This window comes from Stegostoma tigrinum, unplaced genomic scaffold (genome assembly GCF_030684315.1).
Source record: "Stegostoma tigrinum isolate sSteTig4 unplaced genomic scaffold, sSteTig4.hap1 scaffold_64, whole genome shotgun sequence".
Lineage (NCBI taxonomy): Eukaryota > Metazoa > Chordata > Chondrichthyes > Orectolobiformes > Stegostomatidae > Stegostoma > Stegostoma tigrinum.
The window spans coordinates 724,693-868,871 of NW_026728579.1; the positions used below are offsets into that span (position 1 = coordinate 724,693).

At 44.3% G+C, this 144,179-nt stretch overlaps 2 long non-coding RNA genes across 5 annotated transcripts; both read right to left on the minus strand.

Annotated features, from left to right (window-relative positions):
- Positions 1-59,711: 59,711 nt before the first annotated feature.
- Positions 59,712-87,772, minus strand: LOC132209056 (uncharacterized). The gene is made up of 3 exons (XR_009445149.1): positions 87,687-87,772; positions 61,871-61,977; positions 59,712-61,449 (listed from the first exon to the last, which is right to left on the minus strand). It is a non-coding gene; the product is annotated as an uncharacterized LOC132209056 (long non-coding RNA).
- A 217-nt stretch (positions 87,773-87,989) lies between these two features.
- On the minus strand, positions 87,990-120,163 carry LOC132209062 (uncharacterized). 4 transcript variants are annotated; one of them, XR_009445159.1, is made up of 5 exons: positions 120,049-120,163; positions 115,407-115,526; positions 100,365-100,423; positions 90,620-90,705; positions 87,990-88,223 (listed from the first exon to the last, which is right to left on the minus strand). It is a non-coding gene; the product is annotated as an uncharacterized LOC132209062 (long non-coding RNA). The 4 variants fall into 4 exon arrangements; XR_009445161.1 differs by having other exon boundaries at positions 100,365-100,516; XR_009445162.1 differs by lacking the exons at positions 115,407-115,526; positions 120,049-120,163 and adding an exon at positions 114,568-114,989 and having other exon boundaries at positions 87,991-88,223.
- Positions 120,164-144,179: the final 24,016 nt, after the last annotated feature.

Here is a 144,179-nt window from a genome sequence, read left to right on the forward strand (position 1 = left end):
AGCATTTTTTTTTCAACAAAGGAAACTTACCATCGTCACAGGATGTGAGGGCTTTCAATTTTCTATCAGCTTTGAGAACTTTATCCATGTCTGTCTTCACAAGAGCAAGGTGATGGCAATGGTGAGAGACTGGTTAATATTCAGCAGCTCGCCGTGCAAAAAATTAGCGGCACTTTCATTGCTTTTTCCCTCGGGGCATAACAGAAAGACAAGTAGAAGGAAAATATTCTGCCTGGAAGTCAGTGGTGAGTGGGGTTCCACAGGGCTCTGTCCTTGGGCCTCTACTGTTTGTAATTTTTATTCATGACTTGGACGAGGGAATTGAAGGATGGGTCAGCAAGTTTGCAGACGACACAAAGGTCGGAGGTGTCGTTGACAGTGTAGAGGGCTGTTGTAGGCTGCAGCGGGACATTGGCAGGATGCAGAGATGGGCTGAGAGGTGGCAGATGGAGTTCAACCTGGATAAATGCGAGGTGATGCATTTTGGAAGATCGAATTTGAAAGCTGAGTACAGGATTAAGGAAAGGATTCTTGGCAGTGTGGAGGAACAGAGGGATCTTGATGTGCAGATATGGAGATCCCTTAAAATGGCCACCCAAATGGAGAGGGTTGTTAAGAAAGCATATGGTGTTTTGGCTTTCATTAACAGGGGGATTGAGTTTAAGAGTCAGGAGATCTTGTTGCAGCTCTATAAAACTTTGGTTAAACCGCACTTGGAATACTGCGCCCAGTTATGGTCGCCCTATTATAGGAAAGATGTGGATGCTTTGGAGAGGGTTCATAAGAGGTTTACCAGGATGCTGCCTGGACGGGAGGGCTTATCTTTTGAAGAGAGGTTGACTGAGCTCGGTCTCTTTTCATTGGAGAAAAGGAGGAGGAGAGGGGACCTAATTGAGGTATACAAGATAATGAGAGGCATAGATAGAGTTGATAGCCAGAGACTATTTCCCAGGGCAGAAATGGCTAGCATGAGGGGTCATAGTTTTAAGCTGGTTGGAGGAAAGTATAGAGGGGATGTCAGAGGCGGGTTCTTTACACAGAGAGTTGTGAGAGCATGGAATGCGTTGCCAGCAGCAGTTGTGGAAGCAAGGTCATTGGGGTCATTTAAGAGATTGCTGGACATGCATATGGTCACAGAAATTTGAGGGTGCATACATGAGGATCAATGGTCGGCACAACATTGTGGGCTGAAGGGCCTGTTCTGTGCTGTACTGTTCTGTTCTATGTTCTATGTTCTATTACAGTCCTTTCCTAAGCCACGAGTTTGCAGACACTCTGAACGAGGCTTCCCCCGTGATGGTTTGTATTCCCTGCGCTGGGCTAAAACCCACCCATCCTTGCCAGTGGACTTCACTGCTGACTGCCGTTGCTGACCTCCATCAGGCACGACAGGCTTTGCCACATTAAGTACTCTCTTATCTTATTCCTTCTTCAGGCTATATCAATCTGCCACTGACCTGCCCATCTGACCGATGACAAGATTGGAGCAGACAAGGGGACCTGGTAAAAGGTGTTTTAAGATTTTGAAGGGCATAGAAAGGATAACTGGAAGCTGCTTTTTTCATTAGTTGACATGAACTCACTGACTGAAAGTGTGGCTGATTCAGAAAGTGTCTGAATATTTAAGCAGTATTTAGATATTCACTTCTGTTGCCGTAGGCTCCAGGGCTATGGGTCAAACAATCAAAAAGGAAATCAATGTACTGTGAGTTCAATGTAGACAGATCTTTGTTGAGTAGTGCAGTAATGACAGATCGCACGGCTTCCTCCTGTGCAACAAACATCCATGACTCTATAATTACACAGCTTTTCTTTGAGGGATTTCTCCACTTGACTGATTCTTTGCAAAAGCAAGGCCGACAAAATAAATCCTTTTATTAAAAGCTTCCATCTCACTGAGAAAGCTTCAGGCCAATTTGATAATCTGCTCTGAAAATTCTGCTCATATTTTGATAGTTATGAAAAATTCTACTATCAGGGCTGTCACAATCCACAACATTCGAAATCAATCAACAATATTCTAGAAAGATGATCATTTGCCTATCCAACGAATTTTAACTGGTGTTTTTAAAAAATAGAGAAATAAATCTAGATCTGTCAAAAACTAATCAGTTCTTCCTTGGACCATACCTGTACAGACCAGGTTTCAATGAAATATGCCCATTAGTTGTGAGATACATTGTTGACAACAGAACATCAAATGGGGGAAAACATGACCTCACATTAAGTGTTATCACTGCTGCAAGTGAGCAGTAGATTCATACAGCACTTCTGAATATTTTCCAAGTATTCTAATGATGAAAACATTATTGGTAACAAAAACAGCTGCTAAGTTGGTGTCGTTGAGAAGCAATGGCATCATACAGATGTAGTGCATCATTTATCCAGCAGGAATGCACTGTGCAGGTTCTGTAAAGACCACGCTATAACTAAACATTAATAGTGGCAGTGACTAAATAGAGAAATATACTAAGACAGCAAACCTTTTGTTAAACAGTACCCGTGGTACCAGGAATGTGCTGAGTAATCAAAAATTCCAGTTGATCAATATTTCCACACACACAAAAAACACACACTCAATAATAGGAACATAATGCATGGGATATACGCATCACTGTTCTCCTTCATTTACAGCATAAATAACTTCAGCAATGATGCAACTTTGCCTTAACTAAAACTTAATGGCAGAGAGCCTTCTCACTTGCACCCTCACCAGACATCACAGAGATGATGAGAATACAGTAAACATCTGGTGTGTAATTTTTGTCACTTTATTGAGTGGGCTAGTTTGTTAAACAAAGTTTACGTACAGTTAAATCTACAGTTTACATGTGTATCAGCAATGATAGATTTTGTACTTACACTTGGATTTTTTCCTCCAGATGACCCTTGGACAGACACATCAAGCCAATTTTCAAAGAAACACTCTGATTCTTCCACTCCTACCCCTGGAAAAGGAAGTTCCAGAATGTCACTGACTGACTTTACTTATTTGAATACAGCATAAGATACATAGAACATCGAACAGTACAGGCCCTTCAGCCCATGATGTTGTGCTGAACTTTTACCCTAAACCTCAGGTCTATCTAACCTCCACCCCTATCTTGTATTAACACCCATATGCCTGTCTAATAGTCACTTAAATGCCCCTAATGATGTCGACTCCACAACCCACTCCAGCTGAAACAAAGAAATCTTTGAATTGTCATTTGTCAGACATGTATTGAATCAAAAAACAAATTTCTCACTTCCACAGATTTCTACAGCATGTTAATATGATTTGTGAAAGTTAATACTTCACCCTTTTATTTTACAAATACAACTTCAAACAAAATGCTACTGTATAGAACTTCTATGCTGGCATTTGTGCATATGCCATTTCAGTTTTGTGATCTGTTTCTATGCAACGAGTGATAAATACTTTGATTAAAACGGTTGAGAGCAGTATATGTGAGATTTAATACCATGCTTTATCTGCAGATAGTTCATCTGCAGGTAGTTATTCATGAGGCTCAACTGATATCATGTCTTCGGGGAGCTTGTGGCCTCCGGGTTAGGTACCGTTTGACCATTGCCTACTGGTCACTAGTTGAGTGGAAAGAGAACTACTGGCTGCTATCCATTTTCAACAAGTGATCACGATAATCTACCTGTGTTTCAACGTCCCATCAACATGCAAGAATTGTTGTTCGAAGAGTCTTCTGTGTAACAAATAGGAGCAGAATCAAGATCAACCATGTTGTTTTCCCTCTCTGAACAAGCTGCCAACATCATATATAAAGGGACAGTCGTCATCATTCTTATACAATTAACTTTTACAATGGACAACAGGTGCAGGAGTAGGCCATTCGGCCCTTTGAGCCAACACCACCATTCATTATAATCATGGCTGATCATCCACAATCAGTATCCTGTCCCTGCCTTATCCCCATAAAGATAGTGGAATCAACGGTTAAGAGCTCTATCCATCTCTTTCTTGAAACTGTCCAGAGACCTGGCCTCCACTGCCTTCTGGGGCAGAGCATTCCACATATCCACCACTCTCTGGGTGAAGAAGATTTTCCTCAACTCTGTTCTAAATGGCCTACCCCTTATTTTTAAACTGTGTCCTCTGGTTCTGGACTCAACCATCAGCAGAAACATGCTTCCTGCCTCCAGAGTGTCCAATCCTTTAATAATCTTATACGTCTCAATCAGACTTCCTCTCATCTTTCTAAGCCATTAGCTTTCTTCACTGCCTGCTGTACCTGCATGCTCGCTTTCATTGACTCATGTACAAGAATACCTAGATTGCGTTTTACTTCCCCTTTACCAACTTGACTCTATTTAGATAGTAATCTGCCTTCCTGTTCTTGCCAGCAAAGTGGATCACCACACATTTGTCCACATGAAACTGCATCTGCCATGCATCCATCCACTCACCGAGCCTGTCCAAGTCACCCTGCGTTCACATAACATCCGGCTCACATTTCACACTGCCACCCAGCTGTGTGTCAGGAGCAAATTTGCGAATATTACTTTTAGTGCCTTCATCTATATCATTAATGTATATTGTAAATAGCTGCGGTCCCAGCTCTGAACCTGGCGGTCCCCCACTGATCACCGCCTGCCATTCCGAAAGGGACCCATTTATCACTACTCTTTGCTTCCTGTCAGCCAGCCAATTTTCAATCCAACTCAGTATTTGGCTCCCAATAACATGTGCCCTAATTTTGCTCAATAATCTCCTGTGTGGGACTTTATCAACGGCTTTCTGAAAGTCCAGGTACACGACATCCATTGGTTCTCCCTTGTCCATCTTCATAGTTATGTCCTCAAAAAATTCCAGAAGATTAGTCAAGCATGATTGCCCCTTTGTAAATCCATGCTGACTCTGACCTATCCGTTACTGCTATCCAAATGGTAGTAATTTCATCTTTTATAATTGACTCCAGCATCTTTCCCACTACTGACGTCCCGCTAACCGGTCTATAATTTCTTGTTTTCGCTCTCCCTCCTTTCTTGAAAAGTGGGACAACATTAGCCACCCTCCAATTCGCAGGAACTGATGCTGAATCTAGAGAACATTGGAAAATGATTACCAATGTGTTCACGATTTCTAGAGCCACCTCCTTAAGTACCCTGGATTGCAGACCATCAGGTCCCGGGGACTTATCAGCCTTCAGACCCAACCGTCTATCCAACACCATTTCCTGCCTCATGTAAATACCCTTCAGTTCATCCATTACCCTACGTCCTTCAGCCACTATTACATCTGGGAGATTGCTTCTGTCTTCTCGAGTGAAGACAGATCCAAGGTACCTATTCAACTCTTCTGCCATTTCCTTGTTCCCATTAAATAAATTCACTCGTTTCTGTCTTCAAGGGCCAATTCTCGTCTTAACCATTTTTTTTCCACATACCTAAAAAAAGCTTTTACTATCCTCCTTTATATTTTTCGCCAGTTTTCCTTGGTACCTCATTTTATTCTCTGCGTATTGCCTTTTTAGTTATCTTCTGTTGCTCTTTAAAAGCTTCCCAGTCCTCCGGCTTCCCCACTCATCTTTGCTCTGTTATACTTCTTCTCTTTTATCTTTATAGAGTCCTTAACTTCCCTCGTCAACCACAGCCACCCCTGCCTCCCCTTCGGTTCTTTTTTCTTCTTTGGAATGAACTGATCCTGCACCTTTTGCATTATATCCAGAAATACCTGCCATTGTTGTTCCACTGCCATCCCTGCTACGGTATTGAACCATTGAACTTTGGCCAGCTCCTCCCTCATTGCTCCATAGTTCCTACAATACTGACACTTCCGATTCTCCCTTCTCCCTCTCAAATTGCTGATTAAAAATGATCATATTACGGTCACTACCTTTACTAATGGCTCCTTTACTTTGAGGTCCCTGATCAAATCCAGTTTATTGCACAACACCAGATCCAGAATTGCCTCCTCCCTGATAGGCTCCATACTGACTCTACATCTCCTGATTCTATGTCTCCACTCGCAAGGGACTGAAGATTTTATATTTCTTCATATTCATAATTTCATTTTTTTAACTATTTATGATTTCTTCATTTCATATTTCTTTACTTCTGACTATTTTAAACACTACACATTTTCTTACGCTGCATCAATGACGGCATTTCAAAAGTAGTTTAGCTGCGTATAGAGTACTTTGTATGCCTTAGACCATAAAATGTGCTACATAAATGCAGTTCTTTCTTTTATTAACTGCGGTAGTTGTGTGTTTACGCAGAGTAGCATAAGTGAAATACATTTCCATGACAAAATTCCAAACCTAAGTTACTAAATTAGAATAATAAAATATTGGCTGTTTGCAACCGAACACTGTAGATGAGCGAAGGTCACTTAGTCAGTAAAGTACCAATTAGGTATGTTCCCGAAATGGAGAATACAAATGAAAACTGCGGTAATGCTCTTAGGAAATTGGACAATGTTCTATTTTATGATCACAGAAATGCCATATCATCAACACTTGTTGCAAAAGATAATAAGTCACTGTGCGATATTTATTCATTTGTTTTATATCCTCAAGATCATCTTCGCAAATCCTGTGAACAGGGACCAGTGAACAGCCTACTTTGCCTTTTTTTTACACCTATAATATCCATGTTTTATCCCTCTCCCCTCGATGTTTGTCTGCAGCAAGATGAGTTTACAGGGGGTTTGACAGCTTTAATTCGTACAGATATGTGTCCAATCTTTGTAAATATCTGTCTGATGCTAGAATCTACGCAGTTGTCATAAACAGGCATTCTTGTGAACAACAGAAATCTGGACCGTGGTGTCTATCAGTTTGGATTGCAAAGACAGGTAAATTAGGGAAATTTACATACTTTTCAAAATCTTCCACATTGGGATTACTCTGCAAACAGCAGGCTAGAATTGCAGCATGGTACCCTTCTGAATGTAACACCTGAAATCACTAAAGTAATAACTTCCTTGAAAATGAACATGGACTCTATACGTTAAGGTTACACAAGTCCACGAGCTACAACATGGGGAAAAATACAGTGGATGTTATTTTTAATGAACAGTGTGTCAACATCAACTGTTCTGTCTGAGAGTGAAATCTGAGAAATGAAAAATGAAAACGCCAGGTTAGAAAGTTCCAGCTATGTACTTACCTGATGGAAATGCATTGATTGTGATATTAATATATATATATAATTGTTAAATGAGAGGACTGATGAATTTTTCTTATTGTTTCTGTGATGATCTAAACAATCCATTTGTCAACACAATAAAGTAGATATTGTTATTGTAAAACACCCCTGAAAATCCAAAGGAAATTTCAAGAGGGGCCAAATAAGTAGTGTTGGGAAACAAAGAAATGGCAGAGGAACTGAACAAATATTTTGCATCAGTCTTCAGGTTGGAAGGCACCAGTATTAGACCTTTAAGGGAGTCTGAAGCAGAAGTGAGTGTGGTGGCCATCACTAAGGAGAAGGTACAGGGGAAGCTGAAGGGTCTGTGTGGAATTTGTACATTCTCTCCATGTCTGCACGGGTCTCGGACAGGTGCTCTGATTTCCATCCACAGACCAAAGATGTGCAGGCAAGATGGATCAGCCATGGCAAATGTGAGCTTGCGGGGAAACAGTACAGGGCTGGGTCTTGGTGGGATGTTCTTTGCGGAGGTGGTGCAGACCCAATGGTTTCTTTCCGCACTGTAGGAATTGTATAATTCCGAGAAGATGGTAAATTACATGGACCGGATGGACTGCCTCCAAGAGTTCTGAAGGAGATAAGTGAGAAGACCATGCAGGCATTGGTGATCTTTCAGGAATTACTGGAGTCAGGGTGGGTCCCAAGGAGTGCAAAATGGCAAACATAACACCCCTGTTTAAAATGGAGGGTGGCAAAAGACGAGAAATTATAGACCTGTTAGCCTGGCACTGGTCAGTGGGTCAGATTTTAGAGTCTATTATTAAGGATGAGACCGGAGAATACGTGGAAGTACATGGTAAACTGGGCTGAGAAAACACAACTTTGTCAAGGGAAGGTCTCTGTTAGATCCTTTGGGAATGTAACCAGTGAGTTAAAACCAAAGAGAGTCATTGAACTTTACCTATTTGGAATTTCAGAAAGCCTTTGGCAAGGTGACACACAGGAGGCTTCAAAATAAAAAATGAGCTTATGGTGTTCGAGAATAGGTACTGGCATGGATAGCGGATTGGCTAACTGGCAGAATGCAGAAAGTGGGAATAAAAGGGTCTTTTTCAGGATGGCAGCCAGCAACTACAGGAGTTCCGCAGTCATCAGAGTTCAGACGACAGCCATTCACGTTATACATTAGCAATCCGGACAAAGGAACTAATGGTATTGTCGTCCAAAGGGGGTTGCTGCTAAGTTTGCAGATGACATTTCAATAGAACAAGTCTCACGTCTGTCGTGTGCAAGGTGTTAGAAAGGATTCTGAGGGATAGGATTTAAGACCATCTGGAAGAGCATGGCTTGATTAAATGCAGTCAACACAGCTTTGTGAGGGGCAGGTCATGCCTCACAAACCTTATCAAGATCTTTGAGGATGTGACTAGAAAAGTTGATGAGGGTTGAGCTGTGGATGTGGTGTATATGGACTTCAGCAAGGCATTTGAGAATGTTCCCCATGGTAGGCTCATTCAGAAGGTCAGGAGGAATGGTATACAGGGGAACTTAGCTGTCTGGATACAGAATTGGCTGGCCAACAGAAGACAGCGAGTGGTAGTAGAAGGAAAATATTCTGCCTGGAAGTCAGCGGTGAGTGGTGTTCCACAGGGCTCTGTCCTTGGGCCTCTACTGTTGGTAATTTTTATTAATGACTTGGATGAGGGGATTGAAGGATGGGTCAGCAAGTTTGCAGACGACACAAAGGTTGGAGGTGTCGTTGACAGTATAGAGGGCTGTTGTAGGCTGCAGCGGGACATTGACAGGATGTAGAGATGGGCTGAGAGGTGGCAGATGGAGTTCAACCTGGATAAATGTGAGGTGATGCATTTTGGAAGGTCGAACTTGAAAGCTGAGTACAGGATTAAGGATAGGATTCTTGGCAGTGTGGAGGAACAGAGGGATCTTGGTGTGCAGATACATAGATCCCTTAAACTGGCCACCCAAGTGGACAGGGTTGTTAAGAAAGCATATGGTGTTTTGGCTTTCATTAACAGGGGGATTGAGTTTAAGCTTTGTGAGATCTTGTTGCAGCTCTATAAAACTTTGGTTAGGCCGCACTTGGAATACTGCGTCCAGTTATGGTCGCCCTATTATAGGAAAGATATGGATGCTTTGGAGAGGGTTCAGGAGGAGGTTTACCAGGATGCTGCCTGGACTGGAGGGCTTATCTTATGAAGAGAGGTTGACTGAGCTCGGACTCTTCTCATTGGAGAAAAGGAGGAGGAGAGGGGACCTAATTGAGGTAGACAAGATAATGAGAGGCATAGATAGCGTTGATAGCCAGAGACTATTTTCCAGGGCAGAAAAGGTTAACACGAGGGGTCATAGTTTTAAGCTGGTTGGAGGAAAGTAGAGAGGGGATGTCAGAGGCGGGTTCTTTACACAGAGTTGTGAGGACATGGAATGCGGTGCCAGCAGCAGTTGTGGAAGCAAGGTCATTGGGGTCATTTAAGAGACTGCTGGACATGCATATGGTCACAGAAATTTGCGGGTGCATACATGAGGATCAATGGTCGGCACAACATCGTGGGCTGAAGGGCCTGTTCTGTGCTGTACTGTTCTATTTTCTGTGTTCTATGTTCTATGATAGGTGGAGAGGCAAGTAGTGTTGAGGAAGTGGGGATGTCACAGAGAGTCTGTGGAGAAGTGGAAGTACAGGCATAGACTATTTTCTAAATTGGGAAAGGCTTCAGAAATCTGAAGCACAAAGATGACCCAATTCAGGATTCTTTTAACATGCAGTTTCAGTTGGCAGTTGGGAAGGCAAATGCAATGTCAGCATTCATTTCAAGACGGCAAAAATACAAGAGCAGAGATGTATTGCTGAGGCTGTGTAAGGCTCTGGTCATATTGCATTTGGAATATTAAGAGCAGTTTTTGGCCATCTATCTAAGGAAGGATGTGCTGGCCTTTGTCAGGGTCTAGATGAGGTTCTCAAACATAATCCTGCGGATGAAGTGAGGAGTGGCTGAGAACTCTGGGCCTGTACTTGAAGGAGTTTAGAAGGATGAAGGGGGTCACACTGAAGGTAATTCAGGCCTGGAGAGAGTGGACATGGAGATGATGTTTCCACAAGTAGGAGAGACCAGGACCTGAGGGCACAGCCTCAGAGTCAAAGGGACCACCCTTCAGGATGGAGTTGAGGAAGAATTTCTTCAGTCAGAAAGTTGTGAATCTGTGGAACTCATTGATGCAGAAAGCTGTGGAAGCCAAGTCAGAGTTGATTTCAGGCATAGATAGACATGTTCTTGCTTAGTAAGGACACAGGAGGTTGAGAATGATAGATCCCACTCAATGGGCTGAATGGTCTAATTCTGTTCTGAAATCTGAAGGTCCAAAACACTGGAGTGAATCAGTTCAGTGCTATTTTTATTGCACTGCAAGGATAGTATCTCTCCAAAACACCTTACAAATTTTCTCACTCTGTTGTTGCAAACCTTTTCAATAACCAGCAACAATGCTCCTGTTGTGCCTCTCTCAGCTGAGGCTCGTTAGTTTTCCACTCATCGTAACTGCAAGTGTTTGCCACCACTGAAACATCCCTGTATTACTGGCACTAGTGCCATGTTTAAAGGCTATTGTGAACCAGTTAAATGCCCAGAATCCAGAACTGCCTTATACAGTTCATAGCATTTGTCCCAGACAGGGCAGGAAAGGGGAAATTAGCACCTTACTTTACAGTTGGAGACCTGGAAATCCTGGTGGATGGATTGGTGCAGTGGAGGACTGTCCTCTTTCCCAAAGACAAGCACAGGAGGCCACGACACAAGACTCGGCCAGACTCATCTGAGTCTGTCCAGTGTCAATGCAGTCTCAACCACCAAAAGAGCCATACAGCAGTGCTGCAAGATCAGTGACCTCTGCTCCAACAGAAGAGGAGCCTCATTGGAGATAATGGGAACTGCAGATGCTGGAGAATTCCAAGATAATAAAATGTGAGGCTGGATGAACACAGCAGGCCAAGCAGCATCTCAGGAGCACAAAAGCTGACGTTTCGGGCCTAGACCCTTCATCGGAGAGGGGGATGGGGAGAGGGAACTGGAATGAATAGGGAGAGAGGGGGAGGCGGACCGAAGATGGAGAGTAAAGAAGATAGGTGGAGAGAGTGTAGGTGGGGAGGTAGGGAGGGGATAGGTCAGTCCAGGGAAGACGGACAGGTCAAGGAGGTGGGATGAGGTTAGTAGGTAGATGGGGGTGCGGCTTGCGGAGGGAGGAAGGGATGGGTGAGAGGAAGAACAGGTTAGGGAGGCAGAGACAGGTTGGACTGGTTTTGGGATGCAGTGGGTGGGGGGGGGGGCAAGAGCTGGGCTGGTTGTGTGGTGCAGTTTGGGGAGGGGACGAACTGGGCTGGTTTAGGGGTGCAGTAGGGGAAGTGGAGATTTTGAAACTGGTGAAGTCCACATTGATACCATATGGCTGCAGGGTTCCCAGGCGGAATATGAGTTGCTGTTCCTGCAACCTTCGGGTGGCATCATTGTGGCAGTGCAGGAGGCCCATGATGGACATGTCATCTAGAGAATGGGAGGGGGAGTGGAAATGGTTTGCGACTGGGAGGTGCAGTTGTTTGTTCGGAACTGAGCGGAGGTGTTCTGCAAAGCGGTCTGCCAAGCCTCCGCTTGGTTTCCCCAATGTAGAGGAAGCCACACCAGGTACAGTGGATGCAGTATACCACATTGGCAGATGTGCAGGTGAATCTCTGCTTGATGTGGAATGTCATCTTGGGGCCTGGGATAGGGGTGAGGGAGGAGGTGTGGGGGCAAGTGTAGCATTTCCTGCGGTTGCAGGGGAAGGTGCCGGGTGTGGTGGGGTTGCAGGGCAGTGTGGAGCGAAAAAGGGAGTCACGGAGAGAATGGTCTCTCCGGAAAGCAGACAGGGGTGGGGATGGAAAAATGTCTTGGGTGGTGGGGTCGGATTGTAAATGGCGAAAGTGTCGGAGGATGATGCGTTGTATCCGGAGGTTGGTAGGGTGGAGTGTGAGAACGAGGGGGATCCTCTTAGGGCGGTTGTGGCGGGGGCGGGGTGTGAGGGATGTGTTGCGGGAAATACGGGAGACGCGGTCAAGGGCGTTCTCGATCACTGTGGGGGGAAAGTTGCTGTCCTAGAAGAACTTGGACATCTGGGATGTGCGGGAGTGGAATGTCTTATTGTGGGAGCAGATGCGGCGGAGGCGGAGGAATTGAGAATAGGGAATGGAATTTTTGCAGGAGGGTGGGTGGGAGGATGTGTATTCTAGGTAGCTGTGGGAATCGGTGGTCTTGAAATGGACATCAGTTACAAGCTGGTTGCCTGAGATGGAGACTGAGAGGTCCAGGAAGGTGAGGGATGTGCTGGAGATGGCACAGGTGAACTGAAGGTTGCGGCGGAAGGTGTTGGTGAAGTGGATGAACTGTTCGAGCTCCTCTGGGGAGCATGAGGCGGCGCCGATACAGTCATCAATGTACCGGAGGAAGAGGTGCGGTTTGGGGCCTGTGTGGGTACGGAAGAGGGACTGTTCCACGTAACCTACAAAGAGGCAGGCATAGCTGGGGCCCATGCGGGTGCCCATGGCCACCCCCTTAGTCTGTAGGAAGTGGGAGGAGTCAAAAGAGAAGTTCTTGAGGGTGAGGACGAGTTCAGCTAGGCGGATGAGAGCGTCGGTGGAGGGGGACTGGTCGGGCCTGCGGGACAGGAAGAAGCAGAGGGCTTTGAGGCCATCTGCATGCGGAATGCAGGTGTATAGGGACTGGACGTCCATGGTGAATATGAGGTGTTGTGGGCCAGGGAATTGGAAGTCCTGGAGGAGGTGGAGGGCATGGGTGGTGTCACGGACGTAGCTGGGGAGTTCCTGGACTAAAGGGGAGAAAATGGAGTCCAGATAGGTGGAGATGAGTTCGGTGGGGCAGGAGCAGGCTGAGACGATGGGTCGACCAGGGCAGGCAGGTTTGTGGATTTTGGGAAGGAGATAGAAACGGCCGTGCGGGGTTGGGGAACAATGAGGTTGGAGGATGTGGGTGGGAGCTCCCCTGAGGTGATGAGGTCGTGAATGGTGTTGGAGATGATGGTTTGGTCATGTGGGTGTGGGGTCATGATCGAGGGGGCAGTAGGAGGTGGTGTCGGAGAGTTGGCGTCTGGCCTCGGCGATGTAGAGGTCAGTGCGCCATACTACCACTGCGCCACCCTTGTCTGCGGGTTTGATGGTGAGGTTGGGGTTGGAGCGGAGGGAGCGGAGGGCTGCCCGTTCTGCGGGGGAGAGGTTGGAGTGGGCGAGAGGGGTGGAGAGGTTGAGGTGGTTAACGTCTCGACGGCAGTTGGAGATGAAGAGGTCGAGGGAGGGTAGGAGGCCTAGGGGTGGTGTCCAGGAGGAGGACTTGTGTTGGAAGCGGGTGAAGGGGTCAGTGGAAGGAGGGTTAGGTTCCCGGTTGAAGAAGTAGGCATGGAGGCGAAGATGGCGGAAAAACTGCTCTATGTCCAACCGTGACTGGTATCATTGGTCTGTGCTACCTCACATTCACACTCTCTCTAATTCTGCACCACCCTTCAGCACAGTTCATGTAATACCATTCTCACCAAAGCATTCAATGTCTGTCTTCACTTGCTCTCGCCTACTTGAGGGCCCAAGGCGATTAATCCTCTATGTTCTCTGTGCCTCTTGCTCTCACCCAGGAGACCTCACCTCCCTTCCCAAACATACATGAGCACTAACAAATGCACCAGCTCATTTCATCTCACTCAATCACTCCCTTTGTTTCATTCCAGGAAAAACAGCCCACCGTAGGGCAGAAAGAGCCAACACAGGTAGTGAGGTGTCTAACGTTTGACTTCTCACAACCTATGAGGACAGTGTCCTGACCATGATCATCCTGAGCAGCCAACTGATTGCATCCAAGCCCTTCGAGTGATATCAGACAATGCCCTGGAGTTACCTCGATCTGCTGCCTGGAACTGCCTCCCTTGACTACAGACCATTCCCCTCAGAACCTGAAGAACGACCATGTGGTTGGAGACAATGCAACGCGTTCTGTGCTTCTGCAGCTGGCACATGCTGCAGGTGTGAGATCAACATATCACGGTGCTAAACGGCAACACACCCACTCCTTTGATTGATGACTGCTGACAAACATGACAAGCTGTCTGGCTTTGTCTCGATGCCAAAAGGTTAATCAACATACTAGTGTTATGAGTCTGAGAGATGTGGCGGAGGGGGCAACCCATAAAAAGACAAGGCAAATGAAGACAAGGCAGAGGAGCTGTTAGCATTCATGCAGGGACAAAATGAGAGTGGAGAGCTCAAGCAAGGTGTCCTGATGTGTAACGTGGCCCAATACACGAATGGGTGCCTGTCCCTGCATATAAAAGTGCCCTGGCAGTAGCACTGCAATGAGGGGGGCTGCTGCAATCCAAAATGCAGCAATGAAGTACAGAAGAGTACTGAAAGCAGATCTGAGATGTGCCATGATGTGCTGAGGCTGGAACATGCCACATGTCAAAACTGTGGACATGGGGTGCTACTGATGGGTGTGGCTGCAGATGCTGGTGACTACTGCCCAAGTTGGAGGTCCAGAGGAGCATTGAGCAATGTGCAAGCATCACACACCCACTCAGAATTTCATTTCGCTAATTCTGAGCGTCTAGTTTCTGTCCGGCAGGTACAAAAATGGAATAAGTATTAATGAGGGCGGTACTCAGAAATAATGCATGCCGTTCAGTGCTCCCTCGCGAGAATTTCAGCTCAATGTCTACAATTTCACTGGAAAATGCAACATTTTGGTTTTGACACCCTGAAGCACCTTGAGCCGCTATCAATATGAAGGGTACGTACCTAATGAAGAATGTCAAAATTTACAGTCGCAATAACGATTTAATATTGGAACACACCTCATGCAAACAAAGCTCAATTTTATATAAATGGAAAATTGGAGGTGATTTGCGGTGGATAGAAGGACACCGGTGGTTTAACCCTGGACGTTCATCTGCAAATCCTAGAATTATATCCAGCTTGGACTGCAAGAAAATAAAAATCTCTCCACTTGCAAGGATTCCCCAATATACTGTCACAGTCTTAATACATTTCCAAGTGAAGTGCATAACATTATTCCTAAATGGAGCTTACTAAACAATCTGACTGAGATAAGCTGAACGACAATTAGTCTGGAAAATACCACAATGGCACAGTTAATGCTCTTCAAGATACTGGCTAGGTTAAAAAGTCTCAGTTACGAGATAGACTGGTATGCTGGATTTGTGTTTCTTGTAGCAGAGGAAGCTGAGGTGGGGGTTGGGATATGATTGAGGCAGAAAAAATTATGACAGGCCCTGGCAGAATACATTGTGAGAATCCTTTCCCCATGGCACATGTGTCTAAGACCAGATGGCACAAGTTTAAGGTGAGGATTAAATGCTTTGGAGGAAGTCTGAGGAAAAGCTTTTTCATCAACAAAGTGGACATATGGAGCACGCTGCCTGAGAGGGTAGTTGAGGCAGGTATTCTCAACATTTAAAAAGCATCTGGGATGAGCATTTAAAATGCTAGGTCAAAGTAGGCTATGGACCAAGTGTAGATAAATGAGATTAGTGTAGTTTGGTGTTTGTTGGGAGGCATAGACATGGTGTTTCTATGCTGTATGACTCTACGAGATTGTGGGTCACATAAAAACTTATTCTGCATCTGGCTGTTTATTCCTTGACATTAACTGGATGATGTTCATATTGTGTACTTTATACACGTCTTTCTGCAGCACTCACATTTGTCACCGTGAAGAGCATTACAATCAGAGTGTCAAGATGTCTCCATGATCCTGTACAGATCTGACCAAATGGAATCAAAAGTATATGGTCGGCACAACATCGTGGGCTGAAGGGCCTGTTCTGTGCTGTACTGTTCTACGTTCTATGTTCTATATCAGTTTCAATTTTATGATTTAAAACACAAGTCGCTAAAACTTTCAACTACTTTATCACTTGCACTGAAATGAAATTAGAACATACTGAAACCTTATGTCAACAATACTAGGATTGATTTTAATCAGTTAACAATCTTCACATTTACTTAACTGATCAAAATCCAAAATGTAGGATGCAGTTTAATGCACCTTAGGACAATCTAAACATACTACATTCAAGTGTAAATCATACATACGTATCAAAGACGTTCAGCAGCCAGTTCAGACACATGTTGACACAGAGTGACACATGGACCTAGTCTTTGTGATTTTGTTCCAAACCATCATAAATGGACGTTAAACAGTTGATTACTTCAGTTACATTTAGAAGTTGCTCGTTTTGTGTCAATTTGTGTCGATCAAAGACGTGTTGTGCTGTGTGCAACTCCAACAGATCCACTACAAAGGAGGAAGAAAACTAACTTTGATTACAGTTTTAACTTATTGAGCTATCAAATAAAATTAATTCCTTTATTGGGCCGACAAATAAATACAATGATTAAGAAAAGTACTCTGGAATGATGGAAACAGGCCATTTCCTTCTCAAATGCAATATGTCAAATCTAACTAGGGAACCGTCAGTGATAATGTATGGTTTAGAAGGGGTGGACGCTAGGAAGTTGTTTCCGTTAGGCGGGGAGAGTCGGACCCGTGGGCACAGCCTTAAAATTAGAGGGGGGAAATTTAAAACTGAAACGAGACGATACGTCTTCAGCCAGAGAGTGGTGGGCTTGTGAATTCATTGCCGCAGAGTGCAGTGGAGGCCGGGACGTTGGATGCCTTCCAGGCAGAGATCAACAAATTCTTGATCTCAAAAGGAGTCAAGGGCTACAGGGAGAGTTGAGGGAAGTGTCGTTGAAATGCCCATCAGCCATGATTTAAATGGCAAAGTGGACTTGATTGGCCGAATGGCCTTACTTCTACTCCTATCTTATGATGCTGGTCATATTCTGTCGTTTGATTCAGTAATTTCTGCAGCACAATGGTGGAGGAACAGTAGCTTTATAAATTATGAAGCCCTCCTTTATATTTATGAAGCAGGACTCAGAACAGTTTAAACTAAAACATCAATCTCTTTCAACCGACGTGCATTCTCATTACACCCAAATCCAAAGTACAATCGAATTGGCTCTTTACTCGTTTCAAATAGTGGATCTTACAACCCCTATTTAACTTCTGGTAATCAGCATTCTTTTAAATCACACTCGGTCGCAGCTATTAAGTGTGTTAATCACATGTTCTTGTTAATTTTAAAAAGGTCTCTGTCTGCCTGTCTGTCTCTGCCTGCCTGCCTCTGACTGTCTGTCTGTCTGCGTCTGTCTGTCTCCAACTGCCTGCCTCTGTCTGTCTGTCTGCCTGCCTGTCTATCTGTCTCTGTCTGCCTCCCTCTGTCTGTCTGCCTGCCTCTGCCTGCCTGCCTCTGTCTGTCTGCCTGCCTGTCTGTGTCTGACTGTCTCTGCCTGCCTGCCTGGCGCCGCCTGCCTGCCTGTCTCTGTCTGACTGTCGGCCTGTCTCTGTCTGACTGTTTGCCTGCCTGTCTCTGTCTGACTGTCTCTGCCTGCCTGCCTGTCTCTGTCTGCTTGTGTCTGTGTGTCTGCCTGTCTCTGTTTGTCTGTGCCTGACTGTCTCTGCCTGTCTGCCTGTCTGTCTCCGCCTGTCTGTCTCTGCCTGCCAGTCTGCCTCTGCCTGCCTGACTGCTCCGTCTGACTGTCTCTGCCTGCCTGCCTGTCTCTGTCTGCCTGCCTGTCTCTGTCTGCTTGTGTCTGTGTGTCTGCCTGTCTCTGTTTGTCTGTGCCTGACTGTCTCTGCCTGTCTGCCTGTCTGTCTCCGCCTGTCTGTCTCTGCCTGCCAGTCTGCCTCTGCCTGCCTGACTGCTCCGTCTGACTGTCTCTGCCTGACTGTCCGTCTCCGCCTGTCTGCCTGACTGTCTGTCTCTCCGCCTGTCTCTGCCTGACTGTCTCCGCCTGTCTGCCTGCCTGTCTCTGTTTGCCTGTCTGCCTCGCCCTGTCTCTGTCTGCCTGCCTGCCTGTCTGTCGCTGCCTGACTGCCTCTGCCTGTGCCTGTCTGCCTGTCTCTACCTGACTGTGTCTGCCTGTCTCTGTCTGCCTGTCTGCCCGCCTGTGCCTGACTGTCTCGGCCTGTCTCTGTCTGCCTGCCTGCCTCCGCCTGTCTGCCTGTCTCTGTTTGCCTGTCTGCCTCGCCCTGTCTCTGTCTGCCTGCCTGCCTGCCTGTCGCTGCCTGACTGCCTCTGCCTGTGCCTGTCTGCCTGTCTCTACCTGACTGTGTCTGCCTGTCTCTGTCTGCCTGTCTGCCTGTGCCTGACTGTCTCGGCCTGTCTCTGTCTGCCTGCCTGCCTCTGCCTGTCCGCCTGACTGTCTCTGCCTGTCTGCCTGTCTCTACCTGTCTCTGTCTGCCTGCCTGACTGTCTCTGTCTGCCTGCCTGACTGTCTCTGTCTGTCTCTGTCTGACTGTCTCTGCCTGCCTGCCTGTCTCTGTCTGCCTGCCTGTCTCTGTCTGCCTGCCTGTCTGTGTCTGCCTCCCTCTGTCTGTCTGTCTCTGTCTGTGTGTCTGCCTGCCTGCCTGTCTGTGTCTGACTGTCTCTGCCTGCCTGCCTGGTCCCGCCTGCCTGTCTGTCTCTCTGTCTCTGTCTGACTGGGTGTCTGTGTCTGACTGCCTCTGCCTGCCTGCCTGTTTCTGTCTGACTGTCGGCCTGTCTCTGTCTGACTGTTTGCCTGCCTGTCTCTGCCTGCCTGTCTGTCTCTGCCTGCCTCTGTCTGACTGACTGTCTGCCTGCCTTCTGACTGTCTGTCTGCCTGTCTCTCTCTGCCTTGGCCTGTCTGTCTGCCTGCCTGCCTCTTTCTGTCTGACTGTCTTTCTATCTGACTGTCTTTCTATCTGACTGTCTTTCTATCTGACTGTCTCTGCCTACCTATCTCGGTCTGACTGTCTCTGCCTGCCTCTGTCTGCCTGCCTGTCTGTGTGACTGTCTCTGCCTGCCTGACTGTCTCTGTCTGTCTGCCTGACTGACTGTCTCTGTCTGTCTGTCTGTCTGTCTGCCTGACTGACTGTCTCTGTCTGTCTCTCTGTCTGTCTATCTGACTGTCCGTGTCTGCCTGCCTCTGTCTGTCTTCTGACTGTCTCTGCCTGCCTGCCTGCCTGACTGTCTCTGTCTGTCTGTCTGTCTATCTGACTGTCCGTGTCTGCCTGCCTCTGTCTGTCTTCTGACTGTCTCTGCCTGCCTGTCTCTGTCTGACTGTCTGTCTATCTGCCTGTCTCTGCCTGTCTGACTGTCTGGCGGCCTGTCTCTGTCTGGCTGCCTGTCTGCCTTCTGCCTGTCTCTGTCTGACTGTCTCTCTCTGCCTGCCTGACTGACTGCGTGTCTGCCTGCCTGCACGTCTGTCTGACTCTCTGCGTGTGTGCTTGACTCTCTGCCTGCCTCTGTCTGCCTGCCTCTCTATCTCTGTCTGCCTCTGCCTGTCTAACTGTCTGTCTCTGTCTGACTGTCTCTGCCTGCCTGACTGGCGGTCTCTGTCTGACTGTCTGTCTGTCTCTGTCTGTCTGACTGTCTCTGCCTGCCTCTGTCTGACTGACTGCCTTCTGACTGTCTCTGTCTACCCGCCTGCCTCTGTCTGCCTCGGCCTGACTGTCTCTGTCTGCCTGCCTGCCTGCCTGACTCTCTGCCTCTGTTTATCTGACTGCCTGCGTCTCTGCCTGACTCTCTGCGTCTCTGTCTGACTGTCTCTGCCTGCCTCTGTCTGCCTGCCTCTCTTTCTCTGTCTGCCTCTGCGTGCCTGCCTGCCTGTCTCTGCCTGTCGGTGTCTGCCTGCCTCCATCTGCCTGTCTGCCTCCGCCTGCCTGACTGTCTCTGCCTGTCTGTATGCCTGCCTCTGTCTGCCTGTCTCCGCCTGACTGTCTCTGCCTGCCTGCCTGTCTCTGCTTGCCTGTCTCTGCCTGTCAGCCTGACTGTCTCTGTCTGCCTATATCTGTCTGACAGTCTGTGTCTGACTGCCTGTGTCTGTCTGCCTGCCTGCCTGCCTGTCTCTGTCTGACTCTGTCTCTGTATCTGACTGTCTGTCTGTCTGCCTGACGGTCTCTGCTTGACTGTGTCTGCCTGACTGCCTGAGTGTCTCTGCCTGTCTGCCTGCCTGTCTCCGTCTGACTGTATCTGTCTGACAGTCTGTGTCTGACTGCCTGTCGGTTTGCTTGCCTGTCTCTGTCTGTCTGCCTGCCTGCCGTTGGTCTCTGTCTGACTCTGACTCTGTCTCTCTGTGTCTGACTGTCTCTGCCTGCCTGCCTGTCTCTGTCTGTCTGCCTGCCTGTCTCTGCCTGTCTCCGTCTGCCTGTATCTATCTGACAGTCTGTGTCTGACTGCCTCTGTCTGCCTGTCTGTGTCTGCCTGTCTCCGCGTGCTTGTCTCTGTCTGCCTGTATCTGTCTGACAGTCTGCCTGTGTCTGACTGCCTGTCTCTGTCTGTCTGTCTGCCTGCCTGCCTCTGTCTGACTGTCTCAGCCGGCCTCTGTCCGTCTCCGCCTGCTTGCCTCCATCTGCCTGTCTGTCTCTGTCTGACAGCCTGTATCTGTCTGCTTGCCTCTGCCTGTCTTCCTGTCTCTCTGTCTCTGCCTGCATCTGCCTGCCTGCCTGCCTCTGTCTGACTGACTGTCTCTGTCTGTCTGTCTATCTGACTGTCTCTGCCTGCCTGCCTGTCTCCGTCTGCCTGTATCTATCTGACAGTCTGTGTCTGACTGCCTGCTTGTATCTGACTGTCTCTGCCAGCCTCTGTCTGTCTCCGCCTGCTTGCCTCCATCTGCCTGTGCCTGTCTGTCTGTTTGCCTGCCTGTCTCTGTCTGACTCTGTTTGTCTGTGTCTGACTGTCTCTGCCTGCCTGTCTGTCTCTGCCTGCCTGTCTCTGCCTGTGTCTGGCTGTCTCTGCCTGCCTGCCTCCATCTGCCTGTGTGTCTCTGTCTGACAGCCTGTATCTGTCTGCTTGTCTCTCTGTCTCTGCCTGCATCTGCCTGCCTGCCTGTCTCTGTCTATGTCTGACTGTCTCTGCCTGACTGTCTCTGTCTCTGCCTGCCTGTGCCTGATTGTCTCTGCCCACCTGCCTGCCTCTGTCTGCCTGTCTATATGTCTGCCTGACTCTCTGGTGTCTGCCTGACTCTTTGCATGTCTGCCTGACTGTCTCTGTCTGTTTGTCTCTGTCTGTCTGTCTCTGTCTGCGCCTCTGCCTGTCTGTGTCTGACTGTCTCTGTCTGCCTGCCTCTGCCTGCACCCGCCTGCCTGTCTATCTCTGCCTGTATCGGTTTGACTGTCTGTGTGTCTGACTGCCTCTGCCTGCCTGCCTGTCTCTGACTGTCTCCGCGTGCCTGTCTCCGTCTGCCTGTAACTGTCTGACAGTCTGCCTGTGTCTGACTGCCTGTCTCCGCCTGCATCTGCCTGTCTCCGCCTGCCTGCCTGTCTCTGTCTGCCCGTGTCAGTTTGATTGTCTGTCTGTGTCTGACTGCCTCTGTCTGCCTGTTTCTGTCTGCCTCTCTGCCTGCCTCTGCCTGTCTCCGCCTGCCTGCCTCTGCGTGCCTGTCTCCGCCTGCCTGTGTCTGTCTGACAGTCTGCCTGTGTCTGACTGCCTGTTTCTGCCTGTCAGCCTGTCTGTCTGCTTGTCTCTGCCTGTCTGCCTGACTGTCTCTGCCTGCCTGCCTGACTGTCTCTGCCTGCCTGTCTCTACCTGCCTGCCAGTCTGTCTCTGCCTGCCTCACTGCTCCGTCTGACTGTCTCTGCCTGACTGTCTCTCTGCCTGACTGCCTGACTGTCTGTCTCTCTGCCTGTCTCTGCCTGACTGTCTCTGCCTGTGCCTGCCTCTGTCTGTCTGACTGTCTGCCTGTGCCTGCCTGCCTGACTGTCTCTGACTGCCTGTCTCGGCCTGTCTCTGCCTGCCTGCCTCTGCCTGTGCCTGCCTGCCTGCCTCTGTCTGTCTGACTGTCTGCCTGTGCCTGCCTGTCTCTGTCTGCCTGCCTGACTGTCTCTGTCTGCCTGTCTCGGCCTGTCTCTGCCTGCCTGACTGCCTCTGCCTATCCGCGTGACTGTCTCTGCCTGTGCCTGCCTGTCTGTCTGTCTCTACCTGCCTGCCTGTCCGCCTGACTGTCTCTGACTGTCTGTCAATGTCTGCCTGCCTGCCTGTCCGCCTGACTGTCTCTGCCGGTCTGCCTGTGCCTGTCTGCCTGTCTGTCCCTGTCTGCCTGTCTCTACCTGCCTGACTGTCTCTGCCTGTCTGTATGCCTGTGCTGTCTGCCTGCCTGACTGTCTCTGCCTGCCTGCCTGACTGTCTCTGTCTGCCTGCCTGTCTCTGCCTGTCTGCCTGACTGTCTCTGCCTGCCTGTCTGTCTGTCTGCCTGACTGTCTCCGTCTGCCTATATCTGTCTGACAGTCTGTGTCTGCCTGCCTGTCTCTGTCTGACTCTGACTCTGACTCTGTCTCTCTGTGTCTGACTGTCTCTGTCTGTCTGTATGCCTGTCTCTGCCTGGCTGTCTCCGCCTGCCTGTCTGACTGCCTGTGCCTGACTGTCTGTCTGCCTGCCTGCCTGCCTGCCTGACTGTCTCTGCTTGACTGTGTATGCCTGACTGCCTGACTGTCACTGCCTGTGTGCCTGCCTGTCTCCGTCTGCCTGCATCCGTGTCTGACAGTCTGTGTCTGACTGCCTGTCGGCTTGCCTGCCTGGCTCTGCCTCTCTGCCTGACTGTCTCGGCATGTCTGCCTGACTGTCTCTGTCTCTCTGCCTGTGCCAGCCTGACTGTCTCTGTTAAACTGTCTGCCTGTGCCTACCTGTCTCTGTCTGCCTGCCTGCCTGTGCCTGAAAGAAGCATTTCAGTGAAATCAGCATCACAAGTTGAGTTGTTTAGTGAAGTTTAGATTTTGGCCTTCTGAAGTGCTTATCTCACTGAAATAAGCAATTCAGTGAAACCAGCATCAAAAGTTGAGTCGTTTGGTGAGGTTGGGATTTTGGCGGAGTGAAGTGCTTATCTCTCTGAAATAAGCACTTCAGTGAACCCAGCATCGAAAGTTCAGTGGTTTGGTGAAGTTTACATTTTGGTCTTCTGAAGTGCTTATCTCACTGAAAGAAGCATTTGGGTAAATCCAGGATCGAAAGTTGGGTGGTTTGGTGATGTTGAGATTTTGGCCTTCTGATGTGCATATCTGACTGAAAGAAGCATTTCAGTGAAACCAGCATCAAAAGTTGAGTCGTTTAGTGAAGTTTAGATTTTGGCCTTCTGAAGTGCTTATCTCACTGAAATAAGCAATTCAGTGAAACCAGCATCAAAAGTTGAGTCGTTTGGTGAGGTTGGGATTTTGGCGTCGTGAAGTGCTTATCTCTCTGAAATAAGCACTTCAGTGAACCCAGCATCATAAGTTTTGTGGTTTGGTGAAGTTGGGATTTTTGCCTTCTGAAGTGCTTATCTGACAGAAATACGCTCTTCAGTGAACCCAGCATCATAAGTTTTGTGGTTTGGTGAAGTTGGGATTTTGGACTTCTGCAGAGCTTATCTCACTGAAATAAGCACTTCAGTGAACCCAGCATCGAAAGTTGAGTGGTTTGGTGAAGTTTAGATTTTGATCTACTGAAGTGCTTATCTCACTGAAATAAGCATTTGGGTAAATCCAGGATCGAAAGATGGGTGGGTTTTGTGAAGTTGAGATTTTGGCCTTCTGAAGTGCTTGTCTCACTGAAATAAGCAATTCAGTGAAACCAGCATCAAAAGTTGAGTCGTTTGCTGAGGTTGGGATTTTTGGCATAGTGAAGTACTTACCTCTCTGAAATAAGCACTTCAGTGAACCCAGCATCGAAACTTGAGTGGTTTGGTGAAGTTTAGATTTTGGTTTTCTGAAGTGCTTATCTCACTGAAATAAGCATTTGGGTAAATCCAGGATCGAAAGTTGGGTGGTTTTGTGAAGTTGAGATTTTGGCCTTCTGAAGTGCTTATCTGACTGAAAGAAGCATTTCAGTGAAACCAGCATCAAAAGTTGAGTCGTTTGGTGAGGTTGGGATTTTGGCATTCTGAAGTGCTTATCTCGCTGAAATAAGCACTGCAGTGAGCCCAGCATCGAAAGTTGAATGGTTTCGTGAAGTTGAGATTTTGGCCATCTGAAGTGCTTATCTCACTGAAATAAGCAATTCAGTGAAACCAGCATCAAAAGATGAGTCGTTTGGTGAAGTTGGGATTTTGGCATTCTGAAGTGCTTATCTCGCTGAAATAAGCAATTCAGTGAAACCAGCATCAAAAGATGAGTCGTTTGGTGAGGTGGGGATTTTGGCGTAGTGAAGTGCTTATCTCTCTGAAATAAGCACTTCAGTGAACCCAGCATCAAAAGTTGAGTGGTTTGGTGAAGTTTAGATTTTGGTCTACTGAAGTGCTTATCTCACTGAAATAAGCATTCGGGTAAATCTAGGATCGAAAGTTGGGTGGTTTGGTGAACTTGAGATTTTGGCCTTCTGATGTGCATATCTGACTCAAAGAAGCATTTCAGTGAAACCAGCATCAAATGTTGAGTCGTTGGGTGAGGTTGGGATTTTGGCATTCTGAAGTGCTTATCTCGCTGAAATAAGCACTTCAGTGCACTCAGCATCGAAAGATGTGTGGTTTTGTGAAGTTGTGATTTTGGCCTTCTGAAGTGCTTATCTCACTGAAATAAGCAATTCAGTGATACCAGCATCAAAAGATGAGTCGTTTGGTGAGGATGGGATTTTGGCGTAGTGAAGTGCTTATCTCTCTGAAATAAGCACTTCAGTGAACCCAGCATCGAAACTTGAGTGGTTTGGTGAAGTTTAGATTTTGGTCTTCTGAAGTGCTTATCTCACTGAAATAAGCATTTGGGTAAATCCAGGATCGAAAGTTGGGTGGTTTTGTGAAGTTGAGATTTTGGCCTTCTGAAGTGCTTATCTGACTGAAAGAAGCATTTCAGTGAAACCAGCATCAAAAGTTGAGTCGTTTGGTGAGGTTGGGATTTTGGCATTCTGAAGTGCTTATCTCGCTGAAATAAGCACTGCAGTGAGCCCAGCATCGAAAGTTGAATGGTTTCGTGAAGTTGAGATTTTGGCCATCTGAAGTGCTTATCTCACTGAAATAAGCAATTCAGTGAAACCAGCATCAAAAGATGAGTCGTTTGGTGAAGTTGGGATTTTGGCATTCTGAAGTGCTTATCTCGCTGAAATAAGCAATTCAGTGAAACCAGCATCAAAAGATGAGTCGTTTGGTGAGGTGGGGATTTTGGCGTAGTGAAGTGCTTATCTCTCTGAAATAAGCACTTCAGTGAACCCAGCATCAAAAGTTGAGTGGTTTGGTGAAGTTTAGATTTTGGTCTACTGAAGTGCTTATCTCACTGAAATAAGCATTCGGGTAAATCTAGGATCGAAAGTTGGGTGGTTTGGTGAAGTTGAGATTTTGGCCTTCTGATGTGCATATCTGACTCAAAGAAGCATTTCAGTGAAACCAGCATCAAATGTTGAGTCGTTGGGTGAGGTTGGGATTTTGGCATTCTGAAGTGCTTATCTCGCTGAAATAAGCACTTCAGTGCACTCAGCATCGAAAGATGTGTGGTTTTGTGAAGTTGTGATTTTGGCCTTCTGAAGTGCTTATCTCACTGAAATAAGCAATTCAGTGATACCAGCATCAAAAGATGAGTCGTTTGGTGAGGATGGGATTTTGGCGTAGTGAAGTGCTTATCTCTCTGAAATAAGCACTTCAGTGAACCCAGCATCAAAAGTTGAGTGGTTTGGTGAAGTTTAGATTTTGGTCTTCTGAAGTGCTTATCTCACTGAAATAAGCATTTGGGTAAATCCAGGATCGAAAGTTGGGTGGTTTGGTGATGTTGAGATTTTGGCCTTCTGATGTGCATATCTGACTGAAAGAAGCATTTCAGTGAAACCAGCATCAAAAGTTGAGTCGTTTAGTGAAGTTTAGATTTTGGCCTTCTGAAGTGCTTATCTCTCTGAAATAAGCACTTCAGTGAACCCAGCATCGAAAGATGTGTGGTTTTGTGAAGTTGTGATTTTTGCCTTCTGAAGTGCTTATCTGACAGAAATACGCTCTTCAGTGAACCCAGCATCGTAAGTTGGGTGGTTTGGTGATGTTGAGATCTTGGACTTCTGACGTGCATATCTGACTGAAAGAAGCATTTCAGTGAAACCAGCATCAAAAGTTGAGTCGTTGGGTGAGGTTGGGATTTTGGCATTCTGAAGTGCTTATCTCGCTGAAATAAGCATTTTGGTAAATCCAGGATCAAAAGTTGGGTGGTTTTGTGAAGTTGAGATTTTGGCCTTCTGAAGTGCTTGCCTCACTGAAATAAGCAATTCAGTGAAACCAGCATCAAAAGTTGAGTCGTTTGGTGACGTTGGGATTTTTGGCGCAGTGAAGTGCTTCTCTCTCTGAAATAAGCACTTCAGTGAACCCAGCATCGAAACTTGAGTGGTTTGGTGAAGTTTAGATTTTGGTCTTCTCAAGTGCTTATCTCACTGAAATAAGCATTTGGGTAAATCCAGGATCGAAAGTTGGGTGGTTTTGTGAAGTTGAGATTTTGGCCTTCTGAAGTGCTTATCTGACTGAAAGAAGCATTTCAGTGAAACCAGCATCCTAAGTTTTGTGGTTTGGTGAAGTTGGGATTTTGGACTTCTGAAGTGCTTATCTCACTGAAATAAGCACTTCAGTGAACCCAGCATCAAAAGTTGAGTGGTTTGGTGAGGATGGGATTTTGGCGTAGTGAAGTGCTTATCTCTCTGAAATAAGCACTTCAGTGAACCCAGCATTGAAAGTTGGGTGGTTTTGTGAAGTTGTGATTTTGGCCTTCTGAAGTGCTTATCTCACTGAAATAAGCAATTCAGTGATACCAGCATCAAAAGATGAGTCGTTTGGTGAGGATGGGATTTTGGCGTAGTGAAGTGCTTATCTCTCTGAAATAAGCACTTCAGTGAACCCAGCATCAAAAGTTGAGTGGTTTGGTGAAGTTTAGATTTTGGTCTTCTGAAGTGCTTATCTCACTGAAATAAGCATTTGGGTAAATCCAGGATCGAAAGTTGGGTGGTTTGGTGATGTTGAGATTTTGGCCTTCTGATGTGCATATCTGACTGAAAGAAGCATTTCAGTGAAACCAGCATCAAAAGTTGAGTCGTTTAGTGAAGTTTAGATTTTGGCCTTCTGAAGTGCTTATCTCTCTGAAATAAGCACTTCAGTGAACCCAGCATCGAAAGATGTGTGGTTTTGTGAAGTTGTGATTTTTGCCTTCTGAAGTGCTTATCTGACAGAAATACGCTCTTCAGTGAACCCAGCATCGTAAGTTGGGTGGTTTGGTGATGTTGAGATCTTGGACTTCTGACGTGCATATCTGACTGAAAGAAGCATTTCAGTGAAACCAGCATCAAAAGTTGAGTCGTTGGGTGAGGTTGGGATTTTGGCATTCTGAAGTGCTTATCTCGCTGAAATAAGCATTTTGGTAAATCCAGGATCAAAAGTTGGGTGGTTTTGTGAAGTTGAGATTTTGGCCTTCTGAAGTGCTTGCCTCACTGAAATAAGCAATTCAGTGAAACCAGCATCAAAAGTTGAGTCGTTTGGTGACGTTGGGATTTTTGGCGCAGTGAAGTGCTTCTCTCTCTGAAATAAGCACTTCAGTGAACCCAGCATCGAAACTTGAGTGGTTTGGTGAAGTTTAGATTTTGGTCTTCTCAAGTGCTTATCTCACTGAAATAAGCATTTGGGTAAATCCAGGATCGAAAGTTGGGTGGTTTTGTGAAGTTGAGATTTTGGCCTTCTGAAGTGCTTATCTGACTGAAAGAAGCATTTCAGTGAAACCAGCATCCTAAGTTTTGTGGTTTGGTGAAGTTGGGATTTTGGACTTCTGAAGTGCTTATCTCACTGAAATAAGCACTTCAGTGAACCCAGCATAGAAAGTTGAGTGGTCTGGTGAAGTTTAGATTTTGGTTTTCTGAAGTGCTTATCTCACTGAAATAAGCATTTGGGTAAATCGAGGATCGAAAGTTGGGTGGTTTGGCGAAGTTGAGATTTTGGCCTTCTGATGTGCATATCTGACTGAAAGAAGCATTTCAGTGAAATCAGCATCAAAAGTTGAGTCGTTTAGTGAAGTTTAGATTTTGGCCTTCTGAAGTGCTTATCTCACTGAAATAAGCAATTCAGTGGAAACAGCATTCAAAGTTGAGTCGTTTGGTGAGGTTGGGATTTTGGCATAGTGAAGTGCTTACCTCTCTGAAATAAGCACTTCAGTGAACCCAGCATCGAAAGATGTGTGGTTTTGTGAAGTTGTGATTTTGGCCTTCTGAAGTGCTTATCTGAATGAAATAAGCTCTTCAGTGAACCCAGCATCAAAAGTTGAGTCGTTTGGTGAGGTTGGGTTTTTGGCATTCTGATGTGCTTATCTCGCTGAAATAAGCAATTCAGTGAAACCAGCATCAAAAGATGAGTCGTTTGGTGAGGTGGGGATTTTGGCGTAGTGAAGTGCTTATCTCTCTGGTGAGGTGGGGATTTTGGCCCCTTGAAGAGCTGATCTCACAAAGATAAGCACTTCATTCAAATCAACATCGAAATTTGAGTGGTTTGGTGAAGTTTAGATTTTGGTCTTCTGAAAAGCTTATCTCACTGAAATAAGCATTTGGGTAATTCCAACATCAAAACTTGAGTCGTATAGTGAAGTTTAGATTTTGGTCTTCTGAAGTGCTTATCTCACTGAAATAAGCATTTGGGTAAATCCAGGATCGAAAGTTGGGTGGTATGGTGAAGTTGAGTTTTTGGCCTTCTGAAGTGCTTATCTGACTGAAAGAAGCATTTCAGTGAGTAACCAGCATCAAAAGTTGAGTCGTTTGGTGAGGTTGGAATTTTGGTATTCTAAAGTGCTTATCTCGCTGAAAGAAGCACTTCAGTGAACTCAGCATCGAAAGATGTGTGGTTTTGTGAAGTAGTGATTTTGGCCTTCTGAAGTGCTTATCTGACTGAAATAAGCTCTTCAGTGAACCCAGCATCATACGTTTAGTGGTTTGGTGAAGTCGAGATTTTGGCCTTCTGAAGTGCTTATCTGATTGAAAGAAGCACTTCAGTGAACCCAGCATCAAAAGTTGGGTGGTTTTGTGAAGGTTAGATTTTGGCCCTCTGAAGTGCTTATCTCACTGACATAAGCATTTGGGTAATTCCAGCATCAAAAGTTGACAACAGAGATAAAGCACATCAGAAGACGAAAATATAAACATCACAAAACCACTCAACTTTCGATGCTGGGCTCACTGAAGTGCTTATTTCAGCGAGATTAGCACTTCAGAATGCCAAAATCCCAACCTCACCAAACGACTCAACTTTTGATGCTGGTTTCACTGAAATGCTTCTTTCAGTCAGATAAGCACTTCAGAAGGCCAAAATCTCAACTTCACCAAACCACCCAACTTTCGATCCTGGATTTACCCAAGAAGGTGGGATTTTGGACTTCTGAAGTGCTTATCTGACTGAAAGAAGCATTTCAATGAAACCTACATCAAAAGTTGAGTCGTTCGATGAGGTTGGGATTTTAGCATCCTGAAGAGATTATCTCACAGAGATAAGCAATTCATTCAAAATAACATCAAAATTTGAGTGGTTTGGTGAAGTTTAGAGTTTGGTCTTCTGAAGTGCTTATCTCACTGAAATAAGCATTTGGGTAAGTCCAGCATCGAAAGATCAGTGGTTTGGTGAAGTTGAGATTTTGGCCTTCTGATGTGCTAATCTGACTGAAAGAAGCATTTCAGTGAATACAGCATCAAAAGTTGAGTCGTTTGGTGAGGTTGGGATTTTTGCCCTCTGAAGAGCTTATCTCACAAAGATAAGCACTTCATTCAAATCAACATCGAAATTTGAGTGGTTTGGTGAAGTTTAGATTTTGGTCTTCTGAAAAGCTTATCTCACTGAAATAAGCTTTTGGGTAATTCCAACATCAAAACTTGAGTCGTATAGTGAAGTTCAGATTTTGGTCTTCTGAAGGGCTTATCTCACTGAAATAAGCAATTCTGTGAAACCAGCATCAATAGTTGAGTCGTTTGGTGAGGTTCGAATTTTGGCATTCTGAAGTGGTTATCACTCTCAAACAAGCACTTCACACAACCCAGCATCGAAAGTTGAGTGGATTGGTGAAGTTTAGATTTTGGTCTTCTGACGTGCTTATCTCACTGAAATAAGCATTTGGGTAAATCCAGCATCCAAAGATCAGTGGTTTGGTGAAGTTTAGATTTTGGCCATCTTAAGTGCTTATCTGACTGAAATAAGCAATTCAGTGAAACCAGCATCAAAAGTTGAGTCGTTTAGTGTCGATTTGATATTGTTCTTCTGAAGTGCTAATCTCACTGAAATAAGCACTTCAGTGAACCCAGCATCGAAAGTTCAGTGGTTTTGTGAAGTTTAGATTTTGGTCTTGTGAAGTGCTTCTCTCAATGAAATAAGCATTTGGGTAAATCCAGGATCGAAAGTTGGGTGGTTTGGTGAAGTTGAGATTTTGGCCTTCTGAAGTGCATATCTGACTGAAAGAAGCATTTCAGTGAAACCAGCATCAAAAGTTGAGTCGGGAAGGGTCGAGGCCCGAAACGTCAGCTTTTGTGCTCCTGAGATGCTGCTTGGCCTGCTGTGTTCATCCAGCCTCACATTTTATTATCTTGGAATCTCCAGCATCTGCAGTTCCCATTATCTCAAAAGTTGAGTCGTTTGGTGAGGTTGGGATTTTGGCGTCGTGAAGTGCTTATCTCTCTGAAATAAGCACTTCAGTGAACCCAGCATCGAAAGATGTGTGGTTTTGTGAAGTTGTGATTTTTGCCTTCTGAAGTGCTTATCTGACAGAAATACGCTCTTCAGTGAACCCAGCATCGTAAGTTGGGTGGTTTGGTGATGTTGAGATCTTGGACTTCTGACGTGCATATCTGACTGAAAGAAGCATTTCAGTGAAACCAGCATCAAAAGTTGAGTCGTTGGGTGAGGTTGGGATTTTGGCATTCTGAAGTGCTTATCTCGCTGAAATAAGCATTTTGGTAAATCCAGGATCAAAAGTTGGGTGGTTTTGTGAAGTTGAGATTTTGGCCTTCTGAAGTGCTTGCCTCACTGAAATAAGCAATTCAGTGAAACCAGCATCAAAAGTTGAGTCGTTTGGTGACGTTGGGATTTTTGGCGCAGTGAAGTGCTTCTCTCTCTGAAATAAGCACTTCAGTGAACCCAGCATCGAAACTTGAGTGGTTTGGTGAAGTTTAGATTTTGGTCTTCTCAAGTGCTTATCTCACTGAAATAAGCATTTGGGTAAATCCAGGATCGAAAGTTGGGTGGTTTTGTGGTCTTGAGGTCTTGGCAGCGTGGAGGAACAGAGGGATCTTGGTGTGCAGATACATAGATCCCTTAAAATGGCCACCCAAGTGGACAGGGTTGTTAAGAAAGCATATGGTGTTTTGGCTTTCATTAACAGGGGGATTGAGTTTAAGAGTCGTGAGATCTTGTTGCAGCTCTATAAAACTTTGGTTAGACCGCACTTGGAATACTGCGTCCAGTTCTGGGCGCCCTATTATAGGAAAGATGTGGATGCTTTGGAGAGGGTTCAGAGGAGGTTTACCAGGATGCTGCCTGGACTGGAGGGCTTATCTTATGAAGAGAGGTTGACTGAGCTCGGTCTCTTTTCATTGGAGAAAAGGAGGAGGAGAGGGGACCTAATTGAGGTATACAAGATAATGAGAGGCATAGATAGAGTCGATAGCCAGAGACTATTTCCCAGGGCAGAAATGGCTAGCACGAGGGGTCATAGTTTTAAGCTGGTTGGTGGAAAGTATAGAGGGGATGTCAGAGGCAGGTTCTTTACGCAGAGAGTTGTGAGAGCATGGAATGCGTTGCCAGCAGCAGTTGTGGAAGCAAGGTCATTGGGGTCATTTAAGAGACTGCTGGACATGCATATGGTCACAGAAATTTGAGGGTGCATCCATGAGGATCAATGGTCGGCACAACATTGTGCGCTGAAGGGCCTGTTCTGTGCTGTACTGTTCTATGTTCTATGTTCTATGAAATAAGCAATTCAGTGGAACCAGCATCAAAAGATGAGTCGTTTGGTGAAGTTGGGATTTTGGCATTCTGAAGTGCTTATCTCGCTGAAATAAGCAATTCAGTGAACTCAGCATCGAAAGATGTGTGGTTTTGTGAAGTTGTGATTTTGGTCTTCTGAAGTGCTTATCTGACTGAAATAAGCTCTTCAGTGAAACCAGCATCCTAAGTTTTGTGGTTTGGTGAAGTTGGGATTTTGGACTTCTGAAGTGCTTATCTCACTGAAATAAGCACTTCAGTGAACCCAGCATAGAAAGTTGAGTGGTCTGGTGAAGTTTAGATTTTGGTTTTCTGAAGTGCTTATCTCACTGAAATAAGCATTTGGGTAAATCGAGGATCGAAAGTTGGGTGGTGTGGCGAAGTTGAGATTTTGGCCTTCTGATGTGCATATCTGACTGAAAGAAGCATTTCAGTGAAACCTTCATCAAAAGTTGAGTCGTTTGGTGAGGATGGGATTTTGGCCCTCTGAAGAGCTTATCTCACAAAGATAAGCAGTTCATTCAAAATAACATGGAAATTTGAGTGGTTTGGTGAAGTTTAGGTTTTGGTCTTCTGAAAAGCTTATCTCACTGAAATAAGCATTTGGGTAAATCAAGCAACAAAAGTTGAGTCGTTTAGTGAAGATTTGATATTGGCCTTCTGAAGTGCTTATCTGACTGAAAGAAGGAATTCAGTGAAACCAGCATCAAAAGTTGAGTCGTTTGGTGAGGTGGTGATTTTGGCTTTCTGAAGTGCTTATCTCTCTGAAATAAGCACTTCAGTGAAACCAGCACGGAAAGTTGAGTGGTTTGGTGAAGTTTAGATTTTGGTCTTCTGAAGTGCTTATCTCAATGAAATAAGCACTTCAGTGAACCCAGCATCGAAAGTTGGGTGGTTTGGTGAAGATTAGATTTTGGCCTTCTGAAGTGCTTATCTCACTGAAATAAGCATTTGGGTAAATCCAGGATCGAAAGTTGGGTGGTTTGGTGAAGTTGAGCTTTTGGCCTTCTGAAGTGCTTATCTGACTGAAAGAAGCATTTCAGTGAAACCAGCATCAAAAGTTGAGTCGTTTGGTGAGGTTGGGATTTTGGCATTCTGAAAGTGCTAATCTCGTGAAATAATCACTTCAGTGAGCCAGGCATCGAAAATTGAGTGGTTTTGTGAAGTTGAGATTTTGGCCTTCTGAAGTGCTTATCTGGCTGAAAGAAGCATTTCAGTGAAACCAGCATCAAAAGTTGAGTCGTTTGGTGAGGTTGGGATTTTTGCCCTCTGAAGAGCTTATCTCACAAAGATAAGCACTTCATTCAAAACATCATCGAAATTTGAGTGGTTTGGTGTAGTTTAGATTTTGGTCTTCTGAAAAGCTTATCTCACTGAAATAAGCATTTGGGGTAAATCAAGCATCAAAAGTTGAGTCGTTTAGTGAAGATTTGATATTGATCTTCTGAAGTGCTTATCTCACTGAAATAAGCAATTCAGTGAAACCACAATCAATAGTTGAGACGATTGCTGAGGTTGGGATTTTGGCATTCTGAAGTGCTTATCTCACTGAAATAAGCACTTCAGTGAACCCAGCATCATAAGTTTTGTGTTTTGGTGAAGTTGGGATTTTGGACTTCTGCAGTGCTTATCTGACTGAAAGAAGCATTTCAATAAAACCTGCATCAAAAGTTGAGTCGTTCGATGAGGTTGGGATTTTAGCATCCTGAAGGGATTATCTCACAGAGATAAGCAATTCATTCAAAATAACATCAAAATTTGAGTGGTTTGGTGAAGTTTAGATTTTGGTCTTCTGAAGTGCTTATCTCAATGAAATAAGCACTTCAGTGAACCCAGCATCGAAAGTTGGGTGGTTTGGTGAAGTTGAGATTTTGGCCTTCTGAAGTGCATATCTGACTGAAAGAAGCATTTCAGTGAGACCAGCATCAGAAGTTGAGTCGATTGGTGAAGTTTAGATTTTGGTCTTCTGAAGTGCTTATCTCAATGAAATAAGCACTTCAGTGAACCCAGCATCGAAAGTTGGGTGGTTTGGTGAAGTTGAGATTTTGGCCTTCTGAAGTTCATATCTGACTGAAAGAAGCATTTCAGTGAGACCAGCATCAGAAGTTGAGTCGATTGGTGAAGTTTAGATTATGGTCTTCTGAAAAGCTTATCTCACTGAAATAAGCAGTTGGATAAATCAAGCATCAAAAGTTGAGTCTTTTAGTAATGTTTTGATATTGGTCTTCTGAAGTGCTTATCTCACTGAAATAAGCATTTCAGTGAAACAATCATCAAAAGTTGAGTCGTTTTGTGAAGTTGAGAGTTGGGTCTTCTGACATGCTTATCTCACTGAAATAAGCAATTCAGTGAAACCAGCATCAAAAGTTCAGTGGTTTGGTGAAGTTGAGATTTTGTCCTTCTGAGGTGCTTATCTCACTGAAATAAGCACGTCAGTGAACCCAGCATCGAAAGTTGAGTCGTTTGGTGAAGTTGAGATTTTGGTCTTCAAAAAGTGCTTATCTCACTGAAATCGGCATTTCAGTGAAACGAGCATCAGAGATGGAGTCGTTCGGTGTTGTTGTCATTTTGGTCTTCTGAAGTGCTTATCTCACTGAAATAAGCATTTCAGTGAAGCCAGCATCAAAAGTTTATTTGTTTGGTAAAGTTGAGATTTTTGTCTTCTGAAGCGCTTCTCTCACTGAAATAAGCATTGCAGTGAACTCACCGTCATAAGTTGAGAGGGAGGGCAGTGTGGAGCGAACAAGGGAGTCACTGAGAGAGTGGTCTCTCCGGAAAGCAGACAGGGGTGGGGATGGAAAAATGTCTTGGGTGGTGGGGTCGGATTGTAAATGGCGAAATTGTCGGAGGATGATGCGTTGTATCCGGAGGTTGGTAGGGGGGTGTGTGAGAATGAGGGGGATCCTCTTAGGGCGGTTGTGGTGGGGGCGGGGTGTGAGGGATGTGTAGCGGGAAATACAGGAGACGCGGTCAAGGGCGTTCTCGATCACTGTGGGGGGAAAGTTGCGGTCCTTGAAGAACTTGGACATCTGGGATGTGCGGGAGTGGAATGTCTTATCATGGGAGCAGATGCGGCGGAGGCGGAGGAATTGGGAATAGGGGATGGAATTTTTGCAGGAGGGTGGGTGGGACGAGGTGTATTCTCGGTAGCTGTGGGAGTCGGTGGGCTTGAAATGGACATCAGTTACAAGCTGGTTGCCTGAGATGGAGACTGAGAGGTCCAGGAAGGTGAGGGATGTGCTGGAGATGGCCCAGGTGAACTGAGGGTTGGGGTGGAAGGTGTTGGTGAAGTGGATGAACTGTTCGAGCTCCTCTGGGGAGCAAGAGGCGGCGCCGATACAGTCATCAATGTACCGGAGGAAGAGGTGGGGTTTGGGGCCTGTGTAGGTGCGGAAGAGGGACTGTTCCATGTAACCTACAAAGAGGCAGGCATAGCTGGGGCCCACGCAGGTGCCCATGGCCACCCCCTTAGTCTGGAGGAAGTGGGAGGAGTCAAAAGAGAAGTTGTTGAGGGTGAGGACGAGTTCAGCTAGGCGGATGAGAGTGTCGGTGGAGGGGGATTGGTCGGGCCTGCGGGACAGGAAGAAGCGGGGGCCTTGAGGCCATCTGCATGCGGAATGCAGGTGTATAGGGACTGGACGTCCATGGTGAATATGAGGTGTTGGGAGCCAGGGAATTGGAAGTCCTGGAGGAGGTGGAGGGCGTGGGTGGTGTCACGGATGTAGGTGGGGAGTTCCTGGACCAAAGGGGAGAAAATGGAGTCCAGATAGGTGGAGATGAGTTCGGTGGGGCAGGAGCAGGCTGAGACGATGGGTCGACCAGGGCAGGCAGGTTTGTGGATTTTGGGAAGGAGATAGAAACGGGCCGTGCGGGGTTGGGGAACAATGAGGTTGGAGGCTGTGGGTGGGAGGTCCCCTGAGGTGATGAGGTCGTGAATGGTGTTGGAGATGATGGTTTGGTGCTCGGGTGTGGGGTCATGATCGAGGGGGCGGTAGGAGGTGGTGTCGGAGAGTTGGCGTCTGGCCTCGGCGATGTAGAGGTCAGTGCGCCATCCTACCACTGCGCCACCCTTGTCTGGGGGGTTGATGGTGAGGTTGGGGTTGGAGCGGAGGGAGCGGAGGGAGCGGAGGGCTGCCCATTCTGCGGGGGAGAGGTTGGAGTGGGTGAGAGGGGTTGAGAGGTTGAGGCGGTTAATGTCTCGACGGCAGTTGGAAATGAAGAGGTCGAGGGAGGGTAGGAGGCCTGGGGGTGGTGTCCAGGAGGAGGACTTGTGTTGGAAGCGGGTGAAGGGGTCAGTGGAGGGAGGGTTAGGTTCCCGGTTGAAGAAGTAGGCATGGAGGCGAAGACGGCGGAAAAACTGCTCCATGTCCAACTGTGACTGGTATTCGTTGATGTGTGGTTGTAGGGGGACAAAGGTGAGCCCCTTACTAAGGACTGACCACTCGTCCTCAGTCAGTGGGAGGTCCGGGGGGATGGTGAAGATGCGGCAAGGCTCGGTGTGGCTGTCTCCTCTGGGGTTGCTGGCTGTGGAGGTTGTGGGCGGAGCAATGAGGTCGTCGGCCATGGGCGGGGTTCCGTCGGCCGTGGGCGGGGTTCCGAAGTTTGGTCTGAGGAGCATTTGTTTTACTGCAAGAAGTGTGTAGTGAGCTATCAACGCAAGGTAGCTCAACTGTGGGGTCCTTACAAAAGTAATGTCAAAACTGAACAAGTTGAACTGCTGGGACAGGAGAGATTTGGCAAATATCATGTGTGGCACAGCACAATTTTTGACAAAAAAATCTGAATTCTCAGATAAAGATGCATGAAAACTGATGCTATAATAAATCATGAACTATATTCAGAATTTTCATAAAGCTCAATGATAAACTGTATTCATCAAGAACTACAGTAATATTTATATTTTATTATCGACAATTTGACAATTTCACAAACAATGAAAATGCATTTTTTTTTCACATTTTTCATTTCAATGGTTCAGCCAATTATTTTCTAACCACCATCTTTATCAGGCCGGAAAGCCATAACTAGTGGAGTGCCACACGGATCAGCCCTAGGACTACAATTATTTACTATCTACATTCATAACTTAGAGGAGGGGACAAGGCATAAATCCATCCAAATTTGCTGATGCTACAAAAATAGTGGGAGGGAATGTTCTCATGAGGACAAAGAATCTGCAAGGGGATAGACAGGTTGAGCAAGTCGGAAAAAGTTGGCAGATAGAGTTTAATGTAGGAAAGTACACTTTGGTAGGAAGTATCAAAAGATAGACTATTACTTAAATAGGGGGAAGACTCTAAAAAATTGCAGGGTAGGGGACTTGGATGCTGTAGTCCATGAAACACATACTAGCATGCAGGTGACTGATTGATTTATTGCTGTCACATGTACTCAGATACTGTGAAAAGTGTTGATTTGCATGCTGTAGAGGCAAATCATACCGTACAACGTGCAGAATACAGTGTTACAGCCACAGAGAAGATGCTGAGAGAGAGAGGTCAGAATTAACATTTGAGAGGTCCGTTCAAAAGTCACAACAGAATAGAGGCTGTTCTTAAATCTATTTGTACGCGTTTTCAAACTGATGTCCTCTGCCTGACAGAAGAGGACGGAAGAGAGTATAACCAGAGTGAGGGGGCATTTTGATTATGTTGGTTGCTTTCCCAAGGCAGTGGGAAGTGTGGATGGAGTCAATGGATGGAACGCTAGTTTGCGTGATGGATTGGGCTGTGCTCATGATTCTCTTCAGCTTCTTGCAGTCTTGGGAACAGCAACTGCCATACCACACAGTGATGCATCCAGATAGGATGCATCTACAAAAATAGGTAGGTTCCTCATGGACATGCTGAATTTCCTTAGCCACCTTGACCATTGCGTCGACATGGGTAGACCAGGACAGATTGTTGGTGAGTAACATTCCCAGGAACTTGACACTGTCAACCATCTCCACTTCAGCACCATTGCTGCAGACACAAGCTTCCTGAAATCAATGATCAGCTCCTTCATTTTGCTTATGTTGATGGAGAGACTGTTATCTTTCCATCATGCCAGCAAGCACTCAATTGTTTTTCCTGTAATCTGACTTATTGTTGTTTGAGGTCCGACCTACAATGGAAGCGTCATCAGCAAAATTATAAATAGAGTTGGGACCACACAGTCATGATTGCATAAGGAGTATAGAGTAGGGGCCTGAGTATGCAGCTTTGCTGGGCACCGGCGTTGAGGCTTACGGTGGAGGAAGTGTTGTCACCTATCCTTACTGATTGCGGTCACTGGGTCAGGAAGTCGAGTATCCTGTTACAGAGAGGGATGCTGAGGCCGAGGTCTCAGAGTTCAGAGAGGAGTTTGTTTGGAATTACAGTGTGGAAGGTGGAGCTCTGATCAATAAGTAACAGCCTGATGTAGGTATCCTTGTTATCCAGACATTCCAAGGATGACTGTCAGGCCAGGGATCAGCTGTAGACCTGTTGCAGTGGTAGGTGAATTGCAGAGGATCAAAGCACTTTGGTAGGTTGGAGTTGATGTGAGCCATGATTATGGTGATGCAAGTAATTAAGAAGGCAAATGGAATTTTGGCCTTTATTGTAAGGAGGTTTTAGTTCAAAAAAGGGGAAGCTTTTTTGCAACTGATCAGGCTATTGAGGAGGTCACACTTGGAGAAATACAAGAAAGAATACACAGCCATGGGAAGCAGTTCAAAAGAGATTCACCGGGCTGATTCATCGGATCATGATTTATCAAGAATGGTTACACAGAACGTCTTTATTCATTCAAGTTTAGGAGAATGAGGGGTGATCTTACTGAAACACAAAATTTTGAGAGGGCTTGACAGGCTAGATGTGAAGACAATGTTTCCATTAGTGTGGAAATCTCAAACTCAGCGACATAGTTACAGAAGAAGGGAACATTTATTGAAACCTGAGATGCAAAGGAATTTCTTCTTTCAGCAGGTAGTGATTGTTTAGAATACAAGAGAATTGTGAAAGGTAGATCACTGAAAGTATTTAAAGAAGGTGGTAGATAAGATTTTTGAAATAGAGAAGTTGAGGGCTCTGAGAAGCTGGTATGGAAGAGGAGTTGAGTCCTGGGGCGGTCAGCCATGTTCTGGATGGTGAGTCAGGGTCGAGAGGTCGAACATCCAGATCCTGGTGCTATTTTTTATGTTTTTGTCTGCTTCCTAGAACCAGTAAGGAGTTTTATTGTGCTACATGGCCAAGCGAGCTACTGACACAGAACAAGACTGAAATAATTTGCTCAATAAAACATTTCATGAGGCTTTTTGGGATAAAGGAAATTTTCATGTACTACTTTGCTGACATCAATCAAAATCTGCTCAATTGAAAGAAATACATGCAGTTCATAAAATTTTATGTTGTTCTTCCCTTCAATGCATCAAGTATATCTTTGTTGTAATTCATTCAAGTTTGTCTTTCTCAGGGACTTAAAATATATGAAACAATACATAATACTGAAGTGCACAGCAGTTATCACAATGGTCCAATTCCAAATTCTTTTAGATGGATCGGGAAAAATCTCTGCTACCTGCAGCTTCATTATGAATATATTCAAATTGTCCAGTCCTGAACCATTTCAGACTGTGGTTTGGATGCTCACATCTCTCACTATTTGGATTTTGTTTTGCGAATACATTCTAAAGTGCAGACTGCAGACCAGAACATTGTATTTTTGAAAAAGAAATATTATAAAATTGAATAACTTTATAAACCATGATAATAAAATATTAATTGCTTGCTTAAATTGAAAGGGTTCTTTATCTTGCTCATCTGTTTGAAGCCAAATTATTTGTACATGCTTTCTACAACAGATTGGCTGGCTTTGAAAATGTTTTCACCATTACCTGTATAAATTTCCACCTCATATTTCGGTCATCAAGCTGGTGAGAAATCCTTGGAGATAAAGAGGCATCAAGTGGAGATAACTGATTGGCCAGGTCATTTAATATTTTGACTTCTTGTTTGACTGGGGCAATTTCTTCTTTAAAAGCCTATGGAGAGGAAGCATATAAAATCTGAGAAACGTCCTGAAATTAATGATTAAATGTTAATAAGAAATTAAGTTGAAACTAACATCCTAATATTAAATACAAAATACAAAAGCATCTGCTGGAAATGACATTCAATTAATGAAGATTTCGAGCTCAAAGTAACAGTGTCGATGAAACTATCACAAATTGTTGTAACAGAAAACTGAATTCACTAATCTATTCTTGAGGGAAGGGAATCTGCTTTCCTGAGCAATTCTGGTATCTGACTTCAAATTCACAGGAATATGGCTGACTCTCTACTGACTTCCAAAATGGCCCACCAAGCCATTCCTGGATGGGAAACAAATGTTAGCCTTGCCAGCAGTGCCCTCATCCTGTGAAAGAATGCTTTAAAAAAAGTGGATTTAATAAATGTAGAAGTAAGTAACAAAACAGGGCAAATCAACTCAACAAGGCTTTGAAGGATAATTCTACTTAGTCCTGTTCTTCTTACGTTATGCTATCTATATGCAGAACTGTATTTGAAAATACAATTTGACACCTGCCTGAGGCACAGCATATATAAAGACATCCTGAGGCATCCCAAAACTCAATCTGTTAACCAGTTCCAATTCAAGCCATTAGGAAATCAACCTCTGGATGTCGGGTATGGGTTGCCTGAACAAGCAGAAACTGTTCCCTTTTTTTATATACCACCAAGCAAATAGCACTCAATTAGGTTTAATGTGGAAAGGGTTTTCGGTTTTGGTTGGGCACATCAGGGCAGAACTTATACACTTAATGGTAAGGTCCTCGGCAGTGTCGCCAAACAAACTTGGGGTGCAGGTTCAGAGTTCCTTGAAAGTGGAGTTGCAGGTAGTGAAGAAGGCGTTTAATATGCTTGCTTTTGTTGGTCACAGCACTCAATATAGAAGTTGGGAAGTCACGTTGCAGCTACAAAGGACATTGGTTTGGCCATTTTTGGAATACTGCACTCAATTCAGGTTTCCTTGCTTTTGCAAAGTTGTCGTGAAATTTGAAAGGGTTCAGAAAAGATTTACAAGAACATTGCCAGGGTTGGAGAGTCTGACTGTAGGGAGAGGCTGAATGGGTTGGGGCTGCCTTCTCTGAAGTACCTGCTTCAAAATCTTCCCACCACCAGCCTCATCTCATATCCAGCCCGACTGATCACAAGGTAAGAATGTAACCACCTCTGAATGGCACTTCTCACAAGACATTGGAAGAAAGTCGCTTAGCCACATAATTTCTTTTTCTGGCAATAGGAGTTTTTAATGCAATAAATTGCAAAGAATTCACGAAAAGAAAAGCATGCTGCCGTTTGACTCTTCAGAAATATGGCAAATCCCAAATTTCCACTGTTAAATCTTGGTAAAAATGGAGTGATGAAAATCATCTGCACACAACAAGGTGGCCAGCTTTTGAATCGATAGTATTTATGTAGCTGATCTTGTTCAGTTTCTGGTCAACAGTAACACCCGTGGTGTTGATGGTGGGGGATTCAGCGGTGGTAACAGCATTAAATGTCGAGAGATGATGGCTAAATTCTCCCTTGTTGGAGATGGCCATTGCTTGGCACTTGTGTGGTGCAAATGTTACCTAGCACTGTATCAGCCTAAGCCTGGATAATATATTTGGTCTTGCCACATTTGAACATGGACTGCTTTATTGTCTACGGAGTTGGAAATGGTCCTGAACATTGTGCAGTCATCAGCAAACATTCCCACTTCTGACTTTATAGAAGGAAGCTGAAGCAGCACAGATGTTTGGCCCTGGACACTGCCCTGAGGAACTCCTACAGAGATGTCCTGGAGGTGAGATGACTATGTCTAACAACCACAAAAGTTTTCCTTTGTGCTTGGTATGACTACAACTAATAGAGGCCTTTTCCCTGCCTTACAAGAATCGAAGTCCACCTTAAAATATTCAATGACCCCAACTCTATCATCTTAGGAGGCAGCTACTTCCAATGTCATACAACTATCAGAGAAAAAATGCTCTGCTCATCTGTCCTTGAGTGGCAACTTCAAATTTTGCATGTGTCCCTCGTTCTGCGCTCGCCAAAGTATAGGAAAAATCTTTCTACATATTCCTTGTGAAGACCGTTCAGAATCATATATAGTTCAAGGAAATCACCTCCTTACTCTTCTCAATTTCAGCAAAAACAAGTCCAGTCCTTCTAAGATAACAAAGTGTGGAGCTGGATGAACACAGCAGGCCAAGCAGCATCTCAGGAGCACAAAAGCTGATGTCTCGGGCCTAGACCCTTCATCACAGAGGGGGATGGGGGGAGGGAACTGGAATAAATAGGGAGAGAGGGGGAGGCAGACTGAAGATAGAGAGAAAAGAAGATAGGTAGAGAGGAGAGTATAGGTGAGGAGGTCCTTCTAATCCTTCCCAGTCCTTCTGATCTTACTTCATAAGACAACCCATTAATTACAAGTATTGTTCTTGTAAACCTAAATCTGAACTGCCTCCTTAAATGAGGCAACTTATATTATATGCCATAATTGAGGTACGGCTTCAATGCTATGTATAACTGTGGCATAAAATCCTTACTTGTATGTTCATTTCCTTTTGTAATAACATATAGCATCCATTAGCATCCTTAATCACTTGCAGTTAATCAGAAAGCCTGGTACAAACACCAGATAACATGACAGTCCTAACAGGATGCATTTTCCAATGCTTTCAATATATAGTCATGTGTGTCTCAGTGAATAAAAATCCTCCTCATTTTACCCCAATTAAATCTCACAATAAAGGAAGTACGTCTGAAAGTCATCTCATCCTGAGGAAAACAGACTTGCTCCAGGAAAGCTGCTAAAATATATCAAGAAAAATATATATGAAATGGTTCTAGAAATTTCTGCAACACAAGTATCAAAGGAAACAATAGTTTGATGAACACACTGTTAAGTGTTGCACTTGCACATCACATTTTGGAAAACAAACAACACTGATTTTCTGCTTTTTTAAAAAAAGAATGTTGAATGTCTTCATTATGCAGCACTGCAGTGAACTGAAAAAGGTGTAGACTTTTAACCTGCAAAGAAAGTATGTGCAGAAGTTAAAACAAACAAAAAAAAAAGCCACTTCTGCCCTAAAAAGACAATATTACATCACAAAAAGACAGGGAAGTTGGAGAATGCAGCATCATGCTACCTGCAGAGATCAAGTTTTGTCTGTGTCATAAAAAACAAAAGAACTGTGGGCACTGTAAATCAGAAACAAAAGCAGAAGTTGCTGGAAAAGCTCAGCAGGTCTGGCAGCATCAGTGAAGAGTGAGATCTGAGGAAGGGTCACAGGACCCGAAACGTTATCTCTGGCATTGTCTACGTCAGAGTGAGTTATGTCTATTGCTTCAGCAAAATCCAACCAACTTTGAATGAAAATCAATGCTTAAGAAACATCCAAAACATCCGCTGTACCCGTTGTGGCTTCCTCTGCATTGGGGAAACGATGCGGAGGCTTGGGGACTGCATTGCAGAACACCTATGCTCAGTTTGCAAGAAACAACTGCACCTCCCAGTCACGAACCATTTCAACTCCCCCTCCCAATCCTTAGATGACATGTCCATCCTGGGCCTCCTGCAGTGCCATAATGATGCCACCCGAAGGTTGCAGGAACAGCAACTCATCGTCCGCTTGGGAACCCTGCAGCCCAATGGTATCAATGTGGATTTCACAAGCTTCAAAATCTCCGGTCCTCCCACTGCATCCCAAAACCAGCCCAGCTCGTCCCTGCCTCCCTCACCTATTCTTCCTCTCACGTATCCGCGCCCCCCACCTCATGCTGCACCCCCATTTCTTACCTACTAACCTCATCCCGCCCCCTTGACCTGTCCGGCCTCCCCAGACTGACCTAACCCCTCCCTACCTCCCCACCCATACTCTCCTCTCCACCATCTTCTCCTCTATCCATCTTCAATTCGCCTCCCCCCTCTCCCTATTTATTTCAGAACCCTCTCCACCTCCCCCTTTTCTGATGAAGGGTCGAGGCCCGAAACGTCAGATTTTGTGCTCCTGAGATGCTGCTTGGTCTGCTGTGTTCATCCAGCTCCACACGTTGTTATCTCACATTCTCGAGCATCTGCAGTTCCCATTATCTCACTAAAATAAAGGCTGATGTCTTTCAAAACCCAATGTCAGATTTTGCAGGTCGTCCTTACCCTGAAAAAATACCAAATAGGCATAAAGAAGAAAACTGGAGGTGAAACCATTCAAAAAATTTTCATTAGCATAATAAATGTTCAAACTGTAAAAGCAGGTTAAGCACCTGTACATAAGGAAACTGTACTCAAACTTTACACAGACACTTAGAGCTAACAAATGCGAGAAACCAATATCCATTTCTTTCTGGATTGCCAATTTTGCTGTTGGGAAAATAGGCCTCTACTGAGCAATGTAAATTCAAACAAGATAGCAACCTCTCAGAACTCAACACTCACAGTCGTAGAGTTCTGTTTTCACAGGTTGGAATATAATAGGGTAAAGTACAATACACCAAATCTTCTTTGGCACCTTATCCTTCCATAAAGCTGCTTTTAGTAGATGCGCACAGAATTCATTTTATACACATTTAAAAGTTTCTTAGTTCAAGAGGCCAGTTCCAGCACTTTGACTTGCATCTTCTTCATCATCACAACAGAACAAAATAAAAACTCACTCTTTGTAAGTCACGTTTTCAATTTTTAGTGACAAGGTGAAGTGCGAGAACTGCTCACTTGATGTTAAAATGTCCTAAGTATGTACCTATATATTTCAATTCTGTGAAATAGGTGGAATGAGTTCGAGAAAAGGATTAATTTTGTTGCTCTGGGAGAGAGCTGGTACAGATAAAATAGGCTGAATGGCCTCCTCCCATGCTAAAAATGTCCATAACTGTTCTTGGCGCTGCTAAATTGAAGTGGGCATCCTTTCATTATGACTGTGAGACGCAGCATGTTACGATAGATGGCATAATGGAGAAATCCTTTGTTATTAATGAACTTTTCAGCACGAGGCATCCTTTCGAAGTCAAATGTTCGACATATACCTGTTGCACTGACTTGGTTCCAAACACTTACAATATGGAGGTGCTGGTGTTGGACTGGGATGGACAAAGTCAGAAGCCACATGGCATCAGGTTATAATCTGACAGGTTTATTTGAAATCACACAAGCTTTTGGAATGCAGTCCCTTCATCAGGTGCAGTCAGAGAGGAAAACACACAGACACACAATTTATAAGCAGACAGATCAAAAGATCATTCAAATGCGAGGTGATGCATTTTGGAAGGTCGAATTTGAAAGCTGAGTACAGGATTAAGGATAGGATTCTTGGCAGCGTGGAGGAACAGAGGGATCTTGGTGTGCAGATACATAGATCCCTTAAAATGGCCACCCAAGTGGACAGGGTTGTTAAGAAAGCATATGGTGTTTTGGCTTTCATTAACAGGGGGATTGAGTTTAAGAGTCGTGAGATCTTGTTGCAGCTCTATAAAACTTTGGTTAGACCGCACTTGGAATACTGCGTCCAGTTCTGGGCGCCCTATTATAGGAAAGATGTGGATGCTTTGGAGAGGGTTCAGAGGAGGTTTACCAGGATGCTGCCTGGACTGGAGGGCTTATCTTATGAAGAGAGGTTGACTGAGCTCGGTCTCTTTTCATTGGAGAAAAGGAGGAGGAGAGGGGACCTAATTGAGGTATACAAGATAATGAGAGGCATAGATAGAGTCGATAGCCAGAGACTATTTCCCAGGGCAGAAATGGCTAGCACGAGGGGTCATAGTTTTAAGCTGGTTGGTGGAAAGTATAGAGGGGATGTCAGAGGCAGGTTCTTTACGCAGAGAGTTGTGAGAGCATGGAATGCGTTGCCAGCAGCAGTTGTGGAAGCAAGGTCATTGGGGTCATTTAAGAGACTGCTGGACATGCATATGGTCACAGAAATTTGAGGGTGCATCCATGAGGATCAATGGTCGGCACAACATTGTGGGCTGAAGGGCCTGTTCTGTGCTGTACTGTTCTATGTTCTATGTTCTATGTTCTATCATACAACTGGTGTGAGTTGAGTGTCAGATAATAAGTCTTCATCCAGGATGTCTGTTTATTTGCAGATGTTTTGTTGAAGAAACACACAACTTGTAGTTACAGTCAGTGTGGTATCTTATAAATTCCTGCTTTGGAAATATAGCTTAAAGCTCTAAGACAGATTCTGAACACAAGCCTCTAAACTACAAGTCAGAGTCTGACCTGAGATGTCACCTTTTGTGCATTCCTGTTGCGCTGCCTGATTATCATGACAGCACAGCACTGACATTGACTTTATAAACACTTTACTTGCCTCTAACACTCTTGGTCACCTGTAGAGAGTTATTATCTGACACTCCACTCAGGCCAATTCTATGATCTTTTGATCTTTCTGCTTATAAACTGTGTGTCTGTGTGGTCACCTCACTAACTGCACCTGATGAAGGGGCTGCACTCCAAAAGCTTGTGTGACTTGAAATGAGCCTGTTGGACTACAAGCTCGTGTCATGTGACTTCTGACTTCAAACAGTTATAGAATATGTTTTCAATCCTACCTTGACTTGATAATAAGACAACTTCCTAAAATTTATAAAATGAGAAATATGTCTAACCCTGAGCCTTTTAAAAAGGAAATATTACAACCATAGTACAGTCAGACAGTAAAGACAGAAGGAATGATTTAGTCAACTGTGTCTGACACCACACAATTAATCCCCCTGATGGAAGAAAGGTTGGCTGCGTTCTCTTTCTTCAGGAACATCCAGCTAATACCACCTTACTACTGCTTGTTTTATTCAGCTGGTGTTCCATCTAATTCCTTTCGGTCTTGGTCAAACCCTCATGTAATTTATTTAAATTTTCAATAAAATAAATTTAACTTTATATTCCACAATTTGAACATTTCCTTTTAAGGTTTGAATGGTTCACTTTGTACAGTGCACATGTGGTGTTCATAATTGGAGAACATGGTGGGAAAATCAAGATATATTGACAAGCTAACTTCTGCGTTCTTGTCAGTAATGCCCTTTGAACAGAACATGAAGTTGCGGAACTATGTGGAGACAACAATTTAAAACTGGGAAGACCACTGTTTGTGGTCCGACCACACATTCATGCAATCCCTAAAGCTGTCTCTTTACATCTTTTTAATACTGCCTACCTGTCTCTTGTCTTGGCTCATTAGCAGTGAAACCTTCATCTGGAACTACTTCACTTCTGGACCTGACAATTCCAATGCATTCCCTGCTGGAGTCCCACATTTGCCCATGGCATCTAAAACACTCTAAGGCTCAGGGTTAGACATACTTCTCATTTTATAAATTTTAGGAAGATGTCTTATTATCAAGTCAAGGTAGGATTGAAAACATATTCTATAACTGTTTGAAGTCAGAAGTCACATGACACCAGCTTGTAGTCCAACTGGTTCATTTGAAATCACACAAGCTTTTGGAGTGCAGCCACCTTCACCAGGTGCAGTTAGTGAGGTGACCACACAGACACACAATTTATAAGCAGAAAGATCAAAAGATCATAGAATTGGCCTGAGTGGAGTGTCAGATAATAACTCTCTACAGGTGACCAAGAGTGTTATGAGGTCATCTAAAACTCCACTGCCTGAGTCTCATCTTGAAACAAATCCTATTCTCCGTACTTTCTAACTCACTGATACTATTAACAGTAATTTTATTAAATTCTCATTTTTGTTTACACATCGTTCCTTGGCTACGCCTATCGCTATTTTGGTAATCTCCACCAGTCCAACCATACTTCAGGATATCTGCACTCGTCTAATTATGTCCTCTTGCCCACTCTTGATTTTAAATGGCCCACGACTGGTTGTCAAACATTTAATTGTGTAGGCGTCAAACCCAACAAGAGACTTCCTCCACCTCTTAGCCGCTGTACCTTTCCTCTTTTAAGGCACTTTTTAAAACAATCCTCTTTGATCAAGCTCTTGATCATCAGAACTAAGAACTTAATAAGGCTCAGTTGTATTCTGGGATCGTTAATACTCCTTTCAGATGCCTTCAAAACTTTGCCTCCATTAAAGAGATATAAAGTGGTTAAAGACATTGCACAGCAGACGGGGATGAATTGGGGAGTTATTTCAAAGAGCTGTGATATGCCAGAAGACCTCCTTCCACACGCCAACTCTGATTCTACGTAACAAAAATGATTTTCAGACTTGGGAAGAGCCTTCAAAAATGTCACTGGTAACCAGCTTTTGGGCAGAGTAGAGCTGCTGAGATGATAGACCAGGAAAGAGGGGTACCAGTACTGATAATATGCTGAACACAATCAAATTTTGAGGTTGTAGAATGATGTGGTCTTCAGCATTTTTGAAACTTTGACCCTTTTCCTTCCTCTTCACGGAGCAAGTCAAGTAGCGGCAGCACAATGTTGCATGGCTGCTCAAGCCTGCTCCACCGTTGATGATGATTGTGGCTGGTCTTCTCCATCAATTAAACTTTTGCTCGTATCTCATCCTCTTTTCAAAACATCGGTCTATTCACGTGTAGTATCCCTCTCGCTAATTTAATGAGAATTCATTCCAATCACTGAACTCCTAACGCTGACCCACCCCAGATCAAAAAATTCAGCTGAGATCAGGAACTTATCTAACCTGTATGGCTGAGCTGGCTTTTAAAAAGTTTGCCAGTGAGAGAGTCCCAGTTAGAAACATTCATTCAAAAAAATACAATTGCATGGATTACTCTACAATCCTAAACTCCATTCAAATTCAGTTGGCTGAACGGTTGGTTTGTGATGCAAAGTGATGCCCTGCAGAGAGGGCTCAATTGCCACACCAGTGAGCTGACCACAAAGGATCTTTGCCTCAACCCCTCGACTTGCCCGAGGCATGGTGATCTTCAGGTTAAATCATAACCAGTTGTCTCTCTCTAAGGAGTGGCCAAATGGCGTGCTAAGACTTTACCTTTAATCCTGATAACATAGCAACAAGCAGATAACTCAGCTGATGTCACTGACTAATAGAATCCTCAATTATACTAATATTACCGATGTGATATCATCAGAAGGCATGCTCAACTAAGTTTTAATTTTCAAATTAAGTTAACAACCATTCAATCAATATTACTTAAGTACTCATATTACTGATCGTCTCGATACAACATTGCGGTTACATCTGTTCATAAGTGAAGTGTAATGTAATTGCACTTAGTCTGGTTTTATCAATGTGATCCTGCAATGAGTCAATAAGCAGGTCATCCACAGGTTGCCAATCAGTGTGGACCCCCTCAGCTGTTATCACGAGCCTCAAGATCATCCAGAGCTTTCTGCAGTTCTTGAAGTTTCTCCAATGCCTTTTCCACCTGTTTCTGCCAGTTGCTTGCATGGGTTTTCAATTGCTCCCAATTTTCCTTCACTTCTATTGACTGTTTGAGGACAGCTTTGGCAATTCTCTGGGCTCTCTCTTCCGGGTTAGGTTCTGGAAATATGAAATGCAAATAATTTATCAACTATTCATGACTTTGATCGATGGAACTGAAGTTTTCTTTCGAAACCCCTTTCCTTTAAAAGGTCTCTCTGGACTTTATCCTGAAATTGGGAATTGTTCGTATAAGACTAAAGATTTTGTTGCAGGCACATCAATGATAAATTCTGTAATGAGCGAGCAGGTCACGGAGCCATTAACAGAGAATCTCAGAGAACCAATACAAAGCCAAATAAAATTGTGCAGATATTTGAAATTTATGACTACCAAGGAAACTTTAAAAAAGGAAAAAGATTAGAGTGACTAAATGGGTAAAATTCTCAACAAAAGATTTGACATATCCTTTCAGGATATCTTTCATAGCTATTAAAACAAACATCCAACACAAACCAAGTTTCATCTTTCAGGACTGGCAAGTTAGAATGATAAACCCGAAGTCTACCCTGCACAATTCGCTCTAGAACTCACTCAATGAGGTTGTTACGAGATATAGAGATAACAAAGTGTGCAGCTGGATGAACGCAGCAGGCCAAGCAGCATCTTAGGAGCACAAAAGCTTACATGTTGGGCCGAGACCCCTCATCAGAAAAGGGGGAGGGGGAGAGGATTCTGAAATAAATAGGGAGAGAGGGGGAGGTGGATCGAAGATGGATAGAGGGGAAGATAGTTGGAGAGGAGACAGACAAGTTGAAGAGGTGGAGCTAGTAGAGGTGAGTGTGGGTGGGGTGGTAGGGAGGGGATAGGACAGTCCAGGGAGGACGGACAGGTCAAGGGGTGAGGTTAGTAGGAAGGAAATGGGGGTGTGGTTTGAGGTGGGAGGAGGGGATAGGTGAGAGAAAGAACAGGTGAGGGAGGCGGGGACAAGCTGGGCTTGTTTTGGGATGCAGTAGGGGGAGGGGAGATTTTGAAGCTTGTGAAATCCACATTGATATTATTGGGCTGCAGGGTTCCCAAGCAGAATATGAGTTGCTGTTGCTGCAACCTTCGGGTGGCATTGTTGTGGCACTGCAGGAGGCCCAGGATGGACATGTCGTCGAAGGAATAGGAGGGGAAGTTGAAATTGTTCGCGACTGGGAGGTGCAGTTGTTTGTTGTGAACCGAGCATAGGGACTGCTTTGCAGAACACTTAAGTCTCTCCTTGGTTTCCCCGATGTTGAGGAGTCCACAACGGGTACAGCGGATGCAGTATACCACATTGGTAGATGTGCAGTTGAACATCTGCTTGATGTGGAAAGTCTTCTTGGGGCCTGGGATGGGGGTGAGGGAGGAGGTATGGGGGCACGTGTAGCACTTCCTGCAGTTGCAGGGAAAATGTCGGGTGTGGTGGGGTTGGAGGGAAGCGTGGAGCTGACAAGGGAGTCATGGAGAGAGTGGTCTCTCCAGAAAGTAGACAAGGGTGGGGATGGAAAAATGTCTTTGGTGGTGAGGTCAGATTGCAGATGGTGGAAGTGTTGGAGGATGATGCGTTGTATCCAGAGGTTGGTAGGGTGGTATGAGAGGATGAGGGGGTTCTCTTTTGGTGCTTATTGCGGGGATGGGGTGTGAGGGATGAGTTGCAGGAAATGTGGGAGACATGGTTCTTGACCACTGTGTGTGGTTGGGTGGGGGGGTGGGGGGTTGCGGTCGTTGAAAAACGAGGACATCTGACGTGTACGGGAATGGAATGCCTCATCCTGGGAGCAGATGAGGCGGAGGTGAAGGAATTGGGAATAGGGGATGGAATTTTTGCAGGAAGGTGGGTGGGAGGTGGTGTATTCTAGGCAGCTGTGGGAGTCGGTGGGCTTGAAATGGATATCGGTTTCTGGATGGTTACCTGAGATGGAGACAGAGAGGTCCAGGAAGGTGACAGAGGTGTTGTAGATAGTCCAGGTAAACTTGAGGTTGGTGCCTGAGATGGGGACATATATAGCTCCATTCATATTCACAAATCTCTGTTTCAAATCTAATCTTCTTAAGCACGTACGTAATTTTTCATTGTCAATGAATGTTGTTATGTTGATTGCATAGAGAAAGTGTTTCAAGAGACTGATTGGCCTCATACTTTTCATCCAATTGTATTTGGCAAGTTGACGTTCAGCACTTCTGTAACAAGTCCAATTCCAGTAAGTGGAGCAAATGGCATGGTCAACATTTCAATATATATACAAGAGAGAAAAATTAAGACAATGGCCTGAGTGTTTCGCCCGATAACAGCAGAGGCATTAACACATACTAGTTTACATTAATTTATCTCTGAATCTACCAAGAAATGAATTCTTTGACAATGTCACGACAACATTGAGACATTTGGCAAGCTCAGGGGCAAGGGGACTGGTTCAGAACTGTACACAGAAACGTAATGAACAGAAACACTGTATGGTGAGAATGGTACTAAAAAGGAAATGGTACAATTTCATCTGTATCAATCTGTAGTTGGAATACACATGGTTTGAACCGGCACCAATGCAAAATTGAATTGCCATTGCATGACATACCATGTGTTCAGAATGAGGAAGAGATGAAGCTTAGTTATGATTCATTTCATTAAAATGAATCTTAACTATCTAATCTAATTAAACGAAGCAGTTTTACATACAGAACGCTGGTTTACAAACAAAATCTGCACTGATTGACTTCCAGATAGTAAAATGAAAGCTGTTGATCTCAGACTTTGATTATACACAGAATTGAAAGATGAAGTGACAATCTTGGATTCAGGATTGCAAACTGACATCGGGGATTAAGCAACTGATAGAGACCATCCATGTAGTTAATCTTGAATTGGCAGCATTACAAGTGACCAGGACAATACCTGCTCTATAAAAATAAGAAAAAGTAGAAACAGAAGACAACTAAGATACAAAAATGCGACATTCAATTTGAATTACAAAATACTTTAAGCAAACAATTTTATTTAATTCACATATATTATCTGCAATAATATCCATTTAATATTGGTTCTTCCAAACTGTTGCAGCATTTTGACATTAAAAGAATATTCCATCACAAGTATTGCTTGCTATAAAAATCCCAGCATGTTCTGAAATTCTTAGAATAAAAGTATTTCAATCCGATGGTGCTCCTGCATTATTCATCAGTTCCCCACTCAATGGGTATGTTCTGATATGCAGGAAACTTCTATTGTTCGATATGGGGACGGGTATTTACTTGGCATTGTTCTAATGGAGGCAGCACTGACAGATTATAATTTTCTTCCTGTGGGCTCTGTAGTCCAGATTTTTCTCTCCTCCATTATATTGCATTAAAGATCAACAACATTCACCATTTCCTCAGTCTGAGAACCTACCATGTTAAAAAGTGACCAATTAAAGTGTTGTATTGCCTTCAATTTCACAAGGACTGAACTAATCTGCTGCTTACGACACTGATTGCAAAATTAAAAACCATGAATTGATAACAAAAACAGCGGGATTTTGTACTTTCCCTTGTGGCAAGTTTGAAAATAGAGGACATTTAATCAGGTGGAAGGATGGCACCACCTACAATTCTGCTTAGAGCCAGATTAAATCCATGGTGAGAAGACTTGTGCACAACTTCCCAACTTCATTGCGAGTTAAAGTCCCCAATTGAGCAACTGACGTACACATACATCATCCCACAACAACTGGTATTGACTCAACAGTGGGCAGGGGTGTCACCATTAAGAAATGTAACAGGCTTTCAAAGGCATTCAATGTGCAACATCAAGAAGGGGAAGTGGCGTGCTAATGGTGTTTCACTCAATCCTGGCCCGAGATCGAGCAATAATCGTAGGTTGGTTGCCAATGGTAACAGAGATCATCACCTCCCAAGTGACACTGCTGCTTACTACACCTGCTGGGTTCTGGTTAGCCAACCGCTCATGGAAAGTGGCATCCCACCAGGTTTGCCGCCGGTCTATTATGTGCCAGAGGGGAGAAAGATGTAGCTGCCTACGCATGAGAGGAGCAAGGTCAGGATGACGTACCCCTTGAGGGGAGCGACCTGAGGCTGGCGCTCCCCTGAAGGGAAGCTGGTTGGGGCAAGCCGTTCCCTCATCAGTTCTCGAGTCAATGGCCTAGACCCTCGTCGCTTCCACAGGATTACATCCAGAGGCTAAATAGCTGCCTATTCATCAGTGCTTGCAACTACTTCAACTCCGATTCACAGCTGGACCTGCAGGTAAATCTGCAAAACCACTGTCCCAGAGTACAGTTTCTTTGCATAAAAGGCACATTTTCAAGCTAGGAAGTCAAGGTAAACCAATCTCTTCCAACATTTAGAACTTTTGATGTTGGAAATCAGTCAAGTACAAAGTCGCAGCTCATCAGGAACTAAAACAAAGTTGCTGGAATAGCTCACCAGGTCTGGCAACATCTGTGACGGAAAACAAAAACAGCGTTAACGTTTCGGGTGCGGTGACCGTTCCGCAGATCATCAGGGATGTTTATTACTGGAATATTAATTAAGTAGAAACTAAACAAAATTGGATAAAAGGCAGGAAATGGAGAGTGGTGATGCAAGGAAGTTTTCCATACTGGAGGCCTGTTGCCAGCGGTGTCCCACAGGGATCATTGCTGGGTCTGCTTTTGGTTGTCGTTTATATAAATGATTTAGATGAGAATATAGAAGGCCTGGTTAGTAAGTTTGCAGATGATACCAAAATCGGTGGTACAGTGCACAGCAAAGAGGGGAAATGCCAGTTATGAGGAAAGGTCACCGGACCTGAAACGTTAACTTTGTTTTTTCCTTCAAAGAAGCTGCCAGACTTCCTGAGATTTGACAGCAACTTTGTTTTTGTTCGTGATTTACAGCATCTGTAGTTCTTTCGGTAGTTAAGAAGGTGTTTCATGACTCAGACCTTTGAGGAGAAGAGTTGGAATGCCATGTTGAAGTTGTACAGGATATTGGTGAGGCCTCTTCTACACTGTTGTGTCCAATTCTGGTCGGTGTTCAAGGAAGGATATTATTAAGCTGGAGAGGGTTCAGAAAAGAATTACCAGGATGTTGCCAGAAATGGAGGTTTTGAGATTTAAGGTGAGAATAGACTGGGGCTTTTTTCACTGGATCTTAGGAGGTTTCGGGGTCACCCGATGAATGTTTATAAAATAATGAGGGATCTAGATAAGGTGAACGCCAAATGTCTTTTCCCTACTGTGGAGGATTTCAAAACTATGGGGCATAGTTTTAAGATGAGAGGAAAAAGATTTAAAAAGGAAATGAGGGGCAATATTTTTATACAGAGGATTGTTCATATGTGGAATGAACTTCCAGAAGAATTGGTGGATGCGGGTACAGTTTCACTATTTAAAAGACATCCAGGTAAGTACATGAATGGAGGGATATGGCCGAGCGCAGGAGGCAGGCAGGACTACTTTAGTTTGGGATTATGGTCAGCATGGACTAATTGGACTGAAAGGTCTGTTTCGTGTTGTATCACTCTATGACTCTATAAATACAATTTTATTTAAATGCTAGTCTATCTTCTTTAGCATTGATCAAGGGTAGGTTATGGACAAAATAGAGCTTTGTAATTAGTCTGATCTCAGCTGTTTAAGGAGACTGGTGAAGTCTTTGTTGTCAGAAAAGTGGCCTAAAAAGGAAACAAATACAAGATTGGGTTGCCTCTTGAGGTTAACCACAGATCTATGTAAATGTCTGGCTCACATTCAGGAGGACTTTGCAATGTGTGACTTACTAGTGTTTTATACCACTACAACAATCGAATATGATGGATTTGCTTTACAAGAAAAATGGTGAAGGGCTATTTTGTTTCACTTTATAATTTACAACACACTATCAAGGTCATTCATGTATGACAATTGAATGAATCAAATTCCATTTTAGTTGAGGAATCGAGTGGTAATATCAGGTTTGGCCTTTGAAATAACAAGTGTTATGATCCCAGTTGATGGTGATACTGGACAATTCAGATTCCAGGGTGAGATAAATTTTCATTCTCTTTACTGTGGTATTCAATTACTGAAAATGCTCACAAGCGGATGCCTATGTATATTTATAACAGAAGAACACAGAAAATTATTAGATTAAAACCCACGTCTTGTCCTTCTCACTACACACGGTATAGGTGTACAATTCAAACTTAAAACTTGCGCAGCATTCCTCCAGTATAGAATCCAAGCTCACAAATAACATTATTATGTGAAGCCTGTTCAATATTGCTCTCCAGAGAGAGAAAAATGTTTTCATTTTCTATTAATGTCCTCTTATCATTATTTTAATTTTACTTGGATGGATTTCATTTTAACAGCATTGAAACCTTCATTTTTTTTAGTTTTATGAATCACAGAAACTCAGGAAGCAGGTACAGCAGGTATTAAGGCAGGGAAATGGAATTTTGGCATTTGTTGCTCAAGAAAGAGAGTATACAAATACAAAAGAAGGTTGCTGCAACTATGCAAGGCATTAGTGAGTCCACACCTGGAGCCCTGTGTACAGTTCTGGTCTCCTTACTTAAGGAGAGATGTCATTGTATTGGAGGCAGTCCAGTGGAGGTTCACCAGGATGATTCCAGAGACGAGAATGCGTCTTAAGACAGACAGAGTAGTTTCGGCCTACATTCTCAGGTGTTCAGAACAATGAGAAGGGATCTAATTGAGGGATATAATATGTTCAAGCAGATTGATAAAGTTGACGTGGAAAGGATGGTTCCTCATGTGGGCAATAGAACAAGAGGTCATAGTTTTAGCATAGGGAAAGAAGGTTTAAAGGGATGATGAAAAATTTCTACACCGGAAGGGTCATGAATCTCTGGAATTCACTCCCTGAGAAGGCATTGGAGGGCTGTGACATTGAGCAAATTTGAAGAGGAGATAGAACGATTTTTGAGTTCATAATGGGTTCAAGAATTATGGAGAGCAGGTAGGAAACTAAAGTTGCAGCAGAGATAAGATCAACCACAATCATATCAAACAGCGGGGCTCGAGGAGCTGAATTGTCTTACTCCTCCTAGTACTTAAGTTCATTATCATTTTTGGTTTGGAGCTGTGAACTGTGAGCTGAGAGTGACCTTTGGACTGTGAGCAGCAGCTTATGTGAAAAAAGAAGAAACAATTTGATATTTGTTTATGAGGCTAGGTCTGGAGGTTAATTGCAGGTCAATTCTTCTTCCAAGAAAACTCTGTTGATGAGTCACTAGCAAAGAGAAACCAATATTGAACTGTCTTTAAATCAGAAGGATTGTCCCTGCAAAAGCTACAGGACAGACGTTTGATTGCCAACTGGTTGTCCTCCCATTATCAACTTATTCTAAGTTAAGAGGTCCTCTGTTACAAGTAATAATTAAATATCCCCCAAAGCCTACTGAAAGGTATTTGCATAGCTCAATGTTTTCAGAAACCAAGACAGAAGCTCAGAAATTACTGGAAATGCTCAGCGAGTCTGGCAGCATCTATGGACAGAAGTTAGAATTAACATTTCAGATCCTGTGACACTTAGAAATAAGGAATTCTGAGGAAAGGTAATACGACCCAAAATGTTAACTCTGTTTTCTCTCCATAGATGCTGCCAGATCTGCTGGTTTTCTACAGCAACTTCTGTTTTTGTTTCTGATTTACAGCATCTGTAGATTGTTCAGATTTTAACTTAACATACAATCTCATCTGACTGTGAGATTTTAGATGATGGACAAAAACAAAATTTCTGGAAAAGCTCAGCAGGTCTGAAAACATCTGTGAAGGCAAAAAAGAGGTACGATGTCAGATCTGGTGGCCCTTCCTCAGAGCTGATCAGAAGAAGGGTTGACAGATCTGAAATCTTACTTCTTTTTTTCCTTCACAGATGCTGCTGGACTTGCTGAGCTTTTCCAGCAGCTTTGTTTTTGTTCCTGATTTACAGCATCCACAGTTCTTTCCATTTTAAAGATCATGCAGTCTGGTTAAGTAAACTGGCCAGTTACACTTGATTTAGTTTTTTCCCTTTGATACATTCCTTAATTATATCTGTTTGTGTGTCTTTCTGTCTTTGCTAGAATTGGGGCTAGAATCAAAGAAGATGATGTTTAAGTCATAGGCGTTCGTCAGAATACCTTTTTGCTTAACTTTTTTTAAAAAAGATACTATATTGTTCATAAACTGTAAAATCTTTTGTTTTAGCTATAAACCTGGTGTCAGGTATTGTTATTCACAAAGTCTGGCACTGGCTTTTCAAAAAATCTGATTAGGAAACATTGGGATCAATTTTGAACGTCACTAAATACTTTATATCAATGAGTTGCAAATATAGACAGGGAAGCTGATTGAATACGGCTGTGACTTCAGGTCATAAAATCAGTCATAACATACTTATATTAAATAAATAAAGACATTCCATCACATTCTCTTACTAATCAAGTTCACTTTGATTGTGACATTAATTTCTCTCCGTATTTGTTCTTGATAAAGCAACCACATTGATATTGTCTCTAATTCAGATAAGTGGGCAAGGTAAGGGCACTGTGACAGTCAGCCAGTGTCACTCAGAACAGCGGATGAGGGCTCTGTGACAGGCAGTGTTACTGAGAGGAGGGAGTGAGAGGCCTGTGACAGTCAGTCAGTGATTCTGAGAGGAGGGGTTTAGGGCCGGGAGATAGTCAGAGTTACCAAGAGGAGCAGTTGAGGGCCCTGTGACGGGCCGTGTTACTGAGAGGAGTGGGTGAGGGTCCTGCGACAGGCAGTCTTACTCAGAGGAACGGCTAAGGTCCCTGTGACGGGCAGTGTTACTGAGAGGAGCGGGTGACGGCCCTGTGATGGGCAGTGTTACTGAGAGGAGCGGGTGAGGGCCCTGTGACAGTCTGTCAGTGTTACTGAGGGCAACGGGTGAGCACCCTGTGACAGGCAGTCAGTGTTACTGAGAGGAGGGGGTGAGGGCCCTGTGCAGTCAGTCAATGTTACTGAGAGGAGCGGGTGAGGATCCTGTGACTGGCAGTGTTACTGAAAGGAGGGGGTGAGGGCACGGTGGCGGAGTGTGTTAAAGAGAGGAGGGGGTGAGGGCCCTGTGACAGTCAGTCAGTGTAACGGAGAGGAGCAGGTGAGGACCCTGTGGCAGACAGTATTACTGAGAGGAGTGGGTGAGGGCCCTGTGATGGACAGTGTTACTGAGAGGATCGCGTGAGGGTTCTGTGACAGGCAGTGTTACTGAGAGGAGCGCGTGAGGGCCCTGTAACTGGCAGTGTGACTGAGCGGAGCGGTGAGCGCTCTGTGACAGTCTGAGGGCACTGTGACGGAGTGTGTTACTGAGGGGAGGGGGTGAGGGCCCTGTGACAGTCAGTCAGTGCATAACTGAGAGGAGCAGGTGAGGGCCCTGTGGCAAGCAGTATTACTGAGAGGAGTGGGTGATGTCCCTGTGACGGGCAGTGTTACTGAGAGGAGGGGGCGAGGGCCCTGTGATGGGCAGTATTACTGAGAGGAGGGGGCGAGGGCCCTGTGACGGGCAGTATTACTGAGAGGAGGGGGTGAGGGCCCTGTGACGGGCAGACAGTGTTACTGAGAGCAGAGGGTTGGCCCAGTGACAGTCAGAGAATGTTATTGAGAGGAGTGGGTGAGATAAGGCTCTCCCTGAAAAGCAGGCATACCAGCAGAGACCTGAGAGTGAACACCGGTTTTTGTCCCCTACAATTAAGCAGGAGAATGAGTAAATTAAAAGCAAAGATCCGTGTTCTGTTGAGTTAAGGTATGCCTGGAATTAAGATCTGACCCATGATTGGTACATCCGACGCTACATGTCAAATGCTGAGTGCTCCTGCTGGTTTGCATGACCATGTGTACAGCAGGTGCCTCTTATTGGAGCAATTTGAGCAACAAGTTGGAGCATTAGAGAGCATTGATGAGTCTGACAGGTTTAGTGATAAAAACCACAAGAACTGCGGATGCTGTAAACGACGAACAAAAACAAAGTTGCTGGAAAAGCTCAGCAGGTGTGGCAACATATAGAACATAGAACATAGAACATAGAACAGTACAGCACAGAACAGGCCCTTCAGCCCACAATGTTGTGCCGACCATTGATCCTCATGGATGCACCCTCAAATTTCTGTGACCATATGCATGTCCAGCAGTCTCTTAAATGACCCCAATGACCTTGCTTCCACAACTGCTGCTGGCAACGCATTCCATGCTCTCACAACTCTCTGCGTAAAGAACCTGCCTCTGACATCCCCTCTATACTTTCCACCAACCAGCTTAAAACTATGACCCCTCGTGCTAGCCATTTCTGCCCTGGGAAATAGTCTCTGGCTATCGACTCTATGTTGGAGGAAAAAACAGAGTTTACATTTCCAGTCCAGTGACCCTTCCTCAGAACTGATGGTGGCTGGGAAAACATCAGTTTCTATGCCGAAAATAGGGAGGAGGGTGGGGAGGGAGTAAACAATAGGATAGAGCCCAAAGAGAGAGAAAGACAGGTGGACAGATAAAGGAGTTGCTAACGATCAGGCTGGGAAGTTGTCAATGGGGACTGTTAGTCACTAACAACAGGGAGTGTGTAGTGGCAGGCTGCGTGGTAACAAAGCCTGGTGTGTGGGGTGGGGGCGCTGGGATATGGGAGAGTTTAGGCCCTAAAATTGCAGAACTCAATATTAAGTCTGGAGGGCTGTCAGGTCCCCAAGTAGAAAATGAGGTGTTGTTCTGTCTGCTTGTGCTGGGCTTCACTGGAACACTGTAGCAAGCCGGAGACAGAGATGTTGGCCAGGTTGGTTGATAGAATATGTTTCAGGGTGTTGTTTTGTGATTGAATGCAAGTTTTATGAGGAGAAACTGGTAGGCTAAGTGCGTTTTCCATGCAGCAGAGGAGGCTGAGGGGAAATCTGATCGACGTATACAAAATTATGAGGAGGCATAGATTGATTGTGAGAACCAGTAGACGAGTTTAAGTCGGGGGCATAGATTTCAGGTGAACTGTCAGCTATTTAGAGGGGATCTGAGGCAAGTGTTTTCACCAAAAGTGATACAAACATGTAATATGCTGCCTGACAAGGTGGAGAAGGCAGATACGCTTGCAATATTAAAGAAGCAACAGATGAGCATTTAAAGGGCCAGGGTATGGTAGGTAATGACTCAGTGCAGGTAAATGGGATCAGTAGTTTGATGTTTGTTAGTTGGCATTGATGCTGATCAAGTGAGCCTGTTTCTATACTGCATGACTTTATGAAGCAGGGGAGGAGATATCAAAGGTCCTGGCAAAGATTTTTCAAGTCATTTCTGGCCACAGCTAAGGTGCCAGAGGACCGCTCATACTTTTATATAAAAGAAGAAAGGACAGATCCAGAAGTTACAAGCCAGTCTAACCTTGGTGGTAGGGAAGTTATCAGAAAGAATTTTAAGGGACAAAATGTCGCTGCACTTGGAGAAACATGGAATGTTCGGGGATAGTCAGCATGGCTTTGTTGAGGTAATGCCATGGTTTGCAAATTTTATCTAATTTTTATTGAGGAGATATCAGAAGTGTTGAAGAGGGAAATTCATCTGATGTGGTCTATATGTTTTTGATAAGGTCAGTGATAGCAGACTGGTCAACAAAACAAGAGCTCATGGGATCTAAGGCTCAGTGGAGTGTTGGATCCAACATTGCCTGAAAGGCCAGAAGCAGAGGGCATGAACTCTTGCTTTTGGACATCAAGGTCCCTTTGTTTCTCAGTGCTCTCTAGGGATCTACTAGTCATTGTGAACATCTTTCACTTACCAGAGCTCCCAAAATGCATCACTACACATTTGCACTCTATCAATTGAGATTACCAGATCAAATTGTTATCCATTCAGATGCCACAAAGCTGTCAGATCAGAAAGTAACTGGATTCATGAATGATTCTCCATTTCCCCAAAGTCATTTCATCTTCCCTGTCTCAGGCAAAGGCAGCATTTTGGTATGGCTGATATACATCTAGTGGCACGCAGAAAAGTGTCCTCTGAAAATGAGACACATCAATACATCACCAAAATATGGTAGGACAGTAAACACATGCTTTTTGCTTTTGAATATGGTAATTAAGAACACATTGCAGAACGTAAAGTCATGTAACGTTTTGTGAAAATGAAGAAAAACATATTTCAAGATGCTGATCTATAAATTTTCTAATAATTTGAAGTTACCACAATCACTAGGTGAGTGGAAACATTTTCAATTGTTCCCACAACATACAATTCTAAGTAACTGTCACAGAATCTTCTGTCATGCGCTGTAACATGTTTCTTTAAATAACATACGAGTCCCTGCATTATTTCTCACTCTCCAGTTTAGCATTACTTTATTTCTAATCTCTTACTGCTCTATAAAGCCAAGTGTTCTGCAGAAAAGTGGTTGTTCCTGCAATAGATTAAGTGGCTGACCTGTTTAAACATGAAGGTGTCAGCGCGACTCCTCTGGCCCTTCTATGGGCTGAATCCAAAGCAGTTATGATTGTCTCCTCCTTATCCATTAGTTCATGTCTGAGTGCCTGCACGTGAAATTCCATTAAGAAATTATCACCATTTGAAAGCAACACTGTACATTTCCATTTAATAAATCCAATCAATCAGCACTGTCAAAAAAAAGAACACTGATAATTGTATTAGGTTCCAATGAAGTTGTCAATCACTTAAGTTTCTAATATTGAAAGTATATTTAATGCAGAAAGACTAATTACCACCGCAACCTTAAGCATCAGTCAAGCAATGCTGACACAACATGTTAATGCCCATTAGAAGGCCTCTATTTATCAGATATCAGAAGTGTTGAAGAGGGAAATTCATCTGATGTGGTCTATATGTTTTTCATATTATGTTCTTCATATTAAATGTGCTAATCTGTGGATGGGGACAAAGGATGAAGATGGGCATATTTACAGAAAAACACCGTGACTGACAAATCACATCACTGGTTGGAAATGAGAATTGAGAGGAAGATACAAAGATGCTTCAAGAGGATTTGGAGTGACTAAGAGAGAGGGCAAAAAAAATTGTTTGATTCACGTTTTTTTTGAGCAGCTCATGCTGGGTTCATCCTCACCTTCACCAGCTCTCACCTGTGGCTCCAAATAGTTACTAGCATCTGACAAAAGCCACATAATTGTAAAAAAAATTTCAATAGTAAGGTCAAATGCAGGGAAGGTAAACACTGCATCTCTTACAATTGGTGACTTTATGATTGGTCTATTCTAGCAGGCAAAGGCTGATTCTCCAATACTGGACAGATGAGACCAATCTCAAGGCCAATGGTCACTAGTACAGAACCATGTTGTGGAACATCTGGTTACCGGGACAATTCACTCTAGATCTCCCAAACAGACTGAAGAACTTGCAGCTTCTAATGTTGCTGTTCCAGTTTCAGAAAAACAGAGCTTGATTTTTGTTTTTTCATGAGGTAAGACCCCTAACAAACAAAAAAAAATTCTGAAGAGACACAGTTTGTTTCTTGTGATTCAGGCCAGGATTTGTTCACACAACAATGATGGGAAAGTTAGAGGAAAAGTTTCCATATAATGGAATAGGGAATGCTTTTACTGCAAGTGACTATTCAAGCAAAATCTAGTGCTTCACTTAAAAGGGAACTGGGTGAAATATTTACAAGAAAAGAAAATTAAAACAAAGGAAACAAGTAGGGAATTTGGATGAAAAGTCCCCCTTCCTCCATTAGGAGGGTAGCACCAGCACATGCAACACTAAACTAATCATCCTCAGGGCAAATTTTGTTTTAAATCAATTAGAGAAGGAATATAAATGTGGTTCCATTGTTTATAAAGGGTACGAAGGAAATGCCAAACAATTAAAAGCCTGTTAGTGGTGGGAAAATTTTAAAATCGATCTGAGAGATCAAATAAACTAACTGAGAAAGGCATGGACTAGTCATGGATAGTCAGCACGGCTTTGTCAAGGTAAGGTCATTACTTACAAATTTAGTTGAATTCTTTAAGAAAGTGGCAAGGAGGATCGATGAGGGTTGCGCAATGAATTTGTCGACATGGATTTTAGCAAAGCAATTGATAACGTCCCACCTGAGAAGTGCAAAAAAGTGAAAGCTCATGGGTCATGGGATACGGAGTAATGTGTTGACTAATCGGCTTAGTGGCAGGAAACAAGGGTAATTGTTCATGGCTGTGCTTCTGAACGGAAAGCAATTTCCATTGGTGTTTCACAGGGCTTGATTTTGGGGCCCCTTTAATTTATTTTATAGATGAACGATTCAGACTTGAACATGGGGGGCACAATTGGTAAATTGGCAGACAACTGAAAAATTGGATGTAAGGTGGATAGGACAGAGGATAGCTCCAAGTTCCAAAATGATATTAGATGGGTTGGCGGAGAAGGCAGGAAAGCGACAGATGGAGCACAACTCTGACAAGTGTGATGCATTGCTTTTCATGAGGACATAAAGGGAATACACAATAAATAGGAACATACTGAGAGGGGTAGATGAAGTGGGGGATCTAAGCATGGAAGTGAACAGGTTCCTAAAAGTAGCTCTACAGGTCAGTAATGTTCTGACGAAGGCACAGGGAATGCTTTGCCTCATTGGGAAAAGTGTAGATTACCAAAGTAAGGACATCATGATAAAACTGTACAGGATACTGATGATGCCACAACTGGAGTAGTGTGTGCAGTTGTGTTCATCACAATCCAGGAAGTATATAATAACTCTGGAGACAGTGCAGAAAAGATTTACTCAAATATTGCCAAAGCTGGAGAATTGTAAATATGAGGCTGTTTTCCTTGGAACCAAAAAGTCTGAGGGAATGACATGATTGAGGTATACAAAACAGTGAAGGGCAGCGATAGGGTAGAGTTAGTGTAGACAGGAGGAAGCTGCTTCCCTTGGCAGAGAATTCAAAAATCAGCAGTTACAGAGTCAAGCTAAGTGGCAGAAGGGTTAGAGGGGATGTGGGAAAATCCGTTTTATGCAGAGGGTGATGGGTGTCAGGAATTTGCTGCCTGAATTGGTGGTGGACTAAGAGATTCTAAACTCTTTTAAGAAGTACCTGGATCTGCACTTTAAGTGCTGCAGGTCCATGTACGTTTGTAACAATTTGGGATTAAAAAAGGCATCAGATGTCTATGGGTCAGCATGGACAAAGATGGCTGAATGGCTCCCTTCTGGTTTATATCATTTGTATGGCTCTATGTTGGTCCTGCGCAAGGCCAGCATACATTGGTCACACATTATCACTGTTGCAAAGGCACTGAACTAACTTCATAGACCGCAAGTGTTCATCTGGGATAGATACCCTGCACAAGGCTGATAGATAGGAATGGCCAGGATTCTGGCCCAGCATTTGATCTGATTTATTTGATTTATTGTAGTCACACGTACCCAATACAGGTGAACTACCCTTGTTTTTCTAGTGGGAACTGCTGTCAGATGAGTTATTGCAGTGCATTTTGTAGATGGTACACAATGCCCCCATTGTCTATCAGCAGTAGACAAACATCAATGTTGAGGTGATGGAAAAGGTGCCAATCAAGCATGGATGGCATCAAGCTTCTTGAGTGTTACTGGAGCTGCGGCATCCAGGCAATCATATTCCATCACACTCCCAACTTTGCCTTGTCAGAGATGGACAAGCTTTGGGGAGAAAGGAGAGGAGATACTAACCACATGATTCCCAGACGTGCTCTTGTAGCCACAGTATTTATATGGCTTATCTCATGCAGGTTCAAGTCAGTAGTAACACCCATGAAGTTGATAACAGAATTTCAGTGTTGAAACTCAACAAAGGAAGATGGTGAGATTCTCTCTTGTTAGAGATGATCATTGCCTGGCACCTCTGTGGTGCAAACATTATTTGGCACTCATCAGTCCAAGCCCGAGTATTATCGACATCTTCCTGTTGATGCTAAACACTGTGCAATTATTAGTAAACATCCCCAAGATTCATCCTTGAGTTGACCATTTTGCCATCCTTCCACTGTGTCCTTCCACTGTGAAGCAGTGAATAAATATAACTTAGATACATAAATGGAACTGTCCTGTTCAAAGGTCAAATCCAAAACTTCCAAAATATACAGCTTCTGTCTCACTGAGCTGAACCAGACACTTCATTCTTCCTCCTTGTAACCATGCAGCCAATGCACAGGAAGGGTCATGTGCTGGCTGATTGGTGACCTCAGTACAATTGTTTCACTTATTTAATTTTGATCAGCAAACAAGCAAGCATACAAGCATCCAAAGTTGGTGTATCATGTGATTTTATGAAGGGAAGGTCGTGCCTCAGGAACCTTATTGAGTTCTTTGAGAAGGTGACCAAACAGGTAGATGAGAGTAAACCGGTTGATGTATGGTGTATATGGATTTCGGCAAGGTTCGATAAGGTTCCCCACGATAGGCTATTGTACAAAATGTGGAGGAAGGGAATTGTGGGAGATATAGCAGTTTGGATTGGAAATTGGCTTGCTGAAAGAAGACAGAAGGTGGTAGTTGATGGGAAATGTTCATCCTGGAGACCAGTTACTAGTGGTGTACCGCAAGGGTCGGTGTTGGGTCCACTGCTGTTTGTGATTTTTATAAATGACCTGGATGAGGGCAGAGAAGGATGGGTTAGTAAATTTGCAGATGACACTAAGGTCGGTGGAGTTGTGGATAGTGATGAAGGATGCTGTAGGTTGCAGAGAGACATAGATAAGCTGCAGAGCTGGGCTGAGAGGTGGCAAATGGAGTTTAATGCAGACAAGTGTGAGGTGATGCACTTTGGTAGGAGTAACCGGAAGGCAAAGTACAGGGCTAATGGTAAGATTCTTAGCAGTGTAGATGAGCAGAGAGATCTCGGTGTCCATATACACAGATCCTTGAAAGTTGCCACCCAGGTTGACAGGGATGTTAAGAAGGCATACAGTGTTTTAGCTTTTATTAATAGAGGGATCGAGTTCCGGAACCAAGAGGTTATGGTGAAGCTGTACAAAACTCTGGTGTGGCCGCACTTGGAGTATTGTGTACATTTCTGGTCACCGCATTATAAGAAGGATGTGGAAGCTTTGGAAAGGGTGCAGAGGAGATTTACGAGGAGGTTGCGTGGTATGGAGGGAAGGTCTTACGAGGAAAGGCTGAGGGACTTGAGGCTGTTTTCATTAGAGAGAAGAAGGTTGAGAGGTGACTTAATTGAAACATATCAAATAATCAGAGGGTTAGATAGGGTGGATAGGGAGAGCCTTTTTCCTAGGATGGTGACAGCGAGCACGAGGGGGCACAGCTTTAAATTGAGGGGTGAAAGATATAGGACAGATGTCAGAGGTAGTTTCTTTACTCAGAGAGTAGTAAGGGAATGGAACGCTTTGCCTGCAACGGTGGTAGATTCGCCAACTTTAGGAGCATTTAAGTTGTCATTGGACAAGCATATGGACGCACATGGAATAGTGTAGGTTAGATGGGCTTAAGATCGGTATGACAGGTCGGCACAACATCAAGGTCCGAAGGGCCTGTACTATGCTGTAATGTTCTATAAAAACTCTGTATTGCAAGAAAAGACAAATAAAACATTGTATCGTATTATCCTACATGACAAGGCAAAGGGATCCTTTTATCAAATGGAAAGAAAGAATAGATATAATGTTGCAAAGATTAATCACAAGCCAGAGGATCGAGAAATTCTTAAAAGGCAGAAAACAACCAAAAAAAGGGGATTAGGTAAACTTTGAGGATGGACTTGCAAATAATATCAGGACAGGCAACTGGAACTTTGTTAAATATATAGAAAGGAGGACAGACCAAAGTTAATACAAGCCCCTAAGAGAATGAGGTTGGAGAAATAATATTGGGGAACCAGGAAATGGCTGAAGAGTTAAATAAATTCTTTGCATGAGTCCTCAAGGCCTACTGGTATTATCATTAACCTATTAATCCAGAAACCCAGAAAATGTTCTGGGGACCTGGGTTCGATGGTGGAAGTTTAATTTTAAAAAGAAGTCTGGACTTAAGAATCTACCGATCACCATGAATCCATTGTCACTAATGTCCTTCAAGGGAGGAAATCTGCCAACCTCACCTGGTCTGGCCCACATATGACTCCTGACCACAGCAATGAGCTTGACTCTCAACTGCCCTCTAAAATGGCCTCGCAAGCCACTCAGTTGGACCAACCACTACTTAGACTCAAAGAAATGAAACTGGATAAATCACACAGCATTGACCTAGGCACCAGAAAAGACAATGGCAGAAACTGCCCTGTCGACCATGCAAAGTCCTCCTCACTAACATCTGGGGGTTAGTGCCAAAACTGGGAGAACTGTCTCACAGATTAGTTAATCAACAGTCTGACACAGTCATAATATCTTTCACACAATGTCCCAGACTCCACCATCACCATCCCTGGATATGTCCTCTCTCACCGGCAGGACAGACCCAGCAGAGGTGGTGGCACAGTGGTGTGCAGTCAGGACAGTGTTGCTCTAGGAGGCCTCAGCATTGACTCTGGACCCCATGAAGCCTCATGGCTTCAAGTTAAACATGGCCAAGGAAAGCTCTTGCCGATTACCACGTACCGTCCTCCCTCAGCTGCTGAATCAGTACTCTGCAATGTTGAACAACACTTAGAGGAAGCACTGAGGATGGCAAGGGCACAAAATGTATTCTGGGTGGGGGATTTCAATATCCACTGCTAAGAGTAGCTCAGCACCAGTGCTACTGATCGAGCTGGTCAGATCCTAAAGGACACAGCTGCCAGACTGGGTTTGCGGCACGTGGTGAGGGAGCCAACAAGAGGGAAAAACATACTTGACCTCATCCTTACTAATCTGCCAGCTGCAGTTGCATCTGTCCATGTCAGTATCAGTAAGAGTGACCATCGCACAGTCCTTGTGGAACAACGTCCCGCCGTCACATTGAGAACAACCTCCATCATGTGTGTGGCACTATCACTGCAGTAAATGGGACAGACTTCACATAGATCTAGCAACACAAGGCTGGGCATCCATGAGGTGCTGTGGGCCATCAACAGCAGCAGAATTGAACTCTAGCACAATCTACAACCTTTGTGGCTCAGTATGTCCCTCACTCAACCGTTACCATCAATCCTGGTTTAATGGAGAGTGCAGGAGGGCATGCCAGGAGCAGCACCAGGCTTACCTGAAGATGAGGAATCAACTTGGTGAAGCCACCAAACAGGACTACTTGCATGCCAAATAGCGAAAGCAGCAAGTGATAGGCAGAGCTAATCAATCTCACCATGGATCTGATCTAAGTTCTGCAGCCCTGCCACATCCAGTCATGAATGGCAATGGACAATTAAACAACTCACTGGAGGAGGAGGAGGAGGAGGAGGCACCACAAATGTCCCCATCCTCAACGATGGAAGAACCAAGCACATCAGTGCAAAACATAAGGCTGAAGCATTTGCAGAAATCTTTAGCCACAAGCGCTGAATGGGTGATCAAACTCGGCCTCCTCCAGTGATCCCCACTATTGCAGATACCAGTCTTCTGTCAATTCAATTCACTCCATGTGATATCAAGAAATGGTTAGGGACACTGGATACTGCAAAGGCTATGGGCCCTGGATACTGCAAAGGCTATGGGCCCTGGCAACATTCCAGCAACAGTACTGAAGATTTGTGCTCCAGAACTTGCTGCTGCCCGAGCCAAGCTGTTCTAGTTTGTTTCAACACTGGTATCTACCCGACAATGTAGAAAATTGCCCAAGTATGTCCTGTACAGAAAAAGCAGGACAAAACCAGGCCAGCCAATTACTGCTCCATTAGTCTACTCTCAATCATCAGTAAAGTGATGGAAGGTGTCATCAACAGTGCTATCAGGCAGCACCTGCTCAGAAATAACCTACTCAGTTACGCCCAGTTTGGGTTCTGCCGTGGCCACTCAGCTCCTGACCCCATCACAGCCTTGGTTCAAACGTGGACAAAAGAGCTGAATTCCAGAGCTGAAGTGAGAGCGACAACCCTTCACATCAAGGCTGCATCTGACCGAGTGTGGCATCAAGGTGCCCTAGCAAAATGGGAATCAATGGGTTTCACAGGCAAACTCACCGGTGGTTGGAGTTATACCTGACACATGGGAAGGTGGTTGTGGTTGCTGGCAGTCAATCATTTCAGCTCCAGAAGATCCCTGCAGGAGTTCCTCGGGGTAGTGTCCTCGGCCCAACCATCTTCGGCTACTTCATCAATGACCTTCCCGCCATCATAAGGTCAGAAGTGGGGATGTTCGCTGATGTTTGCACAATGTTCAGCACCATTTGACTTCTCAGACACTGAAGCAGTCCAAGTTCACGTGCAACAAGATCCGGACAATATCCAGGCTTGGGTTGACAAGTACCAAGTGACATTTGCGCCACACAAATGCCAGGCTCTGACCATCTCTTGACATTCAATAGTGTTACCATCAATGAATCCCTCACTCTCAGCTGGGCGTTACCATTGACCAGAAACTCAACTGGTCATCACATTAAGATAGTGGCCACATGAGGAGGCCAGATGCTGGGAATATCACATCAAATAACTCACCCCCTGACTCCTCAAAGCCTGTCCGCCATCTAAAAGGCACAAGTCAGGAATGCGATGGAACACTCCCCCACTTGCCTGGATGAGTGCAGCTCCAACAACACTCAAGAAGCTTGACACCATCCAGGACAAAGCAGCCAGTACAACATCTACAAGTATCCACTCCCTCCATCTGCAATGCTCAGTAGCAGCGGTGGGTACTAACTACAAGATGCACTGCAGAAATTCACCAACGCTCCTCAGACAGCACCTTCTAAACCCAAGACCACTTCCATCCAGAAGGACAAGGGCAGCAGACATATGGGAACACCACCGCCTCCAAGTCCCTCACCATCTTGACTTGGAAATACATTGCCATTCCTTCCCCTCAAAATCCCGGAATTCCCTCCCTAATAGCGCTGCGGGTCAACCCACAGCAGGAAGAATGCAGTGGTTCAAGAAGGCAGCTCACCATCACCTTCTCAAGAGGCAACTCAGGATGGGCAAGAAATACTGGCCAGGCAGTGACACACATGTCCCACAAATGAATACAGTCACAGTAAAAGACACTGACAGTGTTCCAAAATTCCTGCATAATCAAAGGGCAAATGATAGGACAGGATATAAAACAACAACTATCCCTAAAGAAAAGATATGAGGGAAACTAACTGGGTTAAAGACCATTAGGTCCCCTGGGCCCGAAGTGCTGCATCCTAGGATATTAAAAGTAATAGCTATAGTGATAGTTGATGCACTGATCACAATCTCTCCAGTATCCTTGGCTTTTCAAAAAGTCCCAGTGCCCCACAGGGCAGTATGGTGGCTCAGTGGGTAGCATGCTGTTTCACAGTGGCAGGGACCTGGATTCAATCCCATCCACAGGTGACTTTCTGTGAGGAATCTGAACCTTATCGCCGTGTCTGTGTGGGTTTCTTCCAGCTGCTCTGGTCTCTTCCCACAATCCAAACATGCACAGATTAGGTGGATTAGCCATGGGAAATGCAAGGTTGCAGGGGCTGGGCAGCTGGTTGAATCTGGGTGCCATGCTCTTCCGAGAGTCAGTTTGGACACAATGGGCCAAGTGGCCTGCTCTCATGCTGCAGGGATTCTATGACTAGTACCTTTATTTTAGAAAGGAAAGGAGACAAAAAAGATAACTACTGGCCAGTTAGCTTAATGTCTGTTATTGGAAAATGCAACAGCCTATCAGAAAAGATGTAATTGCAGAGCACTTAAAATACATAATACAATCACAGTCACTACGGCTTGATAAACAGGAAATTGTGCATGACAGATTTATAAGAATTCCATGAGGAGATTACAAGTAGTACAAATAAAAGGGTGTAACATTCAAAAAGGTATTTGTAAAAATAATCACACTTCAAGCAGATAAGACTTTTAATAAGACCACATAGTTTTGGGGAAATATATTAACATGGATAGGGGATTGACCAAATAATAGAGAACAGACATTTGGTACAGGGGGAGTCATTTCCAGGTCGGCAAGCTGTAAACAGTGAACTGCCATACGGATCAATGCGACGGCCATTCTTGTTGCGAATAAATATTAATGACATAGTGATGAAAGTGAATGTACTATTACCGAGCTTACAGAAAACACAAAAATAGGTATGGAAGACAAGTGATGAGACTGCCAGACTGCCTGCAGAGGGATGTACAAAAGTTAAGACGCTCAGACTGGAGTATTTTTAACAGTATGAGAATCAAACGCTATAGGGAAACGGCAGGAAAGTGGTATCGAGGAATATCAGTATTTTATGATCTCATTGAGTGGCAGACTCAATGGACTGAATAGCCTTCTGCTCATTGATCATATTTCAAGAGTAAAACCTAGAGTCAATGAAATTCTAATTGAATTAAATATGGAAAATCAGCAAGGACATGTTACATTGCTTAACCCAAAGTCAAAGCACAAAAGCAGATTCCACAAAAGCACAGATAGCACATTCTTTGAGATGCCTCTTACTTCCAGACCAAAACGTTGCAACAAAAACTCACTAATGTAGAACCAAGAATACAAATATTCATGCAGCTACTTTCATGATGTGAAATGTCAATGTGATCTGTCACCCGCCAGTGACACAATAAGCAATGCTGCAGTAAGGTCAAGACAGACAATTAGGATGATTATTATTGATCAGTTTGGGTATTCAGAGACAGTGAGGGGGTTCTCAGACAATGTTGAAGCTCAAAGCACTTACAATCTGGGATTATGGTTTCCCTCCAGCACTACATTACAAAAGAAGAAGAAATGCTGAGAAATCAAAGGTCGAAAAACATGGCATACGTTTTAGGTAACACAGGAAGAAACCAGAGTGTGTCCAAATTCTGTGACAGAATATAATTTTCATACAACGCTTTCCTTAACATTTGGAAATAAGAAAGTATCTTTCATCAATGTTGTGTATATGGCTGCATTATTTTCTCTCAAACTGTGTTCTGTCACTGCTGTGAACAAAACAAAAACAGTGTTCTGGAGAGATAGCAGGAACTGCACATGCTGGAGAATCGGAGTTAACGAGGTGTACAACTGGATGAACACAGCAGGCCAAGCAGCATCAGAGGAGTAGGAAAGCTGACGTTTCGGGCCTAGACCCTTCTTCAGAAACATCAGCTTTCCTACTCCTCTGATGCTGCTTGTCCTGCTGTGTCCATCCAGCTCTCCACCTTGTTGTCTCAGAAACAGTGTTACAGTGATTAATATGGGTCCTAGCTCTGACCAACTTTTTGTGCGAAAGGTTGAATATTCATCATTCTAGTTCTTGTACTCATTTTGCAGGACCTAAATGCCACAGCACAGTGGCTGAGTGGTTAGCACCACTGCCTTACAGTGACAGGGCCCCAGGATCGATTCCAGTTGTGGACAACTGTCTGTGTGGAGTTTGCACATTCTCCCCATGACTGTTTGAATTTCCTCCAGTTACTCCCATTTCTTCCCACACTCTAAAAGATATTGCTGCTACGGGATTGTACGACATAATAAATGTGTTAGTGAGAATGGGGGGAAAAGAGTCCCTTAAGACACAAGGGTAGCCTTGGAGAAAGTCTCAAGGGCAACAAGGTGGTGCAGTGGTTGGCACTACTGCCTCACAGTACCAGGGACCTGGGCTCAATTCCACCCTTGGGTGACTCTTCATTTACACATTCTCCCCATGTCTGTGAGGGTTTTCGCTAGGTGCTCCAGTTTCCTACCACAGTCCAAAGATGTGCAAATTAGGTGGATTGACCACACTAAATTGTCCATAGCTACCAGGTTTGTTAGCCTTGCAGGGGTAGGTGCGGACCTGTTGGGCTGAATGTTTCTACACTGTAGGGATTCAGTGAACCCTCTTTCTACCGATGTTGTTGGCAGCAATGTGCACAATGAGCTATGTAGGAATCCTGCTCATTGACTGCAGCTCCACCTTCAACACTATTATCCCCTCCAGACTGATCTCAAAACTCTATGACCTAGGTCTCTGCTCTGCCCTCTGCTACTGGATCCTCAACTTTCTGACCCAAAACCACAGTGAAGATAGGTAACTGCCCCTCCTCCACAATAACACTAGTGCCCTCTAAGGATGTTTTCTCAGCCCCCTACTGCACTCCTTGCGCACCCATGACTGTGTTGCCAAATTCCAAATTAACGCCATGTGCAAGTTAACTGACGACACCACTGCAGTGGGATGGATATCTAACAATGAATCAAAATACAGAAGGGAGGCAAAGGGTTTGGTGACGTGGTGCAGAGAACAACCTCTCTCTCGATGTCGGCAAAACTAAAGAACTGATCACTGATTTCAAAAGACAGGAGGAGAACACGCCCTGATGTATATCAATGGAACTGAGGTTGAGAGGGTGGAGCGTGTCAAGTTCCCTGGTATGACGATAATCAACAACCCGTCCTGGACTTGCCACGAAAATACGTTGGTCAAGGCGGCACAACAATGCCTCTCCTTCCTCAGGCGGCTCAGGAAATTTGGCCTGGCCAATTTCTACAGATGCACCATTAAAAGCACATTGTCCAAGTGTATAATGGCCTGGTATGGCAACTATTCTGCCCAGGACTGTGAGAAACTACAGAAGCGGGTGTGCACAGCCCAGATCATCACGGAAGCCAACCTCTCATCCAAGGACTCCATTTACATGGCTCACTGCTGCGGAAAGGTAGCCAGCATCACCAAAGACCCATCGCACCTACGTAATGATCTCCTACATCCTCTTCCATCAGGCACCAGGTACAGAAGCCTGAACACACACACACCAACAGTTTTAGGAACAGCTTCTTCCCAGTTGTTATCAGACTGATAAATAGACTCTCTAGCCTGAAATAACGCTGATCTTGCTAACATTGATCTCACTGAGCGCATACTCTGTTCAGTGTAACCTGCATGCCTCTGTCATTTTCATCTGTATATCCTTCGCTTACTATGATCTGCCTGTACCACTCATAAATAAAGATTTTCACTCTACTTTGGTACACGTGACAATAAATCAATCAATTAGTCAACAACCTTAATATAAGTTTGAGGAACAAGACTTCATCATCTGTCTTGTCACTTTCTAGCCTTCTGGTCCAATATTAAGTTCAACCAATTTAGATCAGAACCTACGCTTCCATCTTGCTCCTGTATCCCTTTTTGCATTCAGATGCCTATGTAGCTATTCACACCTCTTCTGGACACAACCTTTGATTTTTTAAAAAAAAATTACCATTGTGTTACCAAGCTTTTGCAAAAAATAATGTTTCGTAACATAATTTCTTCTACCCTCCACCTCATCACAAGCATTCCCTTGAGAATTTTTGGGAGTTTTCCGACCTCCTGTCTACCAGCCGGAAATACCTTACATTTGTGTCTTTCATTTCAGAGAGACTTTTATTACCAAAGCATTTTTGTCTTACACCCAATGGAACAAACGCAAGAACATGATATTTCAAACAATTGGAATAATTTATACGAGAAGAAAAACATGTCGTGTGGTTGACAAGTCCACTCTGAATGGTCGAGCTGTCAATAGAATCCCTGGCGGTGTGGAAACAGGCCATTTGGCCCTAGACGTCCACATCGACCCTCCAAAGAGCACGTCACCCAGACTCACCCCCTTGCTTTAGCCCTGTAACCCTACATTTCTCATGGCTAATCCACCGAATACACACATCTTTAGGCTGTGGGACGGAATCAGAGACCTGTTGTAAACTCACGCAGAACCTCGTGGAAACCCACACAGGCACAGAGAGAATGTGCAACCTCCAGACAGACAGTTCCCCGAGAATGGAATTGAACCTGGGTCCCTGACAGGCAGCAGTGCTAACCATTGAGCCTCTGTGCCAATAAGGAGAAAGGAACAGGGAATACAGGCTGTACAATCTTCTGGCTAATTCAAAGAAGGTGGAAGTTTTAAAACATTTCTGTTTACAGAGAACAGGTCATTGAGTGTCAATGTATGTCACTTCTAGCAGGTGCAAATGAGCCCCGTTAAAAGTTCAACTGTTTATCTTAAACTGGTCATGACTGAACAGCCCCTGCTTATAGCAGGTGTTTCACTTTGGACTTCGGCAAGTGAAGGCTTGTTTGTTTGTCAGGACAGATGTGATAGAGGCCAAGAATCAGGGAAGATGGAAGGGAGACCTTACAAGAAACAATATGTGTGGAAGTGTGGTTGAGGTAGCTTTGGGAATTTGGAGAATGTAGTGAATATTCATGAAATTGCATGAAATTCTTCAGGGGAAGGATGAACAGCCAAGGTCCAAGTGGGAGCAAAATAGAAAATGAAAACAGCAAGGAACAGGAACTCAGGTCATGCTTGTGGACTGAATGAGGGCGTACCGCAGGATAATCACCTAATCAATGTATCATTTCCCCTTTGCAGAGAAAACACTGGAAAAATTGAATATACCTGTATGTTTGAACAGATGAAGTACGGGTAAATCGCTGTTTCACTTTACAAGTGTATTTGGGACCTTGCTTGGTGACTGAGGAGTGGACTACAGAGGGAATGGTCACTTTGGAATGCTGAAAGGGGATACTGGTGAAGATGCTGGAAGATAATCTGCTGAACGCAGAGGTTGATGGAGGGACAAGCTGAGAATAAGGAGAATTTATGATTCTGGGATAGGTGGAATGGATGAGGGCCGAATTTTGTGAAATGGATCAAAGTGAAAGTTCTGCGAACCATGTTGGGGTCCTTGGTTGTGGAAAAGAGAAAGCATCTCACACATGCCGGTGCGGTGTGCTCTGCTCATTACAAACAAGCAGTTTTCAGTCGGCCAATCATTATCACATATGACCTATATGTCTGGCATAAGACTGGCTGCAAATTTCATAGACAATGTTGGTCAATGCAATGAGAATTATTTTTCGACTGACAACAGCATACTGCTAGGGGAAAATACCATTCACATAACCACTATACAGCAGCAGCATGAATTACTTGCTTAAGCTCAAACTTTTGAGAAGCTTTGGTTTTCCATGGCAATTTGAGGTAGACCAGGCACTTTTCAGTTCTAAAATTTGAACCATTTGACAATGCACACTATACACATCAGTCATCTACTTGTGATATCCATTATAGAACATAGAACATAGAACAATACAGCACAGAACAGGCCCTTCGGCCCTCGACGTTGCGCCGACCTGTGAACTAATCTAAGCCCCTCCCCTGACACGATCCCATCATTATCCATATGCTTATCCAAGGACTGTTGAAATGCCCCTAATGTGGCTGAGTTAACTACTTTGGCATGCGGGGCATTCCACGCCCATAGCACTCTCTGAGTAAAGAACCTGCCTCTGACATCTGTCTTAAATCTATCACCCCTCAATTTGTAGCTATGCCCCCTTGTACAAGCTGAAATCATCATCCTCTGAAAAAGACTCTCACTGTCCACAATATCTAATTTTCTGATCATCTTATATGTCTCTATTAAATCCCCCCTTAGCCTCCTTTTCTCCAATGAGAACAGACCCAAGTCTCTCAGCCTTTCTTCATAGGGCCTGTGCTCCAGACCAGGCGGCATCCTGGTAAATCTCCTCTGCACCTTTTCCAATGCTTCAACATCTTTCCTGTCATGGGGCGACCAGAACTGCACGCAATATTCCAAATGAGGCCGCACTAGCATTTTGTACAGTTGGAGCATGACATCATGGCTCCGGAATTCAATCCCTATAAATCCCGTGACTGTACAAAACGCTAGTCGAGTAGCCTGTATCTCAGTATTCTCCTCGACAACATTGTCGTTTTCCAGAGTAAATACTGTCAAAAAATATTCAATTAGTGCTTCCCCTATCTCCTCTGACTCCACACACAACTTCCCACTACTGTCCTTGATTGGCCCTCATCTTACTCTCGTCATTCTTTTATCTTTTATCTTATTTATCTTCATGATGTACTTTATGAACAATACCACACATCCCCACATCACTTTAAACCTTTGGAACCTTAACAAGTTGTAGATATCTCCAATTAGCTCACTTCTTCGCTTGAAGCAGAGCAAGGACTAAGTCCTACACGGTGAAAATGCTAGAAACAACAATGAGCACTGTCCTGCTGAGCCTTACCTAACTTAGTTTGGTCAGTAACGACCAGCACCCAGTTCAAAGTTGCACAATTGCTCAAGTTTTGCATTTCAGAGAGTGACTATTGTAAACATGGAAGCTAGGAGCAGGGGGGAGGCCAAATGGCTCTTTGAGCCTGCTCCACCATTCTTCATGATCATGACTGATCATCCAACTCAACAGCCTAATCCTGCTTTCTCTCCATAACACTTGATCCCATTCACCCCAAGTGTTATATCTAGCCATATCTTGAATGCGTTCAATGTTTTGACATGAACTGCTGGCTTCGGTAATGATTTCCACGGACTCACCATTCTTTGGGTGAAGAAATACCTCCGAAATCGTCTATCCTGAATCCTCATACTGTGACCCCTGGTTCTGGACACACCCACCACTGGGAACTGCATCTATCCTGTCCAGTCCTGTTCGAATTTTATAAGTCACCTCATTCATTTGAATTCCAGCGAAAACAATCTTAACCGAGTCAATCTCTGATCATACATCAGACCTGCCATTCCCGGAAACAGGCTGATAAACATGCGCTGCACTGATAAACTATGAGAGCAACAGCATCCTTCCGCAGAAAAGGAGCACAAAACTGCACACACTATTTTAGGTGCGGCTTCACCAAGGTGCTGCGTAACTGCAACACCACATTCCGGCTTCTGTACTCGAAACCTCTCGGAACGAAGGCCAACAGACCATTTCAGAGATGGGAGGAACTGCCAATGCTCGAGAATCTGAGATAACAAGGTGTGGAGCCGGATGAACACAGCTGGCCAAGCGGTATCAGAGGAGCAGGAAAGATGACGTTTCGGGTTTGGGCCCTTTTTCAGAAATGGGGGAGGGGAAGGGGATTCTGAAATAAATAAAGAGAGAAGGGGAGGTGGATAGAAGATGGATAGAGGAGAAGATAGGTGGAGACAGATCAAAGAGGCGGCGCTGGAGCCAGTAAAGGTGAGTGTTGTTGGGGAGTTATGATGGAGGTTCGTCAGTCAAGGGAAGACAGACAGGTCAAGGAGGAGGGGATGATGCTGGTAGGTAGGAGGTGGGGTGGAGATTAGGGTGAGAGTTCGGGTTAGGGTTACACCCTAACCCCACCCCACCTCCTACCCACCAGCGTCAGCCCTGCCTCCTTGACCTGTCTGTCTTCCCTTGACTGGTCAACCCCCTTCCTAACATTTGTCTTTACCAGTCTCTTTCTCTTCACGTATCTATAGAAACTCTGTGTCAGTCTTTATGTTCCCTGTATGCTTACTTTACTGCATTTACCCCTTCTTAATCAATCCCTTGGTCCTTCTTTGCTAAATTCTACTATGCTGCCAATCCTCAAATGTTGTTTCCATGGATCAGATACTATCGCTAATTGCCTTTGTTAAGTCATGGATTGGTCCTCTTACCCATTTTGCTTTCATGCCAGACAGGAATAAACAGTTGTTGCAGTCCGCCCACGTGCTCCTTAAATGTTTGCCATTGCCTATCCACTGTCATCCCTTTAGCCTTGATAGATCACAAAGAGTTGCTTAATTTCATGCCTCATATCTTCAGCTTTCATTATTAAGATGCAGCACCCTGGTCTCCAAATCAACTCTCACACTCTCCATCTTGATTGAAAAAATTCTATCACGTTGCGGCCACTCATCTCGAAGAAATCTTGCACAGCTAGATTGGCAATGATTCCCTTCTCATTACACAGCACCCAGTCTTAGATGCACTGCTTTCCAGTTGGTTCCTCAACATATTGCTCAAGAAAACCATCCCGTATCCATTCCAGGTCTGTTCTAGTTCTGTCATAAACTAGTAGAGCTCTCAACAATAAATTAGAAGGCTATGGCTTCAAGCTGTAATTTATATTTAAGCATAATTTTTAGGGTAATACTTCAATGAAGTACTGAGGAATTTGGATTGTCGGAGATGCCAGCATTCAGAAGAGGCATTAACTTGAGGCTCCATCTGCTGATAAGAGCTCAGATCAACTGAAGTCGTGACACACTTTGCCTGGGTCATAAATTCTAGTGACAAACCAGTCCATATCAATAGTGCAAGATAACAGAGTGTGGAGCTGGATGAACACAGCAGGCCAAGCAGCATCTCAGGAGCACAAAAGCTGACATTTCGGGCCTAGACCCTTCATCAGAGAGGGGCATGGGGAGAGGGAACTGGAATAAATAAGGAGAGAGGGGGAGGCGGACCGAAGATGGATAAAAAAGAAGATAGGTAGACAGGAGTGTACAGGTGGGGAGGTAGGGAGGGGATAGGTCAGTCCAGGGAAGACAGACTGGTCAAGGAGGTGGGATGAGGTTAGTAGGTAGGAAAAGGAGGTGCAGCTTGAGATGGGAGGACGGGATGGGTGGGAGGAAGAACAAGTTAGGGAAGCAGAAACAGGCTGGGCTGGTTTTGAGATGCAGTGGGGGGAGGGGAAGAACTGGGCTGGTTTTGGGATGCAGTGGGGGAAGGGGAGATTTTGAAGCTTGTGAAGTCCACATTGATACCATTGGGCTGCAGGGTTTCCAAGCGGAATATGAGTTGCTGTTCCAGCAACCTTCGGGTGGCATCATTGTGGCACTGCAGGAGGCCCATGATGGACATGTCGTCTGAGGAATGAGAGGGGGAGTTGAAATGGTTCGCGACTGGGAGGTGCAGTTGTTTGTTGCGAACCAAGCGGAGGTGTTCTGCAAAGTGGTTCCCAAGCCTCTGCTTGGTTTCCCCAATGTAGCGGAGGCCACACCGGGTGCAATGGATACGATATACCACATTGGCAGATGTGCAGGTGAACAAAACGAAAATGAGCTCAAAATTCATACTGGCAAGTAGACCCGCTTGACAATATGAATTGGTGCAGAGCACACTTAGATGTTGGAAGCAACTGCGGACACTTGGTTCAATGGTGCTGCCTCCAAATGAAGCTACCTCACCCAGCTGCCGAGGGATCTGGACTGCATCGTGAAGCAAAAGGTTCAGGCTTCGTTGGTCACATAAATCTGTGGGTTCAGCTACTTGTTTGAAGATATCTGCAAAAGTTATCCAGAAGAAAAATACTGACATTCCTAAACTTAAGGGAGGTAGTTGAGAGTTCAATACATCCAATACATCTTCCTCAATTGCCTTGCTTTGTAAATTATCTTAAAACATTATTTTATGATCTTGATTGGCTATTTGCAAACAACTGTGGAAACAAAAACTTCTGTTTGTTTACAACAATGGACAATGGATGTTGTATGATTCTCCAAGGAAGTCATTTTGTCAATTTCTTTCTTGATTGTAAATCTCAAACCTCTCTAATATCTCCTCGTTCATTTCACAGAGGTAATCTTTGTGTGGACCTGGAAAACATCGGCACCGTCCTCAATGAATATTTTGTGTCAATCTTTACAATGGAAAAGGACACTGCAAGTAAGATATCAGGGCAAAGGACCTCGGAGCATCAGAGGTTAAGAGACAGGGAGATGCAGCTGGTTGAGCAACTTTAAAAGTGGATACATCTACAGGGCGAACTGAAATGTATACCAGCTAGCGGGGGAAGTGAGGGAGGAGATATCTGGGCCGCTGGCAGCAATTTTCAAAGCCTTGTCAATCGCACGTGAAGTAATGAAACACTATTAACATTGTCCCACTATTAACAAACGGAGAGAGGAACAGACCAGGAAATTCAAAGCCAGTCAGAATAATCTCAGCACTGGTGAAGCTAGAAAGAGGCATTCTTAGGGGTAGAATGTACTTGCAAGAAATAATCAGGGATAAACACTATGGATTTGTTAAGATGAGGTCACATTATGCATTTGATGTGGGCTTAGTAAAGTCCCCCTTGGCAGATTGAGCAAGAAAACAACAGCCATGGGATCAAAGGCAAAGAGGCACACTGGAGCCAAAACTGGCTGAGGCAGAGAGCACAGGTGATTGATGGTAGAGGGATATCTATTTGGCAGGATGTTTGCTTTGAGTGGGGTTGTGCAGGGCTTTCCACAAGGACCCTTGAAATTTGTCAAGTTAATTCATCATTTGGGCTTAAACACAGGATGTATGACTGTATCGCTAGCGAATGGCTAATTTAGTGAGGAGGATATCGATGGAATGGCCATGTAAATAACAGCCATGGGATCAAAGGCAAAGTGGCACACTGGATCCAAAATTGGTTGACAGACAGCAAGAATAAACTTCAGGAGGAGATCAACAGACTGGTCAGCTGAGCACAGCAATTGAACTCAACCAGGAAAAGTGTGAGCTAATGAACTTGGGAGGGCGAACAACGCAAGGGATCACACTACGAAGGGTGTAATCCTGGAGATGACTGAAAAAAACAGCTGCCTGGGCTGGGGGTTGTCATGAAATCATATCGTACAGAAGAGCTCCTATGGCCCACTAAGGCTGTACCTCTAAAAATACACTGCAACATATACTAGTCCCATTTTTACACACTAGACCATTCTCTTAAATATTACGACATGTCAACTGCTCATCCAAGTACTTTTCAAAGGTTGTGAGGTTTCCTGTTTCAACTTCCCGCCCAGGCAATGCGCTCCAGACCTTCACCACACTCTGGATGAAAACGATTTTCCTCAAACCTCTAAAATATTCCCGTCTTTCTCTTGAAAATTATGCCCTATTGTTATTGATGCTTTAACTAAGGGGAACAATGCTTTCTATTCAACCCATCTTTACCTCTCATAATCTTATATGCCTCTGTCAGGACCTCCATTCACCCACCAAACCTTCTCTGCTTCACAGAAAATAATGTGATTTTTTCCAGTCTTTCTTCACAGCTAAAATGCTCCAACACATGCAACATCCTTTTCATTCCCTCCAGTGCAATTACATCCTTCCTAATGGGTGGTGACCAAAATGCCACACACGACTCCAGCTGTGGCCTAACCAAACTTTTAAACAACTCCAAAGTGACCTTCCCACTCTTACAATTTATGCCACAACTGATAAAGGGAGGTGTCCCATATGTCTTTGTAACAACCCTTACTAGCCTGACCTGACCCCTTCAGGAATTCATGAACAAGCACTCCAGGATCCCTTTTCTCCTCTAAGCTTCCCAGTGTCCTGCTATGCATTAGATTGAGATTTTATTATCACATGCATTCAATACAGGGTACAAGAGTACAAAGAAAAGAGTACAAAGTTGCCTTAGACGGTGCCATCTCAGGTACAAAGTACTTTGGTACGCAATTTTAGTTGCAGAAGTACAAAATTTATCCATCCTTCTTTACTCAGAGTCGGAGGGGAGTGGAATGCAATGCCGGAGAGGGTAGTGGAGTCAGCCTCAATAGGGGCATTTCATCGGCTATTAGACAAGCACATGGATGATAGTATAAGGTAGGGGCGGAGGTTAGATTGACCACAGGATTAGGGTAAAAGTTCGGCACAACATCGTGGGCTGAAGGGCCTGTACTGTGTTGTACCGTTCCATGCTCCATGTGATAAAAATAAATGAATAAGTTAAAATGTTCAGCACTACAGTCTTCTTAGTATAACAGTAGAAGAATAAAAACAAAAGTTTAAAAAGTCAAACATTACTCTCCACTGGAGTCGTACCTGAGGACTGGAGAGAGGCAAATGTAATTCCTCTCTTCAAGAAAGGAAATAGGGAAATACCCGGCAATTACAGACCAGTAAGTCTCACGTCTGTCGTCTGCAAGGTGTTAGAAAGGATTCTGAAGGATAGGATTTACGACCATCTGGAAGAGCATGGCTTGATCAAATACAGTCAACACGGCTTTGAGAGGGGTAGGTCATGCCTCACAAACCTTATCAAGTTTTTTGAGGATGTGACTAGAAAAGTTGATGAGGGTCGAGCTGTCGATGTGATGTATATGGACTTCAGCAAGGCATTTGATAAGGTTCCCCATGGTAGGCTCATTCACAAGGTCAGGAGGAATGTGATACAGGGGAACTTAGCTGCTTGGATACAGAATTGGCTGGCCAACAGAAGACAGCGAGTGGTAGTAGAAGGAAAATATTCTGCCTGGAAGTCAGTGGTGAGTGGGGTTCCACAGGGCTCTGTCCTTGGGCCTCTACTGTTTGTAATTTTTATTCATGACTTGGATGAGGGGATTGAAGGATGGGTCAGCAAGTTTGCAGACGACACAAAGGTCGGAGGTGTCGTTGACAGTGTAGAGGGCTGTTGTAGGCTGCAGCGGGACATTGACAGGATGCGGAGATAGAACATAGAACATAGAACATAGAACAGTACAGCACAGAACAGGCCCTTCAGCCCACAATGTTGTGCCGACCATTGATCCTCATGTATGCACCCTCAAATTTCTGTGACCATATACATGTCCAGCAGTCTCTTAAATGACCCCAATGACCTTGCTTCCACAACTGCTGCTGGCAACGCATTCCATGCTCCCACAACTCTCTGCGTAAAGAACCTGCCTCTGACATCCCCTCTATACTTTCCTCCAAACAGCTTAAAACTATGACCCCTCGTGCTAGCCATTTCTGCCCTGGGAAATAGTCTCTGGCTATCAACTCTATCTATGCCTCTCATTATCTTGTATACCTCAATTAGGTCCCCTCTCCTCCTCCTTTTCTCCAATGAAAAGAGACCGAGCTCAGTCAACCTCTCTTCATAAGATAAGCCCTCCAGTCCAGGCAGCATCCTGGTAAACCTCCTCTGAACCCTCTCCAAAGCATCCACATCTTTCCTACAATAGGGCGACCAGAACTGGATGCAGTATTCCAAGTGCGGTCTAACCAAAGTTTTACAGAGCTGCAACAAGATCTCACGACTCTTAAACTCAATCCCCCTGTTAATGAAAGCCAAAACACCATATGCTTTCTTAACAACCCTGTCCACTTGGGTGGCCATTTTAAGGGATCTATGTATCTGCACACCAAGATCCCTCTGTTCCTCCACGCTGCCAAGAATCCTATCCTTAATCCTGTACTCAGCTTTCAAATTCGACCTTCCAAAATGCATCACCTCGCATTTATCCAGGTTGAACTCCATCTGCCACCTCTCAGCCCATCTCTGCATCCTGTCAATGTCCCGCTGCAGCCTACAACAGCCCTCTACACTGTCAACGACACCTCCGACCTTTGTGTCGTCTGCAAACTTGCTGACCCATCCTTCAATCCCCTCGTCCAAGTCATTAATAAAAATTACAAACAGTAGAGGCCCAAGGACAGAGCCCTGTGGAACTCCACTCACCACTGACTTCCAGGCAGAATATTTTCCTTCTACTACCACTCGCTGTCTTCTGTTGGCCAGCCAATTCTGTATCCAAGCAGCTAAGTTCCCCTGTATCCCATTCCTCCTGACCTTCTGAATGAGCCTACCATGGGGAACCTTATCAAATGCCTTACTGAAGTCCATATACACCACATCCACAGCTCGACCCTCATCAACTTTTCTAGTCACATCCTCAAAAAACTCAATAAGGTTTGTAAGGCATGACCTACCCCTCACAAAGCCGTGTTGACTGTATTTGATCAAGCCATGCTCTTCCAGATGGTCATAAATCTTATCCCTCAGAATCCTTTCTAACACCTTGCAGACGACAGACGTGAGACTTACCGGTCTATAATTGCCGGGGATTTCCCTATTTCCTTTCTTGAAGAGAGGAATTACATTTGCCTCTCTCCAGTCCTCAGGTACGACTCCAGTGGAGAGCGAGGATGCAAAGATCTTCGCAAGTGGCGAAGCAATTGCATTTCTCGCTTCCCAAAGCAGCCGAGGACAAATCTGATCCGGGCCTGGCGACTTGTCAATCTTAATGTTTGACAAAATTTTCAGCACATCAGCTTCGTCTATCTCTATCCATTCCAGCATGCACACCTGCTCTTCAAAGGTTTCATTCACTACAAAGTTTGTTTCTTTCGTAAAGACAGAAGCAAAAAACTCATTTAGGGCTTCCCCTACCTCCTCAGGCTCCACACACAAGTTCCCTATGCTATCCCTGATCGGCCCTACTCTTTCTTTGACCATTCTCTTATTCCTCACCTAAGTGTAAAATGCCTTTGTGTTTTCCCGGATTCCTTCTGCCAAGCCTTTCTCGTGCCCCCTCCTGGCTCTCCTCAGACCATTTTTGAACTCCTTCCTTGCCTGCATGTAATCCTCTCTAGCTGAACTTGGCCCTAGCTTCCTCCACCTTATGTAAGCTACCTTCTTCCTTTTCACTCGAAGCTCCACCGCTCTCGTCATCCAAGGTTCCCTAATCTTACCCCTTCTTGCCTGTCTCAGAGGGACATATTTACTCATCACTCCCAACAACTGTTCCTTAAACCGTCTCCACATGTCGATAGTTCCCTTACCATGGAACAACTGCTCCCAGTCCATGCTTCCTAACTCATGTCTAATCGCATCATAGTTTCCTCTTCCCCAATTAAATATCCTCCCATTCTGCCTAATCCTCTCCTTCTCCATAGCTATGTAGAATGTGAGGCAGTTATGGTCACTATCACCAAAATGCTCTCCCACCACAAGATCTGATACCTGCCCCGGCTCGTTTCCGAGCACCAAGTCTAGAATGGCCTCTCCCCTCGTCGGCCTGTCAACGTACTGCGTTAGGAAACCCTCCTGAACACACCTTACAAAAACAGCTCCATTCAAATCTTCTGCTCTAAGGAGGTTCCTATCAATATTAGGAAAGTTAAAGTCACCCATTACAACAACCCTACTGCGTGCACACTTTTCCAAAATCTGTCGACCTATGCTTTCTTCAATCTCCCTGCTGCTATTGGGGGGCCTGTAGTAAACCCCTAACGAGGTGACTACTCCCTTGCTGTTCCTAATTTCCACCCATACTGACTCAGTAGGCAGATCTTCCTCGACAAAGGAAGCTTCTGTAGCTGTGATACCCTCTCTGATTAGTAGTGCTACACCCCCTCCTCTTTTTCCCCCCTCCCTATTCTTTTTAAATGTTCTAAACCCTGGAACATCCAGCAACCATTCCTGCCCATGAGAAACCCATGTCTCTGTTATGGCCACAACATCATAGCACCAGGTACTGATCCATGCTCTAAGTTCATCACTTTTATTCCTGATACTCCTTGCATTAAAGCAAACACACTTTAACCGATCCCTTGGTTCCTTCCCAGGAAAATCCTTCCCACTAGCTGGTCTACCTCTTGCTACAGCCTCACCTGCATCAACGCTCACCTCTGGTATACAGCTCAGGTTCCCACCCCCCTGCCATACTAGTTTAAACCCTCTCCAAATACTCGAGCAAACCTTCCACCCAGGACATTGGTCCCCTTCCAGTTCAGATGCAACCCGTCCTTCTTGTACAGGTCCCACCTTCCCCAGAAGGCATCCCAATTATCAACATATCTGAAGCCCTCCCTCCTACACCAGCTGCGTAGCCACGTGTTCAGCTGTGCCCGCTCCCTGTTCCTCACCTCACTATCTCGTGGCACCGGTAGTAAACCAGAGAACACTACTCTGTTCGTCCTGCTCTGCAGCTTCCATCCTAACTCCCTGAAATCACTTTTTATATCCTCAAACCTATTTCTGGCTATATCATTTGTGCCAATATGTAACACGATTTCTGGCTGTTCGCCCTCCCCTTTTAGAACTTTATACACCCGATCGGAGACGTCCCGGACCCTGGCACCAGGGAGGCAACATCCCTTCCGGGAATCCCGATCTTGCCCACAAAATCTCCTGTCGATTCCCCTAACTATCGAGTCCCCGACCACGAGTACTTTTCTATTTTGCCCCCTTCCCTTCTTTGCCACAGTGTCAGGCTCAGTGCCAGAGAACTGACTACTATGGCTTTCCTCTGGTAGGTCATCCCCCCCAGCAGTCTCCAAAACGGTATACTTATTGCTGAGGGGAATGCCCACAGGGGATCTCTGCACTGTCTGTCTGTCCCCTTTCCTCCCCCTAACTGTAACCCATCTATCCTCGACCTGAGCCTTAGGAGTGACCAACTCCCGATAACTCCTCTCAATTACCCCCTCTGCCTCCCGAATGATCCGTAGTTCATCCAGCTCCAGCTCCATTTCCCTAACACGGTTTTCAAGGAGCTGTAGCTGGGTGCACTTCCCGCAGATGTAGCCAGCGGACACGTGTGCCACATCTCCCAACTGCCACATTCTGCAGGAGGAGCAAGCAACTGCCCCAGCATCCATACCCCACTTATCTGAACGCCAACTCAATACTAAAGTAGAAAGCTTATGTCAAATAACAATAACAAATTAATAACAAACTTATATTCAATAGAGAAAGTTTAGAATGAACCTTACCTTATTAACTAGGTTAGAGGAGGAGGGCGGGTGGGAGACACTACAGTTGTAGAGCCTCGGGTTTAGCCGCCTTGCTGATATATATGGTAATAAAATGTGAGGCTGGATGAACACAGCAGGCCAAGCAGCATCTCAGGAGCACAAAAGCTGACGTTTCGGGCCTAGACCCTTCATCAGAGAGCTCTCTGATGAAGGGTCTAGGCCCGAAACGTCAGCTTTTGTGCTCCTGAGATGCTGCTTGGCCTGCTGTGTTCATCCAGCCTCACATTTTATTATCTTGGAATCTCCAGCATCTGCAGTTCCCATTATCTCTGATATATATGGTCACTGCTTTCCTTCCCGGCTGCCCCTCTGGTCCTCGTCACTTCCTCTGCTGCTCCCACTCCTTGTCTGAGAGGAAAAAAAAACACCGCTGCCCGCTACCGGTAAGTAATTTTAAAAATAAACTGCTTTACCTTAGCTGCAGTCTTCCGGGTCCGTCTTGCCTCCGCTGCTGCTCGCTGCAGATGGGCTGAGAGGTGGCAGATGGAGTTCAACCTGGATAAATGCGAGGTGATGCATTTAGGAAGATCGAATTTGAAAGATGAGTAGAGGATTAAGGATAGGATTCTTGGCAGTGTGGAGGAACAGAGGGATCTTGATGTGCAGATACAGAGATCCCTTAAAATGGCCACCCAAGTGGACAGGGTTGTTAAGAAAGCATATGGTGTTTTGGCTTTCATTAACAGGGGGATTGAGTTTAAGAGTCATGAGATCTTGTTGCAGCTCTATAAAACTTTGGTTAGACCGCACTTGGAATACTGCGTCCAGTTCTGGTCGCCCTATTATAGGAAAGATGTGGATGCTTTGGAGAGGGTTCAGAAGAGATTTACCAGGATGCTGCCTGGACTGGAGGGCTTATCTTATGAAGAGAGGTTGACTGAGCTCGGTCTCTTTTCATTGGAGAAAAGGAGGAGGAGAGGGGACCTAATTGAGGTATACAAGATAATGAGAGGCATAGATAGAGTTGATAGCCAGAGACTATTTCCCAGGGCAGAAATGGCTAGCATGAGGGGTCATAGTTTTAAGCTGGTTGGTGGAAAGTATAGAGGGGATGTCAGAGGCGGGTTCTTTACACAGAGAGTTGTGAGAGCATGGAATGCGTTGCCAGCAGCAGTTGTGGAAGCAAGGTCATTGGGGTCATTTAAGAGACTGCTGGACATGCATATGGTCACAGAAATTTGAGGGTGCATACATGAGGATCAATGGTCGGCACAACATTGTGGGCTGAAGGGCCTGTTCTGTGCTGTCCTGTTCGGTTCTATGTTCTATTACAGTCCTTTCCTAAGCCACGAGTTTGCAGACACTCTGAACGAGGCTTCCCCCGTGATGGTTTGTATTCCCTGCGCTGGGCTAAAACCCGCCCATCCTTGCCAGTGGACTTCACTGCTGACTGCCGTTGCTGACCTCCATCGGGCACGACAGGCTTTGCCACATTAAGTACTCTCTTATCTTATTCCTTCTTCAGGCTATATCAATCTGCCACTGACCTGCCCATCTGACCGACGAGAAGATTGGAGCAGACAAGGGGACCTGGTAAAAGGTGTTTAAGATTTTGAAGGGCATAGAAAGGATAACTGGAAGCTGCTTTTTCCATTAGTTGACATGAACTCACTGACGGAAAGTGTGGCTGATTCAGAAAGTGTCTGAATATTTAAGCAGTATTTAGATATTCACTTCTGTTGCTGTAGGCTCCAGGGCTATGGGTCAAACAATCAAAAAGGAAATCAATGTACTGTGAGTTCAATGTAGACAGATCTTTGTTGAGCAGTGCAGTAACGACAGAGCGCACGGCCTCCTCCTGTGCAACAAACATCCATGACTCTATAATTACACAGCTTTTCTTTGAGGCATTTCTCCACTTGACTGATTCTTTGTAAATGCAAGGCCGACAAAATAAATCCTTTTATTAAAAGCTTCCATCTCACTGAGAAAGCTTCAGGCCAATTTGATAATCTGCTCTGAAAATTCTGCTCATATTTTGATAGTTATGAAAAATTCTACTATCAGGGCTGTCACAATCCACAACATTCTAAATCAATCAACAATATTCTAGAAAGATGATCATTTGCCTATCCAACGAATTTTAACTGATGTTTTTAAAAAATAGAGAAATAAATCTAGATCTGTCAAAAACTAATCAGTTCTTCCTTGGACCATACCTGTACAGACCAGGTTTCAATGAAATATGCCCATTAGTTGTGAGATACATTGTTGACAACACAACATCAAATGGGGAAAAACATGACCTCACATTAAGTGTTATCACTGCTGCAAGTGAGCAGTCGAGTCATACAGCACTTCTGAATATTTTCCAAGTATTCTAATGATGAAAACATTATTGGTAACAAAAACAGCTGCGAAGTTGGTGTCGTTGAGAAGCAATGGCATCATACAGATGTAGTGCATCATTTATCCAGCAGGAATGCACTGTGCAGATTCTGCAAAGACCATGCTCTAACTTAACATTAATAGTGGCAGTGACGAAATAGAGAAATATACTAAGACAGCAAACCTTTTGTTAAACAGTACCCGTGGTACCAGGAATGGGCTGAATAATCAAAAATTCCAGTTGATCAATAGGCCCACACACACAAAAAACACACACTCAATAACAGGAACATAACGCATGGGATATACACATTACTGTTCTCCTTCATTTACAGCATAAATAACTTCAGCAATGATGCAACTTCGCCTTAACTCAAACTTACTGGCAGGGAGCCTTCTCACTTGCACCCTCACCAGACATCACAGAGATGATGAGAATACAGTAAACATCTGGTGTGTAATTTTTGTCAGTTTATTGAGTGGGCTAGTTTGTTAAACAAAGTTTACGTACAGTTAAATCTACAGTTTACATGTGTATCGGCAATGATAGATTTCGTACTTACACTTGTATTTTTTCCTCCAGATGACCCTTGGACAGACACATCAAGCCAATTTTCAAAGAAACACTCTGATTCTTCCACTCCTACCCCTGGAAAAGGAAGTTACAGAATGTCACTGACTGACTTTACTTATTTGAATACAGCATAAGATACATAGAACATCGAACAGTACAGGCCCTTCAGCCCATGATGTTGTGCTGAACTTTTACCCTAAACCTCAGGTCTATCTAACCTCCACCCCTATCTTGTATTAACACCCATATGCCTGTCAGATAGTCACTTAAATGCCCCTAATGAGGTCGACTCCACAACCCACTCCAGCTGAAACAAAGATCTCTTTGAATTGTCATTTGTCAGACATGTATTGAATCAAAAAACAAATTTCTCACTTCCACAGTTTTCTACAGCATGTTAATATGATTTGTGAAAGTTAATACTTCACCCTTTTATTTTACAAATACAACTTCAAACAAAATGCTACTGTATAGAACTTCTATGCTGGCATTTGTGCATATGCCATTTCAGTTTTGTGATCTGTTTCTATGCAACGAGTGATAAATACTTGGATTAAAACGGTTGAGAGCAGTGTATGTGAGATTTAATACCATGCTTTATCTGCAGATAGTCCATCTGCAGGTAGTTATTCATGAGACTCAACTAACATCATGTCTCAGAGGAGCTTGTGTCCTCTGGGTTAGGTACTGTTTGACCGTTGCCTACTGGTCACTAGTTGAGACGAAAGAGAACTACTAGCTGCTATCCATTTTCAACAAGTGATCACGATAATCTACCTGCATTTCAACGTCCCATCAACATTCAAGAATAATAAAATGTGAGGCTGGATGAACACAGCAGGCCCAGCAGCACCTCAGGAGCACAAAAGCTGAGGTTTCGGGCCTAGACCCTTCATCAGACGGGGTGAGGGTTCTGGAATAAATAGGGAGAGAGGGGGAGGCGGACCGAAGATGGAGAGTAAAGAAGATAGTTTGTGGAGAGGAGAGTATAGGTGGGGAGGTAGGGAGGGGATAGGTCAGTCCAAGGAAGACGGACAGGTCAAGGAGGTGGCATGAGGTTAGTAGGTAGGAGATGGAGGTGCGGCTTGGGGTGGGAGGAAGGGATGGGTGAGAGGAAGAACAGGTTAGGGAGGCAGAGACAGGTTGGACTAATTTTGGGATGCAGTGGGTGGAGGGGAAGAGCTGGGCTGGTTGTGTGGTGCAGTGAGGGGAGGGGACGAACTGGGCTGGTTTTAGGATGCGGTGGGGGAAGGGGAGATTTTGAAGCTGGTGAAGTCCACATTGATACCATTGGGCTGCAGGGTTCCCAGGCTGAATATGAGTTGCTGTTCCTGCAACCTTCGGGTGGCATCATTGTGGCATTCAAGAATTGTTGCTCGAAGAGGCTTCTGTGTAACAAGTAGGAGTAGAATCAAGATCAACCATGTTGTTTTCCCAATGTGAACCAGCTGCCAACACCATATATATGGGACCATCTTAATCATTCTTCTACAATTAACTTTTACAACAGACAACAGGTGCAGGAGTAGGCCATTCGGCCCTTCAAGCCAGCACCACCATTCATTATAATCATGACTGATCATCCACAATCCGTATCCTGTCCCTGCCTTATCCCCATAACCCTTGATTCCACTATCTTGAAGAGATCGATCCATCTCTTTCTCGAAACTATCCAGAGACTTGGCCTCCACAGCCTTCTGGGGCAGAGCATTCCATATATCCACCACTCTCTGAGTGAAGAAGGTTTTCCTCAACTCTGTTCTAAATGGCCTACCCCTTATTTTTGAACAGAACCTCTGGTTCTGGACTCACCCATCAGCAGAAACATGCTTCCTGCCTCCAGAGTGTCCAATCCTTTAATAATCTTCTGCATCTCAATCAGACCCCTCTCATCCTTCTAAGCTAGGTCCCTGTACAGCTGCAGAAGGACGTCTTTGCTCCTATACTCAATTCCTCTTGTTATGAAGGCCAGCATGCCAATGGCTTTCTTCACTGTCTGCTGTACCTGCATGCTTGCTTTCATTGACTAATGTACAAGAACACCAAGATCACATTGTACTTCCCCTTTACCAACTTGACTCCATTGAGATAGTAATCTGCCTTCCTGTTCTTGCTACCAAAAAAGTGGATAACCACACATTTATTAACATTAAACTGCATCTGTCAGCCATCTGTCCACTCACCGAGCCATTCCAAGTCATCCTGTATTCTCATAACATCCTCCTCACATTTCACACTGCCACCCAGCTTTGTGTCATTGGAAAATTTGCGAAGATTACTTTTAATGCCTTCATCTCTATCATTAATGGATATTGTAAACAGCTGTGGTCCCAGCACCGAACCTTGTGGTACCCCACTGGCCACTGCCTGCCATTCCGAAAGGGACCCGTTCATCATGACTCTTTGTTTCCTGTCAGCCAGACAATTTATAATCCAAGTCAGTATTTTGCCCCCAATAACATGTGCCCTGACTTTGCTCACTAGTCTCCTATGTGGGACTTTATCAAAGGCTTTCTTAAAGTCCAGGTTCACTACATCCACTGGTTCTCCCTTGTCTATCTTCATAGTTACATACTCAAAAAATTCCAGAAGATTCGTCAAGCACAATTTCCCCTTTGTAAATCCATGCTGACTCTGACTTATCCTGTTACGGCTATCCAAATGAGTTGTAATTTCATCTTTTATAATTCACTCCAGCATCGTTCCCACCACTGACATCAGGCTAACCGGTCTACAATTTCCTGTTTTCTCTCTCCCTCTTGGACTCACCCATCAGCAGAAAAATGCTTCCTGCCTCCACAGTGTCCAATCCATTAATAATCCTATCCGTCTAAATCAGATCCCCTCTCATCCTTCTGAACTCGAGAGGACACAAGCCCGGTCGCTCCAATCTTTCAACATATGATAGTCCCGCCATTCCGGGAATTGACCTTGTGAACCTACGCTGCACTCCCTCAATAGCAAGAATGTCATTCCTCAAATTGGGAGACCAAAACTGCACACAGTATTCCAGGTGTGGTCTCACCAGGACCCTGTACAGCTGCAGAAGGACCACTTTGCTCTTATACTCAATTCCTCTGATCTGATTGAGGCATAGAAAATTATGACAGGCACAGGCAGAATACATTGTGAGAATTCTTTCCCCATGGCACATGTGTCGAAGACCAGATGGCACAAGTTTAAGGTGAGGATGAAACCAGATGGCACAAGTTTAAGGTGAGGAAGTCTGAGGAAAAGCTTTTTCATGTCAAAACTGGTAGACGTATGGAGCACGCTGCCTGAGAGGGCAAGTAGAGGCAGGTATTCTCAACATTTAAAAAGCATCTGGGATGAGCATTTAAAATGCTAGGTCAAAGTAGGCTCTGGACCAAGTGTAGATAAATGAGATTAGTGCAGTTTGGTGTTTGTTGGTAGGCATAGATATGGTGTTTCTATGCTGTATGACTCTACGAGATTGACGGTCACAAAATTTTATTCAACATCTGGCCGTTTATTCCTTGACATTAACTGGATGATGTTCATATTGTGCGCATTATACACGTCATTCTCCAGCACTAACATTTGTAACCGTGAAGAGCATTGCAATCAGAGTGTCGAGATGTCTACATGATCCTGTACAGATCTGACCAAAAGGAATCAAAAGTATATCAGTTTCAATTTTATGATTTAAAACAAAAGTCGCGAAAACTTTTAACTACATTATTTCTTTCACTGAAATGAAATTAGAACACACTGAAACTTTCTGTCAACAATGCCAGGGTTGATTTTAATCAGTCGACAATCTTCACATTTACTTAACTGATCATGCATATATCAAAATCCAATATGCAGGAAGCAGTTTAATGCACCTTCGGACAATCTAAACATACTACATTCAAGTGTAAATCAAACATACGTATCAAAGACGTTCAGCAGCCAGTTCAGATACATGTCGACACAGAGTGGCACATTGACCTAGTTTTTGTGATTTTGTTCCAAACCATCATAAATGGTCGTTGAACAGTTGATTACTTCAGTCACATTTAGAAGTTGCTCGTTTTGTGTCAATTTGTGTTGATCGAAGACACATTGTGCTGTGTGCAACTCCAACAGATCCACTACAAAGGAGGAAGAAAACTAACTTCGATTACAGTTTTAACTTATTGGATCTATTAAATAAAATTAATTCCTTTATTTGGCCTAGAAATAAATACAATGATTCACAAAAATACTCTTGAATGATGGAAACAGGCCATTTCCTTCTCAAATGTAAAATGTCAAATCTAACCAGGGAACCGTCAGTGATGCTGGTCATATTCTGTTGTTTGCTTCAGTAATTTCTGTGGAACAATGGTGGAGGAACAGTAGCTTTATATGTTATGAAGCCCGCCTTGATATTTATGAAGCAGCACTCACAACAATTTAACCTAAAACATCCATCTCTTTCAACCGGCGTGCATTCTCATTACATCCAAATCTAAAGTACAATCTAATTGGCTCTTCACTCGTTTCAAACAGTGGATCTTACAACCCCTACTTCACTTCGGGTTATCAGCATTCTTTTAAATCACACTATGTCGCAGCTATTAAGTGTGTTAATGACACGTTCTTGTTAATTTTAAAAAGGTGCTCTGTTACCTCGGTTTTGAACTAGATTTCTCTTGTAATTTTGCTATTTTGCCATACATATGGTATGTTCTACAGTGTCTACCAAAAACAATTAGTAGTTAAGCAAGTATCAATTCAATGTTAGTTCACAAGATGCCAACAAAATCTGGCAAACATTGTCAAAACATCGAATGCCAGGCAGAAACAATCACTGCTTTAAAAAAAAATTCCTCTTTACATCCCCCGACATCTTTTCCCCAAAACATGAATGCATTCCCTTCTCCTTGTAACATCATCCATTAGCCGTGGGAACACCGCTTTTCCACGTTTATCTTATCCCAACCTATCGTAATCCCTCATGTCTCGATTCACTACTTATTAATCCCCTGTACTCCAATGAAAACAGCATTAGCTAAATTTGATGATAAAATGTCACATTCTTAAAACAAGTTGGGTAAATTTCATTATTATTATTCAAGACTACCAAAATTATTAGTCTTGAAGTTTAGTCACCAGATTTGGCTGCATCATTCCAGTCCTATTTCAAGGCTCAGGATAACTTCTTATGAGCTCGATTATACAGCCCCATCCCACAGATACGAAGGTGGGAAGAACACACAAAATCTGGAGGGCACTGTGCGTACATGTGTGAAAGTTCTGGGGAACTGTCAAGCAGCCTGCCTATCCTTTGACCTCCTGAGACTAATTGATGGCAATTTAAGGGATCCCCTCTATTGTGTCAGGAGATAGATGTCAATCAGAAAGACAGTCAGCTTTACATGCACAATCCAGTCTAGAAAAAGTGAGTTGGTAGGGGAACATCGTTCACAGGCCCCTTGGCCTGATCCTAGGCACTTCATGCCCTTAAACTCTCATCCAACCTTTTAAAAACCCCTAACAACCCTCGACCACTCCGCACCTCTAGTCGGGGACCCGCCATCCAGCCATCAGCAACTTCAGACTCTTCTGGGCTCTAAGTGGCCAGGAGTTCTACAAGGTAGAACTTCCATCCAAGAGGGTGCCCGCTGTCCTGCCTCCAGCCATTTAATGCTGCAGGGCAGCTGTGAAGAGCATGGGCAGGCTCACATTTGGCATTTCAACTGGGAGAGACCTGAGCAGGAGCGGAGGCAACAGCACCATGTCGAATACTATTTATCAGACCAAAAATTTCATATCCTAAGCATTCTCTCCAATGTTCTGCCAATTCAGCAGTCAGTGCCCAAGGTTAGTAGAAAACCAGAAATAAGGAAAGATTTCAAAGCCGAGAAATAGAAAAGAAACAGACAATAAGAGCTTATTTAAACAAATGAAGGAAGAGGTCAAAGTGAAAGCAGATCCCTTAAAGAATGGAGGCAGCAAAAATAATAATGGGGAATCAGGAAATAGCAAATGAGACAAATAAATACTTTATACCAGTCTGCACAGCAAAAGACACAAATAGCATCTCAAAATTACTTAATTAACAAGGGGCAAAAAGAAGACAGGAAATATCACCAGAGAAGAGGTGCTAGGGAAACTAATGGGGCTAAAGGTCAATAGGTATCCTGCACGCGATGTACTCTGTGCTAGTAAATTAAAAGATGTAGCTAGTGCAGCCTGACTTGGAATACTGCGTGCATTTCTGGTCACCCCATTACAGGAAGGATGTAGAAGCATTGGAAAAGGTTCAGAGGAGATTTACCAGGATGTTGCCTGCTCTGCAGCGAAGGTCTGAGGAAGAAAGGCTGAGGGTCTTGGGTCTGTTCTCATTGGAGAGAAGAAGGTTCAGAGGGGATTTAATAGAGACATACAAGATGATCAGTGGACTAGATAGTGTGGACAGTGAGAGTCTTTTTCTGAGGATGGTGGCATCAGCTTGTCTGAGGGGGCAGAGCTACGCATTGAGCGATAATAGATTTGAGATAGATGTCAAAGGCAGGTTCTTTAGTCGGAGAGCGGTAAGGATCGCCCTGCCTGCTGATGTAGTTCACTCAGCCACATTGGGGGCATTTAAACAGTCCTTGGATAAGCATATGGATGATAATGGGATAGTGTTGGGGGATGGGTTAAGATTAGTTCACAGGTCGGCGCAACATCGAGGGCCAAAGGAACACTGGCTTTGTGTCCCAGAAATAGGTCCAGCATTGCACTGTGCCTTACAAGCTCATCTCCATGTTCATGTAAAATAATCTATCAAATGTATTTAAAGAATTATTTCCCAAGTCAAACTTTTGTCTAATCTCAATTAATGTTGTGCAGTTGAAATCCCAGAATATAATTATTATTTTATTAGCTTCTCACCCCTCAGTGAATTCCCTGCTCTTCAACTGCCCACTGCTTGCAAGGCCGATAGCTTAAATTCCTCACAACATTAGCAAACCCTTGTGCAAGGATTTTGGTTCCTTTCTGCTTCAGCTGCAGACCAGCCCACTTGTAGAGGACATACCATCCTCACAAATTCTCCTTCAGATCCAGGAGTCTAAATCCCTCCCCAAACACAAACACTTGAGCCAAGCATTCATCTGTTTTCTTCCCCTTTTTCTTGCCTTCTCAGCATGTGGCACCAGGAATAATCCAGAGATTACAACTTTACAGGTCCTGCTATTTAATCCACTGCCTAGCTCTCGGAACGCTTGGTGCAAGCGTTACCCCAAACCAAATCACTCATCTTACCAATGTGTACATCGAGCTGTGTCTTAGGGTCCTCCTCCTTCAGGATCCCCTTAATGACATTGTTGACCTGGTTAATATGTCACAATGGAGTCACAGGTACGACTGTGCAAAATCTGGTCCACCCAGATCGTCGCAATGGGCAAAAAAGCACACCATTTGTCTCTACTTGCCAGGGGGCTAAGGCAGTTTGGTGTGTCCACAAAGACAACTTTCATTGATGTACCAGAGAAAGCATCCTGTCTGGATGCATATCACAGCATGGTTCCTCTAGCTGAACAATCCCTATTTATTATGGCTCTTGCCTTTCTTCTTCCAGGCAGAATTGGAGAGAGCGAGCGCGCGACAGACAGAGCGAGAGAGATGGGCGATGAGGGAGAGAAAGACAGACAGACAGACAGAATGGGCGACAGAATGTGAGTGTGAGCGCGCCAGCATCAGACAGTGAGAGAGATGTTGCTGAGGTGGAGATAGTTGAGAGTGTTGATCACCAACGATCTCTCCTGGTCCACCCAGATCGTCACAATGGGCAAAAAAGCACACCAATGTCTCCATTTCCCCAAGAGGCTAAGGCAATTCAGTGTGTCCACAAGGACAATAATTATTGATGTACCATAGAAAGCAACCTATCACAGCATGGTTTGGCAACAGCTCTTCCTCAGGTCATAAGAAACTACAGAGTCGTGAACACAGCATAGTCCATTATGCAAACCAGCCTTCCATTCATTGATTCCACCTGTACTTCCCACTGCCTCGGGAAACCCACTGACAAAATCAAAGGCCCTTCTCACCCAACAATTACACTCTCTTCTACCTTTGACTGAAGGGAAGATGTAAAAAAGTTTGTATACATGTGTGAAAAGATTCAAGAACTGCATCTTCACCGCTGTTATTGGGGATCTGAATAGAACACTTAAAATTTTAAATCTAGAACATAGAACATAGAACAGTACAGCATAGAACAGTACAGCACAGAACAGGCCCTTTGGATCTCGCTCTCAGTGACAGCTACAGAGAAGATGTACAATGTTCCATTTCACAAATGCACTTTGTATGGTATGATCTGTCTGTACTGCATGCATAAGAAAACTTCTCAGTGTACCAAGGCACAAGTGACAATGATGACTCAAATCAAATTGACTGTGTGCGAGAGAGAGGTGAGCATATGATTGTGTTCAAGAGTGCAAAGATGGTGCATGAAAGTGTGAGTGTGCGCACGACAGAATGTGTGCGCCAGTGTCTGTGCTTGAGAGTGTGTGAAAAGAATTAGCACAAGGAGGGAGTGTTACAAGCATGCATGAGGCTGTGAGAGTGTCTGTGAGAGCGAGTGACTTTGAGAGCAAGCAAATTTGCAAGCATAAGTGTGTGAGGGAGAGATTTGTCGGGGGTGGGGGGGGGGTGTCTGTGTGTACTTGAGAGTATGAGCATTGGCAAAAGATCCTGCGACAGTGCATGCAAGTATGCCACAGCATGTGTGCAAGACCGTGCTTGACTGTGTGACAGTACGGAGTATGAATGAGTGAGAATGTGACAGAATGTGTGAGTGAGAGACTGTGTTCCTGGTTCTGTGTGTGTATGGATAGTATGTTTGAGCATGAGGGATAGGATATGCATGTGCAACACAGTGTGACTGTGAACTTCTGTTTGTGCCTGTGAGTCAAGTGATGGGGGATAACAGGGAGAGGAGAGATAATGACAGAGAGAGAGAGAGAGAGAGAGAGAGAGAGAGAGAGAGAGAGAGAGAGAGAGAGAGAGAGAGAGAGAGAGAGAGAGAGAGAGAGAGAGTGCGTGAGAGAGAGATGAGATGAGGAATAAGAAATGATGAGTGGTCAATACCTGGAGGAAAAAAAGAACCGTGTGTGAGCATTAAGAGAAGCCGCTGGCTGTAATATGGAGGCTATTGTTTTACTGATTGTACGAAACGAAAAGCAAGTGTCACCTCTTGGTGTTAGGGGACAGGAGATGCCCATTAGAGAAGGAGATATAGTCAGCCTTGTGAGAGACAGCAGACACTTTGCAAATGCATAGAAACTAAAATTAAAGCTTTCTTGTCAATGTGTAAAGAGGTGAGACAAATATGACCGGCTAATATTGTACCTTTGCGCTCAGTAAAATGATAGAATCATGATTCAGGGAATCCTTACAATGTGGAAACAGGTCCGTCAGCCCAACACGTCCACACTGCCCCTCAAAGCATCCCACCCAGACCCATCCACCTATAACTCACCTAACCTACACATCACTGAACACCTTGGGAAATTTAGCATGGCCAATCCACCTAACTTGCACATCTTTTCACCGTGGGAGGAAACTCGAGCACCCGGAGAAAACCCATGCAGACACATGGACAATGTGCAAACTCCACACAGACAGTGACCTAAGGGCGGAATTGAACCCAAGTTGTTAGTGCCATGAGGCAGCAGTGTTAACCAGAGCCCCTGTGCTCTTTATTATGCTCATTAAGCTGCAAGCATTTTTTTTTAAGAAAGTAAACTTACCATCGTCACAGGATGCGAGTGCTTTCAATTTCTGTCAGCTTGGAGAACTTTATCCGCATCTGCAAGGGCAAGGTGATGGCAATGGTGTGAGACTGGTCAATATTCTGCAGCTCGCCGTGCAAAAAATTAACAGCATTTCCAATGCTTTTTACCTCGGGGCATAACAGAAAGACAAGAACATGAAAAAATCCTGAAATCTTCCTCCAATTTCCATCTCAGATGGACCATCCCTTCATCAAAAGCCACAACCAAACTGAACAGTAACTTGGTTCACTCCAAATCAACTATAACGCTAATTTCCAAAACTCAATGTCCTGTTTTTCGAAGATATCTGCATGTTCCATGTAAAATCATGTATTTTCCACTGCCTACCAGGCCAATCATTTGTTCACTATGATCTCTGTCTCTCTCTCTCTCTCTCTCTCTGTATCTTGCCCTCTTTGATTTCTGTAATTCACGCCCTCCCTACCCTCAGCTACCTGTGCTCATATGCTCGAGGCTTCTCCAATTTTCTGATGTTCGTGCGAATGCTTTAAGATCCCCGCACTGAATGTCAGCAATTTTTTTCAAAAGCCTCAATGACGACTGCCCAGTGGCTCTGACATCCATATTTATCACTATGAAGTGCTTTGAGAGGTTGGTCATGGGTCACATCAACTCCAGCCTCCCACATTACCTTGATCCACTGCAATTCACCTACTGATGCAGCAGATCCATGGCAGATGCCCTCTCCTTGGCTTTACACACATCTCTGGAACGTCCAGATAACAAGGGCATCTACGTCAAGCTCCTACTTATTGACCACATCTCCACCTTCAACACCATAATTCCATCTGCCCATCCTGGGCCTCCTGCAGTGCCACAACAATGCCACTCAAAGGTTGCAGGAACAGTACCACTTATTTTGCTTGGGAACCCTGCAGCCTAATTGTACCAGTGTGGACTTCACAAGCTTCAAAATTTCCCCTCCCCACCTACATCCCAAAACCAGCGCAGCTCATCCCCACCTCCCTAACCTGTCATTCCTCCCACCTATCCACTCTCCCACCTCAAGCCCTACCCCCATCTCCTACCTACCAGCCTCAGCTCCACCCCCTTGGCCTGGTCGTCCTCCCTGGACTGACCGATCCCCTCCCTAACTGCCCACATACACTCATCTTTACTGGCTCTATCCGCCGCCTCTTTAACCTGTCTGTCTCCTCTTCACCTACCTTCTCCTTTATTCAGAGACAAAGGGAAGTGCAGATGCTGGAGAATCCAAGATAACAAAGTGTGAAGTTGGATGAACACAGCAGGCCAAGCAGCATCCCAGGAGCACAAAAGCTGACGTTTCGGGCCGAGACCCTTCATCAGAGAGGGAGATGGGGACAGGGTTCCGAAATAAATAGGGAGAGAGAGGGGGAGGCGGACCGAAGATGGAGAGAAAAGAAGATAGGTGGAGAGGAGAGTATAGGTGGGAAGGTCGGGAGAGGATAGGTCAGTCCAGGGAGGACAGACAGGTCAAGGAGATGGGATGAGGTCAGTTGGTACGAAATGGAGGTGCAGCGTGAGGTGGGAGGAGAGGGTAGGTGAGAGGAAGAACAGGTTAGGGAGGCGGGACAAGCTGGGCTCGTTTTGGGATGCAGTGGCGGGAGGGGAGATTTTGAAGCTTGTGAAGTTCACATCGATACCATTGGGCTGCAGCGTTCCCAAGTGGAATATGAGTTGCTGTTCCTCTGCACCCTTCGGGTGGCATCATTGTGGCACTGCAGGAGGCCCATGATGGGCATGTCGTCTAAGGAATGGGAGGGGGAGCTAAAACCGTTCGCGACTGTGAGGTGCTGCTGTTTACTGCGAACCGAGCGGAGGTGTTCTGCAAAGCACACATGAGGTTTTTTTCTTCTAGCTTGCACTCACTGGAGCACTGCAGCAAGCCTGAGACAGAGATTTTGGACAGGGATCATGATGGGGCGCTCAAGTGACAGGCAATTGGAAACCTGGGGCCATTCTTATGGCCAGAATATAGGTGTTCTGCCAAGCGGTTGGTCAGTCTGTGTTTCGTCTCCCCGATGCAGAAGGAGACCATATTGTGAGCAGTGAATACAGTAGACTAGATTGAGTGAAGTGTGGGTAAATCGCTGCTTCCCCTGGAAGCCTTGGATAGTGAAGCAGGAGGAAGTAAATGGGCAGATGTTATGCCTTCTGTGGTGGCATGGAAAGTGCTGTTGGGTTATGGGGAGCTGTTGAGAATGGATAAGGAGTGGATCGAGGTGTCCCAACGGAATGGTCCCTGCGGAAGGCTGACAAGAGAGGGGAGGGGAATATATGCTTGGTGGTGGGTTCTTGTTAGAAATCGTGGCTGATGTTCTTCTCGATGTGGATATTGATGGGTTGGTCATTGAGGACCAGGGTACCTCATCAGGGGTGAGGCCAAAGTGTAGGACATGGGTTGGACATGGCTGAGATCTCTGTCAACCACAAACGCAAGGATGCTCAGTTGAGGAAGAATGTAGACATTTCGGAATCCCTCCAGCAAAAGATGATATCATGAGAACAAGTGGATCTGTCTGGACAGTCCTGTCTGAAGATTTTGTGATGTAAGACTCTGTTGTTTGTCATAAAGGATATGGCTGAGTGATCATATTCAAATAGAAGAGACCAAGAATGTGAGGCTGGAGAATGGGTTGAGAACCATGCCTCTAGGATTCCTCTGCATGTCTATGCTTGGCTTGGGCTACTATGGTTACCTTGTCCCAGTTTTGTATGACAGGCGTGATTCTCCACCCATAATGCAACCAACAAGCAGATACAATTGGGCCCCCACATACAAACCCATACAGATCAAAACCCGAAATGACAGTACTCATGGTAACAGACCGGACAGTATAAATTCCGGACAGAGTAGAGGAACATTGTTTTGTTGGAGGCTCTAGTGATGATGTCATTGATCATGGTGACGAAACGTCTCAATGAAAACAAGCCAACTCGGCGAGCAAGTCAACAACCGCAATTTGAACTACCTTGTTCAAGTGTTTCATTTTTGATCTTGAATGTTAAATCTCGCTCCAACACAGGGATGGAAGATGACAGTCAACAGCTGCATTCTAACTAATTCATATCGAATCATTGTTTTGACCAGTTCGGAAACATGTAGGTTAGGTGGATTGGGAATGCTGAATTACCCACATTGCCCACGGATGTGTAGGTTAGGTATATTCGCCATTGGAAATGCAGGCGGACAGGGATAGAGTAGGGAATGGGGATGGGTCTGGGTGGGATGCTCTTTGTAGGGTTGCTGTGGACTTGTGGAACTGAATGGCCTGTTTCCACACTGGGGATCCTATAAAACTAGGTTTTACTCAATTCAAGAGAGAGAGAGTTTATCAATTGCTAAACGCAAGAAGTCATAAGGCACCACAAATATGCACAAGTTAGACACAAGAAATTAGCTCAAAAAACATAAAAGTTAAGAGGGATACGGATAGTTCAGAATTTGGATTGTTTGTGAAGAATAGAAAGTGGGATGTTGTGGCCACTAAGTTGGGCGATCCCTGTAATGCTGATATGAATTCAGCAGTTAATTTTGAGATTCTTGTTGAAACTCTTTTGACCTTGTTTCTTTTTGACATCGCCCTGGTTTGCAGAGCTCAGAGCAAGAGATTGTCTTTTCTTCTTAGCTGCAGCAGAGGCCTATGAAATGGCTGTCCTAGAACTGCGACCTCCACAACTCCGTAGACCACACGAGCATATTCGCCCACGAATACACACACACTGACATTAAAGAACTATTGGGATAACAATACTCAGCATGGGACTGGAAAAGACAGCATGTAGAAACAGAAAACAGCTGTAAATAGTGTCAAGAGGTCAAATAAAGTTATAAAGCTAAATTAATGACTCTTTGCTTGCGTGCTCATTGTATTCAGAACAAAATCAACAAATTAAGAGCACACATACAGGTTGACGGGCATGATTTGAGAGCTATTACAAAGACATGGTTATAAGGAGATCAACACTGGAGGTAAATGTGCAGGGCTACGTGACATTCCAAAAAGACAGGCAGGAGGGAAACTGACTGTAAGCGATGAAATTACTGAGAGAACAAGAAACAATCTTCAATCAGAAGATGTAGAATCCAATTTTATTTATTTGTTAATGGGAGGAGGACATCACTAGCTACGCAGTGTTTATTGTCCATCCCTCGTTGCCCAGGGGACAGTTCAGAGTCAATCATATGGCTGTGGGTCTGCAGTCACAAGTAGGCCAGACCACGTAAGGATGGCAGTTTGCTTTTCTAAAGGACATCAGTGAAGCAGTTGGGTTTTTCTGACATTTGGCAATGGATTCATGGTCATCATTAGATTCTTCATTCATGATTTTCTTTTATGTTCAATTCAAATTCCACCATCTGCTGTGCTGTGATTTGAACACAGGTCCCCAGAATGTTATCTAACTCTCTGAATTAACAGTCCAGCAATACCACCACTGGGCCATTTCCTCCCCAATCTTGGAACAAGAAAACCTGTAGCTGACTCCCACATGGGGAAAAACACTGAACCAGGAGCTTCTTCAAACGGGGTGATCGCCTCTCCTTACATTTTAAGATAGCTATGAACAATTAGGAACTTGTGGGAAGCTACTAAATTGGGGGAAGGAGTATTAGGTAGGAGCTGAGTAGTATTCATTGGGAGGAGCTTTTATTGAACAAGTCGACATTTGATACGCGGGAGTTATTTAAAGACCTACTGATCAGCGTTTAGAACTGGCCTATTCCAGGGAAGGAGGAATGACAAGGATGGCAATCTAAGGACATACGGACATAAGAAATAAAGCAGGAGTAGGTCATCTGTCTCTTTCAGCTCACTCCGCCATTCAATAAGGTCATGGCTGATCTTTGTGCGGACTCAGCTCCACTTACCCAGCCATTCACCATAACCCTCAATTCCTTTCCTGTTCAAAGATCTATCTGTCTTGGCCTTTAAAACATTCAATCAGGGAACCTCAACTGTTTCACTGAGCAGAGAATTCCACAGATTCACAACCCTTTGGATGAAGCAGCTCATCCTCAATTCAGTCTTAAATCTGTTCACCCTTATTTTGAGGCTGTGCCCCCCAGTTGTAATTTCACCCATCAGTGGAAACAACTTCCGTGTTTCTTTCCTATCTATTTCTTTCATCATTTTAAAAGTTGCTATTAGAACACCCCTCATTCTTCGAAGTTTCAGTGAGTGCAATCCTAGTCTCCTCAATCTCTCCCCATACAGCAACATTTTCAATTCTGGAATCATTCTTGTGAAGCTCCTTTGCACCCCCTCCAGTGCCAGCACATCCTTTCTAAAGTGAGGAGACTAAAACTGTACAAACTACTCTACATCAAGCTTTACCAGCACCCTATACAACTGGAGCATCCCCTCCCGATTTTTAAACTGCATCACTCGAGCTATAAGGGACACTATTCCATTTGTTGCCTCAATTACCAGCTGCATCTGCAAACGTTCTGTGATTCATACACAAGGTTGCCCAGCTCCCTCTGCATAGCAGCATGCTACAATTTTTCACCATTTAAGTAATACTCCATTTTGCCCTAATTGCTACCAAAATGGATAGCCTCACATTTACCATCATTGCACTCCATCTGCAAGACCCTTGTCCATTCACTTCAACTTTGTGTCCATCTGCAGATTTTCATTATCCTCTTTACTCTACCACTCATTTTAGTGTTAAATGTGATTTGTGAACTGTAATAGTACATGGAACAACACAGCGCAGAACAGGCCCTTTGGCCCTCCATGTTGCGCTGACCTGTGAACTAATCTAAGCCCATTCCCCTACACTATCCCATCAGCATCCATTTGCTTATCCAAGGGCTGTTTAAATGCCCCTCATGTGGCTGAGTTAACTACATTGGCAGGCAGAGCATTCCACCCCCGTACCACTCTCTGAGGAAAGAACTTGCCTCTGACATCTGTCTTAAATCCATCACCCCTCAATGTGTAGCTGTGCCCCCTTGTACCAGCTGAAGTCATCATCCTCGGAAAAAGACTCTCACTGTCCACCCTATCTAATCCACTGATCATCTTGTATGTCTCTACTAAATCCCCTCTCAGCCTCCTTCTCTCCAATGAGAACACACCCAAGTTCCTCAGCCTTTCTTCATAAGACCTTCGCTCCAGACCAGGCAACATTCTGGTAAATCTCCTCTGCACCTGTTGCAACGATTCCACATCCTTCCTGTAATGGAGCGACCATGCAATATTCAAAGCGAGGCCGCACTAGCGTTTTGCAGAGTTGCAGAATAACATCACGTCTCCGCAACTCAATCCCTCTACCAATGCAACCTAAAACACCATCAGACTTCTGAACAGCACTATCAACCTGGGGGGCAGTTTTCAGGAACCTATGTACATGGACACCAAGATCCCTCTGTTCATCTCCACTACCAAGAATCTTTCTGTTGACCCGGTGTCCTGCCTTCCTATTATTCCTCCCAAAGTGAATCACCTCACATTTATCCGTATCAATCTGCATTTGCCACCTTTCGGCCCAATTTTGCAGTTTATCCAAGTCTCCCTGCAACCTGCAACATTCTTCCACAATGTCCACCACTCCATTGTCTTTAGTGTCATCTGCAAACTTACTAACCCATCCACCAATGCCTGCATCCAAGTCATTTATAAAAATGACAACAGCAGTGGTCTCAAAACAGATCCTTGAGACACACCACTAGTAATCAGACTCCAGGCTGAATATTTTCCATCAACCACCACTCATTGCCTTCTTACTGAAAGCTAGTTTCTAATCCAAATGGCGAAATCTCCCTCAATCCCGTGCCTCTGTATTTTCTCCAATAGCCTACCATGGGGAAACTTATCAAAGGCTTTACTCAAGTCCATGTACACCACGCCAACTGCCCGACCCTCATCCACATGATTGGTCACCTTCTCAAAACACTCAATGAAGTTTGTGAGACACGACCTGCCCTTGACAAATCCATGTTGACTATCTCCAATCTCATTGTTGCTTTCTAGATGATTATAAATCCTATCTCTTATAATCCTTTCCAAAATTTTTCCTACAACAGACGTAAGGCTCACAGGTCTTTAATTGCCTGGGTCATTCTTACTGCCCCTCTTGAACAAGGGTACAACATTTGCACTTCTCCAGTCCTCTGGTACGAAACCTGTAGACAATGAGGACTCCAAAATCAAGGCCAAAGGCTCCACCACGTCCTCCCTAGCTTCCCAGACAATCCTCGGAAAAATCCCATCAGGCCCAGGGGTTTTATCTACCTTCACACGTTGTCGAATTGATAACACTTCATCCTTACTAACCGTAACCTTTTCAATTCTAGTAGCCCGTAACTCAGTCACCTCCTCTGCAATATTCTCCTGTCGCTCAGTGAAAACAGATGAGAAATATTCATTTAGCACCTCTCCAATCTCCACAGCGTCCACACACAACTTCCCACTTCTGTCTTTGACTGGCCCTTTGCCTAGCCCAGTCATCCTCTTATTCCTCACATACCTATAGAAAGCTTTAGGGCTCTCCTTTATTTACCTGCCAATGTCTGCTCATGTACCCTCCTTGCTCTTCTTAACTCTCTCTTTAAATCCTCCCTAGCTAATCTGTAGCTCTCCATCACCTCATCTGAACCATCTGGTCTCATCGTCACATCAGCCTCCCTCTTCTGCTGAACAAGAGATACAATTTTTTTAGTAAACCACGGTTCCCTTAGCTTATTGCTTCCTCCTTGCCTGACAGGGACGTACCTCTCAAGGACATGCAATATCTGTTCCTTAAACCAGCTCCACAATTCAATTGTCCCCATCCCCTGCATTTTGCTAACCCATTCTATGCCTCCTAAGTCTTGCCTAATCGCACTACAAGGGAGGAATGGAGAAGCAGATAGTGAAGGGGACTATCAGAGATTACAGAACAGAACAGAGATAGACTGGAGAGTTGGGCAGATAAATGGCAGATGGAGTTCAATCCAGGCAAATGCGAGGTGATGCATTTTGGAAGATCAAATTCAAGGGCAAACGAAACAGTAAATGGAAAAGTTTTGGGGGAAATTGATGAACAGAGAGATCTGGGTGTTCAGGTCCATTGTTCCCTGAAAGTGACAATGCAGGTCAATAGGGTGGTCAAGGCGGCATATGGCATGCTTTCCTTCATTGGACAGGGTATTGAGTACAAGAGTTGGCAGGTCATGTTGCAGTTGTATAGGACTGTGGTTCGGCCACATTTAGAGTACTGTGTCCATTACCAAAAGGACGTGGACGAGAGGAGGAAAATTTAGGGGAGATATGCATGGCAAGTTCTTTACACAGAGGTTGGTGGGCACCTGGAACGCATTGCCAGCAGAGGTGGGCAACGCAGACACATTAGCATCTTTTAAGATATATTTGGACAGGTACACGGACGGGCAGGGAGCAAATGGACACAGACCGTGAGAAAATAGGTGACTGGTCAGACAGAGGATCTTGGTCGGCGCAGGCTTGGAGGGCTGAAGGGCCTGTTCCTGTGCTGTAATTTTCTTTGTTGTTTTGACTGACTGGAGTGAGGGAGGGAGGGTGCGACGGCTGGAGTGAGGGAGGAATGGATGGCTGGAGGGAGCGAGCGAGGGAGGAATGGATGGCTGGCGGGAGGGAGCGAGGACTGACAGGAGGTAGGAATGGATGAATGGAGGGAGGGAGCAGGAGGAGGGGGCGGGGGGCAGGACGAGGGGGTTGGGGGGAAGGAGGAGGGGCGGGTGGGGAAGGGAGGAGGGGGCGGGGAGAGAGGAGGGGAGGAGAGGGGGTGGGTTCGGTGCCAGGCAGCTGTTCAGGCAGGTACCAGAGATAGTGGGAACTGCAGATGCTGGAGAATCCAAGATCTTGGCCTGCTGTGTTCATCCAGTCTCACATTTTATTGTTCAGGCAGGTAGCTGTGCCCAGGAGCCGGGCGAAGAGGCCTTCTCCCACCTCGGATCCCCGCTCCCGGCCAAGGCGGCGCAGGGCCGAGCCACTGAGCAGCGAGCGCTCCAGCAGCCTGGATGCCTGCTCCTCGCCCAGTGGTCATGCTGGAGGCTGTAGGGGTCCGGGATAGTGGTACGCTGATCCCGATGCAGAACAGCTGGGTCCTCAGTCCCCTCCCGCGAAAAGGGTTCCAGACAGTGGACTCGTCACCGAGGCAGAGTGGGGGGAAAAGGCATGAGTAGGAACAGGAGAGGAAGGGGATTGACTGAGAGGGAGAAAGAGACAGACTGTGTGTGTGAGAGAGAGAATTAGAAATGCAGTCTGATTGCGGATGGGTTGGGTTTAAACAGATTTTTAAACTTTTTAAAAAAAAACTCAATGCTCCCTGCTGAGCGGGTGGAGATGCACGGATAGATAAACACACGGCGAGAGGAAGAGAGACACAGAGAAAGACAGAGCGCCGGGGGTGGGGGCAGGGGAGAGGGAGAAGTTCACAGGGAGAGACGGAGAGACGGAGAGACAGGGGAGAGACAACGGCAGAGACACACACAGAGGGAGGCAGAGACAAGACGAGAGACAGAGAGGAGCGCGCGCGCGCACACACACACACACACACAAGAGACAGAGTGAAAGAGAAAGAAAGAGAGACAGAAGTGCACAGCGAGGTGGCAGAGACAAGACAACAGAGAGAGAGAGAGAAACAATGACACAGAGTGAGGCACACACAGAGAGATGGAGAGACAGAGATTGTGTGTGTGGCGAGGGGTGGGTTTGGAGAAAATGGGAGGGGGGAGCGAGGGCGAGAGAGAGAGACACAAAGAGACGAAGACAGAGTCGTAGAGTTGTGCAGCAGGGAAACAGGCCCTTCAGTCCAACTCCTCCATGCCGACCAGATGTCGTAAATGACTAGTTCCATTTGCCAGCATGTTGCCCATATCCCTACAGACCCTTCCTATTCATGTGTCCATGCAGGTGACTTTTAAATACTGTGATTATAATAGCCTCTGGCACTCCTCTGGCAGTTCATTCCATACACAAACTACACTGGGGAGAACACATTTTCTCTGAGGATGGTAGATGGATTTGGAGCCAAAGAACAGGAAATAACATGACCAATCCAAGGAAACCTAAACACTTGAATAGAAAGCGGGACCGAACACCAGCGCTTCACTGGAGGCTCACTGATGATTTTGCCTGGAATGGTGACGAATCATCTGAAAACTAACCTTCCAGCTCAGTGAGCAATCTTACATCCAAAACCTCAATCCTGAGCTAAAAATCTTCTCAAAACTCGATAATACTTTGCCACTTGATTGACAGATGCATCCTATTTTTTTAAAAAAATAAACTTTTTTTGTTCGATGTACGACTGACTGACCAGTGTTTATTGTCCTTCCTTAACTGAGACTTGGGAACTCTGCAGCCCAATGGTATCAATGTGGACTTCACAAGCTTCAAAATCTCCCCTCCCACCACTGCATCCCAAAACCAGCCCAGCTCGTCCCCACGTTCCTAATCTGCTCTTCCTCTCCCCGATCCCCTCCTCCCAGCTCAAGCCAAACCCCCATTCCTGACCTACTAACCGCTTCCCGCCCCCTTGACCTGTCTGTCCTCCCCAGACTGACCTCTCCCCACCGACACTCACCTCTATTGGCTTCATGTCCGACCCTTTAACTTAAGACCATAAGATATGAGTCTAAGTAGGGCCATTCGACCCATCAAGTCCACTCCGCCATTTAAATCATGGCTCATGGGCATTTCAACTCCACTTCCCTGCACGCTCCCCGTCGCCCTTGATTCCTGTGAGATCAAGAATTTGTTGATCTCTGCCTTGAAGGCATCCAACGTCCCGGCCCCCACTGCACTCCGTGGCAATGAATTTCACAAGCCCGCCACTCTCTGTCTTAAGAAAAGTCGTCTCATTTCCGTTTTAAATTTACCCCCTCTAATTTTAAGGCTGTGCCCACGGGTCCTAGTCTCCTGGCCTAAAAGAAACAACTTCCTAGCGTCCACCCCTTCTAAGCCACACATTATCTCGTAAGTTTCTATTAGATCTCCCCTCAACCTTCTCAGCTCTAATGAGTACAATCCCAGGATCCTTAGCCGTTCGTCGTATGTCAAGCCTACCATTCCAGGGATCATCCGTGTGAATCTCCGCTGGACACGCTCCAGGGCTAGTATGTCCTTTCTGAGGTGTGGGGCCCAACATTGGACACGGTATTCTCAATGGGGCCTAACTAGGCCTTTATAAAGCCTCAGAAGCACATCACTGCTTCTATATTCCAACCCTCTTGAGATAAACAACATTACATTCGCTTTCTTAATCATGGACTCTACCTGCAAGTTAACTTTTAGAGAATCCTGGACCAAGAATTCCAGATCCCTTTGTACTTCTGCTTTACAAATTTTCTCACCATTTAGAAAATATTCCATGTCTCTATTCTTTTTACCAAAGTGAAAAACCTCACATTTACTCACATTCAATTTCATCAGCCATTTCCTGGACCACGCTCCTAAACTGTCTCAATCTTACTGCCGCCTCTGCACCTCCTCAGTACTACCTGCCTGTCTACCTATCTTCGTATCATCGGAAAACTTCGCCAGAATGCCCCCAGTCCCTTCATCCAGATCATTAACATATAAGGTGAACAGCAGCGGCCCCACCACTGAACCCTGCGGGACACCAATCGTCACTGGTTGCCATTCTGAAAAAGAGCCCTTAATCCCAACTCTCTGCCTTCTGTCAGACAGCCAATCCTCAATCCAGGCCAGTATCTCACCTCGAACACCATGGGCCCTCACGTTGCTCAGCAGCCTCCTGTGAGACACCTTATCAAAGGCCTGTTGGAAGTCTTGATAGATAACATCCGCTGGGTTTCCCTGGTCTAACATACCTGTTACCTCTTCAAAGAATTCTAACAGGTTTTTCAGGCACGACCTCCCCTGACTAAATCCATGCTGACTTGTTCTAATTTGACCCTGCACTTCCAGGAATTTCGAAATCTCATCCTTGACAATGATTCAAGAATTTTAATCAACTACCGAGGTCAGGCTAATCGGCCTGTAATTTTCCATCTTTTGCCTTGATCCTTTCTTAAACAACGGAGTTACAACAGCAATTTTCCAATCATCTGGGACTTTCCCTGACTACAGTGACTTTTGAAAGATCATAGCCAAAGCCTCTGCTATTTCCTCAGCCACCTTCCTCAGAACTCTAGGATATAGCCCATCGGGGCCAGGAGATTTATCAATTTTTAGACCTTTTAGCTCTTCTAGCACTTGCTCTTTTGTAATTCCTACCATCCTCAGCTCTGCCCCCTGGCTCTCCCTAATTGTTGGCATATTACTCATGTCTTCCACTGTGAAGACTGACGCAAAGTACTTATTAAGTTCTTCAGCTACTTCCTTATCTCCCACTACTTGCCTTCCAGCATCAATTTGGAGTGGCCCAGTGTCTACTTTTGCCTCACGTTTGTTTCTTATGTATTGAAAGAAGCTGTTACTATGATTTCTGATATGACTAGCTAGCCTACCTTCATATTTGATCCTCCCCTTCCTTATTGCTTGTCTGTCTCCTCTGCACCTATCTTCCCCTCTATCCATCTTCAATCTGCCTTCCCCTCTCCCTATTTCTTTCAGAGCCCTCTCCTCCTCCCTCTTTTCTGATGAAGGGTCTAGGCCCGAAACGTCAGCTTTTGTGCTCCTGAGATGCTGCTTGGCCTGCTGTGTTCATCCAGCTCCACACTTTGTAATCTTGGATTCTCCAGCATCTGCACTTCCCATTATCTCTGATGCCAATTGTTTTTATTTTGTGGACAGCTGCTATCAACAGCAAACCAAACAAAAGCTTCATTTGTCATTGTCAAAATTGGTAATAGCCCACGAGCTGCAGAGTGAACAAAAAAAAGTTACCCATTTGCTTGTGACTCTCAGATGGATTTCTTTCCGATTTATTTATTCTTTAATGAGACATAGCTGTTGCTGATTGTCCAGCACAAATTGACTTCTTGAACAGCTTCATGTTGCTGTACACAGACCCACAATGCTGTTCCAAAAGAGATTACTAATATTGACTCAGGAACAATCATTCATTTCCAAATCAGTTTGAGAGTAGCTTGGAGGTGATTTTTACTGGGATTAGTGCTACCATGTCTGATGTCCTTGACCTTGAAGATGAGTTTTCTAAGTCTGGAAAGGCGGGTGTAAGAATAGTTGGAAAAAAATGTGGCAGTGCATCTTGTATATGGACACATTATTGTGTCTTGGAGTTGGTTGTGGAGAGAATGGATACGGTGCCAATCAAGGGGCTGCTTTGGTCTAGACTCAAGATCGTTTCCAGTGTTGTTGGATCTGCACCATCATTGACACACTTCTGACTTGAGAATTGGAGGGCGGCTGCAGGCTTCGGAGTCAGGAGTTTCTACATCAAATCGCAGAGTCGTTTTGCTTTGTTCCTTTGTCTGTTAGTCTGTGGTCCCAAGTGATATCTAAAACCAGGTCATCTTTCTTGTGAGCTTGTTATTCCAAACTTAAAATTTATGTTGAATATCAGATGGAATTTGTTTTATTGACTCCATTCTGCAATCATGTCGATCTGAAAATGTTAACTGCATTAATTAATACTAAGCAGAAACAGACTTTGTAGTAAATGGTTTGACGATTTTCTGTGTCTGGAACATCCCTCTTCCTTCTTGAACGAAGATCGTACCAACCTATGGTACCAAACTGCGAGTCAAACGGACAGGGCTCATAATCTTTAAATTCCTAATCAAAATTAGTGTAATCGTATGGTTCTGTGCAATAAAAGAGAAAGAATAAACAGGTTCCCACAATTTTGCTGATGTTTATGAACAGAATGCACAAATTCAAAAGTTTGCGCTGGCATGTCTGCTTCCTCCAGCCTGTTTAAACTGCTCCATTCAATGTGAAATTTGTGATAAGTTTTAGCACACAGGTCTGTTTCATCTGTGCCACCGCCTTCAGAGTGTATTCAATTCTTATAGACATACATGCTTTCCCCCTTTTCCAGTAATACATTCCTTGAAGAGTTCAATGATATTTGGATGTTAAATCTTATCCTCATATTCTTTAGATTCTCAATCATCACTGAATCTGATGTCACCGCCATTCCATACAGTGTCAAACAGGAGTCAAGTGGCATATCCAAATTTTAATTTGAGTTTAGTGCTACACAAATATATTACTTTTTAAAAAATTATATTCAAGTCAACATTAACATTTCATTCCCTGACAGCGGATGAACTTACTTTTAAACTCCAATTTTCCTTCAGTATTAAGAGAGGTGAGCCTTTTTGCAAGCGCCGAAAGTCTCCACCAGTTTATGCTAAAGCTTGAGGAACTGTAAGTTTCACAAATATGTTCCTATTAAACACTAATTCCTATTGAAGCAGTATTCAGCTACACTTGTTCAACTAGACAGCAGAAATGGTCAAGATTTTAAAAGCGACTAAGTACTTTGAAGAGGAGTCACTCTTTGAATTAAATTCCATGATGGTGTGTGTGAGTCCATAGGTTCCTCACTCTCAATGAACCATTCAAACTGACATGCAACTACTGAAACACACAGACAAAAAAAACATGAATGTTAACAGTCACTAGGATTTTGAGAGTGATTTGGAACTTGTATTCAATACCTTCTGGGGTAAATCTGTTCCAATCTGGATAGTACTCATTTATCACCATCCCACCTACCTTCCCCAGCACCTCCTCCCTCTCCACACTATTTGTTTCTGAGCTCCCGTCCACCCTCCATTTTGGAGGAAAGGTCCTGACCCAAAACATCAACTTTCTTGAGCCTCTGATGCTGCCTGCTTTCCCCCAGCTCCACAATGTGTTATCTCAGACACCAACTTTGGCAGTTCTTACTATCTGGATAACTCATTCTCACCTTGTAACAAGTGATTTATCGTCATTTTCTTTTCAGATTACACATGTACATGTATATACATAAATATGCATGTGACACCTTTATGCCTGAACCACGAACCGAGAGGATTTTTAAAATAGTCTCTTCATATCTGCATGCAAGAGAAATCAAGGTCATAATTTTCATTTTAGGAATCACTTAAACACTCAAAGTACTCACAGTCAGTGTCCCATTTCCTTGACCAGTCAATTTGATGAGAATATTTCGTCCAAGAGGAAACCGTAACAGTAATTATATTTTATCATCAAACTCTTCATTGCATCACCAATATTTCCTTGTCTGTTTGAAATGTAAGACAATGAAATAATCATGGACAGATTGGCCAACAATGTAATTTAATGTGTGTTATGGCAACTGAAAATCACAACCATTGAAGAGTGTTCTTTAAAATGCTGTTATCATACAACAGAGTACTTTTTGAGATGCAGTGATGAATATAATTCCTGAGATGCAAAAATATATGCTGAATTAATTCCAAAGAATAACTTGACAATTAAAAAGAAGCTAAGAATCTCTTTACATCGTGATGCTTGTCAGATTGCCACTAGTCAATGGAAATCGTTCAGAACGATAATTTATTGCCAGATGAAAAGGAAGCGTACACATTTCATTTTTACATCTCATCCAAGAGACAAAAAAAAACACCTTTACGAATTCATTGTCAAACAACAAGACTCACTCAAAAAGTCATTTGGCCCATTGAATTTCCTCCACCATTCAGTGAGATCATGGTTGATCTCATTACATTTATTATTGTACAACATTGCCACCAAGCCCTCCTGAAAGCTAATACATTCCAATCCAAGTAACATCCTGGTAAATCTCTGTTTCTGTGCCATGCCTTGTCTTTGCAAATATTTTTGAGTCATCTACAAATTTAGCCACAGCACATTCACATTTTCCTCAAAGTCATTAATAAACAAGCTCAAGACCTGTGGTTCCTTCAGCATTGCCCCATTTCTTACTCACAAGCCAACCCTGGCATCTCTGTCCATTTGTCTGTTCTTTCTATAGGACATGTATCATTGGATATTTAGTTCCCAACACTTATCCCCTTACAACCACATGTCTGTGATACCCAGAACAATACATCTGTCAATTTCAATCTGCACCACAAACTCATTCACTTGGTTTAATACACTCCCTACAATTAAATAAAAGACCTTCAGTCTGGCATTTATGGCCACCCTTCTTATCTGCTGCACCTGAAATGAGACTCCTGACTATTTCCATACTTTTTGTCCTATTACTTGCTCTGGAAACTTTGCTGAGCACTTACTAGCTTCTAACTTTTTGCATAATTTTCCATGCAACTGGACTCACCCGCTCCACACTTTTCACTTTGATGCCCTACCCCCAGACCTAGCTATGTCTTTTGCCAGGATACTTGTCCCAATATGATTCTCATCAAGCCTATGCCACCGGAACAACTCCCTCCTTCCCCATACCAATGCCAATGTCCCATGAATTCAAACACATTTCTGCCATGCCATCATTTGAACAATGCATTTACATCTTCAGTTTTGTTCACACCGTGCCAAATTGCTCAGATAAGAATCCCGAGATTATTACCTTTTGGTTCTGCCTTCTCACTCAGCACCTCAGTGCTCATAATCCCTCAGCAGAACCTCTTTCCTCTTTCTTCCATATCAATGGTACCTGTGTCCACCACGATAGCTGGATTTCTACACCTCCCACTTCAAATTCCTTGGTAGCCAAGACGGAATATCCTAAACCTGGGCGCCAGGCAGGCAACACTACTTTCGAGACTCTCGATCCTAGTCACAACCAACAATGTTCATTCCGCTAACTATACTACCTCTGATTATAACTACATTTCACTTTTTATCCCCTCTTGAATGTCCCCCTGTACCACCGTGCTATAGTCAGTTTACTCATCTTCCATATACCCTGACCTCTCATCCACACAGGAAGAAAGAATCTCAAACCTGTTCGATAAGATCAAAGGCCAAGGTTCCTTCTGCACGACATCCTGGATCCTTCCACCTGCCCTGTCCTTAGTCACAGTCTCACGTCCCTGGCCACTGACCGAGCTTCAGGTAGTTAATCTAAGGTGTGTGACTGCCTCCGGAAACAGAGCATTCCCTGGTAACTCTCCCCCGCATGATTTGTTGATTGGTCGAAACTGAGATTCCAGTTCATCAACCCTGAGCTGGAGTATGGTGTCTGACCACTCCCCCGTCATGGAGGTTTAAATCATCATTGGCCCGGCATCTCCATTTCAATTACTTAAATCTTAATTTGATTTAAAAACATTACTTTGGAGCCTGTATATATTTCTCCGATTTACTTTCAATCTGAAAATTACCGATAATAGATTCTTAAACCAGTAGCTATCACCAACCAATGAACCGGGTTCACCTTCTGGGTCCCCGCTTCTGGCTTCACTTTGTCCTGTCTCAAAAAAAAAAGCTGACCAACTATCAGGCAAAAAAAGCAAGCAAATAGCACCTCTTACCCTCTGCACTGACTTACCACATTGCCACCAAATTCCCCAAAATATCTATTCACTTGGTGCATTTCACTGTAGATGTGATCTCTCCTTCCTGGCCATGCAAAGCATACTGATCCATAGCAATATACTACCTTCAAAACCTCAGCTCTTAGCTTATTACTTTTGAGTACATTCTCAAATGTTTGCTCAAAGTCCAAATACAACACATTTACTGGTTTTCCTCTACTAATTCTGGTTGGGACTTCCTCGAAAAACCCAAACAAATTAGCCAGACATAATTTCTCTTTCGTCAGGCTATGGTGATTCTGTTTGATTAGATTCTGATTTTCCAAATGTCCTGCTATTATTTTCTTCACAGTTGATTGCCACATATTTCCAACAATTTGCCTCTCTCCTTTTTAAATAGGGATGTCACATCGGCAGTTTTCCAGCCCTCAGATGCTTCTCGAGAATCGAAACCTTTTTCAGAAATTACAATCAATGCATACACCAACTCTGAAGCTCCTTTGTTTGGAATCATAGAAAGTAAACCATCAGGGCAAAGAGTCTGATCTGCTTTTACTCCATTAGATTGTCTACTACTACTTCTGTAATGGTAGTGATGGTGTGGTAGTGATGTATTTAATTCATTACTAAAGAATACAGGGATAAGGGGATCCTTGAAGTATCTTCCACTGTGAAGACTACCCTTTCCTCATTATTGTTGTTTCTTGATTTGAAAATTAAACGGGCCATCTCAGCCTAGCATATAATTGATGGCATTACCTCGAAAACCTTCTCTGCTAAAGTGTTGAATAGATTGCTACCACCTGAAAGAAGTAATTCTTCCCCTGAATTAACAGGCAACTAATATGAAAATGTGGCCTCTGGTCATAAAATATTTCACAAATGGGAGCATTCTCTACAGATATACACTATCAAGCCTCTTAAGAATCTTAAATGCTGAAAAAATAAGATTTCTCTCAATCTTATAAATCCCATCCGCCCAACATTCCTAAGCATGGCAATCCCCTCCTCCATTTCCGAAATCAACCCAGGCAACATTAGGTGTACGGCCTCCGCAGCAGGGGCCCTGTGGCCGGACACCAGTTATAAGTTACCATCCTGCTGCCCCTTCTCTACTTCTGTTTGCGATGCAGTCCTCTGTCCATCCTAATATACTACCCTTGAACCCATGGGCTGCTTTCTTTTGAGTCACCTTATGAGTTGTAATTTATCAAATGCTTTTTTGAAATCTAAACGTACTACATCAACTGGTGGACCTTCATCAGTCATGTTTGTTTCCATCTCAAAGCACTGTAGCAGGACCGCGGGGGCACATCGCCGCGAGCGGCTCAGGACCAGTGAATTCAAATATGAAATTACACGAAAGACAGCATTGAATTTAAAGCATCAAGAGAAAAGGGATTTGGAATCGAGCATTAGTTTGTGGGGATGGAGCAGCGCTTAGAATATTGAGTTCAATTCTGGTTGCTTCATTATAGGAAGGATGTGGAAGCTTTAGAGAGGGTGCAGAGGAGATTTAGCAGGATGCTGCATGGAATGGACGGCAGGTCTTATGATGAAACATTGAGGGGGCGCGAGGACTTTTTCCATTGGAGCAAAGAAGAATGAGAGGTGACTTGATAGAGGTATGCAAGATGATGAGAGGCATAGCTGGAGTGGATAGTAAGATTTTTTTTCCCAGGGCAGAAATGACTATTACGAGGGGGAGAAATTTTAAGGTGACTGGAGGAAGGAATAGGGGAGATGTCAGAGGTAGGTTCTTTACACAGAGAGTGGCGGGTGTGTGGAATGCGCTGCTAGCAGTGGTAGTGCAGTCAGATACATTTCAAGACTTTTAAACGACTCTTGGATCGGCACATGAAGGATAGTAAAATGAAGGGTATGCAGGGTAGTTTGATATGAGTGGGATAATAGGTCGGCATAACATCGTGGGCCGAAGGGCCTGTACTGTTCTTTGTTCTCTGTTCAGCCAAAGGTTCTTTCCTTTTGAGGAGAGGGTAATTGATTGTAGTTTTTAAAAGACAGAACTGGAGGACAGAGAAAGATATCAAGGAAGGTTGCACGTTAGTGACAGTATCAACAAGTCCACAGCAGATGCACTCTGAGTAACTACACTGTTTTGAAGGCGAGAGGACCGATGCTATCAGTTAAGCCCCTCTTGTTCTTGTATTGTGTACTTCTGATATCGGCGCAAATGGACAACCTCACTCTCCTGCTAAGCTGCAGAACGAATAATGCTGCAATATTTGTCAACCCCCAAATGGGCATTGATACATTAGTAAATCTCACATCAATAAACTTACATCTCAAGGTTCTCACCTTCTAGGACTGTTTGTAGTGGTAAATAACCCAAGCGAGGATGTTTGGCAAAGTATTTCTTTGATCTGAAGTTATTTTTCAGCACCTTGGTGAAATCACGCACATCTTCACCTGATGTTGTCTAAAAATGTAAAATAAATCAAATTTAGTTAAGAATTAATAATGAACTAATCTACTCAACTCACTCTATAATCCATGCTATTCCTGCTAAATGTCTTTGAGGATGTAAAATTGAAGAGTCTGCAACTCTGAGGGATAAAGTCGGCTATCTTTCTGTAAGATTATGATCAAGGTTAGATATGTCTGAATGTGAGTTTCGGACAATTAAGCTTGAGTTTCATAGAGTCATACAGCATGAAAACAGATCCTTTGGTCCAACCAGCCTATGCTGATCACAATCCCAAACTGAACTAGTTCCACCTGCCTGTGCTTGGCCCATATCTCTCCAAACATTTCTATCATCTTTCTATCTTCTGGGTACATCACCTCAGCAGATTTCTCCATCCTGTGGCCAAATACTGAAACTATCCAATTAAATAATTTCAAATGATACACAGATCCAGGATTCACATTAGTGGCCTTTCTGGTTGAATTCCGAATTATTTTAACAATAGTGCATTTCGTTGTCCAATTATGCCATGTAATCCAGTGATCCAAAATTCATCTCATTGGGTTTAATTTGTTTGTTTTTTTGTCTTGTGTCAAAGATGAGATCAATACATTGGTGAGAAATTATCTTGGTTTGGAGATTCAAAGTCACTATAGTCCCAGTTGGGACCACAGGTCTGCTCTCACAGTCGAGAGAGATAACTGGAGGTGGTTTAAATTGAAGGTTACCACACCTCAGATGAGGAGAGAGGTTGAGAAGAAGATTCCTTCATTGTAACTTCAGACAGTGTCGGATCCCAGGCTGTTGGTATCACTCTGAATTACAAACCAGCCAACTGCCTCCCAGGCAAAATAGACAATCAGTTTGGGTAGAGATAAGGAACAGCAAAGGAAAGAAGTCACAGCTGTGACAGTTTCAGATTCATAGATCCCCTGACAGAAGATACAGTCCAGGATAGCATACAGTCGATAGACCAAGAAGTAATGGGATCTTGTAAGAAAGATGTTATCATAAACTGTGAACCCAATTGGCACAGATAGCCTGGAAGATTCTTTTTTATTCACGGGATGTGGATGTTGCTGGCTAAGCCCAATTACCCTGGAGAAGGTGGTGGTGAGCTGCCTTCTTGAATAACTGCAGTCCTTAGAGTAGTGCTGTTCAGAAAGAAGCTCCAGAATCTTCACTCAATGACTATTAATGAACAGCGATATAGTTCCGAGTCAGGATAGTGTGTGTGGCTTGGAGGGAAACTTGCATGGGGCACTAATTATACATTACTGATGATAGAACAGATGTTGAAGGTGGTGGGTGGGGTACCAATCCAACAGGCTGCTTTGTCCATATGATTCAAGCTTCCTGAGTGTTGATGGAGCTGCACCAGTCCTGACCAGTGGAGATTACATTCCTGACTTGGGCTTTATAGATGGTGGACAGGCTTTGTGTAGGTAGGGGGCTCATTATTCACTGCAGAATTCTTAACCTCTGACCTGCTCTTGTCGTCACAATAATTACAAGTTTGGTCCAATTCAGTTTCTGGAAACCTGATAAGCCTCAGCATATTGGCAGTAAAGGAGTGTAAGTCATGGGGCAATGGTTAGATTCTCCTTAATGGTGACGTTCATTGCCCGTAAGTTGCACAGCACAACTACCACTTGCTTCTCATCACTTATGTTCCGTGGACATGGACTATTTCAGCATCTGAGGAGCTATGAGTGGTGCTGAACATGGCACAATCAACTGAGAACATCCCCACGTATGGCATTCTGACGGAGGGATGGCATTTGGCATTTGATGAAACAGTTGAAGATGGTTGAGCTCAGGGCACAAATTTACGTAACCCCCGCAGTGATGCTTTGGAGTTGGGGCAACTGACTTCCAACAACCACAACCACTTCCTTTATGGTAAGGTTCCAGCCGGCAGAGGGTTTTTCACCTGACTCTTACTGACTGCAGCTTTGCGACGGCTCCTTGATGTCATATTTGGTTGAATGGCACCTTGATGTTAAGAACAGTTATCTACCCCTCAGGATATATTCATAGAGTGCATTTGGAGTCTTAATCCCTGCTTGGTTCCAGTGGCACAGTTTTAAGATATTTTAGACCTGGTAGTATGTTTTGCGATACAACTCATCAACCATAACATAGTACAGGATTCTCTGGATAAGAATGATCAGGATGTGGTAGAATTTTACATCAAGGACGAGGATGAGAATTTGGTCTGAAACTGTTTAATATCTTTAACTTTCATTGAAGATAACTCAGGAGTATAAAGGCAGAGTTGAACTGGGAAAATAGTTTAAAAGACCACAGAGAAGCAATGGCAGATGTTTCAGGGGATATTTCATAACTCTGAACAAAAATATTGTCAATTTAGAATGAAAGGATGTACAGCTAGAATGCACCATGGTGCCATCTGTTGCTATCTAAGAAAGTTAAAGATAGTATAAATTGAAAGAAAGATTGGAAAATTGTGGAACTGAAACTATTTCAGATGTGAACAAAAGATGACCAAAATAATAATGAGGGAGACATTAATACAAATACAGTAAAAGCTTCCACAAATCTATAAAAAGGAAAAGAGTAAATACAGTGAATAATGGCTCATGAGAGGGTGAGACTGGGGAATTGATGGTAATGGCACAAGCTTTGAACCAATATTTTCTATCTGATTTCACAGTAGAAAACATACAAAAAAAAACCAATGGGCGAAAAGTAGGGAGCGAAAGGGAGAAGGAAATCCTCAAGAAAACATTGAGGAAAACTGAGAAGACTAAGTTAATAGGTTCCCTGGACCTGAAGAATTGGATTCCAGGTATGCAAAGAGTCCAACCCAACATCGTACCATCAGAGCTTTATTTCTTTTAAAAATACTCCATAAACGTCAACCCCTAATTACTAGCTCCCATATTTATACAGCCAACTCACAATCAATTCATCCTCAATTAATACAGACATAAAACCTGTTCCCTCACTTCATTAGTTGTCAGGCATCCCTTCAGACTAAATTAGATGATAACATGGAGGATTATAAGAGTTGACTGCAGACATTAGATTAGATTCGGTTCCCTGCAGTGTGGAAACAGGTCCGTCGGACCAACAAGTCCACTTCGCCCCTTTCAGCATCCCATCCCACCCCTATAACCCACACACACCCCTGAACACTACCGGCGATTTAGCATGTCCGATCCACCTCGCCTGCACATCTTTGGACTGTGGGAGGAAATTGGAGCACATGGAGGAAACCCATGCAGACACAGGGAGAATGTGCAAACTCCGCACAGACAGTTACCCGAGGCTGGAGTCGAACCCGGGCCCCTGGCGCCGTGAGGCTGCAGAGCTAACCACTGAGTCACCGTGCTGCCCAAATGGATGTATTGGCTGTAATCTTTTCTAGATTCTTAAAAGATCCCAGCAGAACGCAGCAAGAGGCATGTACATGAAGCACAAAAATTTAGCTTCTATGCACAGCATGTATTTTAGAAGGCACGTGAGGTGCAAATCTTTATTTCAAGGAGGGGAGGAGTGAAAATCTTTCCACACAAGGCTGGTGACGCCACTCAAGGTGCACAGCGTACAGTTTTGGTCTATTAAGCTAGGATATGCTTACAACAGCGTTCTCAGAAATCCCCTCCCTAATCGTATTGTATCTACCGAAAGCAAATGTACTTGTAGCAGTTCAAGAAGGCAGGTCACCACTACCTTCCTAAGGGCAACTAGGGACAGATAATAAATGCTGGCCGAGCCAGTGATGCCCACATCCACAACAGAGTTTTCAAAAAAAAACGTCCATATAAGTGACAGATAATGACCATCTCCGACAAGTGAGCATCTAACCGTCCCCCCTCAACATTACCTTTGCTGAAATCCCAGCCTCAATATTTTAGCAGTTGCAACTGACTCTCTGCTCCACCATCCAATCTCCCGCTTTCTCCCCCTAACTCTTGATCCCCTTACTAACCAAGAGCCTATCCAACTCATATCTTCAACAGACTCAATGACTTGGCCTTCACAGCCTTCCGCAACAATGAATTCCACAGATTCACCATCCACTGGCTGAAGAAATTCCTCATCTCAGTTCTAAAGGGTTATCCATTCGACTCTGAGGGTGTGCCCAAAGATTTAAGTCTCTCCTACTCATGGAAACATCTTCCCCACATCCATGTCTCTCCAGGCCTCTCCACATTCTCCCCTCATCCTTCTAAACTCCACCGAGTACAGACCCAGAGTCCTGAACCACTCCTCGTAAGACAAGCTCGTCATACTCAGAATGATTCTTGCCAACTTCCTCTGGACTCCCTCCAATGTCAGCAGATGGAGGGACAAATAGTAGTGAGGAAGTGGGGAAGCTGCAGAAGGACTTGGACAGGCTAGGTGAGTGGGCAAAGAACTGGCAGACTCCTTGTTTCGATATGGAGCCAAACATTGGTCACAATGTTCCAAATAGGGTCTGACCAGAGCCATATACAGCCTCAGCAGTACATTCCTGCACTTGTATTCCAGCCCTCTTGAAATGAATGCTAACATTGCATTTACATTCCTAACTGTCAACTGAACCTGCATGTTAACCTGAAGAGGACTTTGAACAAGCTTACAGTTTTGGTCTATTAAGCCTATTAAGATATGCTTACAACAGCGGTTTTCAGAACGTTCACAACGTTAATTCCAGGGGTAAAAAAAGGGTTGTTTTGTGCAGATTGACCTGGACAATGTTCAGGCTCAGCTGATAACACGCTGGGTCAAAATCCAAAATTCCCTCCCTAGTGGCATTGTATCTATCTTGAGCAAATGTACTTGTAGCAGTTCAAGAAGGAAACTCACTACTACCTTCTCAAAGGCAACGAGGGACAGTTGTGCTTCAGACTTCAAATGCCCTTTCTCATTTAGAAAATAATCTATGCCTCCATTTTTACTACCAAAGCACATAACCTCACAGTGTCCCACACAGTATTCTGTCTGCCACTTCTTTGCCCACTCTCAGAGTCTATGCAAGTCCTTCTGCAACTTCCTCACTGCTATCTCTCCCTCCATCTGTCACTGTGCCAACTGTAAACTCAGCAAAAATGTCTCAGTTGCTTCATCCATATCATCAATGTATTACATGAACTGTTGTGGTACCAACATTGATCCCTGTGGGACTCTACTCGTCACCAGCTGCCATCCTGTAAAAGACCCCTTTATCTACACTCTCTGCCTTCTGCCAGTCAGCCAATGCTCAATGTCAATGGCAGTAACTTGCCCAAACACTATGGGCTCTCATCTTATTTGATACCTTCTCAACAGCATTCTGGAAATCCAAACAAATCCCATTCACTGGCTCCCTTTTGTCTAACTTGCCCACTTTCTACTCAAAGAATTCTAACAGATTTGTCAGGTATAACTTCCCCTCGATGAAGCTATGCTGAATCAGCCCGATTTTGTCATTTACTTCCAAGGTCTCTGCAATCTCAACCTTAAGAACGGACTCTAAAATCTTACCAATGATTGAGGTCAGGCTAACTGACCTATAATTTCCCTTCTTCTGTCTCTCTCTTTTCTTAAACAGGGGTGTTGCTTTAGCCATTTTCCAAGCCCCCAAGATCCTCCCTATCACCAGTGATTCCTGAAAGATCACCACTAATGCCTCAACAATTTCTTCAGCTATCTCCTTCAGAAGTCTACAGTACAGTCCATCTGGTCCAGGGGTGATTGGTCCACCTTCAGACTTTTCTGCTTCCCCAGCACCTTTTCCTTAGTTACGGCTATTATATTCACCACTGCCCCTAACTCTCAAAGTTCTAGTATGCGATTGGTGTTTTCCACCATGAAGACTGATACAAAGTACCTGTTCAGTTCCTCTTCCATTTCTTCATTCCTCATACTGATTCTTCAGCCTCCTTTTCCAGGGATCTACTGTCTACTATTTAATGTTAGTTGCAATACTGGTCAAAGACCATATCACAGCTGTACTGAAGGAGGGCCCCATGGAGGGCTCAAACATTGAGGCAATATGGGTAGAACTCAGAAATAGGAAGGATGCAGTAACAATGTTGGGGCTGTACTACAGGCCTCCCTACAGCGAGCGTGAGATAGAGGTACAAATATGTAAACAGATAATGGAAAGGTGTTGGAGAAACAGGGTGGTGGTGATGGGAGATTTTAATTATCCCAACATTGACTGGGATTCACTCAGAACTAGGGGGCAAGATGGAGCAGAATTTGTAAGGTGTGTCCAGGAGGGTTTTCTAGAGCAGTGTGTGTGTAGTCCAACTCGGCAAGGGGCCATACTGGACCTGGTGTTGGGGAATGAACCTGCCTGGTGGTTGAAATTACAGCAGGGGACGACTTTGGAAATAGCGACCACAATTCCCTAAGTTTTACAATACTCATGGACAAGGATGGGAGTGGTCCTAAAGGAAGAGTTCTAAACTGGGGGAAGGCCAACTATACCAAGGTTCAGTAGCATCTGTGGAATTTAGATCAGGAGAAAATGTTTGAAGGTAAATCCACATTTGATATATGGGAGGCTTTTAAAGAGCGGTTGATTAGTATGCAGGAGAGACATGTTCCTGTGAAAATCAGCAACAGAAAAGGCAAGATTCGGGAACCATGGATGACAGGTGAAATTGTGAGACTAGCCAAGTGCAAAAAGGAAGCATAGATTAGAGGCGACTTAAGAGAGATGAAGCTTTGGAAGAACACGGGGAATTTCGAGCGCATCTGAAACAAGGGATTAAGAGGGCGAAGAGAAGACATGAGATATTGCTGGCAAGCATGGTTAAGGAAAATCCCAAAGCCTTTTATTCATATATAAAGAGCAAGAGGGTAACTAGAGAAAGGATTGGCCCACTTAAGGACAAAGAAGGAAAGTTATGCACTGAGTCAGAGAAAATGGGTGACATTCTTAACGAATACTTTGCATCGGTATTGATGAAGGGGAGGGACATGACAGATGGTGATGTGAGGGATAGACATTTGCTTACTCTAGGTCAAGTTGACACAAGGAAGGAGGAAGTGTTGGGTCTCCTAAAAGGCATATAAGGTGGGGATCTATCCCAGGTTATTGAGGGAAGCGAGACAGGAAGTAGCCGGAGCCTTAACAGATATCTTTGCAGCATCCTTAGACACGGGTGAGGTCCCGGAGGACTGGAGACTTGCTAATGTTGTCGCCTTGTTCAAGAAGGGTAGCAAGGATAATCCAGGTAATTATCGACCGGTGAGACTGACGTCAGTGGTTGGGAAGCTACTGGAGAAGGTACTGAGGGATAGGATCTATTCCCATTTGGAAGCACATCAGCTTATCAGTGATAGGCAACATGGTTTTGTGCAGGGAAGGTCATGTCTTACCAACTTTATAGAATTCTTTGACGACATGACAAAGTTGATTGAAAGGGAAAGGCTGTAGACGTCATTTACATGGACTTCAGTAAGGCGTTTGATAAGGTTCCCCATGGCAGGCTGATGGGAAAAGTCAAGTCGCATGGGGTCAAGGGTGCGCTCGCTCGACGGACACAAAAAAAAATGGGCTAGGCAACAGGAGACAGAGAGCAGTGGTAGAAAGGATTTTCTCAAATTGGACACCTGTGACCAGTGGTGTTCCACAAGGTTCTGTGCTGGGACCACTGTTGTTTTGTGATATGCGTAAATGATTTGGAGGAAGGTGTAGGTCATCTGATCAGCAAGTTTGCAGATGACACTAAGATTGGTGGAGCAGCAGAAAGTGAGGGGGACTGTCAGAGATTACAGCAGAATATAAATAGACTCGAGAGTGTGGCAGATAAATGTCAGATGGAGTTCAATCCGGGCAAATGCGAGGTGATGCATTTTGGAAGATTTAATTCAAGGGTGAACTATGCAGTAAATGGTAAAGTCCCAGGGAAAAGTGATGAACAGAGAGATCTGGGTGTTCAGGTCCATTGTTCCCTGAAGGTGGCAAGCCAGGTCAATAGGGTGGTCAAGAAGGCATACAGCATGCTTTCCTTCATCGGACGGGGTATTGAGGACAAGAGTTGGCAGGTCATGTACAGTTGTATGAGACTTTGGTTCAGCCACATTTAGAGTACTGTGTACATTACCAAAAGGACGTGGACGCTTTGGACAGGGTGCAGTGGAGGTTCACCAGGATGTTGCCTGGTATGGAGGATGCTAGCTATGAAGAGAGGTTGAGTAGAATAGGATTATTTTCATGAGAAAGATGGTGATTAGGGGGGACCTGATTGAGGTCTACAAAATCATGAGGGGATAGACAGGGTGGATAGCAAGAAGCTTTTTCCCCCCCAGAGTGGGGGACTCAATTACTAGGGGTCATGAGTTCAGAGTGAGAGGACGAACGTTTATGGGAGATATGTGTGGAAAGTTCTCTACACAGAGGGTGGTGGGTGCCTGGAACGCGGTGCCAGCGGAGGTGGTAGACGCAGACACGTCAGTATCTTTTCAGATCTGTCCGGACAGACAACTGCAACAGGTATGAGATTCTTGCTCCGTGTACGGTTGAGGGAATGGACTGTGGACAGGATGAGCCAGCTGACCATGGCACCGTGGGGCACAAGGTCATTCAAGGGGGGGGGGGAGCAAAAAGACAGGTAGGTGTTATAGGGGATTCTATAATTAGAGGGACAGATAGTATCCTGTGCAAGCCGCATCGGGAGACCCGCATGGTGTGTTGCCTGCCCGGTGCCAGGGTGCGGGACATCTCCAACCGGGTTGAAAGGATATTAGAGCGGGAGGGGGAGGATCCAGTTGTTGTGGTCCACGTTGGGACTAACGACATGGGCAAAGCTAGGGTAGAGGACCAGTTCAGGGATTATGAAACACGAGGAAAGAAATTGAAGTACAGGTCCTCAAGGGTCATAATCTCCGGATTACTGCCCAAGCCACGTGCCAATTGGAGTAGGGAAAAGAAAGTTAGGCAAGTCAACACATTGGTAAGGGATTGGTGTGGGAAAGAGGGATTTCATTTCATGGGGCATTGGCATCAGTTTTGGAACCGGGGGGATCTGTACCGTTGGGACGGTCTCCACCTGAACCGATCTGGAACCAGTGTTCTAGCGAAAAAGATAAATAGGGTGGTCAGTAGGGCTTTAAACTCGTGAGTCGGGGGGAAGGGGAAGTGAAAGAGACAGGGAGTATGGAGTTAAATGGAAAGATAAGCAACAGGATAGCATGAGTACAGGTGGATTTAAGCTCGAGGCAGACTAGGAATACAGCAAAAAGGAAGGATAACTTAAGACATCTTGGGATTTCCAACCTCTCTCATAATGATAAGAAAGCTAGCATTAAGACACTTCATCTAAATGCTCTTAGCATTCGCAACAAAGCAGATGAATTAACAGCACAAATCCTCTTGAATGATTATGATGTGGTAGGCATCACAGAGACATGGTTGCAGGGAGCTCAGGGCTGGCAGTTAAATATCCAAGGATTCACAACACATCAAAAAGACAGGGAGGTGGGCAGAGGGGGTGGGGTTGCCTTGTTAGTTAAGAATGGAATTAGATCTACGGCACTAAACGACACAGGGTCAGAAGATGTGGAGTCTGTGTGGGCGGAATTGAGGAAACACAAAGGCAAAAAAAACTGGAATGGGAGTTATGTACAGACCTCCTAACAGTGATCAGGACCGGGGCGCAAGATGCACCGAGAAATAAATAGGGCATGTCAGAAAGGCAAGGTCACGGTGATCGTGGGGGACTTCAACATGCAGGTGGATTGGGTGAATAATGTTGCTGGTGGATCCAAAGAAAGAGAATTCATGGAATGTTTGCAGTGTGGCTTTTTGGAACAGCTTGTGATGGAGCCCACAAGGGAACAGGCTATTCTGGGCTTTGTGCTATGTAATGAACCAGACTTTATAAAAGACCTTAAAGTAAGGGAACACGTAGGAGGCAGCGATCATAATACAGTAGAGTTCGGTCTGCAGTTTGAAAGAGAGAAGGCAAAATCGGATGGAATGGTATTACAGTTAAATAAAGGTAATTACAGGGGCATGAGAGAGGAATTGATGAAAATCGACTGGAAGCAGAGCCTAGCGGGGAAGACAGTAGACCAACAATGGCAGGAGTTTATAGGTGTAATTGAGGACACAGGACAGAGGTTCATCCCAAAGAAAACAAAGATTATCTGGGGTGGGATTAGACAGCCATGGCTGACAAAGGAAGTCAGGAAATATATCAAAGAAAAAGAGACAGCCTATAAAGTGGCCAAGAGCACTGGGAAATCAGAAGATTGGGAAGGCTACAAAAACAGACAGAGGATAACAAAGAGAGCAACAAGGAAGGAGAAGATCATATATGAAGGTAGGCTAGCTCGTATTATTAGAAATGATAGTCAAAGCTTCTTTCAATACATAAGAAACAAACGAGAGGCAAGGGTAGATATTGGGCCGCTCCAAATTGATTCAGGAAGGCCTGTGACGGGAGATAAGGAAATAGCTGAAGAACTTAATAAGTACTTTGCGTCAGTCTTCACAGTGGAAGACATGAGTAGTATGTCAACAATTAGGGAGAGCCAGAGGGCAGAGTTGAATACGGTAGGCATTACAAAAGAGAAAGTGCTAGAAAAGCTAAAGGGTCTAAAATTTGATAAATCTCCTGGCCCCGATGGGCTACATCCTAGAGTTCGGTGGGAGGTGGCTGAGGAAATAGCGGAGGCTTTGGTCGTGATCTTTCAAAAGTCACTGGAGTCAGGGAAAGTCCCAAATGATTGGAAAATTGCTGTTGTAACCCCCTTGTTTAAGAAAGGATCAAGGCAAAAGATGGAAAATTATAGGCCGATTAGCCTAACTTTGGTAGTTGGTAAAATTCTCGAATCCATTGTCAAGGATGACATTTCTAAATTCCCGGAAGTGCAGGGTCAGATTAAAACAAGTCAGCATGGATTTAGTAAGGGGAGGTCGTGCCTATTAGAATTGTTTGAAGAGGTAACAAGTATGTTAGACCAGGGAAACCCAGTAGATGTGATCTATCTAGACTTCCAAAAGGCCGTTGATACAGTGCCTCATGGGAGGCTGCTGAACGAGGTGATGGCCCATGGTGTTCGACGTGAGCTACTGGCTTGGATTGAGGATTGGCTGTCTGACAGAAGGCAGAGAGTTGGGTTAAAAGGCTCTTTTTCGGAATGGCAACCAGTGACGAGCGGTGTCCCGCAGGGTTCAGTGTTGGGGCCACAGCTGTTCACCATATACATTAATGATCTGGATGAAGGGACTGGGGGCATTCTGGCATAGTTTTCCGATGATACGAACATAGGTGGACAGACAGGCCGTGCTGAGGAGGTGGGGAAGCTGCAGAAAGATTTCGACAGTTTGGAACAGTGGTCCAGGAAATGGCTGATGAAATTGAATGTGAGTAAATGTGAGGTTTTGCACTTTGGAAAAAAGAATACAGGCATGGACTATTTTCTAAACGGTGAGAAAATTCGCAAATCAGAAGTGCAAAGGGATCTGGGAGTGTGGTCCAGGATTCTGTACAAGTTAACTTGAAGGTCGAGTCCATAATTAAGAAAGAGAATGTAATGTTGTCGTTTATCTCAAGAGAGTTGGAATATAAAAGCAGCGATGTGCTTCTGAGGCTTTATAAGGCTCTAGTTAGACCCCATTTAGAATATTGTATCCAATTTTGAGCCCCACACCTCAGGAAGGACAGACTAGCCCTGGTTCGTGTCCAGCGAAGATTCACACGGATGATCCCTGGAATGGTAGGTTTAACGTATGATGAACGGCGAAGGATCCTGGGATTGTCCTCGTTAGAGTTTAGAAGGTTGAGGGGAGATTTAGAAACTTACAAGATAATCTATGGTTTAGAAGGGGTGGACGCTAGGAATCCGTTATGCGGCGAGACTAGGACACGTGGGCACAGCCTTAAAATTAGAGGGGTAAATTTAAAACTGAAATGAGACGACATTTCTTCAGCCAGAGAGTGGTGGGCTTGTGGAATTCATTGCCACAGAGTGCATGGAGGCCGGGACGTTGGATGCCTTCAAGGCAGAGATCGACAAATTCTTGATCTCGGAAGGAATCAACGGCTACGGGGAGAGTGCGGGGAGGTGGTGTTGAAATGCCCATCAGCCATGATTTAAATGGCGGAGTGGGCTTGATGGGTCGAATGGCCTTACTTCCACTCCTATGTCTTATGGTCTTATGGACAGGTACATGGATGGGCGGGGAGCAAATGGACACAGACCCTTAGGAAATAGATGGCAGGTTAGACAGAGGATCTCGATCGGCATAGGCTCGGAGGGCCGAAGGGCCTGTTCCTGCGCTGTAATTTTCTTTGTTCTCTTTATTTGTACTCTTGCCTCTCTCTTACCTTTTATAGCTGAAAGAAACTCCTGCAATTTTTTTAAATGTTACCCTCATTAATATTGCCCTCATATTTCATCATCTTCCCCCTTATTACCTTTTTACCTGTCCGCTGCTAGTTTTCGAAAGGCTTCCCAATTCACTGGCTTCCCACTAACCGCAACACATTTTATGCTTTTTCTTTTGCTTTCATCCTGTCCTTGACTTATCTTGTTAGTCGTGGTTGCTGATCTTTTCCTGATCTCAACTCCACTCTCCTGCCTGCTCCCCATGGCCCTTTCTCCCTATTTTTCATCAGAAACATATTTATTTCTTTCTTGAATCGGTCGATTGGTGCTGCCTCCATTGCATTCAGGGGCAATGAATTCCATAGATTCACAACCCACTCCTCGTCTCTATTTTGTACATGCCATGCCTCACTCGATAGCTACAGCTTCTTGTTTAAGAATGTCCCACAATGCAGAACATTTGCTCAATGCCAATCTTTTCAATCCCCTTTACTATTTTATATACCTCAATCAGAACCACCCCGCTCATTCTTTCCAACACCAGCAAGTCCAAGCCCAAGCTACTCAGCCACTTCTCAGATGACAGCCCTTTCATCCCTGGAATCAATCAGTTCAACCTCCTCCGAACTGCCTCCAGTGCAAACGCATTCATCCTCAGTGAGGGGATCAAAACTGGACACAAGACTCTGGTCTCACCAACACCCAATGTGTTCGGAAAAACACTTTGTTACTTTAATGATCCAGTCCTTTTGTGATAAATGCCAGAGTTCCATCTGCCTTCCTTGTGCTATGCCTAACCCGCATACCAACTTTCAGCTATTCATGCACAAAGACAGCCAGACAACTTTGCACTGACACACTTTGAATCTTCCCTCCATTTAAATAATAATTTGCCCTTTTTTTCCTGGACAAAATAGGCAAGCCTCATGCTTATCCACATTAACCACCTGCCAGATTCTGGTCCATTCTCCTCGCCTATCAATATTCAGCTGTGTATGTTCTATTTCACATCACAGGCTGTTTTCCCACCTCTTTCAGAATCATCCATGCATTCTGTTACATTACACTTTGTAACATATACAAATGATATGTCAGCAGAGACAAATAGTTGAGGTCAGAGAACTGAACCCCGCAGCACCCCACTCGTAACAATTCACCATCCGGACAAAGACTCATTTATCCTGACCCTCAGCTTTCTGTCAGTTAGCCAGGCCTTTATTCAAACCAATATTCTACCCTTCATCCCCTTGGATCTAACCTTCTGGTTCACTTTTTTATGCAGCAACTGGTCAAATTCTTTCTGGAAATCTCGATTTGCCACATCCCTCAGATCCCTGTACAAAATACTCAATTCTGCTACCTCACCAGTTCCTGACTTCATTACAGCTGTTGTTCAAACATGGTCAAAAGAGTTGAATTCCGGAGGTGAGCTAAGGATGGCTACATTTGACCGAGTGTGGCATCAAGGAGCGCTACCAAAACTGGAGCTGATGGGAATCCAGCAGAAACTCACCACTGGTTCGAATAATATCTGCACAGAGGACGATGCTTTTTCATTCTTTCATGGGAAAGAGGGCATTGCTGGTTAGACCAGCTTTTATTGCCCATCCCAAATTGCCTGACTGATATCTGGAGTTCCATGTAGGCCACACCAGGCCTAGCCCAGTTTCCTTCCCTAAAGAACATAAGTGAATCAGATGGGTTTTTCCAACAATTGGCAATGGATTTACGATCATCATTAGACTCTTAATGGAATTTGAATTCAATGAAAATCTGGAATTATGTGCCATCGTGGAATTTGAACCAGGTCCTCAGAACATTACCTGAGTGCTTGGATTAATAGTCTAGTCATAATACCATTAGGTCATCGCCTCTCCTAATGGGAGGCATTTTGGTTGTTGGAGGTCAGCTGCAGGAGGTCCTGAAGGTACAGTCCTAAGCCTAACCATCTTCAGCTGCTTTATCAATGACCTTGTCTCCATCATAAGATCAGAAGTGGGGATGTTCACCAGTGATAGCAGAATATTCAGCATCATTCACCACTGCTCAGATACTGAACCTGTCCATGTCCAAATGCAACAAGGCCAGAACGATATCTCGGCTTGGGCTGCTAAGTGGCAAGTCGCAATTATACTCCACAAATACCAGGTAATGACCATCTCCAGTAGGAGAAAATCTATTAATTGTCCCTTGACATTCAATGGTGTAACCATCACTGAATTGTCCGCTATCAAAATCCCGGGTTTTACCAGTGAACAGAAATTCAACTGGACTTCCTATTTAAATGCAGTGGCTACAGGAGCAGGCCCAAAGCTCGGATTACTGCATCAAGTAACTCACCTCCTGATTCCCCAAGCCTGTCTACCAGCTACATGGAACAAGTCAGAAGAATGATGGAATAATCCCCACTTGCCTAGATGGGTGCAGATACAAAAGCACTCAATAAGTTCAACACCATCCAGTAAAAAGCAGCCTACTCCCTCCAGTGCTCATTAGCAGCAGTGTGTACCATCTATGAGATGCACTGAGAAATCTGCAAAAGATCCTGAGATCGGACTTTCCAAACCTATGACAAATTTCAGCTGCAAGGGCAAGTGTAACAGATATATGAGAACAGCACCACCAACAAGACCCTGTGTCTAAGCCACTCACCATCTCAACTTGGAAATATATTGCTGTTCTTTCACTATCACTGGGTCAAAGTCCTGGAAATTCACCCCTGACTGACTGAGTCTACCTACAGCACATGGACTACAATGATTCAACAATTACAAGGCTAACTAAGGATGGCAAATAAATGCTGCCCCAGTTAGCGATGCCAGTGGCCCAGAAACAAATAAAAATTAAGTATCACCTACCTCCTCTTAATTCCAGTTTCTCATGCAGCACCATTCTGATTATTCTATAAAACCTGGTCTTTCCATAGCAATGCTCAAAGCTACATACAGTACTTGTTTGAGATCAAATTATATTCTGCACAATATTGAGAGCCATCACTGGCTGATGAGTATGATTGCCCAGCTAGGAAATTCCGTATCACGGGTCATGAGCTCTGTGCGGGTTGATTAGCCTGAACTAGAGCCACACGTTTAGCAGGTCTTTCAGGGTGATGGAAGTGGTCTTGGCCTTGAGAACACTAGCATTCCTTTCTCCAGTTCCTTTCCCACACTTCAACTTCTTGCCTGTGTTCATAAAGAATTATGTGTCTTCAGACAGGAGATTCCCCCAAGTTGGTTTCTTCTGAATGGGGATATCCCATACTTTGACCTCGATGTAGTATTTCTTGAAGGAACATTTCAAGGTCTTTGAAATCAGTTGGCAAAAATTTACTTTGGTAGTCATAACTTAGGCATCCAAAGTACATGGCCAGCCCAATGGGGTTTGTTTCAAATCATCATGGCGTCAATGCTGATGCTAGGAGGTTTTTCCTCCTAGCTCATGTGGAGAATCCATGACAAAACTGTGCTGAAAGGGTCTTGAAGTGGCAGCTGGATGTTATCCAGGTTTCACAGTCATATAGGAGAGGCTGAACGATGCATGCCTTGAACTCAAGGATCTTGCGATCAGCACAGATGTCACAATTGAGCATTCTCATCCTTAGGAGGCCAAAGGTGCCACTCGCAGATTGGACGTAATGTTAGAACCTCTGTATCGATGTCAGCCTTAAAAGAGAGAGAGCGACCCATCTAAGGGAAATGTTCTACATTTGGGAGGATTTCTCCATTAATTTTGATGAAAAAATGGGCCACAACTTGAGATTGGTAAAGGATTTGAGTCATCTTGAGGTTCGAACATAGAACATAACAGCCCAGTACAGGCCCTTTCAGCCTTGATGTTGTGAAACCAACCTGAAGCCCATCAAACCTACACTATTCCATTATCATCCATATGTTTATCCAACGACCATTTAAATGCCCTTAAAGTTGGCAAGTCTACTACTGTTGCAGGCAGGGCATTCCATGCCCTTACTACTCTCCAAGTAAAGAACCTACCTCTGACTTCTGTCCTATATCTATCACCCCTCAATTTAAAGCTATGCCCCCTGACCGTGTCAAACATGGCCATCCGAGCCAAAAGACTCTCACTGTCCACCCTATCTAATCCTCTGATCATCTTGTATGGTTCTATTAAGTCACCTGTTAATCTTCTTCTCTCGAACGAAAACAGCCTCAAGTCCCTCAGCCTTTCCTCATAACGCCTTCCCTCCATACCAGGTAACATCCTGGTAAATCTCCTCTGCACCCTTTCCAATGCTTCCACATCCTTCCTATGATGCTGCGACCAGAACTGTACGTAATACTCCAAGTGCAGCTGCACCAGAGTTTTGTACAGCTGCAACATGCCCTCATGGCTCCGAAACTCAATCCCTCTACCAATGAAGCCTAACACACCGTATGCCTTCTTAACAACCCCATCAAACTGGGTGGCAAATTTAAGGTTGAGGCTAATTCTTCAGTATACTTTTGCAAAAGCCTGAAGGGAGATTTGAAGACTTCTGAGAGTGGAAATGACATTGTGAACCACATACTGAAGCTCCATAAGCGAGGTCAGTGTCATTTTCTTCTGTGATTTTAAGTGGTTGAGGTGAAAAGGTTTTCCATCCATCCTATCCAAGTCACTGGGAAGCTTGTTCTTGATGAGATTAAGAATGGTGGTGACAAAGTTGGAGAAAAGGGTGGGCATGATGACATATCCCTCCTTGAGCCTCAACTTGACATCAAAGAGCTTCTGCACAATATTGTATTCCTGGTATTGAAGCCTGATTTAAGCTGTTGGCCTTTTATCATTTTAGCAAACTACTTCAACTTTGAGGGAAGATTGTATTTAAATGGTAAAATCCCTAAGTTTCGACAGATTGGAACAATTCTATCAAGTGGAATAATATATTACTCACTGGAGTGCAGTTCTCCACCATTGGGTAATGTAACTTGTGCCCCTTTGACGTGCGCCCCGAAAAGAAACAGCTTCGGCACATGTCATAATTCAAGTGTTTGAGGCTGCGGTACCTATAAAGGAAGAACAAGTAGTAAGAGAAATGTTCATTTTTGTTTGGATATTTTTAACCATCGAAGGAATGCAAGTTAAGTAGTTAAATTATGTATTTTTTTTTATTTTGAAGAAACGGCAAATTATGTGGGGAGAAACAAATGCTAGCAAAGTCGAGGAAAACTGTCCCAACTCCCCCAGTCGATTTTCATAATGGGATATCACATCCCTGGAATTATTGTAAATTGCTTCTGCTCTGCATCCAACGTATTCACAACGTTCCCATTGTATGGAAGGTTTTCATCTGCCACGGTGGCATAAACCTATTTAGAAGTAACCTTGCCAGAATCTTCCTGGAAAAGGTCAATCTGACGAGCAGCGATTGTAACATGTGAAGCTGTAAAGGCCACAATAAACGAGGAGGATACACATTTTCAGCTCAGACTGCAGAAGGGAAGTTCTCCAAGCAAAGAGAAAAAAAAGTCAAGAAATTAACTGTAATAATGGCTGAGAGACAGTGGGCAAGTGGCAAATACATTGAACTAAAAATCCAGAGACCCAGGCTGATGCTCTGGAGAATGTAGGTTCATGTTCAAACACTGTAGCTGGTCAAATTTACATTTCATTAAAAAAATACCCAGAACTAAGAGTCATTTCCAGTAACGCTATCATGAAACTATCAACAATTGTTGGTAAAAATCCATCTGATCCACTCATGTCCTTTCGGGGAGTATTCGATCATCCTTACCCCATCTGATCTACATGTGGCTGCAGAGCCACAGCAATGTAGGTAGCTCTGAACCACCCGCCCAGCCATCCACTCAGTTCAACGGCAATTAGCGAAGGACAACAAATGATAACTTCACCGGTGATAGCCAAATCCCTTGCAAGAATGGAAAATGTCATAATGAAATGGAAGGACTTGATCAATGTCGTGTGAAATTATCAACAGATGAATGGATGGAACTGCAGACAGAATGCAGGTCATCAATATGATGAGATGGTGCAAAACAGAGAATATTGCCTTCAGATTCCTGTCATGAAGCCAAACTCTGAGACTCAGCAAGCAGTCATAAATGTTTGAGCAGAAACTAAATAGCCATGAAAACCAACATAAAAGTACAAACAGCAGGCTCTTAAAATTTTTGGAGCTATGCAAGGCAATATTAAATTACGCACTGAAGTGGTTAAGTTCAGTTAATCCTCTTATAAATAGCACTGCTAACAGGAAACTCACTGTCAATTACAGATTAGTCCAGAATTTTCGAGGCAATAGATAAACTGAAGCAGAATACCAGTTTCCGTGAGGAACAAACATAATTTGGAAGTGAAAGGGATGAAAGGAATTACTTTTCTGAACAACAGTCGGAAGAAATACAGACAGACGGTAGATTGAGAAGATGAAACATTGAGGAGATGTTAAGGAAAGAAATAGATTTGGAAGTAACAGTGTGGTAGAATTGTGGAAGTTCACTGGCCTCACGCAACATCAGGAACCAATACATTTGATCTTTTTAGAACAGAATGTCAGAGAAGGGGGGCTCTCTTCCCAAATGGTCAAGCTGACAAAATGTAGGAAAAAGGCTGCCTTCCTCTTGGTGCTTCTCAATGGATGAACACTCGAGGAAACTTGTGTTTATTGGTTGCGGACCTATTGGTGGTTGGTTCATTCATATCAGGCAGATTCTCCCACAGCGGGTGAAGGTGTGGTCACAGTCTTCACTGGAGGCAACTGAATCGATTCCTCTTCTTTGTTCATTCATGCAAGTTCTGTGTTTGGATTCCTGATTGCGGCTACAAAATCTCCTATCTGCCCCTCCAACTATCAAGTCTCCGATCACTCATGTCCTGTTTACCTTATCCTTTTCCACCGTGTCCCAGAGCCAAATACACTTTACTTTTAATGAATTTTAAGTTCAAATCACAGTAAAAGGAAGCCATTTGGTCCATCATGTTTGAACTAGCTCTCCAAATACATGTCACAAATTAGTGCCTTTTCCTTAACCTGCACATTATTTCTCTTTAATTAATCAACTAACGCTTTCTTGCATCTTTTACTGAAACTGCCTCCTCTAGGTAATGCATTCTATAGACTGTGATAAAGCTATTTCTTACACTGCAGTTACTTCTGTAGTCAATCACTTCAAACCTCTGCATCTTATTCTCAATTCTGTCACAAGTAGGAAAGTCTTCCCCTCGTCTACTCTGACCAGACTTCAAATGATTTTGCAAGATTCAAAATAATCTCTTCTAAGTCTCAGCATCTTCGAGGAAAGCTGTCCCAATTCCTCTAATCAATTTTCATAATGAGATATCTCAACCCTGGAATCATTATTGTAAATTGGTCCTGCTCTGTCTCCAACATTTTCACAAAGTTCCCTTCGCATGGAAGGTTTTCATTCGCCATAGTGGTATAAACCTATTCAGAAGTAAGCTTGCCAGAATCTTCCCAGCAATGGAAAGGCTGGTGATCCCATGGTTCTTTGAGCAATCTGACATTTCTCTTTCAGTTTTGTATAAGATATGGCATCTTAAAGATTTTGTGAAATCCTGCCCTGTTCCTCATAGTCCATGAAAAGCTAACAGATCTTGGCCTTCAGAGTTAGGCCACCATTCCTCAAGCTTCAGATGGAATTCAATTGACTCCGGGTCGCTGTTGCTCTTTACTTAGTTATGGCAGTCATAGTTTCATCCACAGTTGGGGTCTCACTCCAGTTCTTCTTAGACAGGGAGTTGTTTGATCAGATCAATGGCAGTAACACGCACCTTCTCCAAGATGGCCAATCTTAGAAATGTAGGAGAATAGTTAACTGAAAAGGGTCAATTTACCCCTTAGAAATCCTGTCCAAATATGCAATTTAATTTACTAATTATGGACAAGAAGTTTTATCGATCATTTAGCAACAACACAGCAATCACTTTCATAGGATGCACACACACTGATTACAGGACTAATAAAAAGGCCTTTCTGTAAATTCTCAATAATTGCAAATTACAGAACCAACCGGAAGTCAAGTCACAATCCATTCTGAGCCACAGTGTCTGTGATCAATGCAACGGTGAACAAAATACCAAAAGCATGCAGCACTCACCTCTCACAAAAAATTAAGTTAAAGAAGTTGATACTTAATTTGTCCTAATTACTTCTCTGGTCCATGAGTTTGTTGGGATTTTTGATGATTTCAGTTGTGTTGTTGACTGATCGAGTTTCTAATAGAACATCTAAAGTTAAAGCTTTCTTTAAAAACTAACTCCCACTAACTTTCTGCTGGTTTGCACATCTCACCTGAAACCTACGAATGGGTACTCTTTGCAGATGTTACACTTCGCCTGATGTTTTGCAGTTTCAGCAGCTGCCACATGGTGTAGAACAGGCAGCCAGACCATGGATCGAGGCTCCAATCTCATCCACTCTACAAAGTGTTTAATATCAATCTCTGTTTTTGTTCTGGCCCGAGAGGGAAATAAAAGATCAGCTGCATGACTAATTATGTCAAGTTTACATCCGCTATCCTCAGTGATATCTAATACACTATCACTGGGGTTTCTGACATTGTTTTTAATCATTAATTTAATAAAAACATTGACTATTTATAAACATGATAGCCTTGGATTAGTCGTGGTACATGTTGGCCTCTGGAACTAATTCAAACCGAAAATGAGCACAAAATTCACACTGGCAAGTAGACCCGCTTGACCTATTGAATTGGCGCAGAGCACACTTACATGTTGGAAGCAACTGCAGACACTTGGTTCAATGTTTCTGCCTCCAAATGAAGGTACCTCACCGAGCTGCCGAGGGATCTGGACTGCATTGTGAAGCAAAAGGCTCAGGCTTCGTTGGTCACATAAATCTGTGGGTTCAGCTACTTGTTTGAAGAGATCTGCAAAAGTTATTCAGAAGAAAAATATTGATATTCCTAAACTTAAGAGAGGTAGTTGACAGTTCAAAACATCCAATATATCTTCCTCAATTGCCTTGCTTTGTAAATTATCTTAAAACATTATTTTATGATCTTGATTGGCTATTTGCAAACAACTGTGGAAACAAAAACTTCTGTTTGTTTACAACAATGGACAATGTATGTTGTCCAAGGAAGTCATTTGGTCAATTTCTTTCTTGATTATAAATCTCAAACCTCTCGAATATCTCCTCATTCGTTTCACAGAGATGTACAGTTTGTGTGGACCTGGAAAACATGGGCACTGCCCTCAATGAATATTTTGTGTCAATCTTTACAATGGAAAAGGACACTGCAAGTATAGATATCAGGGCAGAGGACCTAGGAACATCAGAGGTAAAGACACAGGGAGACGCAGCTGGTTTAGCAACTTTACAAGTGGATACATCCGCAGGCCTAACTGAAATGTATACCAGCTCGCAAGGGAAGTGAGGGAGGAGATATCTGGGCCCCTGGCAGCAATTTTCAAACCCTTGCCAATCAGAAATGAAGTAATGAAGGTCTATGAACATTGTTCTACTATTAACAAACAGAGAGAGGAACAAACCAGCAAATTAAAGGCCAGTCAGAATAATCTCAGCACTGGAGAAGCTACAAAGAGGCATTCTTAGGGGTAGAATGTACTTGCATGAATTAATCAGGGATAGTCAGGATGGATTTGTTAAGATGAGGTCATATTTCAGAAATTTGATCCTTTTTTGAGGAGATGTTGGAAAGTTGATGAGCTTATGCATTCGATGTGGACTTAGTAAAGACCCCTTGGCAGACTGATCAAGAAAACAACAGTCAACGAATCAAAGGCAAAGAGGCACACTGGAGCCAAAACTGGCTGAGGCAGAGAGCACAGGGTGATTGATGGTAAAGGGATATCTATGTGACAGGATGCGTGCTTTGATTGGGCTTGTGCAGGGCTTGCCACAAGGACCCTTGAAATTTGTCAACTAGATTCATCGTTTGGGCTTAAACACAGTGTGTATGACCGTGTCGCTAGCGAATGACTAATTTAGTGAGGAGGATATCGATGGAATGGTCATGTCAATAACAGCCATGGGATCAAAGGCAAAGTGGCACACTGGATCCAAAATTGGTTGACAGACAGGAAGGATAAACTTCAGGAGGAGATCAACAGACTGGTCAGCTGGGCACAGCAATTGGAACTCAACCAGGAAAAGTGTGATCTAACCAACTTGGGAGGGCTAACAAGGCAGGGGATCACACTATGAAGGGTGCGATCCTGGAGATTACTGAAAAACCAAGATGCTGCCTGGGCTGGGGGTCCTCATGGAATCATACAGCACAGAAGAGGTCCCACGGCCCACTAAGGATGTACCTCTGAAAATACACTGCGACATATACTAGTCCCATTTTTACACACTGGACCATTCTCTTAAATATTACAACATTTCAAGTGCTCATCCAAGTACTTTTCAAAAGTTGTGAGGTTTCCTGTTTCAACTTCCCTCCCAGGCAATGCATTCCAGACCTTCACCACACTCTGGATGAAAATGATTTTGCTCAAACATCCTCTAAATTTCCCGTCTTTGTCTTTAAAATTATGCCCTGTTGTTATTGATGCTTTAACTAAGGGGAACAATGCTTTCTACTCAACCTATCTATACCTCTCATATTCTTATATGCCTCTATCAGGACCTCCACTCAACCCGCAAACCTTCTCTGCTTCACAGAAAATAATCTGACTTTTTCCAGCCTTTCTTCACAGCTAAAATGCTCCAACACATGCAACATACTTTTGATTCCCTCCAGTGCAATCACATCCTTCCTAATGGGTGGTGACCAAAACGCCACTCACGACTCCAGCTGTGGCCTAACCAAACTTGGAAACAGCTCCAAAGTGGCCTCCCCGTTCTTACAATCTATGCCACGAATGATAAAGGGAGATGTCCCATATGTCTTTGTAACAACCCTTACTAGCCTGACCTGACCCCTTCAGGAATTCATGAACAATCACCCCAGGATCCCTTTTCTCCTCTAAGCTTCCCAGTGTCCTGCTATGCATTAGATTGAGATTTAGGTTTTATTATCACATGTATTCAATACAGCGTACAAGAGTACAATGCCACCTCAGACGGTGCCACCTCAGGGACAAAGTCCCGAGGTATGAAATTTTAGTTGCAGAAGTAGAAAATTTATCCATCTTTCTTTAATCAGAGTCTTAGGGGAGTGGAATGCAATGCCGGAGAGGGTCGTGGAGTCAGCCTCATTAGGGGCATTTCATCGGCTATTAGACAAGCACATGGATGACATTATAAGGTAGGGGTGGAGGTTAGATAGACGTTAGGATGAGGGTAAAAGTTCGGTACAACATCGTGGGCTGAAGGGCCTGTACTGTGCTGTACCGTTCCATGCTCTATGTTATAAAAATAAATGAATAAGTTTAAAAGTTCAGCACGACAGTCTTCTTCGTATAACAGTAGAAAAATAAAAACAAAAATTTAAAAAGTCAAACATTACAGTCCTTTCTGAAGCCACGAATTTGCAGACACTCTGAACGAGGCTTCCCCCGTGACGGTTTGTGTTCCCCTGTGCTGGGCTGAGGCCTGCCCATCCTTGCCAGTAGACTTCACTGCTGGCTGCCGTTGCTGACCTCCATCCGGCACGACAGGTTTTGCCACATTAAGTCTCTCTTATATTATTCCTTCTTCAGGCTATATCAATCTGCCACTGACCTGCCCGTTTGACCGATGCCAAGATTGGAGCAGACAAGGGGACCTGGTAAAGGTTTTTAAGATTTTGAAGGGCATAGAAAGGATAACTGGAAGCTGCTTTTTCCA